Below are 108,059 nucleotides of genomic sequence, written 5' to 3'. Positions count from 1 at the left end.
CGTAATTATTTAAATTAATGTCATTAATTTTTATTTTATTTTAATTGTATTTCTATTATATTTATTTTATACTTTATTTCATTTCATTTCACTTTATTCTTTTATTTGGTCTTACTTTTAGTAATGTATTAACATTGATTAATTTTAATCTCAGATAATACGAGACTGCCTTAAAACCTTCTCGTAACTTGTCATCTGGGGAATTCTGGGAGTTGAAGTCCACCCTTCTCGAAGTTGCCAAGTTGGAGGAAGTGCTACAAGATCAAGACTGAAATTTCCACTCTTTGTTTTCCTTTCTTTCTTGGGTGAAGAAAGGAAAGAAATATATTTTTTTCTGACCTGCAGAAGATCCCGTCGGGGGAATCTGTTAGGGAAAGGTCAATACTCTATTTAGACCACAAGGTGGCGCTTAAAGACCATCCATTAAAAGCCGCCGCTCAAATCAGAACTTCCGTTAGTTTTGCAATTCAAAAAGTTTTAAGAGACACGCCTCCCCTCCCCTCCCCCCCCCTTCCAAATTGGGTCGGTGGGCTCCGTTAAGAAACGGGTGTCTCTATAATACAAAGGCAATGATATGTTATAATTGATGATGATAGAATGGATTATAATATGAATTAAAAGGAGTAAGAATCGACGGTTGCTCTAAAGATAATGCGGATTTGAAATTAAAGTCTAATGATGATGTAATCATCATATAATATGTCGTGGAAAGTTGTCTAATGAAATATGAATGTAAACTTAAATCTAAGAGGAAAAGACTATAGATATTGTGCATGAGAAATATGTACCAACCGACACACTGTATGATTGAGAGAAGGTTTTATTTGTTCTTTTATGTTTGCGTTGGTCTGTTTGTTGTTAAAAATAAAAAATAAAAAACTGGTCTCTCTGCCCCCCTCTGTGTGTTTGTGTATTTGTGTGCATGTGTGTGTGCAAAGGTTAGGCAGGGCCCAGATAATAAATCATCATCCCTCTTCTTAGGACACCCAAGTTAGAGGCTGCAGCCATCTCTACCAAGACATTTCCAACCACAATTCATAGAGGCTGGATGGGACCTTGGAGGTCTTCTAGTCCAACCCCCCTGCTCAAAGCAGAAGACCATCTTGGACAAAATGGCTGTCCAGAGACCCCTGACCATCTTAGTTGATAGAGGCCGGCAGTCACACACACACCCTCCAGGGCAGCTGTGCCCACTGCGTGCCCAATACGGCTTGCGAAAAAGGCCGTTGGAGCAACAGAAGGCTTGGCTGTAGCACGTGCCGCGGAGGAGAAGCGAAGGGTCTCTACAGCACAAAAGACCCTCCCTCAATGATCCCAGCCCCCCCCCCTCCCCTGGGGGAGAAGATTCCCAGCCTCCAGACCACCCTGACAGCTCAATTGTGGGAGGGGGGGAGTCTTCAGGTCCTGTTGAGAGGTAGCATTTGAACCCAGACCAGACCTGCACCTGATTTATCCGTTCTTCCCCGGCCTCGTCTAGTCTTCTGGCCTTTCCCTGTGGTCTCCCATCCCAGGCCGATCCTTCTGAATCACTTATTACATTAATTTAGGCAATATTTCTTGGATTTCTTAAAGGGACATGCAGCCTGTCTCTGTCCAAAGGCGAGTTTGCTTTTGGGAAATTGTGTGTGTGTGTGGTTTTTTTGGGGTGCGGCTTGTTCCGTGGCAGCTGGATGGGCCGTTGTGACATCCGGCACAACTTGTCAACAACAACATACACAAAAGATTTTTTGGGGGTGGGGGAGAGAAGAGGCGAGCTTGGGGGCGTTGGCCCCGCCGCGTGGCGCCTTTTCCTGCCGCTCTCCAGGGTGCTGAAGACGCGTGGCTGAGCCAGCTGGAGCAACGCCCCGAGCCGCTGGGGCGAAGCCTAGTTGGACGGGGGGGTTATATTAATGGCCCCTCCGAGACCCAAAGCAGCATCTCAGGCTCAAATGTTGGAGGCCTGGGGGGCGGGGGGGGCTTTCACTCTACCGACAGGCCAGCTTGGGTAGGGGATGTTGGGGGCCTGTCTGTCTATCAGGAGATCAATTGTTTGTAACTGCTGTAGAGAGGACCACATAATTACTTCTTTATAGACCTTTTTTCCTTCCCCTCCCTTCTTTTCTTTCCCTTCCCTTCCCTTCCTTTCCTCCTTTTCCTTTCCTATCCTTCCTCCCACCTCTCCCCCTCCCTCTCTCTTTCTTTCTTTCTTTCTTTCTTTCTTTCTTTCTTTCTTTCTTTCTTTCTTTCTTTCTTTCTTCTTGTTCTTCTTCTTCTTCTTCTTCTTCTTCTTCTTCTTCCTCCTCCTCCTCCTCCTCCTCCTCCTCCTCCTCCTCCTCCTCCTCCTCCTCCTCCTCCTCCTCCTCTTCTATGTGCCTCTCTTTCCATATCTTTCTTCCCATTTTTTTCTTCCCTCTTCCTCAGTATTATTTTCAGATTTCTCTTCCATTTCCTTCCCCCCCACCCTTGAAGGGGAAACCCGCCCCCTCCCCCTTTGGCCATCCCGCAACCTGGCCAACCGATCCGGCCCGGCATTCCACCGGCAGCGGAGGCCAACTTGCCCCTCCGGGGCCACCCAGAGCCAAGCCAGCCAGCCAGCCAGCCCCGCTTGGCAAAGTGGCGGCGAGTTCCGCGGGCCGGGCGGCGCTGGCCCTGAAGGGGCGGGGCGGCCCCGGGCATTCCAAGTGGGCGGGGCCAGGAGGGTATAAAAGGCCCCCGTCGGTCGGGGCAGGGCCAGCAGTCGCTTCTGCCGTCGGGCTGTTTGCGCGTTAACAGGCGGGATGAGTCCGGGAAGGAAAACCGGGGAGGCTTCGGAGCTGCGGAAGGTGAGCCGGAGCGGGGGAGGGAGGCCCAGCCGCGCGTCCCTTGCCCCTTCGCCTGACCGGGCCCGGCCGTCGGACTGACCCCTCCCTTCTCTCCCCCCCCCCTCCCCGCAGAACCTGAAGCCGCTGATGGAGAAGCGCCGCCGAGCGCGCATCAACGGCAGCCTTGGCCAGCTCAAGACGCTCATCCTTCCCCTGGTGGGCAAAGACGTGAGTGGAGGCGCCCCCTGGCTGGCGGGAAAGGATTGAGGGACCCCTTCCCCGCCGGGATCCGGGAGGGGCAGAGCGCTCGACTCTACTAGGGCGGCCAAGAAAGGAGAGCGCTGGGTTGCTTTCTCTCGCAGACGTTTCATGACCCAACTAGCGAACATCATCAGTACTAGAAGAAGGGAAGGCTGGTGGAGGAGGAGGAGGAGGAGGAGGAGGAGGAGGAGGAGGAGGAGGAGGAGGAGGAAGAAGCGGGGAGGGGGGGAGGAGGAGGAGGAGGAGGACTGTGGGGTCATCATGTTCTCTGAGTTTGGGAGTTTTCTGGCAGACGTTTCGTGACCCAACTAGGGAACATCATCAGGGCTACAAAGGAGAGGAAGAAGAGGAGAAGCGGGGTCCTTGAAGCTCTCTGAGCTTGATTGCTTTCTCGCAGAAGTTTCATGACCCAACCAGCGAACATCATCGGTGGTAGAAAGAGCTGTATATCAACTGAGAGCCAACCTCCCTCCCTTCTAAGCACTGATGATGTTACCTAGTTGGGTCATGAAACGTCTGCCAGGAAACCTCCCACTCAAGCTTAGAGACCACCAGGGACCCTTTTGCAGGGATTCACTCACTTAACAGCCCTGGCAAGTGAGGTCTTAAAATGGAGCAAAACTCACTTAACCACTTGCTCAGCGACAGAAATTTTGGGCTGGATGGTGGTCGTTAAGCTGAGGACTACCTGCCATGCGAGCTTGGGCACAACTCTTATGTGTCATTTTGCCTCTCAACCAAAAAATAATATTTTTTTTCTCCATTCCACTCCAGAATTCCTGCTATTCGAAACTGGAGAAAGCCGATATTTTGGAGATGACCGTTCAGTTCCTGAAGGAGCTGCCGACGTCTTGCGGCACACTTCCCGGTGAGTGTGATGCAGGATTGCACACTTGTGTATCCTTGTGTTGACAGAACAAACTTTTGAACATGGACACTGGAGCAGGGCGATCGCTAAACCTCGGATAGCGTAATGGCCATCCTTGATTTACAAACATTCGTTTATTGACGGATTGAAGTTACAGTGGCACTGAAGAAAGTGACTTAGGATAGTTTTTCACACTTATGGCATCCCTGGGATCAAAATTCAGAGGCTAGAATCGTATTCGCCCAAAATTTGGAAAGCAAATGAAATTCCTAGTGAAGATGTTACAATCGACAAGATATTACAATGCACCCAAATGGACAGACTGACACTAGAATTGAAGAAACAAGATAAATTAGAGTATTATAAAGTATGGAATAAATTTTACAGTTGGAGAAGTTATGAAAGGGAGTTCACAAAATTTGAAATAAGAACTCAAGATGAAATAGGGATGAGATGAGACATCTCTGCTCTGAAAAATATGGAAAAGAACTTACAAACCTCAAATGTATATATATATACGTATATAAATGTATATATCCTTTGAAAATTGCTTTTTTAAATAAATTTATTTATTCAGCGTTTTAACAATTAAAAACATTTTATACATATACATTTTTATCTACATTTATTTACACGTAAACTTTTTTGTCTTACGGTATTACATAGATTATCATTTCATGCCTTTGTGTCTTTTTCTTATTTATTTGTACCAAACATCCCATAATTTATAATATTCTCCTTCTTCCTTGTCCTTCAATTGCTTAGTTAATCTGCGCATTCCTGGACCTTGTTAATTATTGTGGCTTCTGGGGGCCTTTGCACCCTTTGAAAATTTCTAAATGCAAAATATTTTGACCGAAATGTATGTCAAAGGCAACCAACCACGTTCACTGCTTTTTAACGTTTATATTCAATAAAAACTTATAATAAAAAAAATGTCAGAGGCTCGGCAATTGACTCATATTTATGACGGTTGCAGTGATCCCTCTTTTGCTACCTCAACCAGATTCACTTAATGACTGGTGTGGCTGCTTTAAGAACTGCAGGGATTCTCTTAATAGCTTAATAGTCCCTTTTGTCGCTGCCGTTGTGACTTCAGTCACTAAACGAATCATCGTTAAGTCGAGGACTACCTGAGTTGAGGAAATAATTTTGGGGTTTTTTTTGCTTTCCGCAGGCTCCGCGGACGGCTACCGTGAAGGGTACCACACCTGCCTGTCCCACTTTGCGACGCTGATCCCCAAGTACAACCTGCTGAGCCCAGAGGCTTGCAACCAGCTCTTGGCCCGGCTCCAGCAGACCTTCAAGGATCGCACCTGGCATCGCAACGGCACACCCTCGCCAAAGGACTTGGCCGCAGCGCAATGGGCGGAGACGCCCCTGGGCCCCGCTCCCCGACAGGACCAGGAACACTTTTGGGGGTGGTCCCCGCCCCTGCAGCCTCCCACCCTGTGGAGACCCTGGTAAAGGGGGGGGGGGAAATAATCCTTCCCCCTGCCCAATTTGGGACTTATTTATAATCCCTTCTCCGTGCCCCCCTCCCCCTCTAGAAAAAATCTGTACATGCCAGGGGTGTGGAAGGCGGTTTGATGCGTCTCGGCAGGAGTGCCCGTTCTGAGTTCCCGTTGAGCCTTAAGATGCCTCTCTCTACTGTTGACTCTTTTGAGCGTGCCCGATATTGGGGTGTGTGTGTGTCTTTTTTGTTTTTAAAGCAAAAACTTGTGGGTCATTTCTTGGCGGTTCAGTTCCACATGGAAAAGTGGTGTTTTGTTTCATTTAGACTCGGAGATTGGAATTTGGGAGAAAATAATTTTACATTCCTGGCATTTTTAATCTTCCCTCCCTGGGGCCAGAAATCTCTCTCTTCCTTCTCTCTTTCTCTGTCTCTCTCTTTCCTCCTCCTCTCTATCTTTCTCTTTTCCCACCGTTCTCTTTTTCTTTCTCTTTGTCTCACTTTCTCTCACTCAGCCTTTCTCTTCTTTCTCTTTTTTCTTTTGTTCTCTCCAGTTCTTTCCATCTCTTTTCTCTTTCTCTTTCATTTTCTTTCTCTGTCTCTCTCCCTTCTTTCTCTCTTTCTCTTTTTCCAGCTCACTTTTCTTTTTCTTTCCCTTTATCTCACTTTCTCTGCCACTGTCTTTCTCCTCTTTCTCTTTCCTTCTGTTCTTTTTCTCTTTCTTTCTCTCCTGTTCTTTCTTTCCATCTTTTTCTTTCTCTCCCTTCTAACCCCCACCTCAAAACCTCCTTAGTGGTTACTACACAAGAGGGATACAGGCCAATAAACCCCCCCTTATAGGAAGTCCTTGACTTGCAACCGTGCATTTAGTGACAAAAGTGACATTGGCACTGAGAAAAATGGCTTCCAACCAGTCCTCACATGTATGACCATCGCCACATCCTCACAGTCACGGGATCAAATGACAGGCCCTTGTCATCCAGCGATCTTCCCACCTGGCCTCTGACAAGCAGAACCGGATTTGTTTAACGACTTAACAACTGCAGTGATTCACTTAAGAACCGTGGCGAAAAGGTCATAAACTCGGGACTGACTCCCTTAAGGGAAGCCTTGCTTAGCAACTGAAGTTCTGATCACCAGCTGTGGTTGTAATTCGAGGATTGCCCTGTCTTGTTCTCCCTGGTTTGTAACTTGCACAATAATTGGCACTTGTGCGTGCCAAAAAGACTGAACAGCACTTTAATTCTGTAAATACGTATGTATGTATGTATGTATGTATGTATGTATATGTATATATATATATATATATATGGATAGATAGATAGATGTAGATATATATAAGTACATTTTTGATACCCAATAAAAATGTCTGAATTGATTTTAAAACCCGTGTCAATGGTTTACAGTGGTTCCCAAAGTGGGCGGTGGGATGCCTTCGGGGGGCCGGCAGGGGGCGCTGGAGCCGGTGCAACAGTCAACGGTCCCCCCGCTTGACAGTCGCACCGGAGCCTGCGGAGCCCGCCAGGGAAGCGAGGTAAGAGCGCATGCGCCGCCTCGTCGTCGTCGTCGTCGTCGTGTCGCAGGAATGACGTAGGGGGGGGCCTTCCGCCATGTTGGCCCTTCCTGAGGGAGGCGGGGGGCCCAGGCCTCGAAGTCAGGGCGAAGCGGCGTCGGGGATGGCGGGAGGCGGGACGGGCTCTGCTCGGAAGCGGCTGCGGAAGCGGGGGCGTTCGAGGCGCCGGCACCGCAGGCTCATCCCATGGACGGTTGCAGCGGAGCCGGGCAAGGGGCTCAATGGCGGCGGCGGCAGCACGTTGGGAAAGTCACTCCGGCCTCGCTCTGCTTTCCCCGAGGGCCGCCGCTGCCGCCTCAGTCTGCCTGCCTGCCTGTCCGTCCGTCCAAAAGGTCTGCCTGCCTGCCTGTCTGTCTGTCTACCTACCTACCCATACATTCATCCAAAAGGTCTACCTGCCTGCCTGCCTACCTACACTGTCTGTCTGTCTGTCTGTCTGTCTATCTATCTATCTATCTATCTATCTATCTATCTATCTATCTATCTATCTATCTATCTATCTCTCTCATCTATCTATCTATCTATCTATCTATCTATCTATCTATCTATCTATCTATCTATCTATCCATCCATCCATCCATCCATCCATCCATCCATCCATCCATCCATCTATCTATCTATCTATCTATCTATCTATCTGCCTATCCTATCTATCTATCTATCTACCTATTATATCTATCTATCCAATTATCTATCTATCTATCTATCTATCTGTCTGTCTATCTATCTATCTATCTATCTATCTATCTATCTATCTATCTATCTATCTATCTATCTATCTATCTATCTATCTATCTATGTGTTGGTTTTCTGCTATGTTTTCTTTAAGCCACTAAATCAGAGTTGAACTGAATTAATTCTAGAGATTTCTCATGAAATGGGGACAGAGAGACTTAAGAAAATGTTTATTGAAAAATTAAGGCATAAATTTGATCCATAATTTTTTTAAAAAGAGCGGAAGTAGAAGCGAAGGGATGGAAAAAGAGAAAGGAAGATGACAGAGAAAGAAAGAGAGGAGAGTGAGAGAATGAGAAAAAGAGAAAGAGTGAGACAGAAAGAGAAAGAAAAAGGAGGATAAAAAGAAAGAGAGAGACAGAGACAGAAAAAATAGGATTTGGAAAAACAGCCATTCGTTTAGCAAAAAATCCCAACAACTCTCTTTCTCCAACCCTTCCCTGCTGTCAGGACTTCTGACAGCCATTTATCAAGCATGTGTCGGGCAGTTCCGCAGGCGCTCTGTGAATTTTTCGATGCCGCCTTCCTTGTGCGCTGTCACCTCTTTCTAGAAACAACCTGTAATTGCTTTTTGATGGCTCACTTGGGAGGTTTCAAAAGCAGACAGGTAATTAATTGCCTTGGGCAAAGAACCGCACCTCTCTCTCTGTCTTTTCTCTCTCTCTCTCTCTCTCCTTCCACTTCTCTGTTTTCTGTCTACTCTCTCTCTCTTTTTGTCTTTCTCTTTCTTTCTCTTTCTGCCTCTCGTTCAGTCTTTCTTTCTCTCTTTTTCTCTTTGTTTTCATCTCTGTCTCTTTCTGCCTCTCTTTTTCTCTTTCCATTCTTTTTTCTATCTTTCTCTTTTTCTTTCCTTTTTTCTCTTTATCTTTCTGTCTCTCTTTCTCTGCCTCTTTCTGACATTCTTTCTCTACCTGTCTTTTTCTCTCTTTCTTTTTTCTCACTCTTTTTTCTGTCTTTTTATCTTTCTGTCTCCCTCTGCCTCTCTTTCTGCCATTCTTTCTCTACCCCTGTCTTTTTCCCCCTTTCTCTTTCTGTCTCTTTCTCTGCCTCATTTTCTTTTGCTTTTTTCTCACCGTCTTTTTTCTGTCTCTTCCTCTCTTTATCTATCTTTCTTTATCGTTCTGTCCTTCTTTCTCTGCCTTTTTCTCTCATTCTTTTTCTCTCCATCTTTTCTCTCTCTCTCTTTTTCTTCCTCTTTCTCCCTCCCTGCCCCCCTCTCTCTGTTGAACAGCACCTGGGCTGCTCGGATAAGTTCTTAAGGAGATTCAGACAGTCCTTGACTTAGAACGGTTCATTTACTGACTGTTCAAAACTACAACGGCATTGAAACAAGACGACTTAGGAGTGCTTTTCACACTTACAACCGTTGCATTCCTCCGTGGCCACGTGGTTAATATTGTGGTCGCAAAGTGAGAACTTCGTGTTTTGAGTACACATAAAACAAATTGGAGCATTGTTTCCACCCTGAGATTCCATTCGAACCCGGAGCCCCTGAGGCTCCAATCTCATTTTTTGGGGTGGGGGGATTTTTCCACTGTCAACAGGAATGCCTCGCAGCCTGCAAAAGTTTTGCAGCTGATTTTCAGGGCTTACCCAGCTCATTTTAAAGGCCTTTCAGAAAACCTAGTGAACCCAGAGCCAGGGGATGCTCCAAACGTCCAATTAGCAGCTGCCAATCTGGTTCCTCTTAATTGGGACACCGAGGGATGACTGCAGCCAAATGACAGGGGAGATTAAAACACCCGGCAAATATTTTTCTCCCCCTTCATGTAAATTTGTCGCCAGATCGAGCGCCGGGAAAGAGAGTCACAATTGTTTAATTACTGACTGGAAACCCTGGGTTGGCTGACGCAAACACATTCCCCAAATCCAGAAAGGCAGCAGGGAGGGAGCCGAACCTGTTGAAAAGGATTAGAAAATTAAAAGTTAAAAAGAAGCTCTCATCAGCCCCCGAAGGGTCTGGGCTTAAGGAGCGATACTCGGCAGGGATTCCGAGGCAAGCCCTCTCGGCCATGGCAATTTTTGATTTTGTGGAATTTGCCTTGTCTGGGTTTGGAGGCCAGCGGAGGCTTTGGTGTTGTAGATCGGGATCCTTAGAGAGAATGAGAGAAATAGAGCAGAGAGAGAGAGAGGGAGAGAGAGAGAGAGAGGTGGGTAGGTAGGTAGGTGGATGGATGGATAATGATAGATGGAGAGGGATGGAGAGATAAGAGAGAGAGAGAGGGAGAGAGATGGAGAGATAAGAGAGTGATGGAGAGATTGAGATAGAGGGAGAGATAGATGAAGAGAGATGGAGAGAGTGCTAGATAGATAGTTGGATGGATAGATAATAGATATGACAGATGATATAGATACAAAAATAGACAGATAGATATGACAGATGACATAGATAGATGATGGATTGACAGATGAGACAGAGAAAGTCAGAGAGAGAGTGGATGGATGGATGAATAGATGATAGAAAAAGAAAGAAAAGGAAAAAATACAGGGTCTCAGAGGGGATCCCCCCTGGTTTCTTGGGCTATGAAGGAGAGGGGAGGACAGAGGGACTTTGACACTTTCTGTCCATGCAACCTTCCCATAAAACTTGGCTTCCACCCTTGGCTGATCCTCTGTTTCTGACCTCCCTGGCAAGGCCGAGAGTAGGAGTTTCTCTTCAGCTGTCTGCGTAGAAGGAGCCCTAGAGACCCCCTCAGGGCAGGGAGAAGAAGAATCTTGGTTGGCCTCCGGTTGACGCCTTCCTCTTTCTTCTCTGGAGCTCCAGGAAAATACTTGAGCCTTTTTGAGTTTCTCCCTTCAGCAAAGGAAAAAAAAACCCTGGGAGGTTTTTTTTTTTTTTTTTTAAAGGCTGGCATTTTTATTAACCTTCCCAGGGGACCATCCTGTAAAGTTTTTTTTTTTTAAAAAAAAACTTTTAAAGAGTTTTTAAAAAGTTTTTTAACAGTTCTTTTTTAAAGTTTTTTTAACAGTTTTAACAAGTTCGTTTTTAAAGTTTTAAAATTTCAAAAGTTTTTAAACTTTTTAAAAGTATTTTTTTAAAAAGTATTTTCTAAAAAAGTTTTAAAGAAAGTGTTTTAAAATTACTTTAAAGAAGTTTTAAAGCTTTCAAAAGTTTTAAAGGCTTAAAAAAAGTTTCAAGGAAAGGTTCAATATTTTTTTTTTAAGTTTTGAACTTTTTTTTTTTTTAAAAAAAGTTTGCTCGTCAGAAGGTCGCAAAAGGGAACCACACAACTCTGGGACACTGCAACTGTCATAAATATGAGTCAGTTGCAAAGTGTCTGAATGTTGGTCTTGTGCTGCAACAGTCAAAAGTGTGAAAAACCATCCCAAGTCACTTTTTTGTAGTGTTATAACTTTGAACGGCCACTAAACAAACAGTTGTAAGTTGAGAACCACCTGTACTTTGCAGAGCTGCTGAACCAAGACACAAACCTTGTTTGCTTTGCAGAGGGGCGCGTTACCCCAAGAAACAAACCATGGTTGAATGGTTCTGCTTGAATCATAGCTGACTAAGTGCTGACTTTGGAGAAGCTCTCCCTATCTCTCTCTCGCTGGTTCCTCGACGGAAACCATGCGAGGGCTGGAAACGTAGCTTTTGCCGAAGGTAGAAAGCAGGACCCTAGAGTGGGGGCCCTGGAGATCATCTAATCCAACCCCCAACTTTGAGCAAGAGGGGTGGGCTAGAAGGCCTCCCAGGTCCCTTCGACTGCTTATGGGTTTCCACTAGCAATCAAGCCAAGATAGTAGCATCTCCTTGTGGTTTTTGCTTTTTTTTCCCCCTGACCTTGGGGAAACTGAGTCACGTGCCTGAGCCACAACACACAAGCCAGCCAGCCGCCTGGACTTGTTCCACACAAACCCCGTGCTCAGCTCAGCCACCCACCTGGCTCGCGGCGGGGTGAATAAGCAGTTTCGCTGAGTGGTTGCAGAGACCGGGCGAGGCCTCCAAGCCCTGAGGAGCCTGGCATCCGACGGCCGCCGTGTGGTGCTCCTGCCCGAGAAGCGTGGGAAAAGGGGCCCTTTGGCCCTCCGTGGGGCTGGGCGGAGGCCTCGCTGGGATGGCCCCAGGCCAATCCTGTGCTGGCATTCCTGGGAGAGAGTTATGGGGCTGCGATCCAAGGCCTCGGGCATCCCGCTTGCAAAAGGGATTTACCGACAGCTCAGAAATAGGTGCAAGGAATTGTTTGCATAGTTTCTCTGTTTTTTTGTTGTTGTTGTTTTGCAAGTCCCTGGGTTGGTGAACAAGTTGCAAATGAGAATTTTAAAAAGGCAAAAATCGGTGCCTGCACCCGCCTGCATTTTTGTCCGTCTCTTAATTCGCTCTCTGAAATTAGCAAAACAAAAAACAAAAAACAAACCCAGCTGGGAACAGCAGAGAGGTTGGTTTCGCTCCTTTGGGGATTTTCCAATTCTGACCTTCCAGCCGGAGACTCCAGAATGAAAATGTTGGTGTGAAGGGGTTTCGCTGAATCTTAGAAAGCAAGCTGTGCACAAAACATGGTTGGTTTGTTAAGGGAAACACCCAGGGCTGGTGGTGTCAAGGGGGAAAAACGATGGAGAAATTTCAAACGGAAGGATGGATTGGATGGTGGGGAAGTGGTACCCAAAGAATCTCTTGTAGGGTTTGGCGTGAAGGTGGAATGAAAAGCTACAAAGACTGGTGTTTAAATTTGAGATGAGGAAGGAAGGAGAAATGGAGGAAAAGAAGGGGAGGGAGGGAGGATGGATGGAAAGAACAGAAAAAAGAGAAAAGGGAGGGAGGAGTAAAGGAAGGAGGAGGGAGGAAAGGAAGAGAGAAGGAAGGAAAATGGAGGGAGAGAGGATAGAAGGGAGAGAGGAAGGAAGACTTGAAAGAAAGAAAGGGAGGAATGAAAGGAAAAAGGGGAGAAAAAAGGAAAAGAAGAAAGGAAGGAACAAAGGAAACAGGAAGGAAGGAAAAGAGGGACAGAAGAAGAAAGTGAGGGAGAAGGGAAGGGGAATAGAGGGAGAGAAATGAAATAAGGAAGGATAGAAGAAGGGAGTACAGAATGAAGGAATGTAAAAAAGAATGGAACGAAGTGGGTGAGATGAAAGGAGAGAACACACATCTCCAGGTAAGTGAAAGGAGAAACTGAAATGCAGAGATCTGTAAACACAAAACAAGGGAAATAAACAGGTATTTTTGCACCAGCCCAACCTCCAACACAGGAATGTCCCCCGAGAGCCCCTGCCCATCCCCAGTCAGAGGCAGGGCCCCCACCCCACCCTGTGGCTGCCCCGGGTGCCAGCTGCTTCCCACCAGAGGCGGGATGAGGTATGCGCCCTGCAGCCCGAGAACGTCTCCCTGGCCCCGGGGGCCAGGGCCGGCTCCCAGTTTCGATCTGGCTGCAGCCCAGCAGGTGCTGTGAGTCATTCCAGGCTTCCTCTGGCTTCTCCACCCGTCGCGGGGCAGTGTGGCAATCGGCACTGCTCTGGTTTGCCCAGGGCGCGAGAGGATGGCATCTTTGCAGGATCCTCAAATGTGGACAAAAACGTTCCTTTTGCCAGCTCAGATCTTCCCGTGGAAATTTCCATGGGGTGCCCCTTTCCAAAGAATTGGGGGACTTGGGGAGGCAGAGCGGAACACGCTGCTTCCTCATTACACACGCACATGCACACACACACACACACACACACACACACACACACAGCCAAGAGAAACTCCGAAGGAATCCTCAGTCTCACTGTGGGGAATGAAGCAGAAAAACAGGAGCCTCTGAAAAGCTCCACCAAGCAAAGGGGAAATCCCAGCTGGGATAAAGTTAGTTCCTTTGGGGTTCAGCAGATCCTGGGTTCTAATCGAGACCATGGATGGACCCTAAGAGAGCCTAACTTTCTTCTCAAATCAATAAAAGAAAGATGCAATAGGTAGGTAGGTAGATATAGATGATACAATAGATATAGATGATACATACACAGAATGATAGAAATTGAAAGATGGATAGATAGACAATAAGATAGATAGATAGATAGATAGATAGATAGATGTAGGTAGGTAGATGATAGATAGATATGGATGGAGGGTGATAAGTAGGTAGGGATAGATGCTGGTAGGTAGAGATGATAGATGGATAGAGACAAGATGGATGGATGGATAGATATAAATGTAGATGGATGTTGATAGGTGTAGATAACTATAGATAAATGATATAAATACATAGTAAAGATGATAGCTAAAAGATTAGATGGATACATAGATATAAATGCAAGAATAGATGGATAAATCGATAGAGATAGAAACTTTAGGTAGATGATATACATAATAAAGATTAGATATGTACAATAGATGATAGATGAGAAAAGAGATCCCTCCAGTGGCTACTTTTAGTAATGCAGCTTATATATCATGCACACTGAAAAACCTGCCCTCCAGTGGTGAATTTGGAAACTGCAGATTCAATGATCAGCCATCCCAAGGTTTAATATATAATACACAAGCACACATTTTTAAATCTGCCATTTAATGGTTAATTTAGGAACTTATTTAGGTAATTGTAACCTGTTATTTGCTTATTGACAAAATGGCCACGAGACGGAGGGATATTATTGTTAATGCAATTCCCCATAGACTTAGAAAACCGCGGTTTTAATGTAATTTGAGGTCCATTTTCACCCTGTTTTCCCCTCTACAGTGACGGATTTCGCCACATTTGTAACTTGATTATTTTTATTTATATTAACTTTCGCGATTCCTTCCTTACACCTGCCATAACGAAAAACCTCCACCAGGTGGCAGGCTGTTATTTCTGTGCAATTTCTTTAATCCACCTGCCATGCGCAAAATGGCTACGAGATGGCGGGCTATCATTAAGTTCTTTCCTCCACTTGCCATGCGCAAAATGGCCACGAGACGGCGGGCTATCATTATTAAATTCTTTCCTCCACCTGCGATGACGCCAAATGGCAGAGACGGCGGGCTATCATTATTAAGTTCTTTCCTCCACTTGCCATGCGCAAAAGCTACGAGATGGCGGGCTATTTATAAATTTTCCCACCTGCAATGACGCAAATGGCCACGGCTATCATTATTAAATTGCAAGTTCTGCATGCGCAAAATGGCCACGAGACGGCGGCTATTATTATTAATTTTCCTCCACCTGCAATGACGCCAAATGCCATGCCGCAAAAAATGGCTACGAGATGGCGGGCTATTATTATTAATTCTTTCGTCCACCTGCAATGACGCAAAATGGCCACGAGACGGCGGGCTATCATTATTAAGTTCTTTCCTCCACTTGCCATGCGCAAAATTGTCAATGCAATTTCCCATAGACTTAGAAAACCGCGGTTTTCATGTAATTTGGGGTCATTTTCACCCCGTTTTCCCCCCCCGAGAGTGATGGGGGGACTCAGAGTAAGACCCCTCGTCGGATTTCGCCACATTTGTAACTTGATTTTTTTAATTTCTATTAACTTTCGCGATTCCTTCCCTGCGCCTGCCATAACGAAATACGAAAAGTCTATGGGAAATTGCATTGACAATAATAGCCCGCCATCTCGTGGCCATTTGGCGTCATTGCAGGTGGACGAAAGAATTTAATAATAATAGCCCGCCATCTTGTAGCTATTTTGCGCATGGCAAGTGGAGGAAAGAACTTAATAATGATAGCCCGCCGTCTCGTGGCCATTTGGCGTCATTGCAGGTGGACGAAAGAATTTAATAATAATAGCCCGCCATCTCGTAGCCATTTTGCGCATGGCAAGTGGAGGAAAGAACTTAATAATGATAGCCCGCCGTCTCGTGGCCATTTGGCGTCATTGCAGGTGGACGAAAGAATTTAATAATAATAGCCCGCCATCTCGTAGCCATTTTGCGCATGGCAAGTGGAGGAAAGAACTTAATAATGATAGCCCGCCGTCTCGTGGCCATTTGGCGTCCATTGCAGGTGGACGAAAGAATTTAATAATAATAGCCCGCCGTCTCGTGGCCATTTTGCGCATGGCAAGTGGAGGAAAGAACTTAATAATGATAGCCCGCCGTCTCGTGGCCATTTGGCGTCATTGCAGGTGGACGAAAGAATTTAATAATAATAGCCCGCCGTCTTGTGGCCATTTTGCGCATGGCAAGTGGAGGAAAGAACTTAATAATGATAGCCCGCCGTCTCGTGGCCATTTGGCGTCCATTGCAGGTGGACGAAAGAATTTAATAATAAAAGCCCGCCGTCTCGTGGCCATTTTGCGTCATTGCAGGTGGCGGAAAGAACTTAATAATAGCCCGCCAGCTAGCTCGCGTGGCCATTTCGCGTTATAGCAGGTACAGAAATGTCTACACCTGCAATGACGCAAAATGGCCACGAGACGGCGGGCTATTATTGTCAATGCAATTTCCCATAGACTTTGAAAACCGCGGTTTTCACGTAATTTGAGGTCAATTTTCACCCCGTTTTCCCCCTAGAGTGATGGGGGACGCAGAGGAAGATATTTTCCCCGAGTCCCTTCGACAAAAGCTCCGTCTGTCCCTTTAAAAGGCGGGTAACAATCAAGGCGCGACGTCTCCCCCCTTTAGGCCCCCTTGCAATCGCCCTATCTTTTCCAATAGAACCGAATTGAGGCGGCCGGCTGACTGCCTGCACGGGACAACCGGTTGGGGCAGGGAAACCAGCCAATTGCCGGGCCCGGGGAGGACGGGAAGGGAAATCATCATCCACGAGAAAGAAATATCAGGTTTGAAAACGGTCCAGCTAAAAGTGTATTCGAGCGGGACAGGCAATCGTATAGACACCTCCTTGCAAGGGGCCTTTCTCTCCAGCAGCCTCGAGCGTCGAAAGAAGTCCTATGAGGGGGAAAGGCAGCAGCTGGGAGGCTGCCTGGCGTCGCTCATAATCCACTTTTAAGGCCCCAAAAGGGGGAAAAAGGCATTTTTAGGGGCGAGGCTCCCCATTTGCAAAGCGATACTTCTTTTGCTTGAGCCAGAGCCGCTTCTGCCGCCCCTGGGCATGAGTTTTCTTTTATTTTTGTTCTTTTGCAGGTGCGACTATCAAGTCGAAACTGCCATTTTATTTTTTGGGGCGGGGTGCAAAGCTGCAATGAACTGGGCCAGAACCCGGTACTGAATTAATCTTCTCCCAGGGCTTCGGGGCCAAGTAGAGGTAAGTGAACAGCTTGCATGCACAGGGCAGCCTTTCTTTAAAAAAAGGGGGTGGTGGTGGAGGGAAATTAAAAAAACTTCAGAGAAAGTGGGGGGGGAACCCACAAGGGAGGGAAACCATGATTGACATGGAAGAAAGTTTAGACCCAGAAGGATGGAGGCCAGAAATGGAAGTTTTCCGTGGCAAATGCATTAAGCGCCCTTATTCTGTCCTATCCTTTATTCTGTTCTATTCTTCTTGGTGTTCTGTGTTGTGTTGTGTTGTGTGTTCAGTTCCTACTCTACTCTAATTCTACTCTAATTCTAATTCCCTCTACTCCTCCTACCCCACCCCATTCTATTCAGGGTGCCACCCCCCAAATCTTCAAAGGCCTTTGTCCTTTGCCCAGCGCCCCACAATCCCAATTTCTCCTTGTGTGCTGTTGAAAGTCACCCCTGCAGGTGCCTTGAGCCAATCTCTGCATGCCAAAAAAGGGGCTTCCTGGATGTTTTTGACCTCTTTGTTTCTCTTTTTAAATGCTCTGGCTTCCAGATTTCTTCCCGCTTCCCCCCTCACTCCGTCCCTTTGCATGTCCCTCTCCACCCCTCAACAAAACCAGGCAGAGATTCCCTTCTCGGCCCGTTTTAGATCCTGTAGACCTCGCACAGGATTGCGCTGGTTCTCCCTCCTTTCTCTGAATCGGGGTTATTTCCAGCACAAATCGTTCCCAGGGAACCATGGCCCAAAGAACCTTTGTATGAGATCCCTGGTAAAGAGCCCAGGTTGGGGGGAAGTAATAGTGCTGCCCTTGTCGGTTTAACATAATAAAACAAATGCGTATGACGGGGAGGGAATTGGGTGGGTTGGAGAGCAAGGGTTTTTTGTTTTTGCATTGGTAAACAACGTTTATTGCTCTGTGTGTGGTTGGCAACCATTTAGAGAGGGCCAGAAAAATGCACCGTTCGAGGTGCAGGCAGTACGAGGTGACCTGGAAGCCCCCCCCTTCACCTACAAGCGTTGAAGGGTGGCAGTTCCCAGGGCCCCTTCACCTGTTCAGGTATAAGACCCAAGAAGGCACCAAGAACTCCACAGTCTTCCTCCTCTCCTCCTCCTTCCCCTCCCCTCCTCCTGATGATGTTCCTTAGTTTGGTTTTGAAACGTCTACAAGGAAACCACTCAGCTTGGAGAGCCCCAAGGACCTCTGAGCTACAAATATTCTGATCAATATCCCAAAGTTGCTTTTCCAAGGGAGAACTGGACTTTCCTGGGGTTTCTTTGAAGATGTTTCACTTCCCATCCAAGAAGCTTCTTCAGCTCTATCGACATCCTATCGATACCTTCCCTCATTCTCCACTTGGAGGTTGAGTCCCTTAAGGTTTGCTCCTCCCTCTTCTCCCCATCAAGCTTCCCGTCCTGCAGGGGCCACGCGTAAGGCTTTAAAGCCCGTGGCACGTACCACGCAGGCCCCTCCTTAGTGCCAGGGCTGTTAACTCCTCTCTGCTCTGGAAGAAAGGTTGCATTTCAGCTTTTCTTTTTGAAATGGTTTGCACCCTCCGCTTGGTTCAGCTCTCGGCCCTGGGCCCGAATCCCCCCAGGTGCTTCATTTGCTTTCCTTGCTGTTTTTTCCTCCAGGTAGCCAAGAGGTGGGCCGGGTGTTGCATACAGCCAGTTTCCCAGCGGCTTCCCCAGTGCAACCTTCCTCCCGCGGAGCTTCGCCCAACCCTCCACCGGAAGCGGAGGGAAGCTTCTCCCCAGCTGGGTCTCCCCCAAGCAGGAAAATGGGACCTCTCTCCCTTGGAGGCTCTGGGTGATGCCCCCAAGCCCCCTTCGTGACGCCTGGATTCTCCGCCGTGGGACATCTCACTGAAGAAGGAAGTTCCCTCCCCAAAGAGGCCTGTGGAAATCTGCTAAAATATTCGTATTGGGGGGAGGAAATAAAGACTCGGCGGGATGGGTTTTCTATTTTTAAAAATTAATTATGAGGAAGACACACTTGGAGAAGGAGAAGTGGCTCTGCAAACCAGCCATGGAGGGGCAAGGAACCCCCCTCCCTCTTCCTTTTTTGCAGGGGGGGGGACACCTCCCTGGCTGGAACCGGTACAGTGTTCTTTTCTTGTGGGGGGAGGTCTATGCATCGCTAGCAGCTTTTGAGACCGACAAAGTGATCCAGTGTCCAAACTCCATGTCCTTTTTTAAATGTTTATGATTTTTATTTGGATGGTAGAGCACAGCCTGTTTGTGTGGGGCTATTTTCTTATCTTTTTTCCTCTCCTTTGACTTCCTGTGGTTTCTCTCTTTGATGGGCATCGTTGGTTGGCTTGCTCGCTCGTTTGTTTCCATCCTGGCCTTTCTGGGCATTTGGTTGACTCAGGACTCCCGTCCTTCCGAGGTCAGTAAAACGAGGACCTGGATTGTTTGGGGGGTGCAATGCTTTGCTGACTCTAAACCGCTTAGAGACGGCCGTAAAAGCCCCGTGAAGCGGCATAGAAGTCTTTTTAAGTGCTATTGCAGCTTAGAGGCTGCAGGGAGGCCCATCAGCCGTGGGTTTGGCTGCCTGGGAATTGTTGGGAAGGAGGCAGAAAGGAAGCAGGAAGGATATTGTGCTTGGGGGAATGGGGGTAACCCATTGCTTCCCTTCTGGAAGTCTCTGTGTGTGTGGGGTCTCCTTGGTGCTCTCTGAGCTTGGTTTTCTTGCAGACTTCTCATCACCCAAGTAGGTAACATCATCAGTGCAGTGAGGATGGAGTGATCAGGGCATTGATGATGTTACCAAGCTGGGTGATGAAACGCCTGCCAGAAAACCCAAGTTTGGAGAGCACTAAAGAGCACACAGTTCAACCCTGAGCTGTATTCTCCTATGGGTGTGTGTGTGTGTGCATACAAAACACAGATATGCTCTGTTTTAATTGGCTTTTGTGCCCAAAGGATGCAGTGTTTTCTTTTAAGGCAGGGCAGCCTGGGTGAGGATACACAGAATTGTACATTTCCACACCCAGGCAACCAACATGGAGCCCTTGCCAGCTTCCAACCAACGTGTGTCTGTGTGTGTTTGTGCATTTGTCCAGTTTGGGGCGGGGAAAAGAATGCAGGGGCCAAATTTTGAAGACATCCCTGCGGTGTCTGTGTTTGTTCCCTCCCCTGGTGCATTAATCCAAGATAGCTCAGTTGGTTCCTTAGCTTCTTGCTAAAAGCATCCCAAGGCTTTCCAGCAAAGCAGTTCAAATAACAATAAAAAACAAAAAAGAGAATTCACTCTGTTTGTAAAACAGGTTGGGTGTCGGGGTGCGTCCTTCAGAACTTAGAATTCCCTTTTTTGGGTGGGTGGGGAGACTAATATTAAAGTATTGGTGGGTAAACAGCCCAGCTTCTTAGATGAAATCCTGGCCTCATCAGCCAGCAAAGGGGTAAGTATGAAATAAAAGTGCGACCACTTGTGGGAACCACCAGATGGCGACGAGGACAGGTGAGGACAGGTGAGTAGAGGTAAGTAGAGGGCACAGGTGCTGGGAAGATGGGGGGGGCAGGCAGGCCTTAGCCAGAGTGGGTTGGCAAGAGCCCCCCAAGAGCTGGCCTGCCTGCAGCCCCCATCTTCCCAGCGCCTGCATTTCCCTCCCTCCTCTTGCCCCCCCCATCTTTGGCCTCAAGGGGGGGACCGAGGTAGGGAGGGGCAGGCCCTGGGTGCCCCCCTTCCAGGTCTGCAGGGTTGGGGTGGCCCCCGCCATCTTCCCAGGGCCATCATCCCCTTCCTCCTCCCCCCCCTTCCCCAGGAGGGCTGCTGGGGGCTAAGTGGAGGTGGGGAGAGGAAGGCTCTTGGGAGGATGTTGGAGGCTGGCTGGGGAGGGGCTCTTTGCCAACAGCCCCTCCCCTCCCCTTCCCAGCTCCCCTGGTGCCAGGCAATGGGGGGAATGGGAGGTCCTGGGTTGGAGGGTGGGGAGATTGGCAGGCCAGGGGCAAAGGCCTCCCCTGAAAAGCCGGGGAGAGCCTGCCAATCCCCCCCCTCTGGGCCTCCATTTCCCTGCTGAGTCTCTGCCAGCATGGCACCAAGGGGGCTGGGAAGAGAGAGGGGGGGCAAGAGCCCCTCCCCAGCCTGCCTCTGACCTCCTTCCAGGGCCTGCCTTGCCCACCTCCTCCAGCAGCCCTCCTGGGGGGAGAAGAGAGGAAAGCCCTGGGAAGATGGGGAGGGGCCTCTCAGCCCAGTAGACCTGGGGGGGGGCCACCCAGGGTCTGCCCTCTCCCTGGTCCCCCCCTTGAGGCCATAGATGGGAGGGGCCAGAGAGGAGGAATGGAGGGTTGGGAGGGGAGGGGTGTAGGTGGGGAATGAAACACTCATGATGGTAGAAGAGACAAACTTTATTAAAGTTCAAAAAAACAAGCAATACACCCCCTCTGATTCCCAGCCCACCCACCTGCCCCCTCCCCTACCCCCACCCATCCCCTACCCCCACCCTCCCATCCCCCTACCCCCCCCCCCCACCCCCTACCCCCACCTGCCCCCTCCCCTATTCCCCCCACCCTCCCTGCCCTCCCATTACCCCCTTTGGCTTCAGTCCTGGCTTAAAGGGGCCCAGGGGAGGGAGGTCCTGGAAAGAGGGGTGGCTATGTCCCCTCCCAGGTCCCCCTTACCCCCCAGGCCCCTTTTGGGCCAGGATTGAAGCCAAAGGCATTGATGGGGGCTGAGGGAGGCCCATGAGATATGGGGTGGGTGTGATGGGCCAGGGAACGGTCTCCCAATGTCCCTAGGCTTGGAGTGGCAAACTGCCACCCTGAGAGCCCAGGACATGGGGCAGCCGCTCTCTGCCCAGCCCTGCACCCCAGCCCCTCTCTCGGCCTCCCCAGCCCCCACCAACCCTCCGCTTCAACCGTGGCACAAGAGAAGCTGGCAAGAGAGGCTCTGGGGGTGCCCTGGGCTGCCCTGGGGGCTTGGATGCCCCAGGCCTTCCTAGGGCCTCATTGCCAGCCTTCCTGATGCCATGGCTGCTCCCGGCCTTTCTCCCCCACCCTCCTGAGGGTGACCCACCATGCACAGAGATGTTCTCTGTGCACCCATTGCTCTAAGTAGGCATGCCCAAATGTGTATTATTTGAAATTAAATTCCAAGATTTGGAATAAATTGTGCACACCTGCTTAGAACAAGGGGAGGAACTGCAGACTTGACTCACCTGGGTTTTCTGGCTCACCTGCCTAGTTGCTGGGAAGATTGGGGGAGGGAGCATGCATGACACCCAATGAAGCACAAGGAAGACCTTACACACAAAAAGGTTTCAACTTTGACAAGTTTTCAGTTGTGCAGACTTCTAACTAGAGCTGAAGTCCACCCCCCTAAGTTGGCCAAGGCCAAGAACCACTGGAGACCCTAAAATGGGGGTCTTCAAACTTGACACCTTTAAGACTTGTGGACTTCAACTCCCAGAATTCCTCTTCCAGTTGTGTTAGCTCAGGAAATCTGGGGGTTGAAGTCCACAAGTCTTACAAGTTTGAAGACCCTTGATCTATCTCTATCACCTGTCGATCATCTCTATCACCTGTCAATCATCTATATCAGGGCTCTTCAAATTTGACAGCTTTAAGACTTGTGGACTTCAACTCCCCGAATTCATGTTAGCTCAGGAATTCTGAGCCAAGCTTTGCTGGCTGAGGAATTCTGGGAGTTGAAGTCCACAAGTCTTAAAGCAGCCAAGGTTGGGGACCTCTGCTCTAGGGCATCCTGTGGAGATAGGATGAAGAACTCAACACAGAATCCAGAAGAATTGGAGACCCAACACCTGCAGGGCCTGGCACTTGTCCCAAGTCCCAGATTTCTGAACACAGAACTGAGAAGAATTGGGGGCCACCACCAAGTGAAGGCATGGAGCTCTCTGGTCTCCAAAGAATGGTGAACTTCAGTTTCCAGAAGTCTCCACTCCACGGGATGGAGAACGCTGAGAACTGAATTGTGGCTACCTGGTGTCTTGGGGAGAAAGGGGACATCTTAAGCTTCTCTAGCCGCCATTGCTAAGGATTCTGGGAACTAAAAACCCTCCCTTGTCCAGACCTGCTGGGAGGGTGGGTATAGATGACCCTCTTAGATCAGGGTTTCCCACCCTTAGTAAGATGTGTGGATTTCAACACCCAGGATTCCCCAAACCGATTGGCTGGGGAATTCTGGGATTTGCAGTCCACACACCTTCAAGTTTGAAAAACGCTGATCCAAGTTCTTCCAACACCTCAACTCTGTCCTACCATCTGAACTTGCTCTACACAATCTTACCAGATAAACACTCGTGGTCCTAAAGTCTGACAACAGCCATGATTCCTTGACCCTACCAGCCGCAGCTTAAAACTTACCACTTAAATCAAATTTACCACCTTGCTCTTGGGCCTCAAGAGTATCTCCACAAACCACCATTGTTAGCCAATCTGAAGACTTAAGACTCCCTTCACCTAACTTGCAAATTACAGAGATATCCTGGCTACCTTGGGGATGTACTCACAACCAACAAGACTTGCTAACTCCTTATCCACTCACAACCAACAATAAGACTTGCTAACTCCTTATCCACTCACAACCAACAATAAGACTTGCTAACTCCTTATCCACTCACAAGCAACAATAAGACTTGCTAACTCCTTATCCACTCACAAGCAACAATAAGACTTGCTAACTCCTTATCCACTCACAAGCAACAATAAGACCTGCTAACTCCTTATTCTAGACCTGATCTGTCCGGTGACCTCAAGCAACAAGTGTGTGTGTGTTGGGGGGTCTCAGTTCCTGGTGGGCACCACCCAGGCGGCGAAGAAAGGCGTGCGTGGGTCACAATGCACTAAAAGCCGCAGGGAAAAACGTTTCTCCATCGGGATCTGGCCGTTTTGCCCGCTGCGGTTTCGGTGCAGAGCGATCCAGACCTCCGAAAGAAATGCACAAGAGGCTGTTTTTACAAGCCGAGAACCGACACACACGATCCCTTCCCATACAGAAATCAAAATAGGGGAATTGGGGGGAGTGGGGGATTCAAAGCATGCATTGTGCTGCCAGTCCAACTCTTCCTGCTGTTGTTTGGTCCCAAGAGTTTTAAATAAGTTCACTTGCAGGACAAGAGCCAAGCCACAAAATGTGGTGGCACGTTGGTCTTCCATCTCTGCGTCTCCAGCGCTGGGTGGGTGGGATTGGCCTCCAGAAGAGGAAGGGGCAGCATTGAAGGCTGGCCTGGCTTTTTTTTTTAAAGAAGGTTTTGTTTTGAGATGGTTTTAAGAACCCCCATTATTATTATTCTAAAGAGGCAGGGTGTTTTTTGCAGCCATCGTGGTCTTTTTAGGCTCCCCTGCTGGAGGACAAAATTTTCTGGCATTTCCTTCCAGTGCATCAACTGGGCTTCAGGACCAGCTGGAACAATGCAGCTCCTTCCTCGGCCCTCCACAAGTGGCAACAGCTGTCCAGTTACACCCCCCAAAAATCTGTCCATCCATCAGTCTCCATTGGAAAAATCCAAGTCTTCCACCAGGTCCTCTTCTCCTCTTGCCAGCCGTTGCAACTCTGCCCGAGGCAGCGGTTTCCGACGTTGGTGGCTCCGTTGGGGCACGGCCCTCTCGCCTCCTGGAGAAGGAAGGAAGAAAAACAGGGGTGTCAAAGGGGAGAGGAGGGGGCACAAAAAGGGTGCTAATTAAAGGATCGTCTGCAGGGCGCAGGAGGGGGCGAGATGGAAATGGGGAGATGGGCAGGATACAAGTTTAATAATAAGTAAAGCAATAAATAAACCAAAGCACCTGGGTGTTTACAATGGGGATGAAGGATCAAGGAGAAGAAAATTTTTATTTCCCTTTCCCCCCATTTTGTTTGGGGGGGGGGGAAATAACAACTCTATAAAAGCTTCCACAACTCACAACCTAGAAATGCCAGAATGAAGGAGAAACCTCGACTATGTCAGAATGGGCAAACAAGTGGCAACTTCAAATCTCAGCAAACAAATGCTCTGCCTTACATGTTGGCAAAAAAAAAAAATCAGAAAATAAAATGCAAGCTAAATAGTCAAGACCGCGTTGATGACTCCCACTATGTCAAGGACCTTGGAGTATATGACATTACTTCTACTTTAAAATAGATGCGCTCCCTTCCCAGGCCATGTTTCCATAAGGACTGTTCCCATAAAACAGCCCATTTCCAAGTTGGCAAAGCTTTTCGCGCGCACAATACATTTAAATCCACTTTCCAACAGGCCAAATGGTCCATAAACGGCAAAAGACAAACCAACCACCATCCCTTGGACAAGGCCTGCAAGGACACCCACCCACCCACCCACCCAGGGCCCCGGGTCCACCTGGCATGGGAGCTCCTGCAACCCCCCCCAGCCCCACACCTGTGCAGCCCCCTCTCTTTCCCCCAAGAAACCCCACCCAGCCCCAAACCCCAAACGACGCAGGCGAGCGAGCGCCGTTTTTTCCCGGGCGCCGCCAGCGGCCGGTTGGCCAACAGAGGGAGGGGGGACGGGACGAAGGAGGCCTCCTTACCGGAACCGGGCCCGGGAAACCCTCCAGGCGCTGCCCGAGTTCCACCGTCCTCGTGGCCGTCGCGGAAGGCAGCCAGAGGCCGCTCACAAGCCGCGCAGGCGCCTCTCCAACCGCCACCGCCCAGCACCTGCGCCGAAGGCCGGGCACGCCTGCGCAAGGCGCACGTGGCTGGGGGGAGTCACGTGCCCGGGAGGGCGTGGCTTGGCGGCCAGGTGCCGCGTTGGGCGCGGCCTGGCAGTCATGTGGTCTGGTGGGCGTGGCTTGGCGGTCGCGTCACGGGGTGGGCGCGGCCCGATGGTCACGTGCCAGGGTGGGCGTGGCTTGGCGGCCATGTCACTGGTGGGCGCGGCCTGGTGGTCACGTGTTCGGGCGGGCGTGGCTTGGTGGCCATCTCACGGGGTGGGCGCGGCCTGGTAATCATGTGGCTGGGCGGGCGTGGCCAACTCAATGATTATTAAATATTTCTATTAACTGTCGCGATTCCTTCCCTGCGCCTGCAATGACGCAAAATGGCCACGAGACGGCGGGCTATTATTGTCAATGCAATTTCCCATAGACTTAGAAAACCGCGGTTTACATACAATTTGGGGTCATTTTCACCCCGTTTTCCCCCCCTAGAGTGATGGGGGACTCAGAGTAAGACCCCTCGGCGGATTTCCCCACATTTGTAACCTGATTATTTTTATTTATATTAACTTTCGCGATTCCTTCCCTGCGCCTGCCGTAACGAAAAATATCCACCAGGTGGCAGGCTGTTATTGCTGTGCAATTTATTTCCTCCACCTGCAATGACGCGAAATGGCCACGAGATGGCGGGCTATTATTATTAAATTCTTTCCGCCACCTGCAATGACGGGAAATGGCTCATAGACCTCAATTTGAGGTCTATTTTCACCCCGTTTTCCCCCCTAGAGTGATGGGGGACTCAGAGTAAGACCCCTCGGCGGATTTCCCCACATTTGTGACCTGATTTTTTTAATTTCTATTAACTTTCGCGATTCCTTCCCTGCGCCTGCCATAATGAAAAATATCCACGAAAAATATTATATTATTGCTGTGCAATTTCTTTCCTCCACCTGCTATGCATTGTTAATGCAATTTAGTGCAGGGAAGGACACCCCCCCACACCCCGCTTCTTCCTCATGGTCGTAAGTTGTAAAGCGGCTTGTCCAGAAAATAAATTGCCCACAATTGCAAACGGGAGGTCTTGAAAACTGTCTCTGGCACCCTGTGAGAAGTTCCTGGGAGGTGGGAAATCACCCCCCTTTCCCTCCCCCCACCTCCATAGAAGGGAAAAAAGTTTGGGGGGGGGTTTGGAGAGGAGGGCCTGACACCCCCTTTCTCTGCTCACAGCTACAGAGTCAAGATGGCGAGCCCCCTGTGGTTTGCAGCGGCTGCCCTGATCCTGACGTTGAAGATCGTGGCTGGCCAGCAAAACGTTTGCAAAGCGTCGGACGGCAGAGACGGGCATCCGGGAGCCCCGGGCCTGAATGGAAGACCGGGCCAAAAAGGAGACCTGGGTGCCCCAGGTAAAAAAAAAAAAAACGACGCCCGTCCCCCTCAACTTTGCTTCAGCAGGGAGGGTTGGCCTAGATGACCTCCGAGGGACCCTTCCCACCCGATTTTTTTTCTCTCTCTCTCTCACTTTTTTCCCCTGTTCCAGGCTTGGGGACACGGAGCAGCGGCATCCGGGGCCCGAAAGGCGAACCGGGGGAGGCCGGCCTCCCGGGAGAGCCGGGCAGCCAAGGTTTCCGAGGCCTGGATGGCCCCCCGGGCCCCCCCGGAGAACCGGGGGACCGTGGCCCCAAAGGCCAAGTGGGGAACCTGCAGGACCAGCCCAAGACGGCCTTCTCGGCGTCCCGCAAGAACCCGTCTCCGGGCGTCTCCCCCAAAACCGTGGTGTTCGACCACAGCATCACCAACCAGGATAACGCCTACAGCACCCAGACGGGGAAATTCACCTGCCGGGTGCCGGGCTATTATTATTTCACCTTCCAGGTGATCTCCAAGGGCAGCCTCTGCCTGGACCTGATGCACAGGGACCAGTCGGTGGCCACCTTCTGCGACCAGAGCCAGGGCCTCCTGCAGGTCAACTCGGGGGGCAGCGTCCTGAACCTGGCTCCGGGCGACCAGGTGTGGCTGGACAGCGATCCGCCAGGTGCGGCCAACATCTACGCCGGGACGGAAGCCGACAGCGTCTTCAGCGGCTTCCTCTTGTTCCCCACCAAGGCTTGATCGGCCATCGGAGGAGGAAGGGGCTTTCATTTTCTTTTCAGGCTGGGGGGGGGGTGGGGTAGGCCTTGGGCTGAACTGCCATGCTTCGCTTGCCTACGCTGCCCCTGCGAGGGAGGCCGCCAGGGCCCCCGGAGGGAGCTGCGGGTCCTTCTTGCTGCCCAATAAAAGTTTTGTCCAGGTCAAAAGTCAAAAAGTCTGCTGATTTGCGGTGTGTGGGTGCCTTTCGGTGGGCTTTCAGCTCCCCCCTATTTCGGAGGTCCTAAAAGGGGGGAGGGAGGGAGGGAGGGGCACGTAATTATAGGTTTTAATTCTTTTCATCTTGCTTGTTCTTGTTTGAGAGGAAGGAAGGAGGGAAGGAAGGAAGAAAAAGAAAGAAACAAAGAGGGAGGGAGGAAAATGGAAGGAGGGAGGGAGCAAGAAAGAGAAAGAAAGAAGGGAGGGAGGGAAGGAAGGAAAGAAAAATGGAGGAAGGGAAGGCTGAGGGCCCCCCCTGAAAACGGCCCCCTCCTCCCGGCTGCTTGGCCACACAATGGAAAAGGGAAATGGCTGAACATGGGGAAAGCTCCCTCCGCCCTCCCTCCCTTTCTCCTTCTTTCTTTTCTTCCTTCGTTCCGCCAATCCCTTTTTCCTCCCCCTCCCTCCCTCCCTCCCTCCTTTCCTTCCTCCCCATTACTTAAGGGTTGTTAAGCGAAACTGCAGTAAGCCACATAGTTGTTAAGTGAATCCAGCTTCCCCCTTGCTCCTCAGGTCACAAAGGGGATCACGTGACCCCAGGACACGACAACCGTCGTAAGTACAGGTCAGTGGCCAAGCATGTGAATTTTGATCACAGGATCAGACAGAAAGCCCACCGTTGCATGAGCCTCACACCTCTGCTGGGAACCTTAATGCTGCTTAGAGAATTGGGGTCTGCGCCCCCCGCGCCCCCAGGTTCTCACTCGCGGGGGGGAGGGGCACATTCTGCTTTCAGGCTTTGGGGAAATGAGGAGGCGTGGACGGAGTTGGCTTTTCTCCCTTTCCTCGCTTTCTCATTATTTGAGAATTAGCAAATTCTTGGCCGTCATTCACTAATCCTGCAATTTTACACACACGCATCGGGTGGACCTTCAGCCTCCCAGCAGGGCCGGGCCCCGAAACGGGTGGAGGAGGCCCACCTGCGCCCGCCTGGCCAGAAGGAAACGGGGTAAGAGGCTCCAAGAGGCTCCTGCGGGAAAGAGGGCCATCGGGAAGGCACCTCTGCTCTCTGGGATGAGTTTCACCCCTTGGCAAAAGAAGGGGGAAAAAAGATTTCTTTTAAAAAAGGGGGGGAAAGGTGATTTTTTTAAAGAAAGGCAGGTGAGCCCCAAGACTGAGAAATCAGCCTTTCCGTGGCTATGGAAACACTCTATCGCCACCTGGTGGCCAACCTTGGCAGGGGGGAAAGACAGACAGACAGAGAAGATACTGATTGATTGATTGGATTTGATCTGTCAATCGCTTCGAAGACAATAGGTATAAGTATAAACATGAGGAAGAATACAGGAAATAGGGACAAATAAATGGGGACAATAGGACAGGGACGGGAGGCACGATGGTGCGCTTATGCCCGCCCCTGACAGACCTCTGAGGAACGGGGTGAGGTCAACGGTGGATAGTTTGAGGTTAAAGGTTAAAGTTTTGGGGGGATGTAACCACAGAGTCAGGTAGTGCATTCCAGGGATGGACCTGAAGTTGTACTTTCTGCAATTGAGTTTGAAACGGTTTACATTGAGTTTGTATCTGTTGTGTGTTGCCTGTATAGATAGATAGATGGAGGGAGGGATAGATAAAAGGATAGAGAGATAAGGAGAGATATGGATAGAGATAAAGGGATAGATTAGATAGAGATAGAGGGATGGATAGATACAGTGATAAAGGGATAGATTAGATAAGAGTCCCTTCCTTCTGCGTTGAATGGTCCCTAAACGAACGGTTATAAGTCGAGGCCTCCCTGTACAGGCGGTCATATAGGTGAATCGATAGGGACGCCTCCTGGCCTTGCCTGCTCTGCAGGGGCGTCGTTAGGTAACCTGGGGGCTGCTTTCCTCCAGGACTCCCCAAGCCCCACCAGCCCTCCCAGCCAAGGGCCCCCCCAGCTGCACCCCACATCTGGCGCCCTCCCCCTCCCTCCCTCCCCTGCTTGCAGCCTCCTTGCCTTTGCACCGCCCCCCGCCCCCACTTTCCTTTTCGATCTGGCCCGGACTCCCTCGCCCCCCAGGATGCGAGGCGGGCGGAGACGGCGCCCCCCGGTTTCTTCGTTGCTATGGCAACCGCCCGGGTCATGCCTGGCCCTCCTCTCCTCCCCGCTCGGCGAGTCCCGGGCGGGCGGCTGCCATTGGCGGGGCGCGCACGTGACGGCCGCTGGAATGAGCCCTGGCATTGCTCCGCTTTGCGGCGGGGATCGGGCTGCTGCTGCTGCTGCTGCTGCTGCGCGTCCGGCTGGCCAGGCTGGCCGGCGGCGGGGGCGAGCGGGCGGGCAGGTAAGCTCCAGCGGGGCGGCCGGAGGGGGGCGGCGGCGGGCGGCGGCGGGGCGCTGCGGGCTCCCGGGGCTGCTGCTGCTCCGGGCCTGGCACGGCCAAGGCGGGCGGCGGACGGGGTCCCTCGCAGAGACCTCCGGGGACAGGGCTGCCAGCTCCATCCGCCGCTTCTTCCTGGGGGGCACCCCGATTCCCATCAGCCGCGGCCCGCCGGCGGGAAGGGAGGATGGGAGAGGAGGTCCCCATCGAAAGCCCCTTTGATGGGAGAAACGGCGACACGCGGGTTGGGGGCTTCGCACGAGCAGAAAAGGGAGCGATCCCCCGTCCCCTGGTTGGCTTCCGTCCCTAGGGGCGGGGGAGGATGATGGGTGTTGAGGTCCGGAAGGTGGAGGTTGGGCAGAGGGGTCCCTCCTCTGCAAAGGGAGACTGCTCTTGGACGGGGAGGCTCTCCATAGAAGGCAGCCCAGCAGTCGACGGAGGAGGGTCTTTGGGGGGGGGGTCCCAAATGCAGCGTGCAATGGGGGGCAGCGGGGGGAGGGATTGAACCCGACCCCCCCCCCAAAAAAAGAGGCTGCTTTTGAGGTCCAGGAAGCTGCAGGTCCTAATAGATGCCCATCGACTTTTGACCCCCTGGCCCTCGAGGGTAGACCCTGACTGACCTTGGAGGATCCGCCGTGCCGCCTTGAGCCCACAGCTCCCCGCAGCTCAGCCAAACCAGAGGAGGAGCTTGAAGCCCCTTTTGCCAGCTCTCCAAATGTGGCCAACTACAATACCCAGCCTTCCCAGCCGCTGGGAATCAGGGGGGGGGCTGTTGCCTCAACGTCCCTGGAGGGTGTCAGGGAGGTGCCCCTCCTCTCGACCTCTCCCTTTGTTTCTCTTGGGTGCCTGGTGGCGGGGAGTCCCACTGACGAACGAGCCACAAACGGGATCCCTTTCCTGCCATGTCAGTTGCTCTTAACCAGAGACCCCCACACACACACCCCCTGCCATCTCCCGAAACCTCTGTGTGTGTGTGTGTGTGTGTGTGTGTGTTTAGTGGCTAACCAGAAACCAAGAGTTGGCCTAGCTTTGGTGTTGTGCATTTGTTTCAATATGAGACACCAACCAACCCACTGGAAAGTCCCTTTTGAAGTTCTTGGGGGGGGGGGCGGAGGGGGGGCTGTTGCTGGGCCAGCCACTCACTCTTAGCCTCACTGTCCCATCCAACACCCCCCCCCCTTGACTGCCAGGGCTCCGCAGAGGGATTGGAACTACATATCCCAGGATTCTTAGCCAGGTGGGGGATTCATAGGCCCCTCTAGGACATGTGGACTTCAACTCCCAGAATCCCCCAGCCAGGCAGGCCTGTTTTCTGGGTCTCCCCCTCCCCACCGTGGAGGGATGGCAGAGGAAGAGAGTCAGCAGGCACTCAGGGGGGGGGGGGATGCTCAGCAAAAGGGATTCTGGGAATTGAAGTCCACACGCCTGAAACGTTGTCCGGGTTGGGCTCCCTCTGGGCTGGGCGGGTCCTCGGTTTTGAACCCAAAATTAGGAAAACTACGGAAACCCCAAGTGAAAAATAAAAACAAGCCAACAGCAAAACCGAAGCTGACATTTTGAAATAGATACAAATAGGCGGAGGAAAAAAAAAATATACAAAGGCATTTCAGGCCCATTTTTAAAGAGAAAAAAAAAGTCAGACAAACTTTGCTTTCACACAAGAGGAGCTCAGGTCATAACACAGGCCTGTCTCTCTTAACGACAGTAAGCGGGACCGACCACTCCGTCACACGGCCTGCAGTTGCCGTTGTTAGGTCAACGCTGCGCAGTTGCAGCGTCCCACAGGCAGTCCTCCTCGACTTACAACGGTTCATTCAGTGACAGTTCGAAGTTCCAGCGGCACTGAGAAAAGGGACGTGGGGCCACTTTTCACACTGCAGCAGCTTAAAAATGGCAGCAAGCCACTTAACCACCGCGGAAAGAAAGCTTGGAAAATGGGGCCAAACTCACTTAACGACGGCCTCCCTTAGCAGCAGAATTTTTGGGCTCATTTGTGGCCGTAAGTTGAGGACCCCCTGAACTAAACTGTAGTGTCCCTTGGGATGAAGTGAAATGGAGATGAGATGGGGGGGATTTTTAATTTTTTCCAGATGCTTCTCCCCCCATATGGAGAGCTAATTGCCCTGCGCCCAGGGACCCCAACCAAGAAAGCTGCGGCGCCTAGAAAACCGCCACGCTGGCGGCCTGGCGCCCACTTTGGGGACTGCGGGAAAATCGATCCCGGGAATTAGCGGGGCCTTTCTCAACGTTGGGGTCTCTCTGTCCCTGGAGTTGCCAATGTAAGGGGGCCCCCAGCCCCCCCCCAATCCCTGGAGACCCTCCGTGGCTGCTGCTGCGTTGTGTTGTTGTGCCACTTGTGAGTCCCGTATTCACCTTCCTCTCTTCCGAGAAGTTCGCTTGGGAAAAGCAGATTATTTGCCTGGCTCTCGAACTCGGTGCTGCTCAACTTTGGCCCCCTGAGGATGGGGGGGAGGAGACTTCAACTCCCAGCATTCCCCAGCAAGGGGGAGGGATTCTGGGAGTGGGTGCTCCTCCTCCCACGCCGCCCCTTCGAGTGGCCAAGGCTGCGGGACAGAATTCTGGATCCTCCCTTTCGTTCTTTTCAGCAAATCACGGCCGTTGTTCAGTGAATCAGATGGTCCTTAAGCAAATCCATCTCCCCACCATCGATTTGGCATGTTGGAATCCGGCTAGGAAGGTCGCAAATGGGGACCTGGGACGCTGCAACCGTCCTAAGTACATGCCAGTTGCCAAGCGCTGGAATTCTGATCCCTCCACCGTGGGGATACTGCAAGCGGTCGTAAATGCGAGGATTGGTGGTCCATCGGTCCCTTTTTTCGGTGCTGTTGTAACTCAAAACGGTCTCTCAACGGACGGTTGTGCATCGAGGTCTGCCTGCTTTAGACCTAATTCGTATCCTGGGGGGATCAGCTGGATTTGTAATAGCTCTGGGGTCGTGTGTTTCGTTGCTTCACTTCACGGGAAGGAGGGTCTTCCGAACAGCCATCCCAACAGGGATCCATCCATCCATCGGCATAGAGCTGGAGGGGACCTGGGAGGTCTTCTAGTCCAGCCCCCGCTCAAGCAGGGGATTCTATCCCGTTCCAGACAGGCGGCTGTCCGGTCTCTTCTTAGAAACCTCCAGTGGTTTTCTTGTTAGGGGATTCGGCTCGGCCGGAGTGTCGCCTTGCGTCGTAACCTAGGAACGGGGGCATGGAGTTTTCCTCTGCCCCCCTCCCCCCTCCCTTTCATATCCTGCTTATTGGACCCCGTGACTGTCCTGAGGTCCTGTACCTGACGATTCTGGACTCTTGGCCACTGTGGCCTGAGAGCCTTTGCACCAAGACAAAGTCCTTGTGGGTCCAGTCACGCTTGGCCAATAAAAGAATTATTATGTTCTAAGGCCCTTAATTTTCCTTATATTCTCCCCTCTCTGGGTCTGCTCATCCTACCCTCTTGGGGGCTTGTTGGGGGGAATATATTCTATATATATATATATATATATATATGAGGTTCTCAGAATATATATATATACCAATTCCCTCTTCCGCGTCCAGCGGTGTTTTTCTTCGCCATCTCCCTCTTCCTAGGATGTAAACAAAGGCGGAAGACGCGGCATCTGGCTTGGATCAGGGGGCTGCCCTCCATTTCCCCGATGTTTAATCATCGTTAAATTGCAGGAGCAGCTGGCCAAATCCAGAGGCTCCTCCGCTTGAGGTGAACGGCTTTTTTTGTGTGTGCAAAATTTACACCCGGGGGGTGAGGGGGGTCCCCAAAGGAGAAGCTTGGCAGGAAGGCAGAGAGCGACACCCCCCCCTTAAGCCTCGCCTCGTTTGCCTGCGTTTGGGGGGACCCAGGACCTCGATTTCCGTGGCTGAGCCTGGCCGCTGTTAACAACCACTCAGACTTCACAGGGACGCTGAAGAAAGCGAGTTACAATCTGTCCTCGCCCTTATGACCGTCACGATGTTCCCCTTGATGGCGATTCCGGCGTTGGGCAGCTGGCACGTTATTCGGCCAAAGGGGAGGCGCCGCAGCCTCCCCCGATCCCCTTAAGGTCTCTCTTTAACGACGGTGGCCAAAAACGTTGCCCAATCGGACGCGGGGATGACCCACTTAACAGCAGCCTTGCTTGGCGACAGAATGTCCGGTTCCCAACTGTGGTCGTAAGTCGAGGACTACCTGTATATTGCGGTCGGCAGACACAGCTCCCTCCTGTTTTGCTTTCGAGACGGGGACCTTCCACACCTGTGTCTGTGTGTCGGGGTGTCCTGCGCCCCTCCAAGCCCCCAGCCTCCATTCCCCGATGGGGTGAGAATTGGGGGTGCCCCGTTTAGGGGAGACAAGCCCTTTTCCAGGGAGGAGAGGAGGGGAGGGGAAAGTCCCCTAAATCCACCTCAATTTACCTCTGCCCCTCCCCCTCCCTCTTATCTCCCCTCAAATGGCTAATTGATATGCTAATGAACCTGCTGGAAATCGGAGGAGGAAGAGGAGGAGGAGGAAGATCAATAGGGAAGATTCGGCCACCCCCCTCCCCCAGTGACCAGGGGATCCTTTCCAGCGACGCCAGCCGTAAAAACGAAACCATTAGGGGAGATAAATGGGCTGGCGTGGGGGGCAGGGGGCTGAGCGCTTCCTGTTCCAGTGGTCGGAATTAATGCAGGAACTCCCCCGTCTCTCACCGCCGGCGTCTCTTCCCTCTTCATTTGGTGACGCCTTCTCCATATTTGCCCCCCGTGGGCTCCCCCGGTCTGTCCTGTGGCAAAATGGGGGGGATGAAATCCATCCCAGGGCTGCCAAACTTTGAGAAACCTTCAGGCTGCTTTGGAGGCGTTGCTGGGGGGGGGGGTATTTATTTCTGCAAAACGGGGGTGGGGGTGGGAATTTGTCTGAAAGGGTCCAGGGTCTCTTGCTGGGGCAAGGGGTTGGACTAGAGGACCTCGGAGGTCCCTCCCAGCCGGGTTGTTTTGTCATTCTGCTATTCCGTGGTTCTTCTCTCCTTTGGCCGTTCTATTGTTCCGCTGCTTCTGTCATTCGTTCCCTTGTTCGGTTGTTCTGCTCTTCGGTTCCTCTGTCGTTCTGTCGTTCCGCTGCTTCTGTCATTCTCTTATATTCTGTTCTGTTGTTCTGCTATTCCGTCAATCTGCCGTCCTGTCAATCTGCTCCTCTCTGGTTCTGCTGCCCGGCTCTTCCTTGATCTGCGGAGGTGCCCATCTTTGCTCTGGCGGGGGCTTTGAAAGGGGGCGCCCGGTCGTGCCAAGGACTTTTTCCGGGGGGGGTGTTCCTCCCGCCCCCTTTCCCGCATCCCCCATCCGTGCCCCCCTTGCGTCTCCCGGCGGGGGGGGGGCGGGGGAGGCGCATGAATTCCCTGGCATGCAACGTCGCCCTCTCGGTCTCTGGCAATCGTGCCCATGCGATGCCGCTTGGCTGACCCGGCGTGATTAAAAAGGGGGGTGGGGGAGTGGAGACCCCCCAGAACTTATTTGCATGAAATACGGCAGGCAAAAGGGGCCGGCCCTGATTGGCCGTTGCTAGGAAATGCCATAATCATCAGGAAATTAGTTCCCACCCGCCGCCCCCCACCCGAATCGCCGTCTTTCTTCCCAGCATCTCTTGCCGGCTGGGGCTGAGTGGAACAAAGGCTTGCTGGTGGGGGGGAACGAGCCCTGAGACAGACCCCCCCCAAAAGGTGGCTGGGCACGGCCTCCGGAGCATCCCTGGCTGGAGGGGGCCGCCTGTGCGCGGCTGCTGGAATTTGCCCCGGGGGAGGGGGTCCAATGGGGGTGCACGATTGAGGAGTCTTGCCAGGGGGATGAGCGGGGGTCTTGCACCCGCCCCTCTCGGCTGCACCCGCCTTCTGCAAATGCCCAGATCCCTGACAATGGCCGGGTCCTGAAGGTAAGGGGGCACACAGGTGCTGGGGCGGGGGGGGGGGCGAGGGGGTTGGGGATCAAGGGCATGAGGACCCCCCCACACCCACCCTCTTCCCATAATGGTCCTTCTAGCAGTGGGGAGGGGGGCTTTGTCTCGCTCTGGCATTTCCTGGATGGGGCTGGACTCGCTTTGGGGTGGATCTCCAATGGTTTGTCTAATCGGACTGAGCAAGTTTGTAGTCCTCATGGCCGGGAGAGCAGACGCACGGGGTGGTGGAGGGTCTTTTCCAGGGGAGAACTTCCAGGCTCCAAGTGACCAGGGGATGCTGGCTAGGGAGGGAAGAGGTGGCGTGGGAAGAGCCGGGTTCCAGTCCTCCCATTGGCACCGGAGATGTGGGGCCAGTCCCTGTAAACATGTCCCAAGGGGTGTGTGTGTGTGTGTGTGTGTGTGTGGAGAGTATCTGAGCCCATCCTCCCTTTTCTCTGGGGCTTTTGTGGAAGGGACAACCTCACCCTCGTGGAGAGGGTCAGGTTGTGGCTTTACGAACTGTGTGTGCGTTGTGTGTGTTGGTGCGCTCACTGTAGACCAAGCCCCCACCTAGGTGGGAAACCTGCAATCGCTGTGCGTCTGCAATGGGGCTTCCTTTCCAGGCAGCCTCCATGGGGCGGGATTCAAACTCGGGACCGAACTCTTGTTCCACCCCCCCACCCCCCTTTCCTCTTTCCCGCAGGGTCTGCTTGGCCGTAACTCCTGACGGTCACCATGGAGAACGAGCAGATCCAGACGCCGACGCCGCTCAGCAACCCGGGGGCCACCAGTACCACGGCCACCACGGCCCCCAGCAGCAGCGGCGGCAGCAACAGTGGGCGCCAGGCAGGGGCCCCCATCTCCGTCTACAGTGGGATCCCCGACCGGCAGACCGTCCAGGTGAGGGGAGAACAGCCGGGCCTCCTGACTGGGGGGGGCAGAGTTCTGGAAGGAAACCAACTGCATGTTCCCACCGCTGGGACCGGTAGCCTTAAGGGCGGGTCAGACTAGATGGCCTTGGAGATCCAACCTCCGCAGTTTCCGACAGTACAATTCCTGCATGCTCTTCAACCCCTGGACACGATTAGAGGGGATTCTCTCTGCCACGGGGGGCATTTGAATCAAGGTTAGAATCTGTCTCTCTGGTGGGGCTGGACCAGATGACCTCCAGGGCCCCTTCCAAGGATCCCGTAACGGGTTTGGAACCTTTTGGTGAATATCGCCCTCTAGTGGCCCTTTGGGGCAAAGCCGTGTGACAAACAGAGACTAATGAACCCTTTGCAGAAGTAATTAAATAACGTTAATGAAGAAGCTGCCCAGGTGACCTTATTATTACCTTCCTGCCGGCTGGGGGGAGGCGGGGGGGCGCCATGCACCGCCTGAGTTCCCTTTTCGGAACGGGGCCTCCGGGTTAGAAAGAGCCCGGCATCATCCGGCTTGTAACGTTGCTGGCTTAATCGTGGCTTGGTGCAAATCACACGCTATGCAAATGACCAAGGGTTACAATAGGCCAAATCACTGCGGTCTACAAACCATGGTTTGTTATGGTCTCTTGGGTCCCTCTGGCTAATTTTCAAATCACGCCATACAGAAAGTCCTCGACTTACAAAATTCACTTAGTGACCATTAGACATTACAATGACCCTGAAAAAAAGGGGGACTCGGGGCATTTTTCACTCGGGTGACCGATGCAGCATCTCCGCCGTCACGCGTGATCCACGTTTGGAAGCTTGGCAACCGGCATGTGTCAGTAGGGTCCAGTTAACAACCGTGACACTTAACGACCGTGTTAGTAGCTTAACAATCGCAGCCTTTCCCTTAAGGATTGTGGCAAGGAAAGTTGTAAAATGGAGCAAACATCCAACCTGTTTTCTTGATTCCCGCAAGCTCCAAAATTAAATTTTGGAAACTTGGAAGTCGCATATCCGTTTGAAGAGTTGGGACGATTCTATTGAAGTTCCCGGCCTTGTTTCTTTTTGTATTTTAAAGGCGTCAAAACTGGATAATTGATTTATCATTTTCAAACCCCGACAAAAATGCTTGCGAAAATCACTTTGCCTTTTTTTCGTCTGGCGTTCCCCCCAAAAATCCCTCCAGCCCTTTGGACGGTGCCAAACGCTAAATCTTCAGGCCGCAAGGAAGGGTCCTCTCCACCCCCACTCCTCCTCAGCCTGTTGGACTACAGTTCCCATCATCCTTCAGCAGGAAGGAGGGAGGAAGAGGGGAAGGCTGGAGAATGCAGCCCCCCAGGTGGAAGGAAGCCCAGAAAAACTTTTGGGAGGAGAGGAGAGGAGGGGTGGGCTTTGAGTGTGTGTTTGTGTCTCTCTGTGTGTGTGTGTGTGTGTGTGTGTGTGTATGTGTGAGGGGGGGTGTGGATTCTCCAGGATCTGGCAGGGGACGGGCGGCTCCTTTCTGATGCAGAAACTTTCACCTTTGTCCCTCCGGATTTAGAGAGCCCCATAGCCCCTCCCTCCCTCCCCAAGCCCCCCGCCCAAGGCTTACTCCTTGGCAGTGGACCCCCATCCCCGCCTACGCGAAGGATCTCTGCCTCCACGGACCAAAGCGAAGGTATTTTTTTTCTATCCCGAAGCTCTTTTAAGGCCAACAAAACCCACAATCTGAGCTTCTCTCTGCAGCGTGGGAACGGCATTGTTGTGTTGCATTGTTTGTGAACCCCTTTCGGGGTTGCTTTTCATCCCCGGTGTGTGTGTGTGTGTGGGGGGGGGGAGATTCCGCTGGTTCCTTGGGGTGGTCTCCGGAGTTTGCAAGGACTGTGTAGGGATTTCCCATCCAGTTTTGGGTTTAATCGGGGTTTGTGTTGTTGTGGCTTGTTATTGGAGAACGAGTTCCCTGCTCTCGCACTCGGGGGCTGAATTCGCCCACCTTCTGGGTGTGCTCGGCAACCAAACTTGACACCACAAGCTCAGCCAGGGACCTTTTGCAGGTGTGCTGCCACACCCCCAAACTTACACACACCTGCTGAAGTCTTATTCTGGGCTCAAAAGCCGCCGTCCTTCACCGGTCGGGTTCACACACATCACACCAAGTGTGCCTTAGGGCGGAGGCTGGTCTTAGACACCAACGGATATGCGTTAGTTTTGTGATTGTGTCTCAAAGTTCTCTGCTTTTATGGTGTGTGACTGTGTGTGTGTACTGATGATGATGATCATGCAAAAGAAAAAATAATAATTGAAGTTACAGCTGGAATTCTGTAACTGAAGTCCAAGAAAACCCCAAACAGCTGGTCCTTGACTTAAGACCGCAATGGAGCTCTAAATCCATGTTGCTAAGTGAGACAGCTGTTAAGTGAGAGCTTTGCCCCCTTTTACAAATGTTCTTGTTGTTAAGTGAATCATGGCAGTTCTTAAGTTAGTAACATGGTTGTTTACCGAATCCGCCTTCCCCCTCGTCGGAAGGTCGTAGATGGGATCCCCTGCCCCTCAACCCTCATAAGTACATGCCAGTTTCCATCACCTGACCAGGGGGTGCTGCAATGGCCATAAGTGTGAAAAAGTCCCTTGTTTCAGTGCCGTCGTAACTCTGAACGAACCGTTATAAGTCCAGGGCTGCCGCCCTTATTTTCTGCCCTGAGGGTTTTTCCTTCCCCAGAATCATTTAAAGGTATATTAATTTCAGGGGGTGGGAAAAAGTCAAAATAAAAATGTTTTGTGTGTGTGTGTTTCCTACCACTGAGAGGAAGGCCGAGCGTCCCACCGGTGTTGTGTCCCTCGAAGAGCCGTGTGCCGCTGTGGAAACAAAATACACAAAGTTGTTTTAAGTAGCACTGCGAAGGATTCCTTTCGGGTTTCTCTGACGCACGCGGGAGAATGTCAGGGGGATGATTGATGACTCCTTTTGATGGCTGCCCCGGGACCCCTTGCAGCCCCCTAAAGGTCAAAGCATTGAGACCCCCATTAACCTTTGATCGGACCCCCTCCTCTCCCTTCCCCCCATTGATGGGGAGGGGGCGAGGGGGCCGTCAGGTATTTAGATAGCAGCAACTTTTCCTTTTGTGAGCAAAACACCCAGGCCTTCCCTTCCTCCCTTTGCAAACAACTTCTTCTTCTCCTCCTCCTCCTCCTCCTCCTCCTCCTCCTCCTCTTCCTCCTTCCTTCCTTCCTTCCTTCCTTCCTTCCTCCTCCTCCTTCCTGGGCAGGTGATCCAGCAAGCTTTGCACCGACAGCCCAACACAGCCGCCCAATACCTGCAACAGATGTACGCTGCCCAACAACAGCACCTGATGCTGCAGACGGCCGCGCTCCAACAGCAGCACCTGGGGAGCAGCCAGCTGCAGAGCCTGGCCGCCATCCAACAGGTCTGTCGCTCTGGGGGACAGGGGGGAAGGGAGGGGCGAGGCCACCCCAAAAGGCAGGGACTCAACCACGCCGAAAGGACACGGATTTAGTTTTGTTTTCCGGATTGGTTTGTTGGTCAAGAGTGTAATCAGGGTTGTGGGAATGCCCCCTTGACACAGTGGGGGTCCCGCTGACCCCTCCCCCCTTTTGCAGGCCAGCTTGGCAGCCAATCGGCAGGGCGCCTCCCCCTCCTCCAACGGGGCCACGCAGAGCCCCCCACAGCAGCAGCCGCAGCAGCCGCCGCCGCCGCCCACGGTAAGACGGAGCCTCCCTCGGTCCCCCTCTAGCACCCGCTTTCCTCCGGCGCAGCCGGGCTCGCTGACTCGCTCGTCTCTCGGTCCAGATCAACCTGGCCACCTCCCCCGCGGCGGCCCAGCTCATCAACCGGGCGCAGAGTGCGAATTCTGCGGCCACCGCCTCGGGCATCGCCCAGCAAGCCGTCCTTTTGGGCAACACCAGCAACCCGACTCTGAGTGCCAGCCAGGCGCAGATGTACCTCCGGGCCCAGATGGTAAGCGACGCTCCGTGGGGGGTGGCCACGGGGCGCGGGGGGGGTGTCCCAGTCTGGCCCGAGGAGGGGAGGGGTCCTTCCACAGCGGGGTGCCTCTGCCTCCAGGGAGGGTGCCAAGCTGCGTGGCCAGGGGGTCTGTGAGAACATGCAACCCCATTGCCTGTCAGAAGGTCACAAAACGGGGATCCTGGGACGGTGAAGAAGGTAGAACTGAGGAAGCTTCTTGGATGAGAAGCGAAACGTTTTAAGAAACACCAGGACGTCCGGTTGCCATTTTGGGATAATCACGGCCTGGATGACCGAGAGCCTCCGGAGACGTTTGTCTGAAAGGGCCGAGGGTCCCCTGCCTGGACAGGGGGTTGGACTAGGAGACCTCCAGGGCCCCTCCCAATTCCACTTTAGTGTCTTCCGAGACCCCCACTCCAAACAAGGAGCGACTGGTCACGGCGGCTGCTCCACCCCTGGAGGCCTTCAAGAGGAGGCTGGGCAGCCCTTGGACGGGGTTGGCGTAGGGTCTCCTGCTGGAGCTCCGGGGCTGGACTAGAGGGCCTCCGGGGTCCCTCCCAGCCCTGGGGTCCCGTCTGCTGGGCTTGGCTGGCTGGGATCCGCAACGGGGGAATCCCATTTGCTGTGATTTCAGGCCCAGCAGACAAGTTTAATGCAAGTAGCTAGGAGCCTAGGCCGTGCTGTTCCTTTGTCCCCCCAGCTCATCTTCACGCCCACCGTCGCTGCCGCCGTCCAGCCCGAGGGCAGCACCAGCACCAGCAGCATGCAGCCTCCCGCCCCGCCCGCCCCCCAGGTAAGGGGGGCTTTGGGCCGAAGGAAAGGCGGGGAGTCCGGGACGGACGGGAGCCGGAAGCTCCCCCTGACACGGAGCCCCCCCCTTCTCCCCAGGTGCAGAGTCCGGCCCTCCGGATGCCGCAGCAGGCGGGGGTGGGCCAGGCGCTCAGCTGCCCGCCGACTCAGCCGCCCGGCCCAGTGGCTATCAGACCCGCTCTGAATAACGGCGGCCACTCCTGCCCGGCCTCCTCCTTCGTGCCCCCCTCCACCCCCCCTGCCACTCAGGTGAAGGGCGCCAAGGAAGGCCTGGCCGAGCACCTGAGGAAGGGGGGAGGGGGCGGGGCAGGGGGCGGCAGCAACGGGACAGCGGGCGCCTTGGACGGACGAGGCGGCGCCCCCAACCGGACCGGCCCCCCGGCCTCCACTCACTCGCTGATTGCCCCAGGTGAGCACGTCTGAACGGGGCCTGGCCAGAGGGTGGCGAAAGGACCAGGGGAGCGGGGGGGGGGGCTTTTGGTTCGGGGTCCTTCCCTCCTCCTCTCCTCCCTTCTTTTTCCTTCTCCTTCCTTTCCTCCCTTCTTCCCCAGCCTTCTCCCCGGCCCAGGCTCAGCCGCAACAGCCCCCGCCTCCAGCCAAGCCCCTCCCGCACCAGTTGGTGATCCAGCAGCACCTCCAGCCCAAAGCGCCCCACCTGCCGGCCTTCAGCCCCCCGGCCCCCCCGCTGGCCTGCCAGCCTCCCACCCAGCACAAGCCGTTGAACGCCAGCCGCACGTCGCCCCCCCTTCCCGGCCCTCCGGCCCTGGGGCTGCAGCGGACGGACGGACGTCCCGCCGGGTGTCCGAACCACGCCACGCCGCACAAGTTCCAACACACCTCGGCGGTCATTCTCCAGTTGCAGCCGCCCGTTGGGACGGTGAGTGTGTAAAAGAGGCGCGGGATTTCCAGGTGGGGCCTCTGCCCTTGGCTTCCAGGGAGCTTCTTGCTTGGGGCCCTGAGGTGGAAGGGTGCCTTAAGGCCATCCAGTCCAACCCCTGCTCCAAATTGATGGTCACCCCAACCTCGCCCAGCCAGGGAAACTTAACCTGTTTGGGGTCGTCGGTGTTTGTAGCTCGGGGGTCCTCGGTGCTCTCTGAACTGGGGGGTTTTCGTGCAGACATTTTGTTGTCAAACTAAGTAACATCATCAGTGCTATGTGGCTAACCTGACGATGTTACCTAGTTTGACAACAAAACGTCTTCAAGAAACGCCCCCAGTTCAGAGAGCACCGAGGACCCTCACGACCGTCATTGTCCCCCACATCTCCTCCTCCCTTCCAGCACTGATGAGGTCCCCTAGTTGGGTCATGAAACGTCTGCAAGGAAACCACCGCAGGGCCCCACAGCTGCAGATCCGGAAAATGCCCTTGTCTCTTTTGCCCTCTGACGCTTCTCTTTGCTTCCTTTCTCCATCTGCAGCTGCCCCTGAGCGTCCCGGAGGGTCCCCGGAAAGAGGCGGCCCTTGTGCCCCCCGAGGCTGCCTGCCCGTCTCCGTCGGCCCCTCCCAAAGCTCCAGCTCCCGAGGGCACCGCCCCCCCACCACACGGTAGGAGCCCCCCCTCCCTTCTTCCCCGGGAACCCGGAGGAAGGTCCTTCCCGTCATTGGGGACCCCTCGGAGGAACCTCCCCGTTCAGGGCAGTCCACCTGCAGTTAAGCCCGGCCCCCTTGGCTCTGGGGAGCTTTGGACGGGGATTATGGGCTCTAATGGTCCGGCCGAAATGGGGAGCCCTCGTCAGAAGGTTGCAAAAGGGGACTGTGGACGCTGTGACAAATGGCCATAGGTCCCTTTGGTCACTAAGTGAACCGTTGTTTGTCCAGGGCTGCCTGTGATTTGCTTTCTTTCTTTTTCCTCACAATTTGAGAGCCTTGTTTTTTTTAAATCCAGCTGCTCAGGGGGCAGACTGTGATTTGCACCCCCATTTTGGGCTCCGTTGTGGTCATAAGTCGAGGACTATCTGTGTCCAGGTGGTCCTTGACTTATAGCCATTCATTTTGGGACCGTCCGAAGGGGTGAAGTAAAGGGGCCGTGTGCCCCACGGAGGAGGAGTTGGGCCTTAGCCACCGTGGAAAGAGCAAAACGGGGCTCCTTGAGGTCCTCGCCCCCACCCCCGAGGAAACCCGGGGTCCCCTTTGCTGCTCTTTTACCCGGCTTCCTGGGGGGGCCACCCCTCCCCGGTCCCTGGGTGGGGAGGGGCCCCGGAAGGCCTTTTGTCTGCTCTCCAGACATTTTTCGGGGAAGGAGGGGGGTGCGACTGTCCCAGAGACAATGGGGCTGCCCTCTGCGCTTCACCCCACGGTTGGACCCCTGACCTGCCTTCCCGTCCCCCTTCCCGGCCAGTTCAATGGAGCGGAGCCCCCCCCCCCCGGGAGGGGTGAGGTCACATCTGCACTGCCCCTCCCCAACCAGGCCGGACAATACTACTTGCAAGCCAGGACAGGCCTTTGTGGAAAATGCAAGGGGGCGGGGGTGGGGGAATTGGGGGTGGGGGGGGCCTCTGTGTGGCATTCTGGGAGTTGAAGTCCTCCAGGCTTAAAGTTGCTACGGTTGGAGACCTCTGACATATAGAGCGTATCTGCCCCCCCCGCCCCCCCGCAGAAGCAGCTGTTTCACACACAGACTCCCCATTTCACACACACACACACACACACACACACACACACACACACACAGCCTCCCCTCCCTCGCCTCCAGCTGCTGCTTGGTGGAAACACTGCAAAGACATCTGGGAAAAGCTGTACAAAGGCGGTGGGGTCCCGTTTACCCCCCACCCCGAAATCCCCCAACCTCCAACCGGCCGTCTTTGCAACAAATCAGATCATGGGTTTTGCAGGAAAGAGGCTGGATTTTTGCACCCGTAGCCAGGATGCTTGGGTGCCACAAGGCGAAAAATAGGCCCCCTCCCTGAAGTCAATTGGGCCCCGAGCGTCATTTCCCCCCCTTACGGTAGTCCTCGACTTACGACAGCGCTGGGGGACAGAATTTCCCTTGCTGAGGCGGTGGGTGGGGGGGGCGGTTGTGCCCGATTTTACGACTTTTTCTTCCATGGATGTTGAAGTTCTCACGGCTGTTGTTGTGATTTACGGCCGCAAAAAAGAGCCTCAAATCTCCATTGCTAAACAGGGCGGCTGTTGTTGAATAGGCTTTGCCCCATTTTACGACTTTGGCCAAGGTTCTCAAAGGGATCACCGCCGTTAAGCAGATCATGCAGTCGTTCCGTTCACTTTTCAATGCAAATCTGAGGAGGAGAGAAACTAAATTTAACCTTAGATTTAAATATTTAGGTTAAGGTTACCTTTAGGCACCCACCCCTACAGAGCGACAGAAAAAGTCAAGCGATTTCCAGAATGAACCAGAATAAATATAAAGTATTTATAGGGTTTGCCTGCTTTGCTTGCTTTCTCAGCTCAGCCCTTTGTCCTGGATCATGGGAGGGGGCACGTGTTTGGGCAGAGCCCCCCCTCCCCGCTCCCCCGCTTGGAGGCAAAGGGTGACCTTTGACCCTCCCCAAACAAAGGAGGTTCCTTCTTGCTGGATTCGCTGGCAGTGTTGGGATTTGTAGTCCCGATGTGGGATGGGTGTCATGTGGAGGGGGGGGCAGGGGCTACAATTTGGAAACTGGGTTTTTTTGGGGGGGGCTCTTTAGGGGGAGGGCTCAAAAAGGCAACCCCCCCCCTCATTCCACTTGGTTCAAATGCGTAGGTGGGTTACAGACCCTCCAGAATTGGAGGGGGGGGGCTTTTGTTGCATTGCAAACCCTCTCCCCCCGTGTGTGTGTGTGTGTGTGTGTGTGTGTATAAAAAAAAGCCAGCATCTGTCTTACCGTGTGGAGGGCAGAAGGTGATTGGCAGGCCTAATAAGATTAACCCAAATGCAGACAAAGGAGAATTTACCGGCCGTTCCTTCTGCGAATCTCCCCCACCCTCAAAAAATCTAAAATCTACCCCCCTGGTTGAAATCTGGTTTGGAGCAACCAGCCCCCTCCCGTACTATGAGTCCAGCCCTGGCACTTGGGGAGGGGGTCTTTCCCTTGTTTGGGGCAGCCCACCAAACTGCAGGAATCCCACTAAGGAAGTTTTCCGGATAGGCAAAAGTTTTCCTTTGATTTTTTTCTGCACAAAAATGACCCGTCTAGGAAAGTTTCCTCCTTGAGCAGGGGGTTGGACTAGAAGACCTCTGAGGTCCCTTCCAGCCCTGTTATTCTAATTGAGGGCCCCCCCCAAGTGAGGGATGGAGGGAAGCGAGGGGTCCTGTGAGGGGTTTTCCCCCTAATTTTCCAGCCGGGATGGTCTGGGGGGTCTCTGCCAGAACAGGAAGGGTTGGACTGAGGGTCTTTGACCTCGGGGGTTGCAGACGTTTCACGACCCAACTAGATAACATGGTCAGTGCTGTGGGGGGGTTGCGAAGAGGAAAAGGATTGTGGGGTCCCTGGTTCTTTCTGAACTTGGTTGTTTCCTTGCAGGCGTTTCTGACCCAACTAGAGAACCACTGAGGGTGTTACCTAGTTGGGTCATGAAACGTCTGCAACCCCCTCAAGTTCCTCTCAGCGCTGGTCTTCTAACCGGGACCCCCTCAGTGAGGGACAAAGCAGCCTGGCGGGACCTAAGAAGGGTCCCCCCCCTCAACTCTCCAGCATAGGCTGTGCCGCGGGGTGGACTAGAAGGCCTCTGGGGCCACTCCCCACCTGCTCAGCGCGTCCGGCGCCGAGGGGCAAGAGGCCCCGCGGGCTGCGGGCGGGCGGCCTGTCCGGCCAGGGCGGCCCTGTGGGCGGCGCTGCGCGGCGCTGGATCCGGGCGGGCGCGGCGGCCAATGAGCGGCGGCGGGGCGGGGGCGGGGGCGGAGGGGACGGTCGGCCCGGCGCCTCCCCGTCCGGCTTCTCCTCCCGCGGCGCGGCGGGCGGCATTGTTCGCGCCCCGAGCCCCGAGATCCGGCCCCGCCGAGCGGCCGCGACGCCCCTTCGCGCCTCCCTCGCGGCGGCTGCCCCCGCGGCTCTTCGGCTGCTCCCGCCGCCGCCGCCGCCGCCGCCACCCGGGCCGGGCCCGACCGGAGGCGGATGGGGGGCTGGGCGGGCCGGGCGGCGCGGCGGCGGCGCAGGTGACTCAGGTAAGGCAGGTGAGCGGCTCCCGGGCGGGGCGGGAGGGGGGGTCGCCTCGCCCCTTGGGGTCCCCCTTCGGCCCCGGGAGGGGGGCTCCCGTGGATCCCGGCCGGTTCTCTGCCCCCGCCTGCTTCACCTGGCTGGTCCAAAGGGGCTGCCTTTGGGACTCCAGCGCCCATGCTCCCCTGCCAGCCGCCTTCTGGGTCCGGGGCTCCCAAATTACGCGGAGGGCGCGCCCGGTTGCCAGTTGGATCGCGGGGCCATTTGGGGCTCTTGGAAACGCGTGTTTGAGGGTGTGCGACTCGGGGGACCCCCTGCGGGTGCCTTGGACTACAAATCCCATCCCAGATGCACTTGGCGTTATCCCGTTAGGGGGCGGGAGGGGATGATGGGGGAGACGGTTTCAAATGGCTTTCATCTAATGTTCTGAGACTACAACTCCCATTGTGCTTTTCTCAAGCCTTCTCTTGGGCTGGAAGTGCCTCGTGGGGGTGGATCATGGGTTGGTGCATGGGGGTGGGGGTGTAGCCAGTCGGGGTCCCTGCCCCCCAGCTGTGCTGCCTGTAAATCTCCCCACCCCCCAATCTGCCCAACCTTTCACACGGCCCCCCAGGCCTAACCCAGGTTATCAAAACACCCCGGTGTTGACATTAGCGCTGCAAAGGGATCTTCCAGATGGCCTCCTTGTTCCTTGGAGGCTTGTAACTGGGTTGCTGCCCTGAATCTGTCTCCCTTTAACGCCCCCCTCTCCGCCAGCCCTTTGAGGTAGGCCAGGTTGAGACGCTGGAGAGAATGGGGGGGGGGTCAGGAATGTTGTTTTTTGCAGGTGACCGAAATTTGCAAGCCCGTTTTCTCTCTATTCCCTTCTTACACACCCAGCAGATTCTAGGTGGGTAAGATTGTTTTGGGTTTCTTTTGCAAACTTTTTCCAGCGATGTGGTTTGAACCTCCTGCCGGCTGGGAAATTCGGGGAGTCGAAGGCCTCCCATCTTAAAGGTGGCATAGCGGTGCTGCTGAGGGGGGGGTGCTCGGCCCCAGTGCCACCGTGGGGGTGGGAATGAGTGGGTGGGGCTCGGTGCCCCACGGATTTCCCTTCTCTCCCCTCCTGCTCAAGGGAGCCCCCTCCCCCCCAGGGGTGGAGCTCCCCCTTCACCTGGCCTGGCTTCCAAACTCCTTCCAGCGCTTCCTGGGAGTAGCCACCTTTCCTTCCCCTCCCTGTGGTGCACCCCTCCCCAAGTTATCTCTTGAAAGAATATGAAGGCAAAGTGGCTTCTGAGTGCCCTACGGAGAAGCTCCCTCTGCAGAGACCACCGGGAAGGAGGGTGGGGGCGGCTGGCTCAAAATCGCCCCCCTCGCCCCCCGTGGCTGAAGTTTGCTTGGCTTTCCGGGAGGGAGGGAGGGAGGGAGGGAGGTCGTCCCTCCGCTGGCTGCTCCTCTTGAGGGCGACCGATTAAATATGTCCAGGGCTGGATGTGGGTCAGAGGACTCTGGTTTCCAGGAAGTGGCGTGTGGCGGAGGGCGGGAAGGACACCAAGGCAGCTGTTTATGGCTGTAAATTGTCGCTCAGCCGAGGCCGCTGGGTTTCCCTTCCTTCCGCTCCTCTGCTCCGGAAACCGACCCTGAATTCAGGTCCAGCAACCTGGAACCGGGGAGACGCTTCCCAACAGGGAGGACAATTAACCAGGCGGGGAGCTGCCTCCAGGGGCTCCCAACGCTGGAGGCTTTCGAGACGAGGCTGGACAGGCCCCTGTCTGAGAGGGTCTGGGGTCTCCTGCTTGAGCAGAGGGCTGGACTAGAAAACCTCCAAGGTCCCTTCCAACCCAACTACTTGATCGCCTTAAGAGATGGCCCTGAGAGGATGGACGAAACGTTCCCAGTGGCAAGTTAAGTGGGGATGAATCCTCCTCCTCCTCCTCCTCTTCTCAGAAAAGAGACCCTCCCCATTTCTTTTGGGGGTCGCTGCCTGTGAGATGCCTTCAACTCCCCCAGATTCCCTCCGCAGATAAACAGTAAGAATCGGTGAGAGGGCGGCGACTCCTGCAGAGAGGCAGAGATTAGGAGGGTCCTGGAAAAAAAATCACGCCGGGGCTTATTTTCCAGCTAGGCCTTATTTTTTTTGGGGGGAATATGGTCACTAAATGCATCCGCCTGGCTGACAACCTTAATGGGGTTTATTTTGGGGGAGCACCACATGGCCCGGAGTTCCCAGTGTGTGTGTGGGGGGTTTCCGTTGCTTTCCAAGCCAGCTTGAATTGGCATTGTGAGTCCAGATGGCGTCTCAAAGGAGACAGGCTGGGTCTGATGGGATTAGGGCCACGCTCGGGGGGCTTCCACCCTCATCTGGAGGTCTGTGTGTGTGTGTGTGTGTGTGGGGGTTTGGAGCCCAGCCTGGCTGGATTTGCACCAAGCGTGTCAAAGCCATCTCCCCGAACCCTGAGCGTGAGAACCGAAAACCACAACAATTCCAGGCTCACAGCTGAGGGGGGGGGCTGGGGGGGCGGGGTTGGCTCTCTTTGTGTTGTGACTCGGTGGCCCTCTCCTGCCAGGGTTTCTGTGCCACCGCTGCTTCCTTCCCTGCGCATGGGCCTGTGCCGTGGTGAGGCTGAGCGTTCGTTCCCCTTCCGTTTCTTGGAAAGCGGAAAAACAGAAGAATAACGCTGGAGGCCGCCTAGCCCAAGACTCCCTTTGTGGAACCGTAGTTAATCCAAGCCCCGGGTTCTGGTTTTGCAGGCACGGCCTCCCCCTCACCAGCTGGATGTAAACTAACTTTGGGGGCCAGGGGGAAGTGAACTCGGCCCTTGTGGTTTGCCACTCGTGGCTTGTCAACTGACAACACAACTCTTGGGGGGGGTTGACGAACAAAACACGGCTCAGCCATGGCCTGGGAATTTATCCGCCTCCGCCAGCCGCTGCTCGCTTCCCCAAGTGTAAATCGGAATATTTGGGGATTCCTCTCAGTTTGGAAACCAACCTTGTTGCTTTTTTGTGCTGCGATAGCAAACCTTTCCTGTAAACCTTAGATAAGATTTATGTGAGTTTTGCATAATGCATCGGAGTTCCCGGAATATTTCTGCCTGCTTAAATCTTTTAGAAGCAGCGCTAACTTTTGCTTTCAAGGATCAGTTTTCAAATGCTTTCCTTGCGGCTGTTTTATTGGCTTAGAGATATTCTGTGGTTTAGTGGGGATTTTGAACCCGGCTAATCAAGTAACCTCGATTCAGCATTCACACACACGTCCACAAACTCTTGTTTGGAAGGCGCTTTTCTCTTTGAGTTTGTTAGTAGGACAGAGTCCTTGACTTACAACCTCACCTTGTTTCTAAGTCACGAAAACAGAAAAACAGAATATGCGAGTTGGAAAAGACCTTAGAGGTCTTCTAGTCCAACCCCCCTCCCCCCCCCCCCAAGCATGGTATGAACCAATCCCACCTGGGGTACAACACAGATAACAGTTGGGTCCCCCACAACAGTTGGGTCCCCCTCGGAGCTGGACTTCGGGGTGTCCGCCAGGTTGCCACAAGGCAAGAACCGCGTGGGATTCACGGACAAGGTTAGAGACTCCTCCAGGGCTCCAGCGGGCTCCCTCCTTGGCCCCCTTTCCTTTGGAGATGCAAGCAGGCCGAAGGGCAACTGGCGAAGCTCCTTTGCTGCAGGAGTGGTAGGCAGCTGGACGCCTTTTGTTGACCCAGGCTGCTCCCAGCATGCCTTGCAAAGTGTGCCTTCTGTTGTGAAGCGTTGTTGCTGCTGCGACGGGGAGGCAGGCAGGCGGGGTGGGGTGGGGGTGGGGGGAGGCGCCTGGGCAGGGAGTGCCGCGTCTCCGGGGCATTGCAAAGGCGGGCAGGCGAGCAACAAGCTCTCTCATGCGTGTGTCGCCAGGCGGCTTGGCGTGCAAAGCCTTGTGCGTGTCACATCAAGACAATAATCTTCTTTTCGGTTAAACAGCTTGGAGCTCCTGCGCGATAGAAACAGGCCTGAACGGCTCGCGCGGCTTTCTGCAAAATCATTTCTTTTTTAAAAAAAAAAATTGGCTTCTTTCTCCTGTGAGCTAATTTGGGTATTTTTTTGAGCAGAAAATCCTCTCCACGAGCATCGTAACCGTGCGAGGCCCGGTTCCTCATTTTTTGCACAAATCCTTGTGGATACGATTGTGATGTCTCCAGCAAAAGCCATTATTGCTGGCCTAAATTTGTCTTGTTTACAAACGGTGCTTTCTGCCTGTGTAAACATCCTGCTTGGGACATCATGAGGTCCAGAAACCTGGGTGGCTTTGTTATTTTTACCCTACTTTGCAAAGCCCAAGAATTCTTCCTTCTTTGCCAAGTTATTGCTGGATAACTTGGGTTATGTGCATTGTTTCGGGGAGAGAAAGAGATAAGAGATAATAAAATGTGTGTTTTTGGAACATAACAGAAACAGTTTTTGGACTCTGGAATTCCTCTCCACAGCTATTATACCTTTGTAAACGATGAACACAACCCCAGAAGCTCTTCCAAAGCTCTTTCTGGGTTCCTCCAAACGTCTTTAGTTTGTTATACATGGTTTGTTTTATTTCTTATTTAGCTATGTAGGCATGTGTGCCGTGGTTTTCTGTTTGTTTGCTTCTATACGACCATTTACTCGACTTAAGTCAGGAATCAGAGGAAGGAAAGTGTTAGCCACTCAGGTAGGAAGCAAACAGGTAGGAACTGTGGTTTGTGTCCTTTCCACAGCCTCCTGAAGCTTCTAGTCCTCAGTGAGTTCATGAATCCCCTCCTTATCCAGAAATAACCGTCCTCATAATGTCCAAAAATCCTGTAACTTTCCATGAGTTCCATCATGACAGAATGTCGTGATAAAAAAAGGTTTGTTGGTTTGTTGGTTTGATATAAGTTTGAATCCTTGGCTTGCAAATGTGAAGTGATGAGCGTTACGCATCCCTTGGCGATCGGAAATTTGGGGTACCCATTTGCCACCCCTTTCTCAGCAGTTTGGATCCTGGAAGCGGGATGGAAAACCTGCCTGGTTTCATTTCAGGGTTGCATTTAGGCTGAATTCAAGTCTCGCTTAGATGTGATGGTTGTATAATTAGTTTTTTTCCCCCTTTTGGTTATTTTGGGGTGGGGGAGAAAGCGATGCATAGGGGTTGCGACAAAGGAGAATATTCGGAATGGGTTTGGTGTTTTTTTGCAGACATTTCATGACCCAGCTAGGTGACCTCATCAGGGCTAATAAGCTAGCTGGTTTTACTAATTTATGAGTGCTTGGTAGTCCTTCCTAGCGGTGATGAGGTTCTTGAATTTGGGCCACAAACCCCCCCTGCAAGGAGGGCGCCAGGGATTGTGCAGCTCCAGGGCCGCCGGGTGCTGCGCTCCCCTGGCCCCTTAAGCGAGGGGCTGTGTCCAGCGGGGGTCTCTGGCGGGGGTGTGTGTGTGGGGGAGTCAGCTGTATGGTAATCAGGGCAGGGCGGGAGGGGCAGGGCTGCCTTGCACTGCCCGGGGCCTCCTCTGCCTTTGTCTCCGAGCCCTGCCTGCCTGACTGCCGGCCCCTCCTCGCTCTCTCCCCCCCTCTGTCTCCCTCCCGCAGAGGAGCCTCCCCCGGCAGCCTTCGCACCCCCCCAGAGCCCATCAGCCCCGGCATGACATCAGGAAACGGCAGTGCTGCCTCCTCCACCGTTCCCAGCGCCGTGCCCCAGAACGGGGAGAACAAGCTGCCGCCCCCGCAAGCCATCGTGAAGCCCCAGATCCTGACCCACCTGATAGAGGGGTTCGTCATCCAGGAAGGGGCTGAACCCTTCCCGGTACGTCCGTCTCTCTCTCTCTCTCTCTCTCTCTCTGTCCTGCCTGGAATTGGGGGGGGGGCTTCTCCTGGGGGTGGGGGGCTCTCTAAATCCCCGCCTTGCTCTTCCCTGGGCAGGTGGGCCGCTCCTCGCTGCTGGTGGGGAACTTGAAGAAGAAGTATGCGCAGGCCGTTCTGGCAGAGAAGCCTCCGCTGCAAGAGACCACCACCGACTCCGAGATGGAAGACCCCTACCTGCAAGGTGGCTCTGGGGCCAGGCGGGGAGATGGGGACTCTGAGCGTGCGCAGAGCGCCTCTCCGGTGTCCTTGGAGGGCCTGGGGGGCGAGGTCAGGCGGGAGAAGGAACCCCCCTTTTTTTTTCACCAACTCTCAGGTGGAGAGGGCGAGTCCTGGGGAAAGAAGGGGATAGGGACTCTGAGCGTGCGCAGAAAGCCTCTCGGCTGGACACAGGGTGATGCCTCTGGAGGGGGTCGGGCAGGAGAAGGAAAACTTTGTTGTTACAAGGGCCCCAATCCGCATTTCCTGCACCCACCAACTTAACTTCTCCAGAGGCTTTTAACTGCACGTGAATTCTGGGGCTGAGGGTCACTTCTAAAATTGGGGGTTCCAGGGGTGTCCCCGTGTTGCCCCCCCCCCCGTTCCTTCCTTTCCCCTGGAGGGGCCTGCCGCAAGGCCGCCTTCTTCTGTGGCCTTGCCTGAAATACGTTCCTCTCTCCTCCCGCAGAATCCAAAGACGAGGCGTCTCCCCCAAAACTGAAATGCGAGCTTTGCGGCCGCCTCGACTTTGCGTACAAATTCAAGCGTTCGAAGCGCTTCTGTTCCATGGCGTGTGCGAAGAGGTACCTCCGGACCCCAGAGCCCGTGGGAGGTTGGGCCCCTTGGACTGTCTGTAGTCGCAAGGCAAACCCTAAACCAGGTTTAACTCTGTGAAGGGCAGCCTTACTGTAGGGATTGGCGGCGGAGATTCGGCAATTGACCGACGGGGTGTTCTGGGGTTGCACCTGACGGAGTCCTCGACTTACAGTAACAATGGAGCCCCAAATTTCTTGTTGCTAAGTGCCATGTTTAGGTCAGTTTTGCCCCATTCTACGCCCACCTGTTGCTAAGTGAATCAGTGCAGTTGTTAGTCACGCATTTGTGAATTGAATCTGGTTTTCCCCGTTGACTTCGCTGGTCAGAAGGTCGTCAAAGGGGTTCAGGACACTGTGACCCTCATAAATATGAGTCAGCTGCCAATCACCCTTTGATCACGTGACTGTACAACGGTCGTAAGGGTGAAAAACGGTCCTAAGTCCCTTTTTTCACTGCCGTTTTAAGTTTGAACAGTCCCCAAACGCACCCTTGTAACTGAAGGGTTACCGGTAATTGTCAGATTTATTTCCTACCCGCCTCTCGGTTTGAGTTGGCTCTGCCTCTTCTCTTGGACACGTCACCCAGAATGTCCGGACATCCGTAAGGAGCGAAGTTGGGTCTTCCTGGCCCGTCTGGGGCCACCTGGCTCTCCAAGCTAAGCAGGGTCGCACCTGGCTTCGATTCGGATGGGAGACTCGGCCTTCCTTCTCCTCAGCGCCGTATTAACCTCTCTGTCCCCCTCCCCCCCCGCAGGTATAACGTGGGTTGCACCAAGCGAGTGGGACTCTTCCATCCGGACCGCAGCAAGGTGCAGAAACCGAACCCGCCCGCGCACTGCCGACGCCGACCCTGCAAGGGGGCCCTTCCCCCGCTCACGAAAGAAAGCAAAAAAACGGTTAGCCTGGAGGGGGAGGGGCAGGACCTTTGGGGCGTTTTCTTCAGAAAGGGAAATTCAGGCGATTACGGCTCTGTCCTTTTCGGTCTAATAGGTAGTCCTCGATTTACAACTGTTTAGCGACCACTTGAAGTTACAACGGCACTGAAGAAAGTGACTTACAGCCGCTTTCCACACATGCAGCCCCTCCTTGGTCACGTGATCAAGATTTGCCCACTTGGCGTCTAATTCGCTTAACCGTGTTACTAATTGAACACCGTTTCGGTGATTCCCTTAGCAAACCCGGCAAGGAAAGTCGTAAAATGGGGAAAAACACAAATTTCTCCCTTAACAACGTAAATGTTGGGCTCAGTTGTGGTCGTACGTTGAGGACTACCTGTCATTCCGTCCAGAGGGCGTAGTTCTGGGCTAGAAGGGGTGTGGAGGCAGCTCTGTCAACCTGGCTTGTTCTCCCGTTTGGGCCCGTAGGCACCGGCCTCCTTGCCCCCCAGTTCTGCCCCCATGGCGGTGCCCAGCTCTCTCCAGCTCGGCCATGGGCAGGAGGACTCCAGCCGCTGCTCGGACAACTCCAGCTACGAGGAGCCTCTTTCCCCCATCTCGGCCAGCTCGTCCGCCTCCCGCCGGCGCCAGGGCGAGCGAGACATGGAACTGCCGGATGTCCGCCTGCGGGATCTGGTGGGCATGGAGCGCCACTTCCTGCCGAGCGAGCCAACCAAGTGGAATGTGGAGGACGTCTACGAATTCATCCACTCCCTGCCCGGTAAGCGTCGGCCGCTCAGCGATGGGCCAACCTCGGCCCAAGAGGAGGAGCCCCACCTCCTCGCCCCACGTGGGGCTACTTCACTGCCTGGGAGATATCCTCTCCCCCCACGGAAACGGGGATTGAAGGACTTTCAGAGAACGCTAGAAGTGAAACAAGCGCCACAAACTCAAGCTATAACCCTGCCTCCGTTTTGTTAGGTAGAGCCATGTTTTTCCAGCCCTCTCTAAGCGGTTTCCAGAGTCAGCCTCTGGCCCCCAACAATTTGGGGTCCTCATTTTACCCACCTCGGAAGGACGGCAGGCTGAGTCAACTTTGAGCCTGGTGAGATTCGAACTGCCAAATTTCAGGCAGCCGCCAGTCCCAGAAGTAGCCCTGCAGTACCGCACTCTAACCACTGCGCCACCTCCATCTTTCGTACCCCGGTCGTTCCCTTTTATGTCAGGAAATCTGCCCGTCCTCCAAGTTGGGTCACGGGGGGGCCGTGGACTCGGGGTGCTGGAGAGTTCTTTGAGCTGATGGGTTTGGGTCTCCCCGCCTTGCAGGCTGCCAAGAGATCGCCGACGAGTTCCGTGCCCAGGAGATCGATGGGCAGGCGCTGCTGCTGCTGAAGGAAGACCACCTCATGAGCGCCATGAACATCAAGCTGGGGCCGGCCCTGAAGATTTACGCCCGCATCTGCATGTTGAAGGACTCCTAGGAGCCGGGGCTGCGGTTGGGCCACGGTGGACGGACGCTGAGCGCGGGGGAGGGCGGGGAGGGCTCAGGTGGATCAGGCCCTTGGGCCAGGACTCCCTCTTCTCACCAGGTAACTTGAGCACAAAGAGCCCCCAAGGACGGAGGGGGAGGGGAGAAGAGGCAGACCCCCACCTTGGTGGCCTGATGCCCGGAGGGCAGGGCTGTGGGGCCGTGTACATACGACGATGATGACGACGTAGTAGTCCGTAGCTCCCCCCGCTCTTCTCCCTGCCCCAGGAGGGGAGGAAAGTGGTGCCCCTTGGACAGAGGAGAAGAGCCACCAGGCCCTCTTTGCCCCCCCTAGCCCCCCCCCTCCTCCCATTTTGCATTGGACAAAGCCTCTCGGGAACCTCAAAGCCAAACAGGACCGTTGCCTTAAACTTTTGTGTAGCTAAGTGTGTGTGTGTGTGTGTGTGTGTGTGATATTGGTGCCACATAGTGCACTTCCCCACCTCTCTGGCCCCACCCAGCCCCCTGCAGCTCCTTCGGGCTCACCGGGGCCCCCACCAGAAACGGCACCTCGCCAGAAATCCAGGCAAGGCTCCCCTCCTCGTTGTCACGCGTCTTTTCTTTCTGCCGTCCCTCCTTTTTTTTTGACACCCCCTCCATTTTTGAAATGGGAGCGGCCAGGTTGGAGCCACAAATGTGGGCTGCCCTGCGCCCCCAAATCCACTTGGGAGGCGATTCCATTGATCTGAAAAAAAAAAAACCGTTTCCCGGCTGCCTTAAGAAACATTTTGCGTTTGTTACGAGCGTCAATTCACACACACACCCCCGTTTGGAGAAATGCAGCCCACCAAGGGAGGGCAGGAGGGGCTGGTTTTCTCTCTGGAAGATGGGGCAGGCCTCAGGGGTGTCCGGAGTGGGTGGACTCGCCCCGGGCAATCAGGGACGGAAAGGGGCGCAAGCGGGAGTGCAGCTGAGCTGTGTCCCTCTGTGGTCGCCAAGTTGCAATGCCTCGTTTTCCCGTGTGCTGGACACGCCCCAAAGCCCCCCCCCCCTCCGGGCTGCAGGAAAAGGACTTTCTCTGGATTCTTCCAACACCTGGTTTTTAATAAACATCTTTGGGAAAAAAACAAAGTGTCTTAAAAATGATGGTCGGCTGAGCCTCGAGGGCTGAAAATAGCACAAAATAGGTTGTAAAAATCGGGTCGCTCACAGGGGTGACTTACTTCACGACTTATGCCTGTAACGGGGAAGCTCCATTACAGTCATAAGTGGAGGACTACCTGCAATTCCTTTGGTCTGACGGTCATCATGGTGGCACAGGCGGCTTCAAGGCCGCTTCAGGGTTTCGGTAGCTTAACCGTCTGTGTGCGAATGCAGACATTGGCCTTGGGGGCTTCCTTGAGTCGAACCCCCCCACAAAAGGAGACCAACCTGCGCCAAGTCCAGCCCAAGATTGAAAAGACATTTTATTATTTGCTTTCCACAACAGAGAATACAAAGCAACTTTTAAAAAGTGATCATTTCTCATATATTGGTAATATTTTTAAATTTTCTTAAACGATGCAAACAGTTGCCCGGGACAAGGGAGAGTCTCTGCTCTTTCCACAACATGAAAGTTTTAGAAATTGGGAGGAAGGATGTTCCCTCTTTATATATTTTTTAAAAAATTCCTTTCCCTCCCCCGCCCGCCCGCCCCCCTTAACAAGGGCACTAGCTAGATGCTTCCTGGGCTTTTATATAGAAAAAAAAAAAGATGTTAACAATATGTATAAGAGTCTTATTTACAGAGTTATTAACATGCCAAAAAAAAAAAAGAGGAGAGGATACAATATTGAATATCATACAACATCAATTCAAAACCGAGAAAGAAAAGTATTTTTTAAAAAGGAGGGAAAGGACCAGATCCGTATAAACGGCGAGAAACAACTTGCTTAAAAAAAACAGCGATTCTTTTAAGGCGTAAAAATATTTTTCCTTTTTTTAAAAAGAAAGTTAAATCTTTCAAAAAGAAACAACAGGGAACGCAAAAGGGGGATCAGAGAGGCGGATTTTCAGTGGTGTTGGTGGGGCTGGAGTGGAGGCCACAAACATCGAGGCATGGCTGGAAACCCGGCAAGGGAGCCAAGTTGCACCTGCGTCTGCCCGCAAGGGGTGGCCGAGGCAACCGTCGGTCTGGGCGTCTTGTGTACTTTCCGAAGGATGGAAGCAAAACTCAGCCGGGGATGAATGAGCCAGTGGCATTATTTTTTTGAGGAGGGGATTGAAAAGGCAGCCTCCGGCTATTTTTCTTGGAACGGGGCGGGTCCCGTGCCTCCCCGCAAGGCAAAAACCAAGCCAGAAACAAGGAGAGGAGGTGGGGAAGAGACGTGGACTTCAACTCCGTCAATGCCCTGGCGTTCTTTTTTCCTGCGCTTTGTGGCCTGCTTACTCTTCTCTTGGAGTCCCTTCCTCTGCAATCTCTCTGCTCTAGGAGAAGGGAGAAAAAGGAAACGGGGCTAGTCGGGGAATTTGGGGAGTCGAAGTCCTCAGGTCTTCCAAGTCGAGAAATACCTGCCCTCCAGACTTCGGGTGCCAGCAGGCTGGGAATGATGTCAACCAAAGTCCTGCCTGAAAATGGATGGGGGGGTGGTGGTTGTTTTTTGGTCTGATGCAAGTTCTTTAGCAATGCCTCTTACAAGCTCATGTGGCGATGCCAGAGCCCTACTTGCATGTGGAAGGCAGGCAGGCAGGCAGGCCCCGATTGCTATCGGGTGATCCAACCCTACGAGGGGTGGGGAGGACTCCTTAGGTAGTCCCTGACCTTTGACTGGTCACTGAGTGAGCCACCGGGTTGCTATAACAGCGGCGTACACTTAATGAGTACAGTGTTTCTTTCCTAAGGCCATGCGTGCTTAGCAACCACCATGAAAAAGATTGCAAAATTGGGACGGTCCTGTGAGGGACCCCTTTTACGACCGTTGCAACAAGTGTGTTGGGCAGGCTCCACCACAGGTGTAAGAAGGACTAACCAGTAGGCCTGAGATGGAAAAGCCGCGTAACCTCTCTCTGCCTGGGGAAGACCACCTTCTAAGGCTCCTGGATGACCCCCCCCCCCCAAGATAAATGGGTTCCCTGCAAGTGGCCTCTTCGCACCATGGAGGGTCCCCTTCCGCCCCTCACGTGCCAACCAGGAGGCGTAGCAGCGTCCGTCGATGCGTCTTTGGGTCGTCTAGAGATGAATTGGGGCGACCACAAAGCGGGAGGGAGACTTGATGATCTGGGGGTGGGGGGGGAGGAGAAATGGCAGAGCAAGGGACCCTCCTGTCCTCCCCCTCAAAGACTCGCTTGGCCAGGTTGCACGCCCATCGACCAAAGACAGCGGCGGTTTTCCAACTCAGTGGGAATGTAACATCCCAACCACCTAGTTGTAGGTTGGACACGGCTAAAACACGTGCATGGAAGGAACCACCCCCAAGCGCACGTCCCCTGGAGCTGGGCCCTCTTCTCCTGCCAGCACAGGTGCCACCCTGGTCTCCCCTACACGACGGCTCTCGTCCAATGGTTGGTCTCGTCCCAAGAGGCCACCAGGGTGTCGAACCCGTATCTGATGCAGCGGGCGTTCCTGACGTACTCTTACAAGTGCTCTGGTTCCGTTGTCTCCGCCCCCAGTGCCCCCCAGTGCCCCCCAGTGCATACAAGGTCTCCCCACTGAGTTTTGCAATCTTCCCCAAACTTTCCCCCTCTCGAAAAGGACCAGCGGTTGGTTCCGTTTTCCGCCCACGAATTCTCCCTGACGTTGAGCCAGCCGCGGGTGGATCCAGGCGTACGACCTTTGGCGTGCAGCCTTGTTGCGTCCGCCAGACTCTGCCTCTCTTGACGCTTCCGGGGTGTCAGGTCTCCTTCCAATTTAGCACCAAAATACTTTGCGGTACTGTCCTTGTCCAAGAAGACCGACAATGGCTTCAGGGTGGAGTCCAGAGAATTGTGTGCTCCGCGTGAGAGAGGGCTCCGAAATCTCCGCCAATGTTTTCTTTTGGGGGGAGGGAGAGAGGAAGGGGGGGGGAAATGATCTGAATTGAGAAAAGGGAGGGAACACAGGAAAAAAACGGGACACTGCAATCCCAGAAAACGGGGCTCCCGGAGAAGCCAGCAAGGGAGGGTGAAAGTGCTGTGGAATCGTCTTTGGTTGTCCCCAACGTCGAAGAGGACACGTCCCCTCCACAAACAGAGTCCAGGCCCGAGGCTGCTCGGGGGAGTGAGGGGGCAGAGGGAGTATGGGGGGTGTCTCTTGGTCCTCCTGAGCACAGTGTGCTGTACACTGTCAAGAAATCTGAGGAAACGGCCCGGGGAGAGCCCGACGGCCGTTTTGCATAATCCGAAGGCCTGTCCGTCCTGCTCCCTCCTTTTCTCGCTTCGGGCGTTTGCGAAGGTCCGTCGCGCGCGGGGGCGGAGGGCGGCGGCTGCTTCTCTGCGTCTCAGATGAGGGATATCCGAACGGGGATGCCGGGGGACTCCGTCCTCTGGGGCGAGTGCTGGTTCACCAGGTGCTCCACCACCGTGTGTTTTGACATGTGCTTCATCAGGTACGTCTCCTGGGGAAAGAGGCGGCAGGCACACCCACACAGGTCAGCCTCCCCTTGGCCTGCTTAACGGCCACTGGGGAAAAAGGAACCGTTTTCACCCTTACAACCCTTGGGGCACCCCAGGAGTCTCTGGGTCAACACTTGGGACACTCGGCAACTGGCAGGCACTTGCGACTGTTGCAGTGTCCTGGGGCCACGTGAGCCCCCTTTGCAGCCTTCTGATTGGCAGAGCCAATGAGGAGGCCCGATCCACTTAATGGCCCTCCAAACCTCGGCCCTTCCCGCCTTGCAGCCCCACCCCAAGTTTAAGGGCGGCGCTCTGGGCAGCCGTGACTTTCCCCCCCCCCGGGGGGGTTTGGGGTTCGCCAACTCGCTTGCTCCCCACGACGCCCGCAGCCTGGCTCAGAGGGGCTCACTTACTGACGTGTACGCTCGTCCGCACATGCTGCAGCAGTAGGCCTTGGCGTGCTTGATTGCGTGCGCCGAGAGGTGGATCTGGAGCGAAGCCGAATCCGAGTACGCCCGGTAGCAGTTGGGACACTTGTAGGGTTTGTCTTTGTTATGCTGCCGTTGGTGGGACTGTGGGGGGTGAAAAGGGGGAAGGAGTCAGGCAGAACCCAAGCGCCCATCGGCCCCCGGAGGCAGCCAGACGCCAGACGCCAGGGCCAGGGGCAGTCTACCAGAAAGCCTCCAGTGCGCTTCTTCCCGCCTCCCTGGGCTGCAGCCAAAGTGCCCCAACCTGAACAAGATGCGGGACATTTCGATACACAACCGTCCGTTCAGTTATTGTTCCAATTTACAACGGTGCTGAAAAGGGGCACTGAGGGCCGTTTCCCCCGCTAACGACCGTTGTAGCATCCCCAGGGTCACGTGATCGAAATTCAAACATTCAGCAACTGGCATGAACTTATGACGGTTTCGGTGTCCCGGGGTCCCATGATCTCCTTTTGCGACCATCTGACGAGCAACGTCAGTGGAGAGGCCAAATTTGCTAAGCAGCTGTGTTACTAACTCAACAATGGCAGCGATTCACTTTGTAAGTGTGGCAGGGAAGGTCGTAAAACGGGACAAAATTCACTTAACAAATGTATTCCTTAGCAACGGAAATTTTGGGCTCAGTTGTGGCCCTAAGCCGAGGACTACCCATAACAGGGAAATTGTCCTAATCTCTCCCTTCCTCAACTTCCTTTAACAGTTACAAAGAAAACCAAAGGAACGTCAAAGTGAAAGCAGGTTCAGGCTGGAAAGATTTAGGTCCAGTTTGGCCGCTGCAAGATGTGTGGACTTCAACCCCCAGAACCCCCTGCCCGCCAGGACAGGAATCCTGGGAGTTGAAGTCCACCCAGCTTACAGTGACCCGATCTGAACCACAACCGACTTATGTGCTGGGAAACAGATACTCTCTGCATCCAAGTTGTGGCCTCGACTTCCCACCTACGCCTCCCTCCGCCCCACCTTGGCCTCCCCCGTTCCCTCCCCTCACCTGGAGGTTAGAGAGCTGTGTGAAAGCCTTTTCACAGCCAGCATGCGGGCACTTGTACGGTCTGTCTCCGGTGTGGATTCTGAAAGGCAGCCAGACACGGGAAGCGTTTCACAAAGCGTTTCAAAACACTAGCTAAAAGCCACGGCTCACGCGGAGACCCCCTCCACCCCGAGACTCCGATTCTGTGCTGTGGCTTTGAGGGACAAAGATTTAGATTCTAAGGGGAACCTGAGACACAAAGGTGACAAGATTTGGGTGACCCGCCAGCGTTCACCAACAACGCCCAACAACTATTCTTGAAAGCGGGCTCCATCCGTGCGGGACTTTCCAAGGCTTGGGAGACGCAAAACGCTGGACTGCGCCTGTCGGGGAGCAGCCGGAGCCTAAAAACCACGCGGGTTACGGAGATTGTCTGCACGGGGCTTTCAGGGGGCTGCAGAGAAGCACCGTCCAAAGCCACTTCAACTACAAGAACCTTGTGCAACCCAGAGTGGCCTTCAACAGAAAGAGAACCCCCACCTGAAAGTAAGTGACATGCAGCGGATCCTAGGCATTGTCGACAATTGGACTGTATTTTTAAAAAATAAAGTGGATTCTTAAAGAATCGCTTCTCTTTTGTGCGATTTGTGTGTGTGTGTGTGTGTGTGACATGCCAACAGAGTCAAGTTAGGCATTTTTTTAAAAAATTTTGAAGCATCCCAGTCCAAACGTTTCAGCACCACTGATTTTAAATGGTCCCAGTGGAGAATGGATGCCTGGGTTGGGCCCAACATATAAATAATCGACAAAATGGTGTGTAAACGTACATAGGAACTAATAAAATGGCACAGAGCGCTTAAACTAAGGGCCGAATCCTAGGCATAGATGCCTTCACACCACCTACAGCACAAATGCCGGTTCCTTTTCGCTGCCCACCTTAGGCAGTGGCACGAGAGCCCAGGCTGCATAGAGGCTGTGGCCCCACCTGGCTGCGTTACCCCTCCCTTGTCACCCCACTTTTCCCGTTGAGCCCCACCCCCCATGAGGGAGGGCGTCCCGGGGCCTCCGTGCTGGGTGAGCCTTACCTGGTGTGCTGCTGGAGGTGGGAGAGCTGGCGGAAGGACTTCTCGCAGTAGGAACAGTGGTAGGGCTTGACGCCCAGGTGGATGCGCAGGTGCTGCGCCAGGTAGGAGGCGTTGGCAAAGGACTTGGAGCAATGGGGGCACTTATGCGGCTTGGCCTCGGTGTGTGACTTGGAGTGGATCTGCATCTCCGACTTGGTGAAGAAGGTAAGCGGGCAGACTTTACACCTGAGGAGCAAGGAAGGGGGGGGGTTAGGGACTCCGCCAAGCCCCAAACTCAGGGGGCTGCCCAGAGCGTGGATTTGACTCTGGCGCCGTGGTGGAGGGTGAAAGTCTTGGAGCTGGAGGGGAACGCACCGCCCCCGGGTGCAAAAAATGGGAGGCTCAGATTTCAAGGCTTGGAACGGAAGGTGAAAGGAAGCTCCGGGCAGAAAAACGAGCTGGACGTTGATCTCTGGAACTCGCTGCCACAGGATGCAGCAACGTCATTATCAAGCATGACTCTGCAATGCAGAGGGTGCCAAAGCCACAGAGCTATTGGGAGCCTCGGGGCTTGTGCAGGCGGTGGAAAACCCCATTCTTTACGGGCAGCGCCCCCCCCGAACCCCCAACACAGGCACAGAGTTGAAGCAAGAGAGGGCAGGTACGCCAGGTGCTGGGTTTGAGATGAGTTGCGCCTGTGACCGCGACCCTTTTGCCGTTAATCAAACCAAAAAGTGCCAGGTAGGACATGGAAATTTAAGCGCCACCGATTCCCACGTTGCTTCGGAGGCTAAACGTGGCATTCGCTGTGGACCATGAACCGCCGTTGATTTCAAGGGGGGGCCCGTTTTCTTGACCCACCTGTATGTCTTCCCTTCTTTGCCGATGTCGCCCGAGGCTAAAATGGGATAGGGGACCACGAGGACCGGGGGCCCCGAGGGGTTCTCGGCCTTGATCTTCTTGCGGCCTCGTTCGCTCTTGGGGGCCCCCAGCAGGCTGTGGCCCTGGATTGTCTTGATGGAGTCCAACAACGGAGGGCTGGTGATCCCCGAAATGAGGGTGGGCGAGGAGGCAATGAGGTGGCTCTGGCTGGAGGAGGTGGGCGTGGAAGGGGTGCTGGTCCCCGTCCCCGTGCTGGATTCGGAAGTGCTGACAGCGGGAGTGCGGGACCCCAGCCCCAAACCTGGAAGTCGGGGGGAAAAGGCTAAGCAAAATCCTGCACCGGAGGAAGAGGAAGGAAGGAGTGTCTGCATTCAGCCCGGCTCTCCTCTCTCAATTGCTTTTTTGTTACAAGAGAGAACAAATTATAAACGAAGAAGCAGTGCCCCGTTGGGCAGGTTGCCCCCTTAATGCCTCGCTTAATGACCGCACCCCTCCACGGTGAACTTTCTGGGTTGTTATGGTGGTCGTAAGACGGGGAATGCCTACAGCTCTCTCCCCTTTAGCCTCGGTTTGCCCCCCGAGACCATGAGAACTAGCACCCAAGCCCTTTTGTTTCCCCTACCTGTGACGGTGCTGGTGGCAGGACGCGCGTGGAGGGCCACGTCCGGCTGGGGCACCGCCTGGGGGTGAAGCCCCGGGACTTGCTGGAGCTTAGGAATGGACATGATGGACGGGCTGCTCTCCGTGGGCGAGGGGGCCACCAGCAGGGGCTGCTGGGAAGACACTGAGGTAGGCGGCAGATGATGGGGACGGATCTTCTCCGCCATGAGCTGCTCCTTGATTTTGTTGATCAGGACTAGATTGTCCAGCTGGGGACAGAAGGGAAGAGAATGACCCACCTAGAACAACCGACAATCGTGGCTCAAAAGCGACAGGAGGCCAAGGAACGGGGGGTCAGGCTAGATGACCTTCAAACATCCCTGCAATTCAGGCACTCGATAGCAGCAGCCAAGGCATATTTAAGGACCAACAGTGGAAAAAAATGTGGCCTAATCCTGATTCAGTGGAACCGAGGCATTTCTGCCCAAACTTCATCTGGACTTCAAAGCTAAGTGGAGTCACACCGGTTCGTCTTGGAGCGGAGGCCACTAGGAGATCTTCGATAGCATAGCCTCAAAATTAATGGAAGTTAGAAGATGATTTGAGGGGGGAAAAATAGCCCTTTTTCTAACCTACACCGGGATAGCTGAAAGTAATATAATTAAGGCAGGGGCTGCTCCTCCTTTTTCTTAAAATGTACGTAATTAAGATTTTTAAAAGAACATAAAAACACAAATTATAAAAGAGAGAAAGGAAGGAAGGAAGGAAGGGTCTGCCGTGTGAACTTTGGTTCTTGAGGGCTAGAAACTTTGGGGGCGGGGGGGAGAAATCTAACCAGTAACCGGAAGCCGAGACGTCGCAGTTCTTACCTGACTGGGCATGGTGGGAGGCGGTGGCCAAAAATAGGTGTTGTTAAAGCGCGGCTCCGCCATTCTGGAGAGAAAAGGGGAGGGAAGAGGGGAGGATGGGTCAGGCCAGATGTTCTCCTGCATCCACAGGGTCCCCTTTCCTCCCCCCAAACCCCCCCGGGGGGGCCCTGCAGAAAAGAGGGAGGGGCTCAGCAGAACCCCAAATAAACCCCCAAACAGAAAAATAAACCACAGGGGAAAAAAAACAGTTGCAGAACCCTGGAAATTCTGCTCCCCCCCACCTCGCTCTTCGGTTAGTCCTCGACTTACAACAATTCATTTAGTGACCAAAGTTATAACGGCACTGAAAAAAGGGACTTGGGGTTGGCTTTTCACACTGATGACGGCTGCAGCCTCCCGGTCTCAAAATCTGAATGCCTGGCAACTGACTCGTATTTATGACGGCCGCAGTGCCCCTTTTGCGACCTTCAGACCATTAGAGTCGAGGAGGAAGCCAGATTCACTCAGCAACTATGTGATTAGCTGAACGACTGCCGTCATTCACTTAAGAACGGTGCCGAGAAAGGTCGTAAAATGGGGCAAAACTAACTTGACACAACTGAGTCACCTAGCAACATCCATTCTGGCTCCATTTTAGTTGTAAGTCGAGGACTTTCTGGTTTTGGAGCAAGAGAAGCAGCTAAATTATATTTTTGGAAGACCGGTTAAGGCCACAAACCTCTTTTAAACCCAGTTTCGGGTAGAAAAGCAAGAGAGGAACCCCACAGAGACTCCCACTTAAACCCAAAGAGACCAGATTGGAGACCAGCCAAACTGTTGAGTGAAGAGCACCCCCAAACTTGTGGCACCCGCAAATCCTGGTCTCTGAATGGATAAAAGGACTGTTTGTTTTTACTGGTGGAGTTGGGAGGGAATTGGGAAAAAAACTCCCGTCAAAAATAAACACAGACTCAAATCTTTCAATCTCCACCAAAGTTGAATACTTGCGGATAACTTAAAATATATATTTTTAAAACACGCCCACAAAACAAAGGGTTGGCTTTAATTTGGACCCACTTTTAAACCTTTCACACTTTGCCTGGGTGGGGGAAAATTCAAGGCAGGGAAAAAACTGGAACACGAAAACCACAAGAAAGAAATGACTTTTTCTTTTCTTTCTTTTTGACATTTTCCCGTTTTGGAGTTACCGATAAGCTGCGACGTCCACCCAAAACTCCTAAGCAATCTCCAGCAATAATAAACAACAATAACCAACCATCCAGCAGAGAGGAGTGCAGCGCTTGTGGATTAAACGACACAAATAATTTAAACTGAGAAAACACACTTCAACTCAGCCACCACAGCCAGAGAGAAACCTCATTTTAAATGACGGCAAAGAAATTTTTGGTTGCTTGGGATTGGAAACGACAACATTGTTGTTAACGGGACTAGTAGCAAGTGCAGGGAAAAGCTGATGCGATTTGTATCATCGTTTATGTCAATTTTTATTGTGGTGGGATATTGTAGCAAAACCCTGAAATCCTGCCAGAATTTCTCATGACCTCGTCTTACATGTATCTAAACCAAGACGCATCCAGATGTCAACCTTTCTCTCTCTTTCTCTCTCTCTCTCGCTTTCCTTTCTTGCAATCTTTCCTTGATCCCCCCGCAAGATCCATCCGTCATCGCGCACAAAGTCGGTGTGAATCCAGCTCCACTTTGGGTGCCACCTCCCCCCCCCCCAGAGGTTCAGCATCCGTTCAAGAAGCCTCCTTTGAATCACGATTGGTCAAACTGCCCAGCATCCGAGTCACACAGATACATCCTGGTCACTTATTTTTTAAGGGTCTTTACTTTAACTGGGATGGTTGGGGCTAAGAATCATTTGAGGTGGCAAAGAAAATAAAAGGAAGGATGGAGTTTAAAAAGAAGGCAATAATCCTGATAATTATTACTTAGTTCGGTCACAAAACGTCTGCAAGAAGACAGCCAAGGCCAGAGAGCAACCAAGGACCCCACAGACCTCCTCTTCCTTCCCCGCTCCCCATCTTCCGTTCTGCAAACCTTACTCCCTTCTAGCACTGATGGTGTTACCTAGCTGGGTCACAAAACGTCTGCAAGGAAACCACCCAGCTCAGAGAGCCCCCAGGAGCCCTCAGCTTTTCAACCCAGGTTTGCAATCCCTCCAAGTGGCCGTCAGAAAATCACCCCTGGGTATCAGGGGGTCCCAGACCCAGAAGGGGGCACGTATCCCCCTTGGAAAGGATGAGCCGCAGGCGTATTCTCAGCCCCCTGCTTTCTCCGTAGCCCTGAGCCAGGAAATGGGGGACAGGACCTGAAGTCCCAGCCGCCTGGGGAAGAAGGCAGGAGGCAGGCCGGGATGGAGAGGTGGACGGACAGGCCTGGCCGCCGCTGGGGCGCTGCAGGGTCCGATCGCAGCCCTGCAAGAAGGGAAGACGTTAACCGGAGCTGGGTACTCACGGGGTATCTTGAACCCTGGCAAGAAGGGTGCTGCTGTGACTCCAAACCGTCCCTTCTGGTGCAGGCAGGGACCAGCACCGGCCGCTGGGCTCAGGCCGGGAGGGCTGCCCGGCCTCCGCCAGATCCTACCCCACTGCAGTTAATACAAGCTACGGCCCCTGGCAGGGGGAGGCTGTGCCTGGGAGGCCGCCCGGCCTCTCGCCTGGCTGAAACAAAGAGAAATAAGAAATGGTTCACACAGAAGCAGCGGCCGAGCACTGAGCGCGGGCCTGGGCAGGAGATGGAGCCTCCTGTGGAGGGGCAGTCTACCTCAGAAGAGCCAAAGCTACTCTTAATCCAACCTCTCTGGCAAAACCTCACGGCCTGCTCCAGTCACCTAATACGCTGAACCTGGTTAGCCTGGGCCAGCTGTGCTTAGAAAGAATGGGGGGCTCTGCACTAGGGGAGGCAGGATGCGCCCCGAGGCTTCCGGCTTCCAATAAAGAGAAGGGAGAAGGGAAAGAAAAAAGCAAAAATGCAGAAAGGAAGGAAGGAAGGAAGGAAGGAAGGAAGGAAGGAAGGAAGGAAGGAAAGACAAAAGAGAGTAAGGAAAGAAGGAAGGAAGGAAAGAATTTTATTTGGGCTGGCTTTCAACACTCAGAAGCTACTTTTCCCATCAAGAAGGGAAAAATTCACAAAAATTGACAAATCCTTCTATTCTTAAAATAAAGCACAACCCTTCTATCGCATCCTCACAACACTACAGTTGTGTTCCCAACACACAGTGTAGTTTTCTATTCCCCTCCAGCATCACAATAAAACAACCTCCTCAGATGCCACAGAAGCGGTCAAAACTGAAAGCAACAGCTGAAGTAAGGAGCCGCTTGCAGGTAGTCCTCTCTTAGTGACCATTCCAAGTTATGACAGGCCTTCCCAGTACTACTTACAACATGGTTTTAAAGTTGTAACGGCCATCTCTCCAGTCAGGTGACTGCATTTTCAACATTCAACAACCAGCCCGCATTTATGGATATTTGCAGAGTCACAAAGTTATGTGACTGTAATGTACAACCTTTTTTATTGCTGGAAACTGTGGTTTAATTCTAGTTTCTGGCCAAAAACACCATGATTTCTATTAATCGTGGTCTATTGAGTTGGCCAACATGAGCTGGATTCACCTATTATATCACACCACAAATTCTGTTTTATAAATCTCAGCGCTTGACTCAATATGCTAAGGAGTTATTTGTTTTTAACCACAATCCGTTTACAAAACACACTGAACCACAAACAAACCATGTTTTCAAATACAAATAAACTGTAGCACATACAGCAAGGAGCTTTTGTTATTTATATTTTTCCCTGTTTAAAAGTTTCAAACTAACTTGGATTTTCAAAACATTTCAGATGCGAGTTTAGCAGACATGACATTTTAAAATGTTTGCTTTGCTTCATTAAAAAAATTAAATAAACGAGCAAAATCAAATACATCTCCTTTGATTTAAGACCGCAGGAGGGAGAGAAAAATCCCCTAAAATTCACGTTTCTAACTTTGCTGGAAAGTTGGGAAAACAAAAGACTCAAACAGATCGGTGTTGGGGGTGGTGGAAATCTATCTAACAAAAAACTGCATAGCCCTCAAGACTGTAGTTTTCTGATATTAAAAACTGGACCCCGCATTTCTCCAAATGAAAATCAAAGATCCCACTAGGTATATTTTAGGGGAAAGTCTTTTTCAAATGTACATAATATTTAGATATTTCTCCGGGGTTTTTTTCCCCCTTCCATCTTAGGGAGTTGTTGACTTATTTTGTCAGGTACAAGGCAGATAGATGGCCGGCCTGGGGAACTCACTGCCACAAGTTGCTGACATAATTGCCATTCGGGCCGAGTCAAATTAGTAAGGACAACTGTAAAGGTTCTAGTCCTCAAGGCTACAGGTGAAGGCCAGATGTAGGAGACCCAAGGAAACTGTGTTTGTGTAGAGAGGCCTTTGGTCTGATAAAGGCTTTCTCTGAATCTACGATAAGTTCCATCAAACAATATAAAACTGAATAAAATGGAACCAAATACCTGAAAAAACTTTTTAAGACAGGGCTCTCCAAACTTGGGAAACGTTAAGATGGATGGACTTCAACGCCCAGAATTCCCTGGCAAAAAGGCATCCTTTGGATAGAGGTATTCCCATTGTGTGCCTACTTACTCTCTCGCGGTGCCCTTCTCTGCAAACTCTCCGCTCTAGACAGTGGAAGAAAAGAAACAGGCATGGGTGTCTGGGGGATTCTGGGAGTGGAAGTCCACAAAGGCTTAAAGCTGCCTTAAAGTTGGAGAGCCCCTCAGTGCAGAGGCGGAAAACTCGCAACTAGTTGTCCCTCACGAAGGGGTGTGGAGCTCAAGCCGGCTGAAAAGAAGGTCTTGACACCGAGGCAGAACTTTAGGCCTCTGTCGCAGCCTCCCCATTTCCCGGCCAGTTGACTTTCCACGTGCCCCAATTTCAGCCTGTGCGGGGGTCCCTCTTTAGTCCTAGGGCTCAAAGGGATCTTGGAGGTCATCTAGTCCTGCCCCCTTACATCAGGAGCCCTGCTACCACCCCGGACAAATGGCCACCCAAGCTTCTCTCGAAGGGAGAGTTTGGAGGGTGGCGTGACTTAAAGCCAACCTCTCCAGACACAAAGCCACGTTTTAGCCCCAAAACACAGCTTAACAACTCAACAATCATGATTAGGGCAAGGGAGGGGTCCCTCTGCCCCGCCCCCCCCCCACGCCTTGTTGAAGCCTCCCCCCAAATTGTGCCACGCGCAGCTCACCAAACCCCACGCCTCTCCAAAGGGAAAACACCTGCAATGACAGGCAGTCCTCCAGTTACGGCCACAACTGACCCTGAAATTCCCGTTGCTAAACAATGCCGTCATTAAGTGAGTTTCGGCCCTTTTTACGACTTTTCTGGCCACCGTTGCTAAGTGAATCTCTGCCACTGTCCAGTCAGGAACCCGGTCAGAAGGTCGCAAAAGGGGACCATGCGACCCTAGGACAACGCAACCGTCATAAATATGAGTCGGTTGCCAAACGTGTGAATTTTGATCACGTGATCATGGTCCTAGGTCCCTTTTTTTCAGAGTCATTGTAACTTCGGTCACCAAATGAACCGTTGTAAGTTGAGAACTACCTGTGTTGTACAGGATTTCAGACTGATGTTTTGCCCCTTTCCTCCCCAGCCATCCAAACAGGCCCAAACCGAGGACACCCCCCCTCTCTGCCCCCTCCAAAATCTGCCCCCCTCCCTCCCCCCCCCAAGGCCTGGAGCGGCAGGACCCCAAACCCCAAAGTTTTATCTGGAGTTGGCGGCTAAGGAAACCAAGCACAATTTCAGATTCTGGATGGAGACCCCCCCCCCACCCCCCACCCCCCCCCAGGCTGCCCCAAACTGCTGGAAAATAACACAAAGGCAACACACAAACACACCTCCATGCAGCCAGTGGGGAAAAAAGGCATTTCCAGCACTCCCCCCCAAAGAGCTACTGCACACACACACACACACACACACACACACACACACACACACAGAGATCATCCTAGCCCCCACCCCAAGAAATTCCTGCTGGACCCCCCCTTTCCTGCCCCCCCAGGCAAACAAACTCCAGATACACACCAGGGATCGCGTAAGTAGAGGTGGGAAAGGCGAACCATAAATCCATATCCACCTCTATCTATTTAACACAAAGGCCGACACTTCTTCCAAAGTCAGAAAATCCGCGAAAAAGCGCAGGAAACCCCAACACAAACACAACCCACACCGGGGAGGCAAAATCCCCCCCGCGTCCGCCCGTGCAACCCCCCCCCCTCCCCACGAACCGTGCCAAGTTGCCCGGTTATCCCTCAGCAAACGTGGCATCGTCCTTCAGCGGAGCGCTCGCTCTTTTTGCAGGAAGAAAGGAAGGAAAGAGAAACGGATCCCCACCATTTTGGAGCAAGGAAGGAGGGGAATAAATAAATAAATAAATAAATAACGCCCCCAGCCAACCAACTACCCGAAAAGATACATTTTGCATTTCCTGTGGGTTTTTTTTTCTCTCTCCTTTCCTCGGCCCGAGATTCCGGCTCGCCTTTGCCTGGTCCGCGGGTTCGGTTCCCGCGCCCTCCGCGACACGCGTGGAGAGAAAGAGGCGGAATTCCAGAGGCGGCAGCGGGGCTGGGGGCTGCTCGCCGCCTCGGCCCCCCCTTTTTTTTACATCGCCAGTTCGGGCCCGGTGCCCCCCCTCAAAGCCCCCGAGGTCTGCAACCCCCGCGAGGAAATCCCGATGCCAAAGCGGAGCAAGGCGAACTCCGCCGCCAATTGCAAAACAAACATAAAATAAATCCGATTTTTCCCCCTTTGGGGAAGGAAAAAAAAAAAAGAAAGCAACCCTCCCGGCGCCCCCTTTCCCCGCTCCCGGCCCTCCTCCCCTCGCCCACCCCCTCCGGGCCGGGCCAGTTTTGATGAAAATTTGCAGACAAAAGAGCGCAAAAAATGGCAGCCAGTGTTATTTTTAAAACCGGTCGGGGACGCCATATTCTGCAGATCTGGGGGGAGGGGGACCAGCCAGCCCGGAGACCCCGCCGGGGGGAGGACAGGGGGCTCTCCCCACCGCGCCAGGCCGCCCCCCGCCCCCAAGCAGGCTGAACCCCAAAGGAAGAAGAAGGTCCACCTCGCTCTTCTTAGCCATCGCCGCTTATTGCTTTGGGATCATCGGTCCTGGCCGGAAGGCTGCGCCGAAAAGGGGCTCTTGGATCAGCATGGCTTTTGGGGGCTTTTGGGGGCTTTTTTTTAAAGGATCTGCTTTCTCTCTCTCTCGATCCCCCGATCGCGGTTTTTGAATCGCCCGGCGTTTTATTTATTTAGGGAAAAAAAAGAAGAAGAAGAAGGCGAGACTTCCTAGGCGAATAGACACGCTCGCTTTTCGCCCGTTGCCCCGCCGCCGCCCGCCGTCTGCAGAAGGGAGAGGGGGCGCCCCCCCCCCCCCAGCCTTCCTCTGTCTCTCCTCCTCCTCCTCCCTCCTCCCTGGCGGGCGGGGGGGCAGAGAAGAGACCCCCCACCCAAAGCCGAGCTGGGGAGCCCCGCCAAAGCCCGCAGCAGCGTCCTCTGTTGCAAAGGGCCCCCTCTGCAGAGAGAGAGAGAGAGAGAGAGGAGGGAGAGAGAGACCCCCCTCCCCTCCCTCCCGCCCCCGGTTTCCTCCAGAGACTGACCTGCAGAGCGAGAGGAGGGGTCGCCGGCAAGTTTGCCCCAAACGGGCACATTTTCCCAAACTCTATTTCTCCTTCCGACCCCTCCTTCCCACGCCCCCCGCACACCCCACCCCGCCTTCTGGAGTTCAAGAAGTCAAGGGAAGAAATAAGAGCTCAGGCCCAGGTACCTTCCCGGGAGGAGGGGCTCTTTGCAAAGAGGGGAGGGAGGAGGGAGGGGGTCTTGTTAGTTTTGCCCCCTCAAACATTCACCCGTTCAGGGCTTTTTTGGGGGGAGGGGGTGGCGGTGGAAGGGCGGCTGGTGGGGTTTTTTTTGCCCCCTCTGGGCTGAAGGTAGGATGGTGGTGCGTCTATGGCCCCCTCCCCCCCTTCTGGGTGCCCCCCCCTTTCGCTGGGTGGTTAGTTCAAATCTTCCGGGTTGGAGGACAGTTCCCTTCTGGGTCCGCGGGAAGGCTCCGAGATCCCTCGGGCAGATCCCTCAAGAGGGGCTTTTTTTTAAAAAAAAGGAAAAATCTTTGCCTTTGCAGGAAAAAAAAAATAAGGAAACTTTGCAAAATCTTTTTAAGAGTGGAAGGTGGTTTCTTTTTCGCTTCTGTTTTCTCACTCCCCCTTTTCCTCTTTTGTCTCTTCCAACAATTTTCTCTTTCTGTCTGTCTCTCTTTCTCTTTTCCTTTCTTTCTTTCTCCCTCTTTTGCTCTTTCAGCCTTTCTTTTCTCTTTCGCTCGTTCTTTCTCTTATTCTCTCTCCCCCCTCTCCCACACACACACACACACACACACACACACACACACACACACCCTTCCCTCAGCTTGGCAGGGTGTCTTCCTCTTTGCCCCCCTCGCCCCCCCCTTTTCAAAACACTTTGGAGGCTTCCTACTGTACAGGAGAAGGGGGGGCAGGGCAGGGGGGTTGCAGCCAAGGAAACACAGGGGGGTGGGGGTGAATTCTGGGTGGGAGGGGCCAGTTGGGGGGCAGTCACCCCCCCTTGCATCTCCAGATTTCGCAGAGCATCTAAGAAGAGGCGGGGGGAGAGAGGGGGCTTCTCCTTCCACAGCCCTGCTGGGATGCCTGCATTCCTGGGCTGGACTTTGCCGCCCCCAGACCCAAAAGGTCTCTAAGTGAATGAAGGGGCTCTTACCCCTCCCCACCATCCAGGAAATAGCAACCTCAGGATCCCTCTTTGGATTGCTGACTCCACCCCCCCCGAATCATGTTTTGTGACCCCCTCCCCTTTTAATCCAGCCCCTCCCAAGTTAAGAGGGGGATATGGGCCTCTTTGAGGAGGGGGCTGCAAGGAGGGAAATAACAAGGGGGGCACTAAGCTGCGATAGGTAAATCCAAAGGAACAGCCCCCCCCATAAAAAAATCAGGGTTAGTTTGTTACTTTATTATAGTGTTTTTTTTTTAAAAAAAATCTATTTTTGATTATTTGAAAGTTTGTTATTCTCCTTTGTTGCTTTGCTGGAGATTCACACAAAGCGATATTGCAGGTGGGTCTCGAGTTACAACGGTTCATTTAGTGACCATTTGAAGTCACAACGGTGCTGACAAAAGCCACTAGGGCCGCTTTTCACACTTAACGACCGTTGCGGCATTCCCCAGGGTCACGTGACCCAAACCCAGAGGTTTGGCAACTGGCACGGACTTACGACAGTTGCATTTGATCCCCTCTTGCGACCTTCTGACCCACAAAGTCAGTGGGGGAGCCAGATCCGCTTAATGACTGGGTGACTAACTTAACAATTGCAGTGATTCACTTAATGACAGTGACAGGAAAGGTCATAAAATGGAGCAAAACTCGCATCACGACTGTCTCACTGAGCAGCGGAAACGTTGGGCTCTGCTGGGGTCGTATTAAGTCGCGTTTTCTGTCCTGGGGGAGGCTGGTGTGTGTGGGGGTAGAATCCGGTCACTGGGGATGATGGGAGCTGGAGTTCAGGTGGGAGGAAGCTCAGGGCTGCCTTGGTCTCAGCTGAGCGCCGAGTGGCGGGACTCAAACCCGTTCCCTCCCCCAGCCAAAAAACGTCTGGAGGGCAAATTGTGGCTGAAGACTTCCCAGCTCTGGTTTCCTCTCCTCATCCCAGGTGGGCAGAGACCCCCCCCAAACTCCCCCCCCCCTGAGCCGAATCTGGAAGGAGAAGCTGCTGATCCGAGCGCCTGGCCTCTGCCAAGCCAAACAGGAGGGGAAGCTTGGCGGCTGGCCAGGAGCAACAAGGGAGGGGCCCTCTGCCTTGCAGCCCCCCCCTTGCATGGCAGGCTGGCCGGACCCCCCCCCCCAGGGAGGGGAGGCCTTTGCTACAGGGCTGGGTTTGCAGTTTTCTCCCTGCAGCTGGGAGGGAGGGGATGAGCCCCAACGACCTCCCTCCCATTTCTTCCAGCAGGGAGAAGGGGGGGGGGGGCTGAAAGCGGGCCTGGGTCTCAGAGGCCCCCTCCCCCCCCAGACTCCGGGGCTCTCCAACCACGGACGTTAAGGCTCCCCACTGGGGAATCCTGGGAGTTGAAGTCCACACGTCTTAGAGGGGCCACATTTGGAGACCCCCACCCAGCTCCACCTGGAAGGCTCCTGGGAAGCGTCTCCCCCTCCCCAAATTCCACTCTTTCTCTGCAACACATTCACACAACGTAGGTTAAACCTGCGGAATCCCATTGCTCCTTTAAGGCTTGTTAGTTGCTTTGCAATCCTTGGTTTTCTTACCAGTTTGCTCTCCTTTGCCATCCCATAATTGTCTGCCTTTCCCTTTGCAGCTTCACTGCCGGCCCTGAAATTAAAAATAAATTATCCAATTGAAATTGCAGGTTCCCATGAGGCGGGGAACTGCCCTCCCTGCTGGAGGAATTTATTATTAGACAGTATTAGATTGCTGCCCTCCTGTGGCTCTTCTGAGCTATTGCAGCTCAGGGCGGCAGCCCCCTGGTGGTGCCCTGGGGCAATTACACCCAGCAAAGGCGTTTTCACCAGTTCAACTTCAAAAGGACAGCAAAATATTTTTTGTGGTCAGTTTATTATTGTTATGAACTGCTGTTTTGCTCTACAAATATCCGAGATGCACAATAAACTTAAAAAAGGATATTTGTTTTATTTATTAGATGTACGATATATTTTAAAAAGGCCATTCTAGTTCTAGTTGAAGACCCATAAAACTTATTTTGGGATACTATAATAGTCTTCTATTCATCCCCTATTTTTGTGACCCCCCCTTCCCTGAACCTATGGGTCATACTGCCCCCTGGTGGATCACTGAACTGCTGCAGGCACAGCAGGGAGAAGAAATAAGACTGTCCTATATTTTCAATGCTTTGTCCTAGTTCTTTATTTAGCCTGTAACATTTCAAGTCCTCCACCAGGGGCAGTATGTCCTATGGTCTAAACACATTGCAATATTTTTCATATTTATTACGGGCAATATTTATTTATTCATTGATTTATTGATTTACTCCGGGTGGCTTACAGCTCAAAAAATATATATGAATAAAATTGCAAAACCCTCACCCTGATTCAATATACATAGGAGCAAGAGACAATGTGTATTCAGATTGTAGGTTGCAGCGCAGCTCAATCTAATGGTCACAGGATGAAAATCGAGTTTTAGGAGCCTTGTGGCGACCTCTCTTGAGCCCAAAGGGGTTCCGTAGAAATCATTCCCCTCTGAAAACGAAAGTGAAACTAAGCCATGCACCTTCCAAGGCTGTGGGAAGTTTCTCAGCCTTGCAAGTGGCTCTAGAGCAGCGCCTCCGGTTGGAATGCAGAAGGGATTGCGGATAGAAGTCATAATGAATGCAGGCCAGCTGGTCAAGCTCTCTGGCTTCTGCATAAACCCCGAATCTTGGGTCACAGTAGAAACAAGCCCGAAGCACGTCAGAGTTTGGGGGCACTCTGGTTGAAAGCCCCCCCATCCTTGGACTCTGTTTGTCCTTACTGGGTGTGACACCCCCCCCCCCCATTCGCTGCAGGCTGTTAACTCCAACCCCCCACCCCCCAGGACTGCCAACTGCTGAACAAAAGAGGCCAAAAAAACTGAGATTTTGAACATTTTTATTCCTTTTTTGGGGTGGCGGGGAATGATCAATGCCCCAAAGCTGGAGATTCAGACAGTCTTAATTTCCAGTAAAACTAGCAGGCCTAATGCCTGACATTCGGAAGCGTGTCTTTTGGGGGGATTTTAAAAACCTTTTGCGCTGTCCTGAAGACCCGGTTTGTATCTCTACGACCTGGAACGTGAGCACAACTCTCGGCCAGCATTGGTGAAACAGAAAACAATGGATGGAGCACCGTCTGTCACTCACGGAAGAGGTCTATAGACCGGGGTTGAATTTGGGGCGAGGGGGGGCGGGTCCACGGTACTTTCTCCGAATTTTCTGGCAGACGTTTCGTGGCCCAACCAGGTAACATCGTTGCTAGAAACCAGAAAACCCCTCTCCCTGCTAGCACTGATGTTGTTCCCTAGCTGGGTCATGAAACATCTGCAAGAAAACCCTCAAGCTCAGGGGGCACCAAGGACCCCACAGTCCTCTTCCTCTGTACAGACCCCCCTCCATTCTAGCACTGATGATGTTATCTAGTTGGGTCGTGAAACGTCTGCAGAAAGACGGCAAGCTTCGAGGCCACCAAGCACCCCACCGTTGGGAGGAGGGAGGGGCCACTTGGCCCACCCCAAGGTCCCAGGGCCAAGCTGGGGCAGGCACAGCACCCCAGTTCTCTTGGGAGAATCCACATGGCAGGGAAGGAAAGGGAAACGCCACCCTTGCCGTAGGAACAATCCTTGAGACCACCAAGCCTCCCCTCTCTCCCACGGAAGGAACACCATCACACAGCACAGCAAAATTACGTCCCCAGGGAGGGACCCCTTGGCGAAAATAACTTCGTCCGATGTACGCTCGTTGGCAAGGGATCAAAAGTGACACCGCCCCGGCCACCTGAGGAGGGGGATTTAAAGCAAGCTGACCCCAAATTCATGCGACCTCCAATAACAGCTCAAGGCTTCCAGCTGCGGCTGGCGAAACGAGCCGAGCGCTGGGACCCCCCGGAAACCTTTATGAAAAGCCCCCGGGGGAGGGGCGCTTAGTGGAGGACGGTGAGGAGGGAGGTGTGGAGATCCGTCTTCGACGGGTAGAGGACTTTTAGGCTGCCTTCTGCGTCCACAACCCGGACCTGTTCCAAGGTCAGGGGGGCATTGGGGGGGCTGCCTTCGGGCCGGAGGATTTCGGGATCCAAGTCCCCCTCCCCGTCTTTGCTGACTGTACTCAGCCGGTTCATCTCGGCCATTTTCTGCAATTCACATAATAAATAATAATAATAATAATAATAACCACCACCGCAATAAAGGAGATTATTTCAGCTTCCTGAAAAGAGCAGAATCCAGCACAGAAGGGGGTCCCAGCCCCACGGTTGGTCCTGGGCTCCATGACAATCAAGGGCCAGGAGGGGAAGGCGTTCTCGGCTGAGAGAGTTGCACCTCGAGTTACGACCAGCCATCTAATCATGATGGAACCCCCCCAAAGTATTTTAAGGCCTGGTTCTGGAGTCTTCCCCCCCACTCCTTGTGTTCGTAGGATCACATTTTGGGTGCTTGGCAATTGGCCCGCATGCATGACTGACTGACGTCCTGCAGTCACCTAGCCAGGATTTTTTTTTTTTGCTGAAATCCAGTTTTTCCTTCTGGGCTTTGGCCAAAACACCCACTGCGAACAACGGGTTCACTTAATGACCGCTGAGTTTACTTTACAATCACCGTGATCACTGCAAAAAAGGCCATAAAATGGGGGCGGTCCTGTGATTGACTTGTTTTATGACTCTCACACCTTTTGACTTTTTAACTGGCAGGTTCCATTACGGCCATAAGTTGAGGACTACCTGTAAACCTGCTACCAGCCAGTCAGAGATATAACGTGTCCCAGCTGTCAGATGCCCTGTTGCAATTCCTGACAGCCCCGAGGCCCATGGTTCCCAGCCCTGAGGTGAGAGGCGGGGAAGGGGGGGGAGGAGGACATACCACAATGAGCGTGTCCATCACGTCCTTGCACAGCTGAAGACTAGTGGCACTGGTCACTTCCAGAAGCAAGTCGGTGGTCGTTTTCCCAAGCTTGAAAAGACCAAAAAGAAAACATTAGCCGTTTTCCAAAGCAATCCCTGCGAGAAGCCATCCTCAATGTACACGACCCAACTACGTAACATCATCAGTGCTAGATGGGAAGGGGAAGTGCTAGATTTGAGGAAAACAGGAGGAGGAAGAGGACTGTGGGGTCCTTGGTGCTCTCTCAGCGTGGCGATTTTCTTGCATTATGACCCAGCTAGGTATCATCATCAGTACATCCTAGTCCCGACTGTGGTTGTAAGGACTCCTCCTCGATTGTAATTTATTTATATGCAAAGCTGCCTCGATTGTGTGATTGGCAGCTTGAAGGACTGGTCTGGAATCCCAGCCCCTTCCCCACCCGCTGCTCAGCCAAGCCCCCTGACCTTCGTTTTCTCGCTGTTCGTAATAGGAGGGAAAGAAATCACGGCGCCTTCAGCATCAACCAGGCAGGGATAATTCTCCTTCCCATCCAGCAAATGAAGGTACCTGCCCAAATTGAAAGGAAGAAGGTCCATGTTATTAGGACGCTATGACAGTCCAATAAACACAAAATAACATGGAAGTCTGAAGCAATCGCCCTAGATTGATCCACTGTCTGAAAAAATAAAATTAAAACTTGAATGATACATCTTTAAGAGCAGCAGCCGAGAGGCAGATCAAAACGCGTATTTAAGCCACAAGAAGCTTCGTGACAGAGTCATCAGTGCTGAGTTTTTAAATCCACATTTGGGTTTTTCAGTTCCTTTGTAAAACACCTGGGTTTAATTTGTGTACACAATCATGGGAGTTTTTCTTAGGAAACCCTGCTGCTAATCCTGGGATAAATACGTAAAATAAGTTATTTTAAAACTAAATTTTAATGTAAATTCTGGGTTTATTTGGTTGGGGTTTTTTTAGGAAACCTTGCCAACAACCCTGTTTAGTCTACAGTCGTGGTAGCTCTTGAACTCGTGCTCCAGCCTATTTCCTCTCCTCTGCCTCAAACTTATGACGTACTTGTACAATCCAGAGATGTTCTGTCTCTTCTTCTGCTTCCGCTGTTCCTCAGCTTCGGCCTGCAACTGGCGAAGGAGGTCGTTGGCCTTCGTCTCCTTCCGGCCCAGGGGGATGATCTGAAACACGGGAAACCGTTTCAAGATAGGGAGCTTCGGAAAGGGGAGAAAGACCGAGGAAGAAACAGGCAAGCAACTTATAGCTGTGGGGTCCTTGGTACTCTCTGAGCTGGGTTGCTTTGCTGTCTGTGTTTCATGACCCAACTAGGGAACATCCTCAGGGCTAGAACAGAGAGGGAGTTTGCTCCCAGCCTTGATTACGTTCCCTACTTGGGTCATGAAACGCCTGCAAGGACTCCACCTTCCCTCCACAAAGCCCTCTGCTGGGGGATATCCCACCTTCAACTCCTCTGGGGCCCGAACCTCGTAGACAAGTGGCCCTTTCACCAGCTGCAGGTCGTGAGTCGCAATGGTGGCCGCGGTTCGTTTCTCACAAATGTCCTCGTGGAGCTTTGTCTGTTTATGGGATTAAAAGAAAAAAAAAATCAGATTTAGACTTATTCTGAACTATTCCTTCCCAGAATTTCAAGCCAAATTCCTGCTGCCTGATCAGGAACAGCCGGACTTGAGGACAGAAGGGTTTTCTACATGGGAGGGGCAGGAGGGTCCATAACGGCTTAGCGTCCCTTTTGGAACCCCACCTGAATGGAGAGGAACCTCTTCAGAGCATTGCCAGTGCTGAAATCCATGCCTTTCACCACACAGCACACAATGTAAGGGCGGACATCTTTCACGCTAGGGCTGGCTTTCACCACCAATGGCGCTGGGCTCTCAGAGATGTGAAGGATTTTCACAAGCAGTTTTTGGGCGTCTTCCAGCTCGTCATCGCTGCTTCCTTTCTTCTTGTTCTTCTCTCGCTTCTTCTTCCGGCTTTCTTCTCTCTCAGTGCCACCCTCCTGCTTGCCTCTCCCCCGGCGCAGATACTCCAGGATCGATTTGGTCTGGCAGCCATTCACCATCTTCTCCAGCCGCTTGTCCTTCAGGGCGTTGCCTTTCAGGTTGACGTCCTTCAGCTTCGGGCAGTCAGCCAGCTCCGCTGGGATTTCGGAGAGCTTGTTATTGGAGACATCCAAAGTCTGGAAAAAAGGACACAGAGCTGGTTGTTTTCCACCAAGAAAAGAGAGCAAATCCCTAGGAACAAGTCTTGCCCTCTCAGTCAGGCATGACAGCCTCAGCTGAAAAACCACAACAGGTGCCAGGGCAACAGCTCATACGGTGAACTTAAGAGGTGCTAGGCATCGTTTTGGAAGTGTTTTACCACAAACCTTCACCCCTTCCACATTCTTAGTAGGGAAGTCACAGCCATCATCATTGGTGTGTGTGTGTTTTCTATTCCAAAATCGGAATGTTTTATGACACTAATAAATGTCCATATCTTTAGTCCCTGAAGTCAGTAGCAATCAGACATATTTTCTCCTCATTACAGAAATGCACAGCACTGGGGGAAAACTAAAGTTTAAAAACAAATGTTTTATGACTATGTGTCTGTGTGAATTTATTCCCCCCCATTTCATCACTAGATGTTCTCAGCCAGCGCTGTCACCCACTGCATATAATGTAGAATACAGAGCTGAAAGGGGCCTCAGAGGTCCTCTAGTCCAGCTGCCTCCTCAAGCAGGAGATCCTATACTATTCTGGACAAATGGCTGTCCAGTCTCTTCTTGAAGAGCTCCACTGATGGAGCAACCACAGCTTCTGCAGGGGAGCCCTTCCATTGAATTGAGCTGGGAGAGGAATCTGAAGGGGCCTTGGAGGTCTTCTAGTCCTCCCTTATATGTAGGTGTGCTTTAATGAAACGTGACCCACTGGCCTATCCTGAAGTTTCGTGCATTTGCTGGGTTGGGCCTGCCTTGTTTGGCTCCTCTGGTCTTTCGCTCACCTTCAGCCCGGCCAGGCGGGCCACCTCTGGGCCCAGCACCTCCAGCTCGTTCCCGGCCGCTTCCAGCAGGCCCAGCAGAGGCAGAGGCGAGGGTGGAGGGGCGGGACGGCGACCCCCGTGGGCGGGCGGCGGCGGCGGCGGTGGGGGCAGCATCGTCCCCGGGAGGGCGCGTAGCCGGTTCCCGCCCAGCAGCAGCTCCAGCAGCGCGGGGGCCGAGCGGGCCAGCCCGGGGCCCAGGGCGCGCAGCCGGTTGCGGCGCAGGTTCAGCACCCGCAGCTCGGGCAGGGCTGCCACCGCCGACCCCGTCTCCACCTCGGGGCCCTCCAGGCCGCCCAGCTGCGGCGGCAGCTCCTCCAGGCCGTTGTCCGACAGATCGAGCGAGCGCAGCGCGGCAGGTAGCAGCCGCCCGGCCAGGGACAGCCCCGCCGGGCCCAGCGCGCAGCCGGGCAGCGCCAGCGCCTGCAGGCCCGAGAGGAGGCCCAGCGCTGCGCCGGGCTCACGTAACTCCGGGCAGCCGCGGACCTCCAGGGAGCGAAGCGCTGCACCCAGCTCGCCCAACGCGGCGGGGAGGCGACCTCCGGCCGCTCGGACCCTCCGCTCCAGCGCCTCGCCGGCTTCCAGCCGCAGCTCCCGCCGCCCGCCCGCCACAGCCGCCGCCAGCTCGGGCCAGCTCTCCTCGTCTCCCTCAGGTGCCGCCATGTTTGCTTGCCCGGCCGCTTCCGGCGCGCGCGGTGACGTCCTGTGAGGAGCGCGAAGGCACAGCCGTCTCTTTCCCTTTACGTCACAGTTCCCGCCCTCGCCTTTTGCGCAGGCGCCGAGACATTTTAAGACCGGCCTTTCTCAAGCTGGGTTCTTTTTTTAAGATGGGCGGACTTCCCGCCTGGGGAATGCTGGGAGCTGAAGTCCATCCATCTTAACGAGCCAGGGGTCTCTCCAAAGACTTGGGACGGACGTCAGGAATTCTGGGAGTTGAAGTCCCCAAGTCTTAAAAGTTGCCCACTTTGGAGAGACCCCTGGATTAGCAGCATCAAGGAAGCCTCAACCCTACATAGACCTTTTCCAGGGCAAGTGTCCCTAACTTGGTCGTCCATCATGGCCTCTTTCTGGTTAATGTAGCCATCAATGATTCTAAGCCACCATAGACCTTTTCCCAAAGGATCTGTCTCTGACCTTGTCAGGCCTTCTGGTCTTCCAACGGCGTCCTCCTCACTGCTGTAATGGACTCTGTCTACCCTGTTCTTGGGAACAACTTCTGTGGGGTCCTCAGTCGTCTCCTCGCAGATGCTTCACAACCCAACTGGGGAACATTGTCAGCGCTTCTGTGGATTCACCGTCTCCAGCACTGACGACGTTCCCTAGTTGGGTCATGAAATATCTGCAGGACAACGACCAATCTCGGAGAGCACCAAGGACCCCACGGTTCCCCTCTTCCTCTCCGCACACCCCACTCCCTTCTAGCACCGATGATGTTCCCTAGCTGGGTTACGGCCTGGACAAATGGCTGTCCTTTTCTAGGGCAAGATTTCATGGTTGGCCATTGCCTCCTTCCTAGGGACGAGAGGGAGGGACTGGCCCAACCTGACCCATCTGACCCTGTGTCCAAGTGGCACTAGAACTCACGGCCCCACCCGGTTTCTAACCCGAGGCCTTAAGTGCGACACGCAAATGATTCTTTGTTCTAAAGTACCAATTTTTAATCTCCCTTCTGAGCCAAGAAGGATGCTGCAAAAATAGTAATAACAAAAAAAGAATTGAATGAGCAGAAAACAAGACGATCACCTATCAGCTGAAATTCAGAGCTTTATTATCATTTAAGTACAAACAGGAGCGTAACACATTTCTACACAGCAGAGAGCCTGCAGGACTCTGGAACCAGACCTGCTATCCAGCTTATTTGCTCTTTAGCTTAAAACAGTCGGAATGAAAATGGCCCCGATCCCTTTGAGGCCTCAAAGGATTCCTTTGAGGTAGGACTCGACTTTGGCGGATCTAAAGGAATCCCCCCTCCCCCCAAAAATGTGTTTTTGCAAGCCTTGAGACGAGCCAGAGATTTCTACACGAGGCCCGCAGAGGATGGAGAAGGCAATTTTTGAATTTCTGTTTTTCCAAAACCTTCTTTTCCCATCTTAGAGGAAAAGAAAATCAAAACAACCCAGGAAAAGAGGTTTGGGAGCATGTGAGGAGTGCAGCGAGGGTCCTCCTTGTCCCCTCCTTCCCAGACAGGGCTAGGATCTGCCAGCTAATGCTTCGCTCTGTCCTGTATACAGGCAGTCCTCGACTTAAAACATTTAGTGACCGTTCAGTTACAACGGCACTGGAAAAAAGTGACTGATGACCATTTTTCACACTTTCCACCACTGCAACATCCCGATCACGTGATCAAAATTCAGACACGTGGCGTGGCATTTGCACAGCCGTGGCCCTCCACTCGGGGTCTGAATTCAGCCCTCACTTGTACCTTCTATTCTGCGGAACTGAAGCACGTTTGAATTTCTCTACAATTTCATTTTTTTAAAAACACACGCACTACAATTAAAAAAAAACAGTTTGCAAGTGCCTACACAGTGTGCATTCGTGCATCTACAGGTATCGAGGGAGTGGACTGCATAGTAGAAAGTGCTCAAGTTATTCATGCCTACGTGTGGCCCTTGGCCCAAAAAGGAAAACGGAGTGCTGGTTTCCTGCAACCTGGTTTGTTTTTGTAAGTCTTTCAAAGTAAGGTTCTTGCCTGTCCTGAGCAAATTAAGGTAGGATAGGGAGATGATATATGGCTGCTTGGCTGTCTGTCAAAAAAGCGTATTTTTTTCTGTATGCTGGTGCATCTCAGAAACCTGTGCATAAGCCCTTGGTTAAGACATCTCAAAAGGAGATGCAAATCAATTTGTTTAAAAAAAGGTACATTAAAAAAAAACACTGCCCATCTTTTCCAATGAGGGTTGGAAGGATAAGATCAAGAATGGTTTTTTTTTAAAGGATTCTGTGACTGTTTTCTACTTCCTTGCACAGTTGTTTATAAACTTCTGTTATTTCCAAAGGTTTTTTTTTTAAATGATTCCTTTGCCCTTTTCTCTGAATGCCAACCCCCTTCCCCCCACCACCCGAGTGGGCTGCAATCCTGAACCAAGTGAATTGACTTCACAGCACAGCTTCAGCAATCAAGCGTGCAAGGGGGAAAACCCACAGATTTTGCCAGGCTGGGCGAAGGGGAGAACCGGACGCTCAGGGTTAGGAGTTTGGCCAGGGCTCTGCTTGGCCTACCTTCCGTCCCTGGAGGTTTTTAGAAGAGACTGGACAGTTTATCTGGGAGGCTATAAGGTCGGTCTCCTGCCTTGAGTCAGGGGGCTGGACTAGAAGACCTCCAGGGTCCCTTTCGTCCCTATGTTCGAATCAGATGGAAGACCGTGAAAGAGATCCAATCTAGAACTACGGAGAAATTCCCTGAGGGTGAGAAGAGTTAATCCAGTGGAATAACCTCCCTCCAGGCGTTGTGGCTGCTCCATCAAGAGATGGGACCGACATTTGACCGGGATGGCGGGGGTCTCCTGCACGAGCAAGGGGGGCTGGGCTAGAAGACCTCCAAGGTCCCTTCCAACTCTGTGATTCTGTATATACAGCGCGAAATGCAGCGATTGCGAATGAGGGGAGGGGGCGACGGGCAGAGAATCAGGACGGCCCCCTGCCGGACCGCCGAGGGCTCCCCCACCGCCAGACCTCCTCCTCCTGCAGCGAAAGCAGGGGCGCGTGGCCCCCGGGAGGGAAAGAAGGGACCCGCCTCATCGCTTTGCATACGTTCTGCCAGTGTTTTTATTCAGGCCTCCGCGGGGGGTGGGGATTTTGCTCCCCACCGTGGGAGACCGCAGCTTCGTTCCCAGGGGGCCCGACCGGTTCAGGATGCTCCCGCCAGCCCGGCCTGCAAGGAAAGAGAAGAAGAGGGTGGGAGTTGAGCCCCCTTCGGAGGAAGAGATGGGAAGGGGAGAGGGGCCGCCCCCTCCACCCTTCAGGGTCTGCAGCCAGCAAGGGGCGGGGTCTGTGTGTAGCTGAAATCACAGGCAGTCCTCAGCTTACGACCTCAATGGGGACAGGATTATCATTTCAATTTTCTCTCTCTCTCTCTCTCTCTCTCTCTCTATATATATATATATACCCCTCCCCCCACACATATATAATTTATTAGTTAAATTTATTCGCCACCACTCTAGGCAATTATGGCCAGTAAGAAACATGGATTCCCAGCCAGAAGTGCCAGGTGTGATTTCTGGGGAGAAACGAGGTCACCCCAGTTTATGAAGCGGGGGGTGGGGGGAGGGGTGGGGAAACACGAGAGGGTCTTTACCGGTGACGGTCTGCGCCGGCAGGCTCTTGTTCAGGGAATGTGTGCGCCTCGGGTTCATGCGGCAGCCGTCCTGGCCCATCAGGTGCACCTTCCAGGCCTGCAGGTGGGGGGGGAGAGAGAGGGCGAAAGAAAGGTTCAGAGCGACGACAGCAGTGGACGATGGGCTCACAACCCCGTGGAAGAATGGAGGCTCGGCGGCAGTGGGGTTTCCCCTTGTGGCCTGTCTCACAGGAGGGCGAGCAAATGCGGTGGGGAAGTGGAGGGCAGGAATGAAAAGCAGAATTAAAACGAAAGCAAAAAATAAGTGAATGGGATAATCCACCCGGGGGGGGGGGAACGCTGTGACTATTTGGGGGGGCCAAGATCCTGACACAGTGCCCTTACTCTCGCACTATTTGGAGTCAGAAGCCTTTTCTTCCTCCTCCTGTATATATGCAATGCATTTGCATAGCTTTATATCTTGACGCAGGCAATCAGCTGTTCGTAAGCCCCCAGGGCAGTGTGTGGTTCAACCACTTTAAGAGGGGAGGACTTCAACTCCCAGCATCCCCCAGCCATGTGTGCTCTTAAAGTAGAGAAGGTTGTAAATGCTGCTGGCCAAGACCCGGAATTTTGATCAGTTGAGAAATATAAGCAAAGGTAGAAATATAAAAAGAAATGTGGACATGCAGAGAATTCATAGCTCTGCCAGTGTGCTGGGTTTCCCCCACGCCACCTTCCCCTCTTAAAGCAAGTCAGCCACTCTCCTTGGTCGCCTAGGACAGGAAGGGGACCCTTCCCCTGTTCCCCCCCCGCCCCCCCTTAATTTGACCATCAATTCCTCTTGAGGAACAACCTCCACTTAATGCCCGCAGCTCTCACCTCCTCGCCCGGTGTAAAATTCTCGTGGCACAATGGGCAACGGTTGGCCACTTTCTCAGGCTTGGCAGCTGGAGAGAGGAGAGAGGGAGAAGGTCAGCTGGGGAGGGTCCCGGGTGCCGACGTGATGTCCCGGGCGGGCATAAACGAAGGACTTACGGTTGCAAGACCGGCTCTTGACGTGCCGGGCCAGCTCGTCCTTCGGCAGGGCCTCGCAACAACGAGAACACTTGGCAAAATTGTCCTTTTTCTCACACTCCGTCAGCAAATGCTCGGTCAGGCTGGCGATTTCCACCACCTGCCCAGGTGGGAAGAGAACAGCAGAGAGCCTTGGCCTGAGAGGATGGCAAACTGGTCGGGGTGTGTGTGTGTGTGTGTGTGTGTGTGTGGAGTGTCTGACCTTTTCCTGAAACCTCCAGCACCGGAGCACCCACAACCTCAGGAGGGGGGGCCACTCAGGGGCAGAGGGGAGGCTCACCTGCTTGCAGAAGTCACACCTGGTCAGCATGGGGCAGTGCTTCCAGTAATGGAGGTCCAGGCCTTCCTCGGTGAAGGATTCGTCCCTCTCCCCACAGAAGATGCACAGGCTGATGTGGAAAGAGACCCACCGACTGAGCCACGGGAGCCGCTGAGGCCCTTCCGGAGTTGGCAAAAGCCGAAAAAGTTCTAAGGCCACAAACAGCCCAACCCCTCTGGAATCCCATCGCCTCTTATCTAGGGCCAATTCAGGGCTGACCGTAAGTGGACGAGACGCTTTGGGCTATTTGTGAGCAAATGAATCGGCTCGACATGGACTTTAATATTTGCTCACCGGACAGGAGGGGCAGAATTCTTGCCCTCCTTAAAGGCCGCTAATTTGGACACACCACCTGCCAGACATCCTGCCCCCCGGCCCCCGCACACACACACACAGCACCCCCAGGGCTGGGCAACAACCCCCAGCTACTTACTTGTCCAGGTAGTTGGCGACCGAGGAATGGTCATCAAGGGCATCGGCCGGAACGGGTTGGGCAGCCTTCTTGGACGCTTCGGCTTTGGAGAGGAAGAGAAGAGAGAGGAGGCTTCCAGAAGGAGGAACCACTTGCCCAGGGGCCAAATTCGGATCCCGTGGCCACAGCGGGGCCTGTAACGGCCCCAGGTATGGAAAACGGCCCTAACTTCCATTTTTTCAGTGATGTCGTAACTTTGAGCGGTCATTAAACAGACGGTTGTAAGGCAAGGATTACCTATACAACTCAATCTAGTGAAAAATTAAAAGGCCTTTCTTTTTGTAAGTTGCCTGTCTGAAAAGAGTTGGATGCTCCCTTCTTGTTTTTATTAGAATTAAATCACAGTGCAGCCGGATTTAGTCAGGGCAAATGCTCCCCAGGTGCAAATAATAATAATAATAATAATAATAATAATAATAATAATAACAACAACAACAACAACAACAACAACAACAATAATAAGTACCTTGATTCTTTGATTTCTGGAAATCGCTATCTTTTTCCTAAAACGAAATTAAGGAAGTCAAAAGAAACAGAAAGGCTGGATCTTTGCGGAGAGCCCAGTTTAGTTAACAAGGCAGAAAAGAGGGGGGGGGTCTAATTGGGTACCCCCAAATCCTGCACGGCAGTTGACCATTTGGGGCTCCCCTGAGGAACAGCAGGAGGCAGGAGCGGCCCTTCTCAGGCTGACCCTCCACAGACGTGCTGGAGGGCGACCTCTGGTGAGACCCATGCTGGCTGGGGTGGGGGCAGGGGCGATGGGTCAGGGGGGGTCTTGAAACCCCTGGGATACCTTGTCAACTTGGGCCTCTGCCTGCATCTCCTTCAGGGCTGCCACTTGGCCTTGCAAGGCTTTGATCTCATCTTTCTTCTCCTTCTCCACTTCCTCGGTTGCCGACTTCTTCTGGGCCTGTGGAGAGAACCAGCTGACCGACGCGGGGCCTCCCTCCTCTTCCTCCTCCCTGCAGCCCCTCCTTCCTTCTAGCACGGAGGACGTTACCTAGCTGGGTCATGGAACGTCTGTCCATAAGAAAGCCACCCAGCTCAGGGAGCACCAAGGACCCCACGGCCTCTTCCTTGTCCCCCTCTAGCAAACTTGGGCTGGGGGAAGCTAAACCCAGGACGTGCCCTCTGCACGAGCCCCCACCCCCCACACACGGGGCTTTCGAAGGGCAGGATCCTGACGGAGGCCCCTCCCTTACTTTGAGCTCGGCCTCCGTGAGTCGCCCGTCGATTTTCGCAAAGCCGTCGAACAGGGACTTGTACAGCACGTTCTTGCGTGTGTTGGCGTCGTCGGGGGGCAGATAATCCAGGATGTTGTCTCGGTGCTGCCGGTACATGTCCAAGATGATCCGGAGAGCCGTTTCCCGCACCTCGAAAACCCGGTGCTCCAGAGCTCCTGTTGCAAACTGAGACGGAAAAGCTTCCGGGTCAGACTCAAATGGGGGAGTGTTGAGCCCAATCCTTCAGGTCCCGGAGCGACCTCAAGATATGCCACAGGGAGCCGGTAATCGGGAGCTTCTCCCAGCCTGGCAACTGGAAGAGGTCTAATGCCTTCCCTCTGAGGCGTATTATCCCCATGGCGGCTGGGTTACTCTCTGGGAGTCCCTTTCTCTGCAGGCCGGCTGGGGAGCTCGGGGAGCTGAAGCCCACGCCCCTTCTAGCTGCCAAGGTGGAGAAACACCCGTTGTAAGGGTGCAAAGAGAGAGAGAGAGAGAGAGAGAGATTTGGTCGGGATGGGATGCAAAGAATGCAAACGGGAAAGGCCTGGGTTGCGTTTTGCAGGACTGGCTCACAGGAGGAGGCTGCGGGGCCTCGCAGTTCTTACTCGCATGACGTTATCGATGGTGAAGCCGGAGTTCTCGGTGCCCAGGTGTTTCAGCAAGCGCTCCACCAGCTCCACCTGGCTCATGGCCAGGTGCGTGGGGCAGTTGGGCCTCAGGGGCTGCACCAGGTGGGTAGGGATGATCTGCAGAGGCTTCACTTCGTTGCAGAGGGCCATCTCCTGCAAAGAGGCAGGGCGGGTTAACAGCCGGTGCGGGGCAGCCAGGTTCTCCTGAACTACGAGAGACTCAGTCGGGAGCCTAAAGTGGTTTATTTACAGGTCGTCCTGGACTTACAACCGTTCGTTTAGGGACTGCTTAGAGGACTCCTTATTCCTTTATTTATTATACACGAGGCAACTCTAGGCGGCTTACCGCATTCAAATGAAACCATAAATATATGAAGAAATGTATGAAACCGCATTGAAATTAATTTCATTCATCATTTTTTTTTATCTTATTCAGAAGATCCAAATACAAAACCCAACAGAAAAAAAAAATTAACGCCAAAAAAAAATAAATAAATCCCAGACTAGGCAGGAACATTAAAAAACACAGTGCATTTTTAAATGGCATTTGGGATCGCAATGGAAGGCGAGCCTCCAGCTGCAGCCCCGTCGCCCAGCACGGATTCCCTGCCGGCAGACTGACCTGGATGAAGTTGGCAGCGGTCATCCGCAGGCGGGCCGAGGAGTCCCCAGTCCGGGCAAGGAGGTTGGGGAAGGTCCGCTCCACGCAGAAGACGGTCTCCTGCCTGCCCAGTTTGTGCTTGGGGATGTACTGGGTGAGGCTCATGTTCAGCAGCTTCAAAGAGGCCTGGAAGACCTGCCGCATTGGACGAGAGGAGCCATCCAGGTGAGTCACTCTCAAGGCCCCTCCAGCCACTGCTCTCCTCCTCGGGGCCTTGGTGGGGGACGGACGGACGGGGGGAGAGCTCTGAGGAACCAGGGGCGGTGGGATAAAGAGGTGACCCTCCCACTCGACCTCCCCGATTTCCCCTCCGCTCACCGAAGAGACGATATCTTTGATGGCCCTCACGATGAGGAAGACGGCCCCCCGGAGCATGTTCTTCAGCTCCTCCTTGGGCGTGCTGGTGGGAGCCTCCGCCATTTTCTTGTAGATGGCCAGCAACGAGTCCTCGCGATACGACCAGGTTTTGGAATAGGCGCCGGCCACCTGGGGAAAGCAAGGCCCAGGGAGGAAGGTGACTAGGGGCGTGGCTAGAGACCAGCATCTCCACCAAAGTGAGTTCAGGGCCGCCTTCCACGCTTACCACCGCCGCAGCATCCCCAGGGCCGTGTCCCGACTCTCTCTCACCTCTCCTGACCCCGGGACCCCCGTCCGACCTCTCCCCCCCCACTCATCCCAAAGCCAGAGAGCTCAAGAGGCCCCTCAACTGAGCCGCCTCCCTCTTTACCAGAGTTTCCCCGAAAACGTCTATGGAGGCGCTGGCCTCCCGCAGGGCCTTCTCGGTCAGCGGCTCCGGATCGCCAACCACCCCACTCCTGGGCGTGTCTCCGGGCTCTTCCTCGTTCGCCTCAGGCTCCAGCAAGGGAAAACCTTCCTCCTGCTGCTTGCGGATGGCTGGGAGGGGCCGCTCGTCGTAAGGTAAGAACTCGACCTGGAAGGGAAGGGCGAGTGGCCGGGTGACGTCCCTCCTCCTCGGTTCGATGCCCTCCCGCCACCAGCAAAAGGTTCTCCCAGGAGAACTCGGTATTTGAGGAAGGAAAGAAGGACAGAGAGGAAAAGGAGACAAGGGGAAAGAAAGGAAGGAGAAACAGAGAGAAAGGGAGAAGGAAAAGAATGTAAGAAAAAAGGAAAGAGAAAGAAAGAAAAAGAAAGAAAGAAAGAAAGAAAGAAAGAAAGAAAGAAAGAAAGAAAGAAAGAAAGAAAGAAAGAAAGAAACCAGGTGAAAACGGGGCGGGAGGAGCAGGACAGAGTCGAGCCAGACTTACGCTGATCTTGGGGAAGGTCTCTGCAGCGATGGGAGCTGCCTGGGCCAGGGGGGAAGAGAAGGCCTGAGAGGGGGCCGGCTCAGGCGAGGGGATTTCCGGGGGCTTCTCGGGGGGCAACGAGGCCGGACTCTCTGGCTTGGCTTTCTCCCTCCAGGGAGACGGCAGGGGCTTCCTCTGCTGGAGAGTCGTGGTGGGCTGAGCCACGGGGTCCAGTGGCAGGTCGGGTAGTCGCCGGATCTGAGTGAACGAGAGAAATCCATTCGTTCGTTCATCCATTCGTCTGCCCCTTCTGCTTTTCGGACAACCCACGCAAGAGACAAGCGGGATGCAAAGTCTCCAATGGTTTATTTCCCTCTACAGGGTGCAAAAATCGGCTGCCCTTGGACTCTTCCTAAGTCACTAGAATGGTTCCTGGACACAGCCCAGGGTGCAAGCTGGCAAGGGAAAGAAAACCAGCTTCTACGGCACTTTATCTAAACCAGGGTTTCTCCAGCTCAGACACTTGAAGGTGGAGGGACTTCAACTCCCAGAATTCCCCCACAAGCCCCACTCATTCCGCCCCCACTTCCTGGGATCACTCACGGCGAGATCTGGGTCCAAGAGATTATGAAGCTCCAACTGCTGGTAGACCTTGAGACGATAGTCCTCCATCTGCTGTTTCTTCTGCTTGGCCAAGTCGTAGTCCTCCCGCTTGACGGCACACCGTTTCTCCACCTCGTAGCGCCCCAACCGCTCCCCGACCTGAAACACGAGCCCCTTGGAGGTCTTCTAGTCCACCCCCCTGGCTCAAGGCAGGGGCAATCGGTCATGACAGAGAAAGCCTCTAAGCACAGAGCGAATGAGGGCCCGACGGATCATTAAATGAATGAATGGGGTACCGCATCAAGTCTACGTTCAAAGCCATGAGAAACTAAGCCACGACTGGTTTAAGAAACTGGGTTACCCCAATCCCAACAAGGAGGCCTCTTGATGTTCAACATCGTGCCGTGCCCAGAAGGGGAAAAGCCTTCACACATTTCAGGTGTTTGAAGGGAACGAGAAAGGCCGCTGAGCCCCCCTTCCCACGCCTTCCCCACCCACCCCGGCCGGCCGCCCCCTCTACCTTCTGCAGATCCGCGATGGCTTGCTTGAGCTTCTTGGCGTGATCGTAGTGTTCCAGGTGCACCGCTTCGTGCTTCTTCTCGTCCAGCTTCCGGATGATCTGGGCCACTTCCGGGTCTTGGTACATGTCAAAAGCCAGATCGTCCAGCGGAGAAATGGCGTCGGCCTTCCTGGAATGAAGGGGAGAATGGCAGTTTGGGACGAGGCCCCCGTGCCCACGGTGGGCGTGGGGAGGGTGGGAGAGGGAGGAAAAGGGGCAGGGAGAGGCCTCCCCGCCAGGCCGTTCTCACCCAGGGTAGCTCCCCTCGAGGGCCGATTCATCCGAGTTGCTCCCTAGGTAATGGTCGATCAGCTTCTCCCTGGAAGACTTGATAACAGAACCACAACAGGTAGAACTTTTGACTCAAACGGGCCGAATGCAGGGGAACCACAGCAAGACCCAAGTACAGGCGGCCCTCGACTTACAACCGTTCATGCAGGGACCGGCTGAACTTATAACTACACTGGAAAAAGGGACGCATGGACCGTTTTTCACCCGACAGTTGCAGCCTCCCCAGGGTCACGTGATCGCAATCCAGATGCCTGGCAACTGCCTCAGAGTTATGACGGTCGCAGGGTCCCGGGGGTGGGTGGGTCACGTGATCCCCTTTTGCGACCTTCTGACCAGCAAAGTCAGTGGGGAAGCTGGATTCATTTAACGACCGTGTGACTGACTTAACAACGGCAGAGATTCACTTACCAATTGCGGCAAGAAAGGTCGTAAAATGGGACAAAACTCACTTGTGAACTATCTCACTTAACAAGAGAAACTCTGAGCTCAATTGTGGTCGTAAATCAAGGACTACCTATATATAGATATACAGGTGGTCCTTGAATTACGACCTCTATATCTGTACCCCTGTATCAAGGTCTACCTGTACATTGGTGCTCCTTGAGTTACGACTGTAATGGAGTCTGCCTATCACAGTTGTAACTTATGACGGTTGCAAATCTTTGTTTAATTGGGGGTAAGCAGGAAAGACCCTCCTTGCATTTTGCTTCCCCCAAATTTCCCAGACGCACCTGGCTGTTCTCATGGCTCAAATCTGCAGGTTCCCCAATGATGTTTATCGCCACAAGAGCAACCTGGAGAAACAAGAGGCAGAAGAAGAGAGCGGAAGTTCTGATATCCCGGACCTCTTTCCTTTCGTTTCAAGAAAGCAAGAGAAGAAGAACAAAGGGCAACAGAAACAGGGCTAGCCACGTCCCACTCTGTTTTTAGTTATCCGTGTGGGGAAGTCAACGTATACATTCTATATTAATTATTTTTATTAATAAGAAACAATAATTTCCATTTTTTTCCAGACAAGGTTGTGGATCTATAGACAGGTTCTCTCTGGCCGTTCAAAATCAGAATATTACTGTCAACTTCAATGGTTTTTATACTGTGTTCCCTTCAGTTAGTGCTTCCAAACACATTGGATAACTATCCCTAGAGTAATTAACAGCTAATAGAGAACTAATAAGAGTATTTCACCATGGTAGCAGTGTGTCTAGATCAGTATTTCACAACCTGGACAACTTTAAGATGTGTGGACTTTAATTCCCAATTCCCTGGCACCAATGCATTCCTTTTAATATGTATCCAAACTGTGTCCTACTTTATTCTCTTATAATCCCTTTCTCTGCACTCTCTCTGCTCTGGCAAGGGGTGCGTGGACAAGCATGGCCGGCTGGGAAATTCTGGGAATTGAAGTCTACACATCTTAAAGTTGCCACGGTTTGGAAATATTGATCTAGGGGGACCCAGTTTTTACCTGGCTGTACAGGTTGTACCGATTGGCGTAGTTTTTGTGGAAAGTCAACTTTAGATATTGGCCAACTGCATCCACGTAGACAGATTTCAATTCCCGGGCCCTGTAGTTGGTCTTTTCGTTATCGGAAAGGGAGACATAACTGTAGAAGAGGAAAAAACAGAGAGGTTTAATGCAGGTTATACTTTACAAGTATTGTGAACCCTTTGGCGCTGATGAACTATCAATATTTTATTCTAAGAAAAGGATTCCTGGAATGAATTAGTGAACCGTCAATAGGTTTGTATGCGTGTATTGGATGGGCCTCCATTTTTTTCACAGACGGACTCCAAATTTTAAATTATTGGCTTAGAATCCTAAGTTAGACACAAATTCTCTCAAATTCCAGAGGAAAGGAGAACAAGCAAAGGGTCAGCCAACATTCACAAACACATCTTTTAGGATCTGTGGCTGCCTATCTAGAGTTGCACCTTGCTTTTACAGTTGGTCTGGAATCAGCCAGGGGGCTGGGCAAATCCCACGTGCCTACTGACAACCCGCTTCTGCTGGGTTGCTGAGTCCCCTGAGGGACTCAGACAGAAAACTGACACGTATCAAGGAAGAGAAAGCTCACCCCAGCCTCTGGAATTGCTCCGTTTTATAGGGCGCAAAATAATCGGGCAAGTTTTCACTGATGAAGAACTCAATTTTGCTGGAGATCATATATTGGTGAGCCAGGAGCTGCAGCTTTCGAATTCTGCACCTTTCCACCATCTGGAGGACTATTTCTTGGGGATACTGGCAGAGTCTGAAAATAGAGAAGAAAAAAGCAAGGAAAATAAAATGTCAGAAACTCCCACATCTCTATAAACCTAAGCTATCTGAATATACCTAATTCAACGTGGATAAATTTAACACTACATAAAATATTGTAGCCCTAGGACTCTAAAAACCTATAAAGCTAAAAGTAAATGCATGAAACTTATGAAGCAACTTTCTTGGCTGACTGCTTTACAGTCCTGGGCTTGAATTACGATATTTTCAAAATTCTGATCTCCTAACAGTGGGAATGAAAGACACGCTGTTCAATTTTTAAAAATTCCTCTGACTGAGAGGCTGTAATTTTTTCTAATTGCTTTATTAACCTTTTTTTGGGACGGGGGGGGGGAGAACCTTTTGTTGAACAGTGGAAAACAAGAGGGGCTGCATATAAATTTATTTATTTATTTGTTAAATTTATTTAAATTGAGGGACATTTTCTGGATTCTTGCAAGATGCCCCCAAGAGCACGTGAAGTACCTAGGATTTCTTAGGGACTGACCTTGGTGACCTCCATCCGTTGACCGTTGGCGCGTGAACCATCAGCTCCTTGGCACTGAAGCCATCCTCATGTCCGGAAGAACTTATAACAATAAACCCAATCTTGTGTGGCATCCTGCCCTCTTGTGCTAACTGGGAAGAAACAACAGCCAGCTTTTGCAAAAGGTTTCTCTCCAGCAAAGATTACGGTGTTTTAACTCTTGAACGCAAGCAACTTTGAAAGTTAGCCAAAGTTCCATCTCAACCATTCACATTTGCGGTCTTTATTTATTGATTTTATGCATTCTGTTTATACAACCACTCAACTCAATTAGCAGTTGTGGGAAACAAACCACAATAAAAGTAAAAATAAAAACAAACAGGAGATTGGGCTCTTCACACATTTGGGGCCTCAGGCACACGGATATGCATTTCTTATATCTGCACCCAATGAATTTGCATATTATTTTGAGTCAGCCAGGACTGCTTTTAAGATATAAATTATTGGCATGTTTTGTACGTATTGGGTCTACATGCACATGTGTTTTGCATGTATTGGATCGGCATGTTTTATTTATTTATTTGATCTGTGTGGTGGCCTAGTGGTGAAGATGACTGCTGCCCGCTCGCGAAGGCTGAGAGTTCAATCTTAGGTGGCAGCAGATGTTTCTCTCTCTGGGCACAAAGATAAAATATCTGCTGCCAACCCCTGCATAGGCCTCAGGAAGGGCATCCAGCTAGTCAACGCTCAGCTCCATTCAAGCTGCTCCAAATTCACCCGGAATTACGGAAGGGGGAAAATATTTGTTTGATTTCTGTAGCTGTCCCTCTCAAGAAGTGACTCTGGGGAGCTACAGAAATTGAACAAATTTTGTTTGTAGAGCATTACCTGCACAAATGTTTGCATCTATTGGAATGGCATACTTTGCATGTACTGGGCTTGCGTCCATGTGTGTTTTGCACGTATTGGAATGCACGTAGTGTTTGCATGCCCATGCTCTGCATATGTTGGACTGGCATGACTGCATGCACAAGAGTTTTGCATGCATTAGATTAGCACGTTTTGCAAGTCCCGGGCTGGCATGCATATCCCCCCCCCCCAGCCCACCTGGAGCCGATCCGTCCGTCGTGGCAGGCGGGGGCGGCCTCTTCTGCTCGCGCGTCCTTCACCACCATGAAGACGCCTGCAGGGGGGGGGGGGACAAAAGAGGGGGAGGGGGGCACCGGTCACCTTGACTGGCTCCTCTCCGATCCGCCGATGCTTCCCTCCCCACGTCCCCGCTAAGAAGAGCCATAAATCCCCATGGTCATAATGAGACCGCCGCTCCCGCTCTATTAGCCCCCCTCCCTGGTGCCCCCATCTAGTCTCGGGCAGTTCCACCGGCCCCGCACCCGGGAGAGGCTCCGCCCCTTTCCCCCCCCCGTACCCGTACCCGCCCCCCAGCCCCCACGGTTGGGGAGAGGGGAGCCTAAGGAGAAGGGGAGCCCCCTCCGCGCCCCTCGCCTCCTACTTTATTCCGGCTCCATCACCAGGGCCTCTGTTCCCTTAGCAACCGCTGCGATGCGACTGCGCAGGCGCGAGCGCGGCGGCACAGTGGCGGCCGGCGGGAGGGGAGTGAGAGAGATAGAGCGAATGGGATGCTCGCAGCGGGTCCTTCCGCACATGCGCCGTCGCGACTCGGCGGCGGATTCGCCACGCGCCGGGCCAATCGGGGCGCCGGGCGCGTTTTCCGGGGCAATGGCGGCCAAGGCCTTCAAAGTGCGGACCGGGCCCGGAGGGAGCAAATACGGGCTGGCGGCCCGGAGCCTCGCGGAGCTGCTGCGGAAGGCCTCCCTGCTGGAGGTGGGTGGGTGGAGGAGGAGGAGGAGGAGGAGCGGGGTGGCCGGCGCGTCTCTGTCCGAGTGCCGGTTCCTTTGACCGGCTGTTCCGCTTCCCCACAGCCGCCCTTGGTCGCGGGCTGCCGACTGGGCCGCTACGAGGACGGCGTCGAAATCAGCGAAGAGGCTTTCCGTGCCCTGCCCGAGGACGCCGAGCTGATCCTGTTGCGCCCCGGAGAGGAATGGAGCGGATGTAAGTGGGGGTGACACAACACACACAAGACACACAACACGCAGCCTCCGCCCTCCAGCTCCTCTTCCAACCAACCCCAAATAGGTCACTTTAGGGTCAGTTGCTAGTCCTCTGCAAACGCTGTCCAAGGACTAGCAATATAATAGGAAATGTGCAAACCTCAAAGATCCAATATATAGATATGTGCACGTAGATATGTAATATGTACATATGTAATACATGCATATATACACATATATACACATGTACACACACATACGCACAGACATATACATTATAAACACACACCCGGAGATTGCCATGAAAGCTGATCATCTGCAAGAATGAACAATCCTTGGTTTTCTCGTCTTTTCCTCCCGGCAGACGTCAGTGAGATCGAGCGCTTCCTGCGTGCTTTCTCCAACTGCTCCTCCGGCGTGCTCCATGCAGCTCAGGGGCTCCTGTCAGGCGAGGAGGCTCCCAAGAGGTGCAAACTCCTGTCTGACCTGATTCAGAACCTCAGTGAAAATATTTCTGCAGAAAGCCGGAAGGAAGACGAGGCGTGGTTTGAAGGTCAGTTCTGAGCTGAGGTCCTGTGCCTCTGCCTGGCGTTCGGTCTGTGGGTGAAAAATGCTCAGGATGTCGAGAGTTTTGGGAAGCACAGTCTTATGGACTGGAAACTTGAAAAATCTCACTTAGGTTTGGAAGGTGGCTCCAAGAGGCTTTTTGGGGACTGATGGCATTCATTTCCCACCATTCCTAGGGGTTGAATCTCGGTTTAAGACCAAGTCCAGTTATATGCGCCATAGTTGTGAGAACAGAATCCGTGGATACATGAAAGAGGTAACGTGGCTTGCAAAACTCCCTACATAGTCTTTATTTTGATCTTAGATTTTTGCCTTCACAATACCTACTATATTACTCAACCATTGGTTATGATGATTAGGCATTTGAGAAGTGATTGATCAACCCCTTCCTCATCGAGAGAACCGACTAGCACTTAACAGTCAAAAAAGTTTATTAAAAATGAAAGGCTTAAAATTTGAAGTGAACCACAGTAATTCTAACTTTCCATTTTGTGCTTTCAATTACATGGAAACATCAAGTGTATTTTTTTGTGAACTGCAACTCACAAAGGCTACACAGACATGAATCTATATTACACGAATGGGATTTCCTTCCTTTTATGTTATGGGCAAGGCAACCTCCATAATTCCCTGCATTTTTGCCATCCTATTTCATAGTTTAGTTTGGTTTTCTTTCACCATTCGTATTCAGGGTTTGAATTAGCTTTTGATCTACCAGGTTTCAGCTCGGTTTGTAAAAATCACTGAAGTTTGCCTTGTGGGAACAGACTGGCAAGGAAGCTCAATTATCTTTAAATAATATTTTTAAATAAGATGTTGAAAGCTTGTGGGTTTCTCTCTCCAAAGGTTGGGGCTTACATTTCTGCCGTCCCTCCCGCCCTCCAAATGAAATTCAGCGGGGTCGCCGAAGCCATGCTGGAGAAACTGAAGTTGGAGAAGTACAATGGTTTCTATTTCGACCGGAAGGAAGAGACCAAAGGCCGCCTCTGCACACCGGAAGGCTGGTTCTCGTGCCAAGTAAGTTGTGAGAACATCAAACGTATGAAAGCGAAGGCGATAAGCATTTTTATTTTCCTTTTTGAGTGGCATTGAGTGATTCACGCATTCCCAAGTTGAACCTTTGGTCAGGCATTGCAGGGAACATGGGGGGAGGGAGTTTCTTTCTGGCTGGTGACTACCGGCACAGGGTTGATTACCTTTACAGAGAAGCCAACAACTATCCCAATATATAGCGACTGCCAAAATAAAACCTACAAGTCTCAACTTACAATAATTCATTCAAATGGTCCCAAGTCCTCTTTTTCTGTGCCGTCAGTACTTCAATTGGTCACTAAACAAATTGTTGTAAGTTGAGGACGACTAGTATCCAGCTTTGTGTGCCTCTCGTCTACAGGGCCCTTTTGACACCGAAGACTGCTGCTGGAGACACTCCATCAACCCTTACGGGAACAAAGAAAGCCGAATTCTCTTCAGCACGTGGAACCTCGACCACATGTGAGTCCTGGAACGCAATCCCACCCTGTTCGTTTGGTCATTGTTTTTGGCCCCTCCCGGTGATAGATCAGTTGTGTGTAAACAAAAAATATCTCTTGAATTTTAAACTCCCTGGATCCACTTACACAGCTGGATAACTGGCTGCTGTACGGGGAAAATGGGGAAGAATGTCAAAAGAAACAGCAATATCATTAAATGTACATGTTCGGTTGAAAATACTTCGGCCTTCCTTTCTGTTTCAGAATTGAGAAGAAACGGGCTGTCCTGCCCACCTTAGTCGAGGCCGTGAAAGGCTGCGACGGGAAGGAAATTGACTGGGAATATTTTTACCGGCTCTTGTTCACCACGGACAATTTGAAACTGGTGCACATTGTGTGTCACAAGAAAACAGTCCACAACCTCGGCTGCGACCGGACAAAAATCTACCGTAAACGAAAGACAGGCCGGAACGACAGGCCTCTTTGCAGCCACACCCCGAGATCCTGGGTTCAAACGTCAAAAACGAAACAAAAAAATGACTCGAAACTTTCTAAAAATAGAACAACGAAAACCTCCCACCCTATAGCCAAGAAGGGATCTGCTTAACGGCTGTGCCGTTTGCTTAACAACCACTGCAAAAGAGGTTGAATCAAATTTGCCTGGCCAGGGAGTCATTTCTGTTATTTAAATGATTGTTTTTACTCCATATTTTTTAAAAAGAGTAAAAATGAAAAATAAGATTTTAAAGAAATTACAAAAATTAATTAGTGAATATTATAGCTGTTTTTCCCCCACCTCTTTAAAGGCATTCATTGAAGGCTGCAACTTGGTTAGCCACCTTGTGAAATCGCCCCTGCAAGCTGGAATTGTTTCGTTGTGTGTACCCAAACTGGGAGGGTACCCACATCTGCCACCGTGGCTTTTTAAAAACCCCTCCAACACCTGTGTTCATAGATCATAATAAACTAGGTTTTAATGTGCAATCCACAGCTTAGCCAGGTTTTACAAATTTCAAAGCGGCTTTGAATGAACTCAGAATATAGTTACAAAATGAGCTTTTGGATAAAGAAAGAAACGATATGCCTCGAGAAAGAAGCATACAGAATAACAGTTGGACAGGACCTCTGAGGTCATCTAATCCAACCCCCTGCTCAAGCAGGCTGTCCAATCTCTTTGAAGACCTCCAGTGATAGAGCACCCACCACTTCTGGGTGGCTGGTTGTCGTTTCCTCAAGTCCAATGGGGATGGCCGTAGTGGGCGCTGTGACCCACGGGCTTCGCCAGAAACGGGGAGCTTGGTTTGCGAATGGCCCAGCGTCCATCACCGTCACAGCGATGGTTCTTTCTGAAGAACACAAACTCTAGAAGATGCTACAATGGCGGGGAACATTGTTAGTCTTTGCTGCATCTGGAAAAGGGACAATTCACCTGAGACTGATTCTCGCTGGCCTTCAGGCAACCTCTTCTCCACTCTCCTCCTCCTCCTCCTCCTCTTTGGCAATAAAATGCATTCTCCGGAACTCCCGCCTGCTGGTGTTGGTCCGTGAGAAGGAGGCTGGTGGGAGGTCCTGGAAGAAAGAGACCCCTGGTGAGGGCCTTCAGAGCCAGCGTGGCAGCCCTCCGCTCCGCCTTCCCCCCAATGAAGAGGAGGAACCGTCCGCCATTTTTGCTCCAAAGAAACGAGGCCGTTCTTTTCCCTCTTCCCCACTCGCCCAACCTTGCGGACTCCCAGAGTCCCCCAGCCAGCCTTGCAGAAGGCGAACCGCACCTACCCTTACCTGTGTGAACGCCACACTCCCAAAGAACCGGTCCATGGGCAGTGGCTGGTTACTGTCCTCATTCAAGAAGACGCTGTTGTCCAGCTCGCCAATTTGACCGGATGCCGCCTCCGGCTCCATCTGCACAGAGGTGGATGCGCCACCCATGTCGGTCTCTTCTCCTTCGTCCTGGTCCTCCCCTTCCCCTTCCTCAGTCCTCCTGGGCTCCCTGTTCTTGTCAGCTACATCTTGGGGGTCTTCTGGAGGCCCCTTCTCTTCGCTCTGCAGCCTCACCTCCAGGTCCAGGGCGGATGCTCCCAAGGGGGCTTCATCAGCTGGCCCCACCTGGGATCCTGCCTTCTGCCTGGGCCCCCGTTTCCTTTCACACCTCGGCTTCTTTGAGGGACGCCTGGAGGTCCCGTTTTGCAAAGGACCCTGCGGGAGGAGGAGGAGGAGGAGGAGAAAGCAAGTCCATCAAGGACCCCAGAAACCAGGAGAACATTTCCTATAGGAGAGAACAATCCATCCGTGGAAGGGAGGTTGTCTGCAGTAGCTGTGGCTGCTCCACCCCCGGAGCTCTTCAAGAAGAGGCCGGACAGCCCCTTCTCCGGGATGGTTATAGGGTCTCTTGCTTGAGCAGGGGGTTGGGCTAGAAGACCTCCAAGGTCCCTCCCGACTCTTGTGATTCTTTCTGCATTCTGTTAAATGGCTAGCAAATCAACGCTCGACTTAGAAACCAGTGGAGACCAGCCTGATGCTCTTCAGAGGTCCCAAAATGCAGGAAGGGGGGGAAGCCTGCCTCGCTATGGCCCATGCACTCCAATAGACATTTGCGTCAACATTGGCATAAGCTCATTAGGCAAGTAATTCATGTAATACTAGAAATACTCAACCGCACCTCTGCCGATTCATTCATGTAAATATCTACTTGCATAGGATAAGGAGGTTCTGGGGCGCGACTAATGTACATGGAACAAATACCTATGTTAATAGATTGGTTTTATAGTACATTACTTACAATTCATATAAAATGTAAATAAAATTGATGTACATTTTTAAATTATATATATTAGTATACGTATATATATATATATAATGTATGTATAGACGTATATATATAAAGCATGCTTAATGACATGCATATATTTATATATATATAATTATAATTATATAATATTATATATATATATATATCTCCCCAAACCCACATAACTATCCCAAGTAATCCTTAAAATTAATAATGCATTTATGCAAACATTAGCATATATTTGCATAAATTAGCATGCTTCCACCCCCTCTCCCCCAGCTCCTGCAAACTTGATTTGCATAGATCCATAGACAAATCGCGGCTAGGGAGGCCCCGCCTGCGCCACTCACCCGCCGGGTTCGCATGGAAGAAGCCGCAGGACCCTCACCACTCCGATCTCACCTGCTCCCCGCCAGCACTTCCGCCTTCCGCAGCATTACATCTCCGGTGAAATTGCCCAATTAAAATGCAGAGCGGGGAACGCCCTCTCTCTTCCGTCGTTGCCTGGCAACAGAACTTCCCCCTTTTCCGACGCCCCGCTGTGAGCACCGTCGCCATCTTTCTTTTGGGCACCGTTATACGACAGTCCTTCCCAAACCTAGGAACTCCTTAACTGTGAAGCTTTTTTTTTTATTCCACTTCATCTCTTAATCGCCCAAGGATTTATGGTTCGGTGCTTCACTGCCCTCAGTGCTGCGTTTCCTAAGAATTGTAAACAATAGGTCAGGGTTGAGGTAGGAACGGCCATCTTTAGAGAGGGTAAGCCCACTTTTCCTCCAGGGTGGAAAGTAGGTGTAGCATGTTTTGAACTTTTTTGCACAATTGCAAAAAGAAAAATGCACAACCTGCAACCTGGATTAAAAGTAGCCCTCGATTTATGACCGTAATTGGGATTGGAATGTAAATTGCTAGACAATCTTGTCATTAAATGAATCACAGCCAATTTTTCAACCCTTTCTCCCCCATGGGCGTTAAATGAATCCACTTTCCCCAACCGATGTTGCTGATCAGAAGTCAGCTGCGAATGGCGACACGCAGAGGTGGGTCTTCAGCAGGTTTTGGCCAGTTCTGGAGAACCAATAGCGGAAATTCTGAGCAGTTCAGAGAACCGGCCAATCCCACCTCTGACTGGAGATTTAACGCTATCCCCTGCCACGCTCACCAAGCCACGCCCAACAGAACCGCTAGTAAAAAAATTTGAATCCCACCACTGGCGACACGGGAGTGCGGGATGCTGCAACGGTCATAAATGCGAGTCAGTTGCTAAGCACCTGGATGGCAATCACGCAATACTGGGAGGCGACATTGCAATGGTGGCAAGTACAAGGAGTGGTTGCAATTCACTTTTTTCAGCGCCAACTTTGAATTTTTGCTAAACGGATGGTTATGAACTGAGGACTACATTTGTGCTGCTTATTATATGCCTCTAACTGGCCTATAAATTTGCCATTTGTTCCACCCTGCTGGGTTGTTGTAGACTTCTTCTAAGCCCCAACACCCCCTTCGTTCGTTCCCCCCGCCCTCCGTGGTTGCCTTTAAAGGCTTAGGATGTTCTTGTGTTGAAGAAAGCAAAATCAATACTAATCCTATTAGCAAGGATTTGTTTTGCCTTCCACAACTCATGATAGAAATTGCTCCATCCTCTTTTACAAGCGAAGGGGGGGGGGAAATCCCCCTTTTTTAAAAAAAGGTATGGAGTCATTCTCTCCCTCGTGAAATGTTTATTATTGAGAAAAGCTCTTAAAAAGCTGGAAGGGACAAAAATTTTTTTAAAAAAACCCAAAGGAAACAAACAAATGCAAACTGGCCAGTCATCAAATATCAGCCTGGACTTGGTTCAATTAAGAGTCAAAGGATGAAAATGCGGCTCTTATTTCACTGAGAAAATAAAACCAGAACACAGAAGACAGAATGACAGGGATGGAAGGGACCTCCGAGGTCTTCTAGTCCAACCCGTGCTCAAGCACAAGACCCTATAGCATTCCAGACAAATGGCTGCCCAGTATCTTCCGAGCCTTGAAGAAGAGAAGTTGCTGGAAGTAGAAAACTTTGATTTTGACTTTTTTGAAATTTGGCCTTGCCAGATGATGGGAAGCAGGAAGAAGACTGTCATATATCTTTGGACCAGCAGAGGGCAACCATCGCCCAGAAATGAAATGCCTGATCTCTCTTCCCTCAAGGTCCTTTTCCATCTGGGCAAGCCAGCATTTCATCGTGGCTAAAGAAAACCACCATGAGGAAAGAAGAATGCCAGAACAGACACGCAGAAGGCTTCCTTCCTTCCTTCTCTCCCTCTTTTTTTCTCATTTCCTTCCTTCTTTCCTCTCCTTCTCCCTCCCTTTCTCCCTCTCTCCTTTTTCTCTTTCCCTCCTTTCTTCCTCTTCCCTCTTCTTTTACTTTCTCCCTCCCTCCTCCTCCCTTCCTTTCCATAATAAAATAACCCCTCTCCTTCCTCCCTCCCTCCCTCCCTTTCCATCTAATTGCTTGGAAAGTGCAGAGGTTCAAGGCCAGCGGAGGTCCAGGGGGCCAAAGATTCAGCCCTGGACTCGGCCGTATTTGGCTTTCGAGAAAGGCTGCCTGGCACGGAGGGAAGTTTCTGCTCCACTAACGCCGAAAAAAGAGAGTTGGGTGGCTGTGATTTGGCCGTGACGTCAGCCCAAGGAAAGAGTTTGAGGGTGTTTCTGCTCTTTGCCAAACACGGGCAGCAGCCTCCCGTTCAGAGAGAAGGCTGGGTGGCCTCAGATAAACTCGGCTCCAGGCCCCCCTCCCCTCCTTCCTCCTTCCCTTCCTTCCTCTTCCTCCTCCAAGCTCCTTGCTTTCCCTAACCTAGTTCCAACCTCTCCCCGCTTCCTTATTACAGAGATGCCACAATACTCCTTGCAGGAGACCCACCCACCCCCGCCCTCGCCCCCTTGCAGACAAATCTAGCATTTCGGCCAGCCCTTCCCTGCAGGAGCGGCCTCTCTGGGGAGCCCCCTTTGGGCGACTGGACAATTAAGAAGAGGCGCGGGAGGCTTTGAGGTCTCCAGGAGGACTCCGGTGTGATACAAACCCCAATTTTGAGACCCTGCCTTACGGGGAGGGGCTAATTTCCAAGGCTCTCCTTCGCCCCACCTTCAAAGCTGGGTAACCGGCCTCTCCGTTTGCCCAGTGCCAATTGGTGTCTGTGTCTGTGTGTGTGTGGGCACCGCTTGGTAGGAGAAGAAGCGAAGCCCCGGCCTTATTTAGAGGCAATTTGTATGGGGAGTTGGATGCTTCTCACACCCCACAGGTGGTGCAAACGGTGCCCGGTCTTCAGTGCTGCGCAAGGTGCCTGTTTTACAGTCGCCTCATGAAAAATGAAGAGGCCGGGCTGGATTTTGGCAAGTGAGAATGACTTAACCCGGTGTAAAAGCAATGAATATTTGATGCTGGAGTTTATTGAATTTCTACAAGCACCAAGCTTGAACACAACACTGAGTACAGATTTTCCCTATCTGGAAAAATAGGTGGAGGGAAGGTAGATTCACCCTCGACTTACGACCTCAATGGAACCCCCCCCAATTCCTGTTGCTAAGTGAGACATTCACGAAGTGACTTTGGTAAATCAGTTTGAAGCATCCTCGAAGAACGCTCGACTCATATTTATGACGGTCTCTGTGTTCCCAGGATCACTTGATCCCCTTCTGACAAGCAAAGTCCATGGGGGAACCCGGACTCACTCAACTTCTGTGATTCACTTAACAACCCCGGACAGTAAGGTCGCAAAATGGGGCAAAACTCACAACAACTCTCTTACTTAGCAACATAAGTGGTTGTTAAGTCAAGGACTACCATCCGTGCCAGCTGCCGGCCCCCACAGTATGTTGATTGCACGACCACAGGGATGCTACAACGGTTGTAAGTGCAAGGACCAGCTGTAAATGTGAAGACCACTTGCAAATCACTTTTTCAATGCTGCTGTAACTTTGAACCACCGTTAAAAGAATCATCGTAAGTCAAGGACTGCCCATGATAACCTGAGATCAGGTTCACAACCTTCTGCAAGTTTTTAATCACTTTGGGACATTTCAAAGGCTTAATTCCCCCCCCCCCTTATTTGGTGGGTTCAGAGGGTGGGAGAAACGCCTGGCATCTGATGCCAAACTCTGCCCACCATTTGCCCTAATTTTCCCACAAAAGGACCTGCTGAAGCCAATTTGGAGAAGGACTCCGAGTCCCCCATATAAAAATCACATTTGGCCAGTCCAGATGGCCGAGGTTATAAATTTTATTCTATTTTTATTATTCTTCTCCCTCCCCCAATTTATATACCATCCCTTCCTCTCTGCCATTTGAAATAATGGCTCCCTTCATCTTCCTTCTCGTAATATATAAGGCCTCGTGTTGCTGCAATGGGATCGCCAAGCTCATTTGTCACATAGGCCTTGCTCCGTGTGTTTGTTTGTGTGTGCGTGCGTGTGCGTGTGTGTGTGTTGTGCCTCTGTTTTTGTGTAGAGCCATTGAGCCGCATTCAAACCTTCCTCTAATTGCAACCCTAAAAACCTCACATTTTGCAGCTCGGATCCCAGGTTTTTCCTTTCGACAGGCAGATATTTTCATGGCAAATGGCGGATGAAGGCGCAGGGGATGACTTGGGAAGGGAGGGCGCAGGGCCCCCGGGGCCCCCGTTAAAACGAGTTGCCGCCTGTGCGGAGGAGCAGCTTCCCCCCCTCCGTGTCTTGTGGGGAGGTGGGGGGAGAGGATGAAAACCGGTGCCAGGCCTCTCTTCCAATTAAAATGGTTGTGATCGATCTCGGGTGTCGGTGGGGATGTTTAGAACCTAATAAATGGCTGTATTTTCCTTTCCTGAAATTATTTTTGAAAAAAAGAAATGAAGAAAAGGCTTGCTTAAGAGTTTGATGGCTTATTTTTCCGTGGAGGGGAGGTTTTAGAGATCGCTTGCATTCCAGGCTGAGAGATAGTCGGCCATTTCCTCCTGAAGGTGTCCAAGAGGCAATGGATCCATGGTTCTTTTTTTTTTTCTTTCAAATTATACTTTCCTAATGAGTGACACATTTCCTCCTCCTCCTCCTCCTCCTCTCTGCCAACCCCATTCCTTTCCAACACTGATGATGTTACCTAATTTGGTAATAAAATATCTGCAAGAAAACAGTCAAATTCAGGGAGCATCAAGGACTCCACAGTCCATCTCCTTCTCCTCTTCTTCCCTCCTTCCTCCTTCTCCTCCTCTCTCCCTTCTTCCTTCTCCTCCATCTTCTGCAGGATTTTGATGAAATCTTGCCAAGAGAAGGATCCC

The 108,059-nt window shown here is 52.6% G+C and overlaps 9 protein-coding genes and 3 long non-coding RNA genes across 35 annotated transcripts; 7 read left to right on the top strand and 5 right to left on the bottom strand.

Moving 5' to 3' along the window:
• Nucleotides 1-2,715: 2,715 nt before the first annotated feature.
• Nucleotides 2,716-5,380, top strand: HES2 (hes family bHLH transcription factor 2). Its single transcript, XM_026720900.2, has 4 exons — nucleotides 2,716-2,801; nucleotides 2,913-3,008; nucleotides 3,816-3,909; nucleotides 5,087-5,380. Exons 1-4 carry the CDS (start codon nucleotides 2,757-2,759, stop codon nucleotides 5,374-5,376), a joined length of 525 nt encoding a protein of 174 aa, XP_026576685.2. The 5' UTR covers nucleotides 2,716-2,756; the 3' UTR covers nucleotides 5,377-5,380.
• Nucleotides 5,381-16,456: 11,076 nt separating this feature from the next.
• Nucleotides 16,457-18,707, top strand: LOC148124445 (uncharacterized). The gene is made up of 2 exons (XR_015739873.1): nucleotides 16,457-16,777; nucleotides 18,389-18,707. It is a non-coding gene; the product is annotated as an uncharacterized LOC148124445 (long non-coding RNA).
• A 3,736-nt stretch (nucleotides 18,708-22,443) lies between these two features.
• Nucleotides 22,444-23,743, top strand: LOC148124444 (uncharacterized). The gene is made up of 2 exons (XR_015739874.1): nucleotides 22,444-23,218; nucleotides 23,379-23,743. It is a non-coding gene; the product is annotated as an uncharacterized LOC148124444 (long non-coding RNA).
• A 218-nt stretch (nucleotides 23,744-23,961) lies between these two features.
• LOC148124442 (uncharacterized) lies at nucleotides 23,962-44,866 on the bottom strand. 3 transcript variants are annotated; one of them, XM_087915172.1, is made up of 3 exons: nucleotides 44,553-44,866; nucleotides 39,598-39,656; nucleotides 23,962-24,329 (listed from the first exon to the last, which is right to left on the bottom strand). In XM_087915172.1, the coding sequence occupies exons 1-3, from the start codon at nucleotides 44,795-44,797 to the stop codon at nucleotides 24,202-24,204; spliced, it is 432 nt and encodes a 143-aa protein (XP_087771298.1). In that variant the 5' UTR covers nucleotides 44,798-44,866; the 3' UTR covers nucleotides 23,962-24,201. The 3 variants fall into 3 exon arrangements, 1 of the variants encoding a protein (XP_087771298.1); XR_015739871.1 differs by lacking the exons at nucleotides 39,598-39,656; nucleotides 44,553-44,866 and adding an exon at nucleotides 25,241-25,469; XR_015739872.1 differs by lacking the exons at nucleotides 39,598-39,656; nucleotides 44,553-44,866 and adding an exon at nucleotides 25,247-25,469.
• On the top strand, nucleotides 26,430-27,668 carry LOC148124443 (complement C1q subcomponent subunit A-like). Its single transcript, XM_087915171.1, has 3 exons — nucleotides 26,430-26,488; nucleotides 26,594-26,769; nucleotides 26,904-27,668. Exons 2-3 carry the CDS (start codon nucleotides 26,607-26,609, stop codon nucleotides 27,473-27,475), a joined length of 735 nt encoding a protein of 244 aa, XP_087771297.1. The 5' UTR covers nucleotides 26,430-26,488; nucleotides 26,594-26,606; the 3' UTR covers nucleotides 27,476-27,668.
• On the top strand, nucleotides 29,806-56,785 carry PHC2 (polyhomeotic homolog 2). Of its 6 annotated transcripts, none has more exons than XM_087915156.1 (15): nucleotides 29,806-29,973; nucleotides 36,614-36,810; nucleotides 40,067-40,225; nucleotides 40,419-40,520; nucleotides 40,609-40,776; nucleotides 41,483-41,575; nucleotides 41,671-42,001; nucleotides 42,144-42,469; nucleotides 43,011-43,137; nucleotides 52,250-52,461; nucleotides 52,578-52,701; nucleotides 53,185-53,299; nucleotides 54,066-54,207; nucleotides 54,676-54,967; nucleotides 55,513-56,785. In XM_087915156.1, exons 2-15 carry the CDS (start codon nucleotides 36,646-36,648, stop codon nucleotides 55,665-55,667), a joined length of 2,511 nt encoding a protein of 836 aa, XP_087771282.1. In that variant the 5' UTR covers nucleotides 29,806-29,973; nucleotides 36,614-36,645; the 3' UTR covers nucleotides 55,668-56,785. The 6 variants fall into 6 exon arrangements, with proteins under 6 accessions (XP_087771282.1, XP_087771280.1, XP_087771281.1 ...); XM_087915154.1 differs by having other exon boundaries at nucleotides 29,826-29,973; nucleotides 41,417-41,575; XM_087915155.1 differs by lacking the exon at nucleotides 29,806-29,973 and adding an exon at nucleotides 33,605-33,726 and having other exon boundaries at nucleotides 41,417-41,575.
• Nucleotides 56,786-57,102: 317 nt separating this feature from the next.
• ZNF362 (zinc finger protein 362) lies at nucleotides 57,103-75,466 on the bottom strand. 14 transcript variants are annotated; one of them, XM_087915165.1, is made up of 10 exons: nucleotides 75,448-75,466; nucleotides 69,606-69,770; nucleotides 67,554-67,759; nucleotides 65,094-65,157; nucleotides 64,247-64,493; nucleotides 63,604-63,925; nucleotides 62,764-62,988; nucleotides 61,700-61,778; nucleotides 60,637-60,795; nucleotides 57,103-60,225 (listed from the first exon to the last, which is right to left on the bottom strand). In XM_087915165.1, exons 4-10 carry the CDS (start codon nucleotides 65,154-65,156, stop codon nucleotides 60,109-60,111), a joined length of 1,212 nt encoding a protein of 403 aa, XP_087771291.1. In that variant the 5' UTR covers nucleotide 65,157; nucleotides 67,554-67,759; nucleotides 69,606-69,770; nucleotides 75,448-75,466; the 3' UTR covers nucleotides 57,103-60,108. The 14 variants fall into 14 exon arrangements, with proteins under 14 accessions (XP_087771291.1, XP_087771288.1, XP_087771290.1 ...); XM_087915162.1 differs by lacking the exon at nucleotides 75,448-75,466 and adding an exon at nucleotides 72,756-72,830; XM_087915164.1 differs by lacking the exon at nucleotides 75,448-75,466 and adding an exon at nucleotides 72,218-72,496.
• Nucleotides 72,826-81,265, top strand: LOC148124441 (uncharacterized). 2 transcript variants are annotated; one of them, XR_015739875.1, is made up of 3 exons: nucleotides 72,826-72,918; nucleotides 78,574-78,707; nucleotides 80,400-81,265. It is a non-coding gene; the product is annotated as an uncharacterized LOC148124441 (long non-coding RNA). The 2 variants fall into 2 exon arrangements; XR_015739876.1 differs by lacking the exon at nucleotides 80,400-81,265 and adding an exon at nucleotides 79,724-79,861.
• LRRC47 (leucine rich repeat containing 47) lies at nucleotides 76,769-82,531 on the bottom strand. The gene is made up of 7 exons (XM_026725445.2): nucleotides 81,758-82,531; nucleotides 80,520-80,954; nucleotides 80,218-80,334; nucleotides 79,823-79,938; nucleotides 79,210-79,312; nucleotides 78,743-78,832; nucleotides 76,769-78,018 (listed from the first exon to the last, which is right to left on the bottom strand). The coding sequence occupies exons 1-7, from the start codon at nucleotides 82,454-82,456 to the stop codon at nucleotides 77,812-77,814; spliced, it is 1,767 nt and encodes a 588-aa protein (XP_026581230.2). The 5' UTR covers nucleotides 82,457-82,531; the 3' UTR covers nucleotides 76,769-77,811.
• Nucleotides 82,532-83,539: 1,008 nt separating this feature from the next.
• CEP104 (centrosomal protein 104) lies at nucleotides 83,540-97,502 on the bottom strand. 2 transcript variants are annotated; one of them, XM_026720881.2, is made up of 23 exons: nucleotides 97,399-97,502; nucleotides 96,996-97,071; nucleotides 95,910-96,040; nucleotides 95,223-95,396; nucleotides 94,613-94,751; nucleotides 93,879-93,941; nucleotides 93,107-93,183; nucleotides 92,818-92,986; nucleotides 92,298-92,456; nucleotides 91,716-91,952; nucleotides 91,178-91,381; nucleotides 90,769-90,936; nucleotides 90,412-90,585; nucleotides 89,766-89,942; nucleotides 89,140-89,346; nucleotides 88,731-88,847; nucleotides 88,404-88,440; nucleotides 87,899-87,980; nucleotides 87,427-87,535; nucleotides 87,108-87,246; nucleotides 86,952-87,019; nucleotides 86,091-86,187; nucleotides 83,540-85,667 (listed from the first exon to the last, which is right to left on the bottom strand). In XM_026720881.2, the coding sequence occupies exons 3-23, from the start codon at nucleotides 96,020-96,022 to the stop codon at nucleotides 85,531-85,533; spliced, it is 2,847 nt and encodes a 948-aa protein (XP_026576666.1). In that variant the 5' UTR covers nucleotides 96,023-96,040; nucleotides 96,996-97,071; nucleotides 97,399-97,502; the 3' UTR covers nucleotides 83,540-85,530. The 2 variants fall into 2 exon arrangements, with proteins under 2 accessions (XP_026576666.1, XP_026576667.1); XM_026720882.2 differs by having other exon boundaries at nucleotides 95,910-96,036.
• A 64-nt stretch (nucleotides 97,503-97,566) lies between these two features.
• DFFB (DNA fragmentation factor subunit beta) lies at nucleotides 97,567-100,757 on the top strand. Its single transcript, XM_026720884.2, has 7 exons — nucleotides 97,567-97,730; nucleotides 97,829-97,958; nucleotides 98,322-98,510; nucleotides 98,701-98,780; nucleotides 99,371-99,541; nucleotides 99,918-100,018; nucleotides 100,261-100,757. The coding sequence occupies exons 1-7, from the start codon at nucleotides 97,626-97,628 to the stop codon at nucleotides 100,601-100,603; spliced, it is 1,119 nt and encodes a 372-aa protein (XP_026576669.1). The 5' UTR covers nucleotides 97,567-97,625; the 3' UTR covers nucleotides 100,604-100,757.
• Nucleotides 100,758-100,944: 187 nt separating this feature from the next.
• C18H1orf174 (chromosome 18 C1orf174 homolog) lies at nucleotides 100,945-103,234 on the bottom strand. Of its 2 annotated transcripts, XM_087915095.1 has the most exons (4): nucleotides 103,132-103,234; nucleotides 102,049-102,189; nucleotides 101,776-101,895; nucleotides 100,945-101,565 (listed from the first exon to the last, which is right to left on the bottom strand). In XM_087915095.1, the coding sequence occupies exons 1-4, from the start codon at nucleotides 103,144-103,146 to the stop codon at nucleotides 101,449-101,451; spliced, it is 393 nt and encodes a 130-aa protein (XP_087771221.1). In that variant the 5' UTR covers nucleotides 103,147-103,234; the 3' UTR covers nucleotides 100,945-101,448. The 2 variants fall into 2 exon arrangements, with proteins under 2 accessions (XP_087771221.1, XP_026576670.2); XM_026720885.2 differs by having other exon boundaries at nucleotides 101,776-102,189.
• Nucleotides 103,235-108,059: the final 4,825 nt, after the last annotated feature.

The sequence above is a fragment of the Pseudonaja textilis genome, chromosome 18 (genome assembly GCF_049901715.1).
Source record: "Pseudonaja textilis isolate UNSWEBS1 chromosome 18, rPseTex1.2, whole genome shotgun sequence".
Classification (NCBI taxonomy): domain Eukaryota; kingdom Metazoa; phylum Chordata; class Lepidosauria; order Squamata; family Elapidae; genus Pseudonaja; species Pseudonaja textilis.
Note: the sequence above shows the minus strand (reverse complement) of the source record. Positions and strands in the feature narration are given on the sequence as shown.

Excerpts from the sequence above, each read along its gene's own strand:
- CEP104 (XM_026720881.2), bottom strand. The coding sequence starts at position 96,022 with ATGCCACACAAGATTGGGTTTATTGTTATAAGTTCTTCCGGACATGAG. Across the intron at positions 93,942-94,612 it reads GGTACAACCTGTACAGCCAG|GTTGCTCTTGTGGCGATAAA; the intron begins GTAAAAACTGGG and ends TTGTTTCTCCAG. Across the intron at positions 92,987-93,106 it reads CTCGAGGGGAGCTACCCTGG|GAAGGCCGACGCCATTTCTC; the intron begins GTGAGAACGGCC and ends CCTTCATTCCAG.
- PHC2 (XM_087915154.1), top strand. The coding sequence starts at position 36,646 with ATGGAGAACGAGCAGATCCAGACGCCGACGCCGCTCAGCAACCCGGGG. Across the intron at positions 42,470-43,010 it reads TGCAGCCGCCCGTTGGGACG|CTGCCCCTGAGCGTCCCGGA; the intron begins GTGAGTGTGTAA and ends CTCCATCTGCAG. Across the intron at positions 43,138-52,249 it reads CACCGCCCCCCCACCACACG|GAGCCTCCCCCGGCAGCCTT; the intron begins GTAGGAGCCCCC and ends CCTCCCGCAGAG.
- LOC148124443 (XM_087915171.1), top strand. The coding sequence starts at position 26,607 with ATGGCGAGCCCCCTGTGGTTTGCAGCGGCTGCCCTGATCCTGACGTTG. Across the intron at positions 26,770-26,903 it reads AGGAGACCTGGGTGCCCCAG|GCTTGGGGACACGGAGCAGC; the intron begins GTAAAAAAAAAA and ends CCCCTGTTCCAG.
- HES2 (XM_026720900.2), top strand. The coding sequence starts at position 2,757 with ATGAGTCCGGGAAGGAAAACCGGGGAGGCTTCGGAGCTGCGGAAG. Across the intron at positions 2,802-2,912 it reads AGGCTTCGGAGCTGCGGAAG|AACCTGAAGCCGCTGATGGA; the intron begins GTGAGCCGGAGC and ends CCCTCCCCGCAG. Across the intron at positions 3,009-3,815 it reads TTCCCCTGGTGGGCAAAGAC|AATTCCTGCTATTCGAAACT; the intron begins GTGAGTGGAGGC and ends ATTCCACTCCAG.
- C18H1orf174 (XM_026720885.2), bottom strand. Across the intron at positions 101,566-101,775 it reads GGAGTGTGGCGTTCACACAG|GACCTCCCACCAGCCTCCTT; the intron begins GTAAGGGTAGGT and ends TCTTTCTTCCAG.
- LRRC47 (XM_026725445.2), bottom strand. The coding sequence starts at position 82,456 with ATGGCGGCACCTGAGGGAGACGAGGAGAGCTGGCCCGAGCTGGCGGCG. Across the intron at positions 80,335-80,519 it reads AGAGGTTCCTCTCCATTCAG|ACAAAGCTCCACGAGGACAT; the intron begins GTGGGGTTCCAA and ends TCCCATAAACAG. Across the intron at positions 79,939-80,217 it reads GGGCCCCAGAGGAGTTGAAG|ATCATCCCCCTGGGCCGGAA; the intron begins GTGGGATATCCC and ends CCCGTGTTTCAG.
- LOC148124442 (XM_087915172.1), bottom strand. The coding sequence starts at position 44,797 with ATGATCTGCTTAACGGCGGTGATCCCTTTGAGAACCTTGGCCAAAGTC. Across the intron at positions 39,657-44,552 it reads TTCTGTCCCCCAGCGCTGTC|CGGCACACGGCTCTTCGAGG; the intron begins GTAAGTCGAGGA and ends TTGTTTCCACAG. Across the intron at positions 24,330-39,597 it reads GCTCGGCCTTCCTCTCAGTG|GAGGCGAGAGGGCCGTGCCC; the intron begins GTAGGAAACACA and ends TTCCTTCTCCAG.
- ZNF362 (XM_087915165.1), bottom strand. The coding sequence starts at position 65,156 with ATGGCGGAGCCGCGCTTTAACAACACCTATTTTTGGCCACCGCCTCCC. Across the intron at positions 62,989-63,603 it reads AAAGAAGGGAAGACATACAG|GTGTAAAGTCTGCCCGCTTA; the intron begins GTGGGTCAAGAA and ends CTTGCTCCTCAG. Across the intron at positions 61,779-62,763 it reads CACCTCCAGCAGCACACCAG|AATCCACACCGGAGACAGAC; the intron begins GTAAGGCTCACC and ends GCTGCCTTTCAG.
- DFFB (XM_026720884.2), top strand. The coding sequence starts at position 97,626 with ATGGCGGCCAAGGCCTTCAAAGTGCGGACCGGGCCCGGAGGGAGCAAA. Across the intron at positions 98,511-98,700 it reads AGACGAGGCGTGGTTTGAAG|GGGTTGAATCTCGGTTTAAG; the intron begins GTCAGTTCTGAG and ends CACCATTCCTAG. Across the intron at positions 98,781-99,370 it reads TCCGTGGATACATGAAAGAG|GTTGGGGCTTACATTTCTGC; the intron begins GTAACGTGGCTT and ends CTCTCTCCAAAG.